We start from the raw sequence: 106,041 nt of genomic DNA, 5'->3' as shown, positions 1-106,041 counted from the left end.
TGTTGCCTGAAGCTATATAAACACTAATATGCACAAATATCCTTGAAAAATGTGTCAAGTGTTTAGCAGTGGGTAAAACTAAAAAGCTCTCCTTCAAATATTACTGCCTGCATCGTGGGGTAGTTAAACAAGAACTAACAAGGAAGCATTATGATGGGAAGCAACAGCATCAGACCTGGAACCACTTGTGTGCACATTTTATTTACACAATGTGTGAATGTGTGCGCAGCTACAAAGCGTATCTCTGACGTCTCATAAGTATGTGAAAGCCAATAAATGCATAATGGTAGGTATTGTGTGTGCAGGGAGATATTAGAGATCGGGTAAAAACAACTTGCTCTCCCTTATTGTGTTTGATGCTGAAGAACAGTGAATGAGACAAGCAGCCGTCACAACTGTACACCAGGCGTGGGCAGCATTGTTTCTGAGGCTGACACGGGCTCAGCAGAGTTCATCGTGAACTGAAGCTGCTAAATGTGGTTCATGTTTCTGCAAGAAGCTGAAACAAGAGCTGGACTCGACACATGAAGAGACAGCTGAAATGTCTTCCATTGTTTGTCTCATAGTATAACTACCAAGCTCTACAGCTTTTATATTTTTTCAGAGGTTTAGTTTTTCTTTTATGACATCGGAGCCATAACTTGTGTGCTACAGACTGTATATAAAATATTGACATAAACACAGAGATGTGCAGTCCGGTTTTGGTGTCTTGGAGGCCGATTTAATGAACCAGCCGTAGAACAGATTGAGATACCAAAGGACCGTTTCAGATGATCACAGCTTAAAGTGCAACCTTCCTTTTAATTCTTTTTAAGCCTGATGTGGAGGATCGTTTTTAAAAAATGAACATCATGTTGTCTTCAATAAGACTTGAACTCGGCAGTTGAGTCCATTAGCATATCAGTGAAATGTCTGCTGCCGCATTAGTGCGAAATGTGTCTTTTTCTAAGCTTTTATACAGTTTGACTTCTTTTTCCAACCAGAAGAGTTACCTCAAACTGATTCTGTCTGGCCTCTATTTTCAGACCCTGAAGCCATGCTCATCCTTTTTATATTTTAAAAAAATAATAAAACAAGAAACAGAATAACTTGAAAAAGCTACTTTTTTCAGAACTTAATCCAGAAAGGTAAACTTTCGTGGTTATGGCTTACAGCTCGTGAAAAATCAGCTATAATTCTGAAGATCAATCAAAAAGGTTTCAACAGAAATGTCAGAATAATGAAAATTCAGTACAAGGTTCGAGCTCCTTTCTGTAAGTGTCTCTATCGATGCAGCGTGGCAGCGTGGCACTTCGGCTGAGGCGTTACTGAAGTCCAGGTTGTTTCATAGTGGCCTTCAGCTGGTCTGTGATTATTCGGTCAGGTGTTTCTCATCTCTCTCTTGACAATACCTCGTATATTCTCTGAGTTCCGATCAGGAGAGTTGGCACAGCATCAGCATGTTCAGCAAATCATTTGTAGTAGGTTTTGGCTCAGTGGGCAGGTACTAAGTCCTCTTGGAAAAGGAAGTCTGCATCTCCATAAACCCAGTCATCAGAGGGAAGCATGAAGTGCTCTTAAATCTGTGTTGACTTTGGAACAACAGCAGCAGATGACATGGAAACCCAAACCATCACAGAGAACGCAAACTTCACCCTGGTCTTCTAAAACCTTGTATTTTGTGCCTCTGCACTCTTCCTCCAGGATCTAGATTTAATTTCTATTCATGGTAAATGGTAAATGGCCTGCATTTGTATAGCGCTTTACTCAGTCCCTAAGGACCCCAAAGCGCTTTACACTACATTCACACACACATTCACACACTGGCAATGGCAAGCTACATTGTAGCCACAGCTGCCCTGGGGCGCACTGACAGAGGCTCATAGTTTTATTTTTCACAGTTTAACAGGACTTTGGAGCAAACAGCCCAGTTCTTTCTCTCCTTAGCTCTTGTAAGATGTTTCTGACACTGTCTCTGGCTCAAGAGTGGCTTGGTATTAGCTGCTCCTGTACTGAAGATGCCTGCGCGTGGTGGCGCTTACTGCACTGACACCAGCATTAGTGCACTCCTTGTGAAGCTCTCCAAAGTTACTGACGTCATGTTTTTAACGTGCAGTCATCCGTGTTGCTTGTGCACCTTTTCCAACCACACCTTTCCCTTCTATTAATATGCTGTGATGCAGCATTCTGTGAACAGCCAGCTTTTTCAGCAATGACCTGCGTTTTCCCTTCATTGTGGAGGATGTCAAAGATCATCATCAGGACAACTTTCAAATCAGCAGTTTTCCCACTGACTGTGCACTTTATGTGTAATAACTATAGAATATGAACGTCCAACTTATTAAAATTGAATTAGGAAAAAATAAACTTTCTCAATGATGATCTAAGATTTTCTAAAGTTGTTTTTGATTGTTTTGATTTCTTTAGTACGCTCCGCGGTTATGATTCTGCTGGGGTTTCATGACAGACGAGGGCATTCTTCAGCCCTGAGCTGACTCACCTTTAAACTGAGCTATGACAGCATTAAATTGTCTTGAACACGATCTCTAAATAAATAGAAGACACAGCCGTCTTCTATCAGGATGGAATCTGCCACAGCCGGCCCTACCGGCTTAAAAGGAAGTTTCATTTGAATTCCTTGGTCATCCCCGCTCGACTAATGCCACGAGACTTACGAGAAGTCTTTGATTTTGTCAGGAAACAATTACAGCTATTTAACTGATTACACAGCCCTGTGTCGTCTTCTCACCCGGCAGGTGCTCTGACATATCTAGGAACTCGCTGTTGTTGGCTCCTCGGCACAAAGTTGCCTATGTTCACGAGCTTTGCCGGTTGCGCTACAACATGACGAGGCATGTGTGTGCACATGTGAGTTAAACTTGTTTAACAGCAGAGCAGTGTGGCGGGTCTCTAGGAAAATGATAAGCATTGCGTGTGAGTGTGTAGCGCTAACAGTTTCTAATTGTGTCTTGATGAGTGACAGAGATCAAGCCCAGCCTAATTAGCACCACTGAAATTCTCTCTCACACACACACACACTCTCATATACACAATGAATACACTGTGTAGCCAAAAGTATGTAGACAGCCTTGTACAGGAGAACACAGGAATCCTGGATATGTGTAAATGAAATACATTGTGCCTTCCTCCCCCTCTAAAGACCACAGATAAAGTATTTGCCATAAAACGTGTCAAAATGTTTAACAATGAGATGTCAGACTTGTTTTTCATGATAACCAGGAGCCACCTGCCTGGTTGCAACCTCACAGTGAGGACACACGTTGAGGAAGTCATCCTTCAGCAAATAATAGTCCCACGTAATGTGGTAAGGACATTTCTTGCTAAAAAATAGAAAATATTTAAACAAAAATTTGAGACGTTCAAGTGACGTTAGAACCAGGCCAGCTGTTTATCTCCCGTTGTCCACCACCTGCCTCGAGCTCCAAAACGAACGCTTAGATAAAAAGCACCACTTGTCTTCTCGTAAATCTCAGCATCTAAAAATGCCAAACCACTTGTTTAAGAAAAACGTAGCTATATTTAGAGACTGGTCTGATTCAACAAGGCCATGAATCAGGGGTTAAACCGCAGCCTTCACCTTTCAGACAAAGCTCATATCCTATAGAAAGCACTCTCCAAGGAGTGACTGCTTGTGTATTCATGCCCACAGTCCCAAAACAAGAGATTCCAAAATAATATGTGAGTAATGTTTATATGTCCACAAAAATGGGCCATAGAGAGAGAAACATACAAGGCTGTCGCTCGCTGTAGATCAACTCAAGGTCACTGAATTCAACCACACAAAAGAGCGTGAATGCTAGATCTGAGTGAATAACACCGGTGAGCGTGCGGTTACGTTGATTAAAAAGGGGAAAAAAACAACAACCATGGGGGAAAGAAACTCCTCCGGCACTGTACAGCTTCCTGTAAAGATTAGACCTTTATTGAGAAAATTCCAGGTCGGCTTATGGCCGCACAACCCGCCGTCTCCAACTGGGCCGATTATTGAATTTAATACACACACAAACATCCTCGCGCGCACGCACACACAAAACATACAATGTAACTAGAGCCCTGTTGTGAGGCGACATCGATGACGCGTGTTGGATGGGATTATCCCTCCAGCTGTACTCTCACCCGCAGAGAAGTGAGGCTCATTTGGCCCCACAAAGCTCACTGTGGTTTTTCCACACACTGATAAATCCCACCCCTGCTTTTTTCCAGCATCTTCTCCGGCTTACAAGGTTAGCCTCAATGATTTATCATGTGTCATCTTGGTTTATCTCTGCTTGCATCGGGGCTGACTAGCCCGATTTATTTTTTGAAAATAAAAAATATGACTTTGATTCATAACTTGTTAAGGGCCAGAAGCCAAAAAGTGGCTTTGAAATAAATCACTCACTCCAGCAGTAATTGTGCACCGTGGCTCAATAATCCAAGAAAATGTCTCCCTCTGTTGGTCTGACACAAATATTACAATCATGGCGAGATAAATGACTTTTTATGACTGTTAGCAACTTGCTTATAATAAGGTGTCATTTAAACATTTAGAATGCAAACTGCAAGAGTAAAAATAAAATTCATCGTCAGAAGACAATGCTATGGATAGGGTGGAGGCACGTAATTCACTGTGGTCACCCTTAAAGCGAGCAGCTGAAGGAGGAAGGCAGAGAAGAAGAATCTCTACTGATTTTTATGCTAATCTTTGGATTCTCTTGTTTAATTTAAAGTACATCTTTGATTCAGCTGAAAATTTACATTAATTGTGTGAAAAAAAAACCGAGTCCAGTGTTATTTTAGCTAACACTAGTACAAGCCCTTCAGTATTGTTTGGTTTCTTTGGTCTGCTGGTGCTGTTCGCCATGAAATCACAGACACACAATCCTTTTTAAAGTTGTTGTAGATGCATAGCTATATATTCAAAGGAAAGGGGAGCATTTCGGTCACTTGCTAGGTGGTTATTAGGCAACATGATGACACAATATATCGAATTCAACTCTTGGTAATCTAAATAAGATTTTGCCATCACGATTAAAATGATGTGATCCTTGTATTAGGTGCTGCGGAGCCATAAAAGGGAAAAAAAAACAGGTAATTTAAGCCTGTTGCTAGGTGGTTGCCAGGCAATATGATGACATCACAATATCTGACATCGATGGCAATCATAGACCATGAAAAGTCAATGACACATTGTGACTGCAAGGGACTACAGGGCAAAACAAAAGTGGGTGAAGTGAGCGGGATAAACTTTTCTCACCTTAGAGGTGACTGAAATGAACACTGATGAGACTACAGCGTGGTTACTACTGGACACTCCACGTTGCAGTTGCCTAGGTAACCCTCCAATGTATTTACGCAGGTGTAGCAATGGATGTATGGAAAAAAAAAAAAAAGAAGGGCCAGTAAGTACACGGGGCGTAGGTTTTTGTGCTTTAACACGCAGCATATTTTGCAGCCATGGCAGTTTTACTTATATAGTAAACTCGCTGTGCTTGTAAATAGCTTTAGTGTGGTAAATATACCTGTTTGACCTTTATGGCTGACAACACTGTGCTTGTGATGAATTACAGAACAAAGAACATGTGGCATAACTAGACTTCCTAACCTCCCAGCATGAAAAGACATGCTGAGGTGTGAAGGGTTTAGTGAAATCTCCAAGACACTGAGACTGAGTGAAACCTGTCAGGCCCTTTGAATACTCATTCTCAATACGTGACTCACCATTTAAAGCACCGTGTCTGTTTGGTTTTGTGCGTTTCTTGGTTGTTTTTGCATAATCCATCAATTAAAAATTATAAAAAGAAAAGCCTTACCTGCTGACATGTGCTTGATGACTTGGGGACGAGGATTTTATAATAACACATGGCAGGAGTAAAGGTTATTTCAATAAGAGCGTGTTTCCTCATGCAACACTTGGCTGATGTAAAATACTTTGTGAGGGAAAGAAAATGAGGAACATGGTAGAAGTCAGTTTCATTTAAACTCTGTGAAGTTCCACAAACCTGCTTTTTTTTTTTTCAATAGGAGTGACACCTCTGAAGTCTGATTGTATAGAAGCCAATGTGAAAACAACCCATAGCTTCCTTAATCTGTAACTTTAGTAAACACTTCCCTGATGAGTTAATGGCCTGAGATTTACGTTTTAATTAATTGATTTATGGGCTTTGGGCTTTTAATTGTTTCTTTGAGATGAAATTGACAGAGAAAGAAGCCCCTGCTCCAAAATCAACAACTTCAAGTTCCACTGAAATCTGCAGCTGTCTACATAAACAAGCCAAATGCCTTCTGGAGAAAGGATTTATGGATAGACGAGACAAAGATAGAGCTATCTGACCACCATGACAAGATGTATGTTTGAAGGAGTAAAGATGAGGTTTTCAAACCTAAGAACATTGTATTGGTGGTCACGCATGGTGGTGGTAGCCTCATGCTCTGGGGCTGTTTGGCTCTCAGTGGTCTTGAACACAGTTGGGTGTTACATCAGGTCAAAGATGAGAAACACTTTTAAGAAAACGATCTTGGAATGGGTAAAACAGGCTAACATGAAGTCTCTGGAATGATGTTCCCAAACCCTACTGAAAACTTGAACTATGCTTAAAAGCTGGGTCCATGCCAGGAAACCAACAAATTTAGATAAACTTTACCAGTTCTGCCATGAAGACTGGTGAAATATCTAGCCAGAACTATAGCAGAAGCTTGCTGATGGCTACCAAAAGCATCTGGTTGAGGTGCATCTAATTATATATTAATAGGGTATGCATGCATATATTTCAGCTTGTATTTACAATTTTGAACCTGTGTAGATTAGAAAAAAATCCAGTAAATCCAACCCTGATGCTGTCCATCCAACAGATGCATGCTGTATAATCATGTCACTCTGCAAAAATACCAAACCAAAGAAATCATTAAAAACCCAAAATTACGAGGACATTCATATCCATAATGAGTGTATGCAAACTTATGACCACAACTGTATGCAAAGGTATCGACTGTGAGGTCACCAGGTGGTTGACATTGGCATTTTGGAGCTTACCATCAGCTAACATTATTGAGCTGCACTGCAGTCATAAAATGCAAAGACACATATCGGCTAGTTGATGCTAAGCAAACACAAAAAACAAAAACAAACAAAACTATAATTTCACTCACGACAGCTGAAGTAGAAACTTCTCAGATGGTCCATACCTCACAGAAATTCATGGCACTAATTAAATAATCCATTATAAAGAGTCTCCGACAGCAGGCATAGGGTGCTTCCACTGGATTAGCCTAGCAGTCGGCTCGGGTCAATTAACATGGCCACGCCCCTAACACGTTTAGCCAGGCAGATGAGTGAACAAAAAAAGCAAAAAAACAGTCGTTATGAAAGGGGAAGCTAAAGAACGTTTCTGCTTCCAGGACTTAACAAGTTTAAAATAGCATCCTTATATGTTCTCTTTTCGCTCTGAAATATTGGAACAAAAGCTCATTAGCCTGCTCTCTGCGGGGTCTGCATACTGCTGAGTTCCTTATTAACAAATCACTCAAATTCAGCACTGTTGGAAATGACACGTTCGTGTACTTAAATGAACCTGCAAAAGTCTGACCTAGTGTTGAATTTACAATCCCGATTGTTTAAATACATTCTTCGTAAATCTGTGAAGATAAGACGTGCTTATACATCTTATCTCTGCTTTTGCTAACCTTGAAGTTCAGAAAGCAAGCACGTCCGTACAACACAGATATACTCGGCAGGCTATACGTGCACTGAATGACACAGGAACCCAACACTGACTGCAAACGCAGGTGGACATTGTCACTATGCTGTGACATCAACCCCTGCAATGTGTTTTAGACATGGAATAAATTAATGAATATGTTGGGTTATGGAGCCTCAGATGAACATATCTGACCTAGAGAGTGGAGACTGATGAAGTGCAACACAGACACACATTTCAGCTAATTAAATAATAAAATATATCACCAATCAAAAAATGAAGTTCTCCGATGGTCTGTAATACACAGCAAGCTGTAATATTTGTCAGATGATTCTATTACCCGATTTCAATTCTGATACCCAATTTTGCTGTGCAAGAAACTGCACAATGACAATAAAAAGCTCTAAGTCTATTAAAAATGCTTTAACAGCAGCACATACCTGTCAGTCAAAGCAGCCACATGTTAACATGCTTTTTAATGCTGTGAGGTTGGACATTTAACAGGTGAGTCTGTGGGGATTTACTCAGTTCTGAGCCCAGCCCTAAAGAGCCATTAGAGAAACTGGCGTTTTTAGCACTTCTGCATTTAGCTTCAATTTTTCAGCCCCACAGACTGCAGCCCGGCGCCCTTTTGCATCCTGTTTAAAGCATCTCTAAGCTGCCTTCAAGCACCTATGTGAGCTTCAACCATGAAACCTAGTAAAACGTTACAGCTTGCAAATCAAAAGGTAAATGGAATATACTTCTTTTTTTTTTTTTACTTAACTTGAGACTTAAAGGTGTTTTCTTACTACAAGCCTCAGTCACCTATTCACTCAAATACTTTTTCTATGCCTAAGCATATAAAATTCACAGACACACACTGATGGGTGCATCAGGGGCAACTCGGGGTTCAGCATCTTTCCCAAGGAAGCTTAGCCACAGGCTCAATAATACCAATCAGAGGGAATTCCAAGTGTCTATTAATGTGCATGAAAATATATCCAAGGATTATGTCCATCCTTTATATACAGTCTATGGCATTAGCATCACATCCTGTTTTATTACCAAATGAAAAAATATTGTACTAGTATTGAATTCAAAATCCTGCTCCTCACATACAAGGTCTTAAATAATCAGGCCCCATCTTATCTTAATGACCTTGTAGTACCATATCACCCTATTAGAGCGCTCCGCTCTCGCTCTGCAGGCCTACTTGTTGTTCCTAGAGTATTTAAAAGTAGAATGGGAGGGAGAGCCTTCAGTTTTCAGGCCCCTCTTCTGTGGAACCAGCTTCCAGTTTGGATTCGGGAGACAGACACTATCTCTACTTTTAAGATTAGGCTTAAAACTTTCCTTTTTTCTAAAGCATATAGTTAGGGCTGGACCAGGTGACCCTGAATCCTCCCTTTGTTATGCTGCAATAGATGTAGGCTGCCGGGGGATTCCCATGATGCATTGAGTTTTTCCTTTCCAGTCACCTTTCTCACTCACTATGTATTAATAGACCTCTCTGCATTGAATCATATCTGTTATTAACCTCTGTCTCTCTTCCACAGCATGTCTTTATCCTGTCTTCCTTCTCTCACCCCAACCGGTCGCAGCAGATGGCCGCCCCTCCCTGAGCCTGGTTCTGCCGGAGGTTTCTTCCTGTTAAAAGGGAGTTTTTCCTTCCCACTGTCGCCAAAGTGCTTGCTCATAGGGGGTCATATGATTGTTGGGTTTTTCTCTGTATCTATGAAGCGCCTTGAGGCGACTTTTGTTGTGATTTGGCGCTATATAAATAAAATTGAATTGAATTGAATTGAATAGTATGTTGTAAGTCACAAACAGCTTCCCCAGCTTTGCCTTATGCTGCACTGCACTTCTGTGCTCAGTAGGGGGCAGTGACATCAGATACCTGTGAAGCCCCCCCCCCCCCCCCCAACGCTGTCACTTATTAACAGGTAGTACAGTATGAAGGAAGTGTCCAGCTGCCCTGGACACATTCCTGTGTGTAATGGTATCCAAGATAGTTTCTCATATTTGCCAGCAAACACAGACACTCAGCTTTGTGGTCTGTGGTTCACTTTGATCATTTTTAAAATATATTTAACATGATTTAATAAATGTGTGACTAATGTAACAGTGAAAATCCAGGATGATAAAGTATTTTATGTTTTGTATGTTATACAAAGTATGTTATGTATTATACTGTATAGCTATCTCAGAGGGGGGTCAGGCCTCCTTCATTATCATATTGTTGCCATGGCATTTCAAACTCTCTCCAGAGGGAAGCCGTGGATGACAAAGAGGTGATGAGAGGAGTGAAGTTCTCCAATTCACTGGGACAGCATATAATAGCCGGGGAAGAGTAAAGAGCACACAGGCAGATCCAGGATACTCGCTCAGAAGATGAGCGTTGTTCCCATGAGGAGAGTCCTGAATGACAACGGTAAGACCTGCTATGCAATTTTAAACAGCCCATCATCCTGTATGCAGATTACACTAAGCCGCTGTAGCCTTTTCTTCCAGTGCTGCTCTTCTTAAGTGGACTTAGGGTTTTTCTTCTGCAGGAAACTGCTTGACACTCATTAAATCACTGCTGTTTGATATTCATTAATTTATTCCATTTGCACTGACATGGCCTTATTGGACACGTTTCTGGTCAATTCCGGCTCTGTGTTTAAACATTCATGAGTGCCGTAAAAGCCGATTACACTGTGTCTGTGTTTCTCTCTATTAATCCAGTTTAATTAGAGCCAAGTGGTCCCTGAACTTTTGGATGTTAAGTCTCAAAGAAAGTGATGTCACCCAACACTAAACACTGATTAAAACTATTGGGTTAGCTAATGTGTGCCTCTTTTCTATCATTTCATTACATTTTAGACAGAAGAATCTAGGTTTAAGGTCAGAGTAAAGGTTAGAGGTCATTCAAGTAGTTGTTAAAGTTAGAATAACTCTGCAGGAAAATAGATGGAGGTCAATGTAATGTCCCCTGAAGCGATGGAAACACAACTGAGTGCATGTGTGTTGGTGAAGCAGCTGCACACAGATGGTTTTAGAGGGTCAGTCAGAGGTGGACCTTTGTGCAGGGTCAGGCAGCGGTCCATTATTTATTCATGCCGACGTATCCGAAAGGCCGCCTAATTGCACCAGGAGGAGCCCAATTACGCACAGGGGCCTGCGGCCGCTCTGTCTCACATTCACAGGAAAGTGGGAGGTGGATCACATGTCAGCTATGACCGATGCTGTGCGTCTTATTTACATTTGCAGAGCTCGGGTTCAGCTCTGTAAACACACAGTGTTTGTGTGTGTTTATATGCTCGCTGGAACAGCAGATGCTGGCAGGAGTGCCAAACAAGAAAAGACAAATGTTGTCAGATAGACTGGAAATTGCTTACAGAACCTCTTGACAAGTGTTTGTTTTTTCTCTGATCATGACAGGCAAAGGTAAGGTGTTTACGGTGCTGCTGGTTGTGTATTTGTGTAACATGAGCACACATACATAGTCTTTGTGTTACAGTGGGCTCCGGCGAGGATGTGAATACGAGCTCTGGGACGGAGAAGGTGATCAGCAAGGAGCCTTTCTGCTCCCTGCTCCCTCGACTGCATTCATCTTCTCAGTCTACAGGTGATATCCAGTCTTAAAACTTGCACTACTTATCTCATATTGTATTTACCAAACTGCAAGTTGCAAGAGAAAACTACAATTTTTGCAGAACTTTCATCTTGTGAAAAATTAAGCATACAGCATTTTTGCTTTCATGGTAATTTAGAGGGTAAGTGGCAGGAAAATGCTGCTAATTAAATACTCAATTAACTGACTGGTCATCAGTGAGTGACAGCGCCTATATAAAAACAGAGGTTTTGGCAGTTTGCAGGTCAGTATTAACACATGCCAAGGAGAAAAAACATTTGCAATGATTTTAAAGAAGCAATTGTTCCTGCCATCAGTCTGGGAAACCCAACATTGTACAGTGAGATTATTCACAAGTGGAAAACATTCAAGACAGTCACCAGTCTTCCCAGGACTGGACATCCCAGCAAATTCACCCAAGGTCAGACCGGGCAAAGCACAGAGAAGCTCCAAAAGACCCCCAAAGCAACATCTCAGGCTCTAAAGGCCACAGTTAGCATGTTAAACATCAGTGTTGATAACAGTACAATAAGAAAACGCCTGAACAAGTAAGGCTTGTTTTGAAGAGTTGCAAGGAGAAAGCCTCTTCTCCCTGAAAAAGAACACGAAAGCAGATGCAACTTTGTAAAGTTACATTTTTACATGTTTGAATACAGAGCAAAGGAAATATTTAATGTTATTATTAATACCTGCTTTTAAAAAACAGCTGCCAACAGAAACTAACAATATCTAACAAACCCGACACTTTTCTCTCTATTCAGATAATCAGCACCGTTCTTGTATCGTCTCTCCAACTTCCTCCCTCCACCTCTCTCGTGCCGCCTTTGTTTTTCCTCAGCCTATCATCTATCTGATCAGGTTTACCTACAGGCTGCAGATATTTTCCAGCAGCTGTGTAGAGACAAGCCAGCCAGCCAACATCAGCGTCTACATTATGGAAAAAAGACGGAAACATCGCTGCTCAAGAGCGGGGACAAAACCATGGAGAAGCATGTGTTCCAGCTTGCCTTTAACACACTTAAATGTAAGATTACAGTGAATTTCTACAGTGAACGATTTAGAATAGCGCACCATACTTTAACCATATTTAGTTTTATGAATGCAGATGAACTGTACTGTATATCCAGCATGGCGGGAGCCCACTGGTGGTTAAACATAAAGTCAGGGGGAAATTAATTTGATCCCCTCTACTGCCACCTCTGAGGACTTTACCCAACTCCTAGGGATAAGGTAGCCTTATCTCTATAATGAATAACAGAGGAGAGCAGCATATGTCAGCTCCAATATTCACTTTCTGAATAGCATCTTCAACTGCAGGCAGCAGATTAAATAATATATAGTCATACATTTCATTTCTCCACGTGACTGCAAATTGCTTGAGTGGAAGTGCAGTAGATGTCTGTTTGGGAGGTGATAAGAGAGTGCATGTCATGGGCAGACACACACGCACACACATATAAATTCACTTTAAAAAGCCACAAGTGCGCATATAGTGAAAAACACAACGTTTTACATACATTATTTGACCATTTAGGTGGCAGCAAGTTTTTCCAGATACCTATCTTTTCTTTTTGGTTGTCCACAGCCACCTACAATGTAGGTAAACAGAATTTCTTCTGAATACTAAAGCGCAGCATTTTCTATTTTTGCAATAAACAGTTTGTAAAACACGCATCATTGATTCTCTATGACAAAACAAGAAATAATCATCCTGATTTTGAACATAAGACAGCATAGTGACTAAGTGTCACTACCTATTTAAATGTTCTGTAAAGTTCCTTATATAGGTTCATCCTTCACTTTAACTCGTGATATATCTAGAGACCAACATGGTGCAGTCGTTTGATACTATGTGAATCTGTTCCCATGTCACCATTTCCAGTCACGAGGTGTGTCAGTGTCACTATGACAGAACCAGCTAACCTTAAAAGGCTTGTTTCTTATGGGTAAAACATGGTTACATTTGACTGGCAACTTGTTTGGTTATAGAATGATTCTGGGTAGACATCCGCATCTAAATGATAAATCTCCTATACTGTGTAGCATTTAGGCTACTTTAGCCTTCCCACTATTGGTGCACATCTGCAAGCCACTTTACACCCCACCTCCACTCCTAGATCCCCCTTTTCTTCCAGACTTTATCAGTCACATCTGTTGTCATCTCTGTACCACTGGCAATATCATGACTACAGCAGCCTCGACTGAAACACATTTATGACATTCATATGTATCTGCATGTAAAGGGAATTCCTGTTTTAGTGTGTATTGCATAGTGAACTTGCACAGGTCTCTGGACCGCTACAGAGCATAGCAAACACCCCCCTTCAGTTCTTGCCCAGCAACACGAGTAAAGGAAGGGAAGGGGCAAACAGATAGGGTTGGCGAGCTGCTTTTGAAGTGTTGCTGCATGTTGCATTTTTCATTCACTGGATAGAATTCTTTGTCATGAAAATTGCATGAATATCTATGAATGGAATATAATATTTAAAAAAAAAAAAGGTTTTTCAATATAAAAAAAAATGAATACTGAAATCCTACAGAAACCAGTTCCAGATGCCACACACACACACACACACACACACACACACACACACACACACACACACACACACACACACACACACACACGCACACACACACACCAACATGCAACATACTCACTCTAAATTTGGGTATTGGCCTGGTTGTTGCCACACAGAGCTGGTAACCATAACAGAGCATTTGGCAGCTAATGAGGCAGATATTCTCTCAGGAGGAGGTAGAGACAAAATTAGAATTAAAAGAGATGAATTTGGACTTACATTTGTCAGCTTATCAGAGGCACGACAACAGCTGAACACTAAACTTTCTGCATTCATTTTTTTAACCACCTGGTACCGTCTTGCTGACAGAGCTCAACAGTGACTGAACACTGTTTTAATGGCTCCAGTTCCAAAAGTGATTTTCTGGAATAAGCATTTACTCCACTGACAATGTCTAAAGTCCTTATAGAAAGACTTTTAAGCCTTGAACCAACCAGTTATGACTCATGGCAGTGAAAGAGATAATTTAGATCAAAAAATAAAATGAGGCAAAAGTTACAAGACATGTCTACATAATTACTGTCTGCATAATTGTCTACATAACTACCCAACCTATAAGCAAAACTATGCCAGATTTCACAGGAAATGAATTCCAGCCTTGTCAGATTTAATCCTTTTTGTGTTGTTTAATAGCTTTTGTTGTTTGTGTGCACTGAAGTGTACACAGACTTACACATTTCCATGGTAACAGCAATCACAAATGTCACTGTTTCAGTTCAGTACTTCTTTCATGTGAAAGCGCAAATGAAATGCAAACACAGGCTTGTGGTTTCCACAGGAGCTCGCAGTAAGTCTACTTTGGATGCTCACAAAATTATGGCTCATAAACAGGTTTTTTCCTTCGTTTTACCACCGGAACCTTTCTGTTGAGCTCTCATTGAGTTCCATTTGCCATAACCTCATGATACTTTAGCACTATTGTGTTTTCTGCTGAACAGGAACACTCGTTTCCAGAAATAATTTTCTCGTTACTCTGAGTAATTTCTTGGCAGCAGGGACAGACTGACAAGATAATTCAGGCTGGTTATTTGACTCCATCCCAGGCCACTTAAACTGACACTATGTGTTATTTAATACTGCCTCCATATCATAATTTCTGCTGCGTCTGTTATCCCTGTATTGTTGCTGTTGTTCCTGCATCATCGTATGTAGCAATGTTGCAACTGACCAATCACATTGCTGTGATGTCATAGCTTTGCAATGTGGGAGTGAACAGCATTTCTTTTTTTAGAAAATTAGTTTCAAGTGTTTTATATATATATCTATATGTATATTTCAATAATAACTATATTATTAATGAAATGAAGCTGCACCAATCAGATGTTCTAACATCTCCATCACCACTGGTTGAAATGCAACCACAAACAATAACAGAGGCTGTTATCGTTCTGTTTTTAAATATTACTTCAACTGGATATATGGGAATGATTCCTGTTATTGCAGCATTCTGCTAGAAACAAAGTGCCTTGAGACACAAGTTAAAATCAGTGCAGTGCTGGCTTCTTGGAAGCAAAATTAAAAGAAGTGAGGGGTGGCTCCACATGTGATTAAAGTGTTTTCAGTAAACTGTTTTTCCATGTTTAGCAACAAAATTGTGTCCAAAATAAAAGTGAATACGTGTGTAGACAGTTGTCTGCATCCATAAGTGTACAAAAGGAATAACTGAACAGTTTTTAGGTTATTATACATGTTATTATATGTGTTATTACTCCCCTCAGGCTCAAATTCATGTTGGTCTGAAAGTTATTTGGATTAAAAATGCAAAGCTTTGGGACAAAGAGCCTCTGAACCTGAGTTTTAAAGGTTCTGGCTGCAGGTGAACCCTCAAAAACCCTCTAGGAATACACTAATCAATGCACATACTAATTTATAAAGGGACCCAGTGACTTACAAAACAAATAGTCTGCCTGTTTTAAACAGAGATACGCAGTAAGCTCAAGGATTTTTGTTTAGCTCTTTTCATTTTTAATTAACTCTGATGGGCACTTTAGCATTTCTTCTTCATTCTTCCCCCCTCTTGCTCTCTCCCTCCTGGAACTTTTTATTCCCAAATTCATTATACCAAAAGTTTTTTTTTACTTTATGTGTAAAGTAGCAAGTAGAGATTGAATGACTCATACTGAGTCTTTTTAGAGGTCCTTCTACTCATTCCTGCGCTCTACTAATGCTGCTCAAATTCACCGTCAGGGCACAGGGAAATATCCCAGCGTCCAACATTGACTGGCAGCGACTTTGCAGGCTCTGGCATCTGTAGTTCTGACTCTGAATCAGAAATGATTGTGTATTAACTAGAATAATAACCAAAACACAGTTGCTGTTAGCATATCAAAAAGACACATGACCTTGGTTCAGCTGAAGACAGAGCTTCAAGATATCAGCAAATAGAGCCAAACTGTCTATATGACTAAACAAGTGACAGAGTATGATTATCCTCCGCTTTGATGGACACTACGATTCAAATTTCTCTTAATTCATTAAAATTCAGCCGATGTTTTTTTCCCTTTGTTCATTAACAACTTTGTTTTCCTCCTAGATCAAGATTTACTTGAGGACATCATCTCCGACAGCTGCTTCCATACTTCGCAGCATATTGTGAGTCCCACCAGATTTGACATTTGGGTGTTTACAGACTCAAATCCAATGGTTTTTTTTAAAAAGAAAAAAAGAAATACGCTCACACACTGAGTGTGTGAAACAGTCTGGGAGTTATCTGTCTTCAAATGAAGTGTTTGTGGCCGTATGAGCGCGATTCATCCGAATATTGCGGAATGATAGCGAGGGAGGCAGGGACGCAGTTAAAGGCCATTTGTATTCAGACGTGTACATGGTCTGGCTGGTTATAGGTGGCAAGTGATACACACAAGGGAGAGGCAGACACACTCTCTCTGACTGGGAACCGTAAATTATGCTGTGAAACACTGCGCTATGACACATACATGGATAAGAGACTCGCTCCGCTCGTGCGTGGCTCTGTGTGGGAATGATAAGTCGAGGGAAACGCAGAGAATGGGCTGAGGCCGTTAGTCTGCGAGTGCGACTATAAAACCACCACACAGCTCTTTATAATTCAACACACATCCTTACTGCAACATACATATTCTGCCTCCCGCACACACACACACACACACACACACACACACAAACACACACACACACACGCACAACCTGACAAAAAGAGTGCATGTACACAGCCATAAGGAAGAGTGCAGACGGACGTGCTCATCATTTTTACTTTACTCTTTGGTGATCATATATTCCTGTTTTGAAGAATGAAGGGAACCCTTAACTTCAGCTTTTGTGAACATTTCACTGCCTTCTAACTCCTTTGTTTGGTTTTCTGGTTTGAAACGTCACCGTTTTGACTCAGTGTGACACAGCGTTTGGATTAAAGGGAGGCTCAGACCTCTCAGTAGAGAGCTGAGCTTCCCCTCAAGCTACAACATTTTGAGTCAAAGGGCTAAAACAAGAGAAATAAATAGCCCAGAATGTTTTTAAAAGAGGGCAGGATGTTACACAGTGGTGAACAAGGCCCTGTCCAATTTTTTTGAGATGCATTGCTGCCAGTAATTCAAAATGTGCTGATATTTTTCTTAAAATAGCACATTTTCTCAGTTTACTCATTCTAAAATATATTTTTAAAATATAAAATACGGTTTTATAACATTTGCCCAGGTTTTTTTTTTTTTTTTTGCCCATTTTTGCACAGCAGTCCAATTGTTTCAGGACTCAGTCAGTAATAAAGCCCTGCAATGTTTTTCAGTCTGACGACTTGCTGCCTTTGGCGATGGTGATGCTGTTCGACTTTCAGGACAAAAAGTTTTCTCCGTGTGAACGTCCAACGATAGAAGGGCAAGAACCCATCCAGGAAGTCAGGAACCTGGAGAAAAGTCTGCACAGGTGTGTGTGCGAGTGTAAAAGTCACATGCGAACAACAGAAGTTTATTTATGCATAACCAAATAACCAAAACTGAATCAAAGAAACATGAAAATGGGCTCTGCTGTGTTTTTACAGATGTAAGACCAAGCTGGCTGCCTCTCTAGCTCGCTGCAGAGTGAAGCAGAATCTGCAGAGTGTTTCCTGCTTCCTGTCCGACAGCGTCAGGACCAAACAGCACCGAGCAAGAGGTCTGCCACTGTGCGCATGGATCGACACTCTCAAGATCAGGTAGTTTCAGCATGATTTTTTTTTTTGGCTTAATGCAGCATGTGTTTAATGCCTGGTAAAGTTTACTGGTGGTTAAAGCAGAATACTGACATGCAGCTAATCGGAGGGCACTGGTGTCTCTGTATTACAATCTAGTCTCCTGTATCTGTACCTGGTGATGTGTGTCTCTGACAGCATGTTTTGTCCTCTCCCTGTAGTCTTGACGAGATGTGTGAAGCGTTACAAAGCGCCGGTTTGTGTCAAGCGGAGAACGAGACTGAACTCGCGGAGTTCACGTTCTGCAGGGACCCCCTCTGTCCCGACACACTCATCTTCTCGCAGCATCTTCAAGCTTGGCTCCAGCACAGCAGCCTCACCGCCACACGTGTGCTGAACATACAGGTAGAAATCTGGGTGTGCCTATATTTGAGTCTTAAGAGCTTAAAAAGAAGGTGAGAAGACTTCGTCAGAGGTTTTCGGAAGACATGTCACCTTTCATCCAAGAGTTTTCTTCAGTATTAAAAATTAAAGGTGGAGAGTCTCAGGTATTAGTCCCTTAGGAGGTGGCTGTTGACTCGCCGTTAATGTGTAGCTGAGTCTCCAGAGTGTACTTGCACTTAAAGGTCAAAGGTCACTCTTTCAGGGATGGCAAAATGGCTTGAAAGAGGAATATAAGTGACCATCATCGAACAGAGGTGGTGGCTTAGGACACCTGCTGTCACCCACCTACAATTTATGTCTTGAGATCCCTTACCAGACCTCAACCCCCACACACACTGCTTTCCCCCAAAACCTCTGGTGATAATGACCCCTGCCTTTTTTCACCCCTTGTGGGGTGGGTTTCCTTCCTTTCAAGCTCTTAAGGCCACCATGACCAGGATAACTGAGAACCTGTTTTCTCTGGGGTGAGCACTTGAACATAACCTTAGCAAACTAGAGCAAAGAGCGGGGAAGAGTGCTGGACTCATGAGGTGTTCTCACACGTAAACTCAAGACAACATCAGGAGAGTCAGGTCAGAACAAAGTAGCACACAGCAGGCGATCTTTGGGATTGGGCACATTCTCACCACTGGAAGTCTTTAGTTTAGGTGAAGATGCTGCCTGAGACGTGGGAGGTGTGGATGCCACAAATCAGACAGTTTGTAGTAGAGAGCTGGTAGATTAAAGCCCCTCAAGTGACTCGACCAGGATTTATGTTTTCAAGCAGTGGTGCTTATTGGAAAATGCATACAGACTAAATCAAGAGGAGTGAAGCCATTGCAGATGTCCTTTAAATCTGCATTCTTTCTAATGATCAGCAGCGGGAACTTGCTCTGGAAGCAGAAGTATGTCAGACTGCATAAAAGTCTATGAGATTAAAGCTATCCCTTACTTGATTTACCTGGGTAAATGCTTTCTTGATGGATGTACGGTCTCAGAAAAACCTTCTGGCATTATTTATTACTGCCTGATGGGAGTCCTTAGTTTCTCAGTCAGTTCTAGTCATAACTGTGAAGTCTGGTTTCAAAGAACAAGATGGTGATCACCAACAGCTGACGTCATTCTTAGAGGGGACTAGAGATCTGCTTGTAAATCTGAAAGTGTTAAAGATATTTTATTATCAAAGTACTCAGATGCAATGAAATATCACTCAGACACTTAGAGCAGTTTTAAACGTGCACGGGTGAGAGACTCAGGGAGAGACTCACACACCTCCTTGGTGCAGTCTGGCTTTATTTATACACATCATGAAGCATACAAAAAAGGAAATATCATCCTTATCTTGTCAAGAAAACAGGTGTGGTTTATCAAAAAACTTCGTGTTCTCTACAAGGTTGTTTCTTACTCGTGGGTGGCGGTTTCCTGCTAGTGTGAAGGCAAACAGTGACAATGTGAAGGCAAAGACTGATAATTTGAAGGCAAGCAGTTTCCGTTATAAAGTAGGGAGCCAGCAATTAAAATATGCAGCTGGTTGAGTACAGAACAGAAATATAAACACTCTTAGCTGATTATTATATGAATAATAAAACCTTTAAAAGCAAAAATACTCTGACATTCCCTCCTGTTGTTTAGATTTCTCACATGACAGTACTGTTATTTTTGTCAGTTCATAACCTCTTGTCTAAACATTTTCGGTTTGAACGTCATAAAACAGTCCTGTGTTCAATTAAACTAAACATTACTGTATGGATCATCTTTCAAAATTTCTTCCATTTGAGACATCATCACATAAGCATTGATAGAAGTTGTCACCATGTTTGATACCATTTTCTTCAGACAGGGTACTACACATGTTGTGAAAACACATAACAGTAAAAGCAAACATGCTATTCCAACAAGTCCTTTAATCAGAAGGGACTTCCATGAACCACCTAGTAACCATGTCAACCAATCATCAGTGCTTGTGACATAGTCTTGTTGTTCAGCATCTTCAATCTTTCTCAAGGTGTTCAAAGCGTCGGTCATGTTTTGTGAGTGTATGTTGTCTGGGATGTATGTACAACATGTAGTGTCAAACAATACACACAAACCTCCTTTTTCAGCTAGAATCATGTCTAGTGCGACTCTGTGTTGCATCACTACAATGCGTATTGCGTCGAGTTCTTCATTTTGCGCTTTGTTGATTTTCATTGAAGCATTTAGGAACAGTCCAAATCGATAGTCAAGTGTCTCGATCCTCAGCATGTTTTTCCCAACTCCTACCCAAGGGAACAAGGAGTGGAGGACTTTCTGACCATCAGTCCATAGTTTGAAGTTCTTGGGCACATCTGATCCATAGATTGAGTCATGTGGCATTACTTCAGTGACTTCAGCAACTTCACGTTTTGCTCTTGACGTGTGTGTCTCTGCTGTGATCTTGAAGGTGTGGTCTGAAATTAGTACTGGTGCACACAGACCGGTGGAGTTCGGTGGGAGCATGAAGTAGGTTTTAGGCCCGCAGGCCCAAGCGGCTCCCTGGACCCAGAAAGTTCAATTTTTGAAGGTGTGTATTCCTTTGGATTGGGTCAGGTCAAGTGTCTGTGTGCAGTTGCGGTTTCGTCCAAGTTTCCTGTTTCCATCGGAGAAGTTGAAACACATTGGGTGCTGTATGTCCGGCGGCAAAACTATGGCGAATGATTTGTTTTTTGTGTTGTTGGCTTTGACGTTTACCCAATGTTTTTCGTTGCAGGTGTAGTTCCAGTTCGTCAGATTGTAGGCACAAGGGGTTGTCTGTTCAATTAGGATACGTCGTTGTGAAAGTGGTTTCGTGACACGTTTGACGTCTGTGTCACTACACCATGGAATTAGGTCTTCTTTCTTTGTGCTTTGACCTTTTAGGGTCAGTCCTGTTGCCATCAAATCTCTGCGTGTGCAATTGCCAGTTGTTGCTTTGTTGAACACACACATCGCTTCGTCAAGTTCAGGTGCCTTTCCATATATTGTTGCGTGTACGGCTGTTGTTGGCATATGTGAACATACATAGCATTCCGTGCTGTTGTCGGTGCGTGTTCTATCATACACATATCTATACCACGCGTTGTTCATCCATGGGTGGTTATGGTCTTGGTTCAGGTCACGTAGATGCGAATTATCATGTGTCCATCTTTTTTGCAGGTGGTGTTGTTTATTTCCTCTCATCTGGGTGAGTGTTAGTAGGCTCACTAGGAGCGCAATGCTGGCCACTAGGAGGACAAGTGTCTTCATGATGACCAGGCACACCTAGACTTCTGGTGAGTAGACTATTGGCGAGAAGTAAAAAAAGGGCGGGATATACCCAATCAGCCCTTCCCTTCACCAATAGATCACCTAGAAGCCAGGGGAGCCGGCGTCTAAGCGTCTGGATTGTCACTCACTTTTTTACAGTGGCTGTGGTGGATCCAAGATGGTCTTTCTGCTATTTTGCAGGCGGTGGGTGTGGTAAGTAGGACTTGGTATGGGCCCTCCCACCTTGGTGAACTCCAATTCTTTCTCTGGAGTACTTTGATCAGGATCCAATCACCTGGTTGTAACCTGCAAGACACTGGAGAGAAATCACTCGGCAGTTGGTTGTTTAACACAATCTCTTTATTTTCAAACAGTTTAGTCATCCATTCTGCTAGGGTAGTTTCCCTTATTGATTTATTAATAGGTTCACTGGTAATTGGCAATGGAAACGCTCTCCCGTGGATGATTTCAAAAGGTGTAAGTTTCTGAGAACCTTGTGTTATTCTCATCCACATCTTTACTAGGCCTAGACATTCAGGCCATGGTCTTCCTGTTTCTTCCATGCATTTTCTTAATCTCTGTTTTATTGTGCCGTTAGTTCTTTCCACTAATCCTGCGCTTTGTGGGTGATATGCACAGTGATGTTTGATGCTAAATCCTAGAGCTTCAGAGACTTTGCTGATGATGTCATTAACAAAATGTGTTCCATTGTCTGACCTTATCAGACTGGGAATGCCATATGTGGGGATGAAGTGATTGCATAAACACTTTGCCACTGATATTGCATCTGCTCTTTTGACTGGATAGATTTCTGGCCATTTTGAAAATACATCTATAATTACTAGAGCATATCTTGATGCTTGGCATTCGTTAAGTTCAATAAAATCCATGTGGATTGTATGGAAAGGGTGAGGTGGTGTGGGGAAATGACCTCTTTGTGGTCGGAGGTTCCCCTGTACATTATGTCTTTGGCAAATCATGCATGTTCTGATGAATTCCTTTGCTGAATTTTCAAAATTTTGAGTGTAGAAGTGTTTAGAGAGGACATTCATCATTCCACCCGTTGACAAATGCGTTAAGCCATGTGTCACTAATGCTGCTGTCTTGTGTAGAGATTTTGGCAGTATTGGTTTGCCATTACAGGTCATTAGGTCATTTTCTAGCTGTGCTCCACACCTTAACCATTTTTTCTGTTCTGTGATGGATGCAGCTTTCTGTTCATCTTTAAGTACATCAAGTGGTATTAACGTTGATGTTTCAGATATTAAAGTTTGTATATGTTGTTGTGCTGCCTTTTTTGCGGCTTGGTCTGCAAAGTTATTGCCTTTAGTAATTTCTGAGTTATCTTTTTGGTGTGCGGCACATTTGCACAATGCTAATTTTTTCGGCAGTGTTATCACTTCTAGCAGTTCTTTTAAAAGGTGTGCATGCTGTACTGGATTACCAGTAGAAGTGACCATGCCTCTGTTCTGCCAAATCTTTGCGAAATGATGTACTGCTGCAAAGACATACTGACTGTCTGTGTGTATGTTTATGCTTTTTCCTTCATTCAGCTTACATGCTCTCACAACAGCTGTAAGTTCTGCACTTTGTGCAGAGTTAGAGGAAGTCAAAGGTCTTGCTTCCAGAACTGTGTCTACTGTGGTTACTGCATAACCAACGCAGTTGCGACCTAAGCTATTTTTAGAAGCTGATCCATCTACAAAAATGTCAGTGAAAGTTGACTGTGGTGTGCTATATATATCGGCTCGTGGTTTTGTTTCTTCATCTAGCTTTTCCATACAGCAGTGTTTTTCACCATCTTCTGATGTGGGGAGAAGTGTGCTGGGATTTAGCTGACCACACTTCTCGATTGTAATGTGTGACTGTGATAACAAGATGCCTACGTATGAGAGCTGTCTTGCATGTGTGAGATAAGACAAGTTCGCCTGCAGTAAGATGGAGGTTACAGCGTGGGGAACTTTGACGATCAATGTGTGTCCTAAGACGATGTCAGCGGATTTCTTAACTGCCTCTGCTGCAGCTGCGCATGCCTGCACGCACGAGGGCAGTCCTGAGGCCACTGAATCTAGCTTACACGAATAAAATGCAAGAGGGCGTTGCTTTTCCCCAAAGGCTTGTGTTAGAACGGCCTTCATGTAGCCTGCACCTCCGTCTACATGCAAGTAAAAAGGTTTTTCATAGTCTGGCAATGCCAAAACTGTGCGCGTCTGCAGTGCAAGTTTTAGATCATTAAATGCTTTTTCTGCTTCTGGTGTCCATTCTATTTTATCTTTCAGTGCTAGATTTTTTCCATAAATTAAGTTTTGCAAAGGTTGAGCTAGCAGAGCATATTCAGGTATCCAGCATCTGCAAAAATTGCAGAGACCTAAATAACTCATCATTTGTTGTTTTGTGAGAGGCTTTGGAGCATTCTGTACTGCTAGTTTTCTGCTGTCTAACAGTGTTCTTCCCTCTCCTGTGAGTTTGTGGCCAAGGTATGTGACCTCTTGGCTCCACAGCTGTAACTTGTGCTGTGATACTTTATGGCCCTGCTGTGCTAAATGTTTCAACACAGTCATGGTGTTTTTTCTGCAGTTGTCTCGTGTATCTCCCGTGACGAGAATGTCATCAACGTACAGAAGAAATTGCCCTGTGGCAGGGAGTGTGCATAGTGACATAGATTTCTTTAATGCCTCTGCATACAGGGTGGGACTGTTCTGAAAACCCTGTGGCAGTCTTGTATAGGTATACTTTTCGTTATCAAAGGTGAAGCCAAACAGATTTTGTGAATCTGGGTGTAATGGCACCGAGAAGAACGCGTTTGACAGATCTATGACTGAGAACCATTGTTCTTTTTGCGTCACTTGATTTAAGATTGTGTGTGGATTTGCTACCACAGGTGGGATTTGTTCTGTTACTTCGTTTATTGCTCTGAGGTCATGCACTAGGCGATATTTTCCTGTGTTTGCTTTTTTCACTGGGAAGATTGGAGTGTTACAGGTTGCTTTAGTTGTTTTCACTAAAATGCCTGCTTTTTCCATATCTGCAATTACTGGCCTGATCCCTGCTTTTGCTTCTGCCGTCAAGGGATATTGTGGTTTAACTGGCCTGTAGGTTGTAGTAGTTTTTACTACAACAGGATCTGCTCCTTTAATTAATCCTACATCTGTCGATCCTGTGGACCATAGTGTTGTGGGCAATTCTTGTAGTTCTGGGTGTAATTCTAATGAGAGTACATGTCAGTTTTCACTATCTTCCTGCACATGCAAATCAGTGCTGTCAGTCATGTATGTGGCTGGGTGGGTAGTGATCACCCACCCTAATGTGTATCTCATGCATCCCGTTCTGCAACCTTGTAGCCATCCTTCATGCGTGTCCTCAGTTTTTTCATATCTGTCTCTTTCAACTTGGGTGAGAATGCGGCCTAAATCTTTCCACTCAGTACTGTCATTGTGTGCTACTGACACATGTGGATTTGGCATCCTATTTACTCGTTGTACTGCCTCAGGCTGCAGCACAGAGCACACTGCATTACCACTTTGGGTGACATATAGGTACTGTAATGTCAGCATTTGTGGTCCTAGCTTGTGTACTTCTTGGTCATACACAGGATTAGGACCTGGACTCTGTTTGAACCTCAATGTGTTGTGATACTGAGTGTAGTCCTGTCGTGTTGAATGAGTTGGCAGATATCGATTTGCTATGTGTTGTAAAGGCTCTAGTGAGGGCAGGTCTAATGTCCAGTAGTAGTGAGGCTGTCCGAGTCCTTGACACACATTAATCTGATAATCTGCTGGACTTTGTTTCTCGTTTAACATTAGCTTTGCATACATGCCCTCTGGTCCTGGCAATACTCCTATTTCCAGTTTCTCTAGCGCATCTCTCCCTAGAAGATTAACTGGGCAAGATGGGTCATATATGCACTGGTTTTTACAGCTGCGGCCGCTGTCTTCATGAGATAAGAGTAGAGGCTCAGTCAGTGATTTAGTACTGACATGTCCTGATGCTGACTTAACTATCAGAGTATCATTAGAGAATTTCACTTTTGGTGGTTTTTTAATCAGTACAGTTTTACATGCTCCAGTGTCGCAGAGCATCGTCATTGGCTGCCCATTTACGTATATAATTACAGTTGGTTTATGTTCAGAGCCCAAAAGCAATTGCTCTATGTTATACACGTCCGTGTTTTCATTGCTCTCTGCTTCTGTGCTTTTTCCTAGTCATTTGTTATTTCTTTCATCCTCTTCCTCAGTGTCATCCTTTTTTCTATGTCTACACTCGCGAGCAAAATGCCCCTCCTTTCCGCAATTGTAGCAGCTTGTGTCTTTCAGTCTTCTCTCTCCTTTTCGCCCTCCTCCTGCCTTTCCTTTTCCTTTGTAGGGGCCTGGTTTATGTCTTCTGTATTCTCCAGAGAATGCCACCAATCCTGTTGCTGGATCTACAGTAAAGACGCCTCCTTTTTCTTTTTGCTTCTGTATTTTAACTGCGTGTTCAGCATATTGCAGTGCATCTGACAGACTTCCTGTATTTTGTGTGACCCAGTGTTTTTCTACGTGGGCCCTCACTTTTGGGAGGAGGCCGTTCAGAAATGCATTTTTTAGCTGTTGCTGAAATGGTGTTTGTGGCTCCTCCTGGTAATTTAAACCTGAATGTTGTCTGAAAACTGGGCGTAGGCGATCGAGGAAGTCAGAGGCAGTCTCAGCTTCCTTCTGCTTTATCTCGCCTATTTTGCCGTAATCTGCTCTTGGGGCTAGACGGACTCTAATCCTTTCATATAATCCTGCCAACTGAGCCCTTAGAGGCTCAGAGGTGGGGAGCAGGGCTATACCCTGGTCATCTGACCCCGTGAAGTCTCCCTTTACTGTTCCCATTTTTAGACCTAATAAGTCCTGAATTACCTGGAGCATTTCATGGCCATTCAAGTGCCAGTGTGTTCTAATTAACTCAACTGCCTCCCTCCATGGCTCAAAACCTTCATTTAACAGTGGAACGTCCTTTAAAACATTAAATCTGTCAGTTTGGGACCATGCTCTGAAAACATATAGGAAAGGGTTGTTGTCTCTTTCATTATTATCGCCACCCGTTAGTTGGCCATATCTTGGGTTGGGCGTGGCTATCATTGGAAACAGACCTGACGGTCCTGGGGGGTCAATCTGTCCTCCCATATCCCTACCTGACGGGTCTTTCCCTATGTCTTCCTTATGGTGATTTGTTGTCATTAAATTTAATGCCTGTCTTGCTGAATCATATGGGCCTGGCGCGTCAGTGAAGGGGTTTTTTGATACTGGCTGATTAGACGGGCCGGGGGCAGGCACATATGGAGGAGGTGGTTTTGGGTGTTGTGGATCTTTTAGTTCACTACTTTGTTCATTTTTCTTTTTCTTTTTCTCTTCTCGCACCTTTGTGCGTTTATCATTTTCTGCCATCCAGGCTTTAAAATGTTGCCACTCTGTGAGACGTTTGGCTTTCTTTTTAAAGCTTTTTTCATTGTTTAGTTCCGCTTGGAGGGTCTCTTTTAAAGCAGTCACTGCAAAGGGAGTACATTGTCCCTCCCACGCAGGGCAGTTTAGTTTCTTTGGATTTCTCCATCTATTTGCGCTAATTAGTCCGGCGCCTGGACATTTTTTCTCTAGCCACTGCTCGTCAGCAGTGAGTTTTGTTGATTTATTACCCATTATTATTTTTTCCTCTTGTTATTATTATTTATTTATTTATAAATATATTTGCGTTTACACACACACATACACACCCGTGGTGCTTTCTCTGGCACGAGGAATGGGAGAGGCTATTGACACGGCCTTCTACTTTCAAGCTAGCCTTGAAAGCGGTGTCAATTTTATGTGATGAAACACAACCTTTTCCCGTTCCACCAGAACTCGAGCAACCAACGGTAAACAATTCGGTGGAGTAGTTCAGCCTCCTTAATGTGCTGTAAAATCAACTTACTCCACCAACAAAACAGTAAAACAACAGATTATACGCGTAATGAGTTTTTTATTCTGGGCAACACTGTGTCTTTCTACATTGCTCCAAGCCCTCTTTCAGGCGAGCTGCTTCGTACACAGCAAAATCTCCAGTGTTAATTCAACTCCTATAGTGTTAAAGTTAACACTTTTCCAGTGTTTATATAATTCTCACTGGTTTAGAGTTAAAGTAACACTTTGCAAAGTGTTATTATTTTAACTCCATTGTAGTGTTAAAAATATAACACCCATAGTGTTAAAATTTCACTCTGTATGGTGTGAAGTGTCTTCACTCAGAGTGTAACTACCTAACATTTATAGTGTTGTTTTAGGACACTGATAAGTGTTCACTTTTACACTGGCTTGGGTTAACTCTTTTCACTGAGGGTGTTACTACACAACAACTATGGTGTTATTTATGACACTTTTAAGTGTTTATTTTCACACTGGATTGTGTTGACTGTTTTCACTTAGAGTGTTATTCTGTAACTTTTACAGTGTTATTTTGGCACTTTAAAGTGACATATATGAGCTTTTAAATACTAGTCTGTATTAATTGTCTGAATACAAAAATGCATTAAAGTGCAATTACTGTATGACTACTGTGTTACATTCAGTGAAAGTCCTTGTTAAGTCCCTTTACAGGATAAAAGGAGAAAACATAAAATTGGTCACATAAGCATTTTAATAAATATTAAATTCCAAGCACCATACAGCATACGTTCACAACAAAAATAATGGCACAATGTACAGACCATCATCATCACCATAAGCACTTTGCAAATCAAAGGGCTTGTATATTTCAATACAGTCTGCTTTAACAACATCTTTTTCATCCGTTTCAAACACTTTATAAGCATGGCAATGTTCACTGAAATTTTCAACCACAAGCTTCTGAACTATGAAGTAGGTGTGACTATTGACCAAAACTATTGTTTTTATTCTGCAAAACACCGGCATCTCATGTTCAGAACCACAACAAATGACCAATCCTGTTCTGTACTCAGTCCCATTAATGTTAACCCAATTAGCAGCGAAAGCCTCTTCTGCAACAGCAGGCAAGCCTAGGGAGATCATTTCACTATTTTCCTCACTATCAACATCAAATGATTTCAAGGGCCCATACTCAACATGGCTTAAAGGACATGTCTCCCACTTGTATGCTATGGATGTTTGATGTTTTTTGGCAAGTGACACTGTGATGTTCTTAAAGTTCTTAAGGGTGTCTTTGAACACCCTATGTTTAGCCTCACCTCTCATGCTCCATACATGCAATAATGGCCCAATTTTTCTGATGCAAGTTGGGTAGTGCAACATAAAGTGGTGTTTGGGAATCATGTTCCTACCTGGATACAACAATTTGAACAAGTCATTAAATTTGGTGCTTGGATAAAAACTGTGACCTAGTCGCAAATGACTTATCAAAGCCTGACTGGTGCTATGCAGAGTTTGACAGATAAAACATTTAAACATGGTTCTCATTCAACATTTTGGCACGCAACTCACGAACACGTGGTGACTCATCTGTTGAGGTGGCATCAATGTTGAATATGGTGGTCTGCACAAAACTGTAGAGATGAACCAGTGACTCGTCGTAAGATAAGTTGAACACGTAGTGGGATTTGAAAAGTTCATCAAAAGCACTGAGTGAGCTGGTGGCTTGGCAGGGGATGAGCTGTTTGTCCACTGCGATGTAGAAGGTGTCAATGCTGTTCTGGGTTCGACCAACAGCGAGGATGTATGGTTGTTTACCATCTCTTGCTTGCAAGTGTTCATCAATGCTGCAGCATGACTAAAAACAAATGAGATATTGACATATAGGCCTAGCTTATACTTGCTGAGTATGAACCATTCATTCAGTTTGACATTATGTGCCTTGCTAACTTATTACAAAATACTAAGACACATACTTCATGGAGAGGAAAACTAAAAAGTGCAAAAACTGAAAAAGTGTTTTGTAGGATTTTAAAAAGTGAGACAACATATTTACCTTGTGAAAGTGCACCATTTTGTGTGCTGCATCAGTTGGACTTATTTTGGTTCTCCTCTTTCGTCCAGCTGTGGGTGGCAAAAGTTGAAGGAGTAGCAGCAGAGAGGCCATGTCACTGTCCCAGTCTGTGTATGGTTGAATTTATAAAACAATTTCAAAATGACAGGTAAAAATAAATATTATTAAAATCAAACAAGCATGGTGCGACGCCTACCATTTACATCACTCTCTGTTGGTTTCTCAGCAGCTTTTATCAAACGACACAGGTCAGTTGACTGAGTCAGCTGTTTGGCTTCTTTAATAACCTTTGGCTTGAATGACATGTCCCACTTCTCAAGCAACTTGGTGGCTGTTTCAGCACCAAACAGCAGCAGGAAGTCTTGATTGACCTGTTCATCATACACACAGGACATAAAGACAGTGCTCAACATTGTTTACATTGCAATGTGATTTTGACCAATATGGGATATAGCCTGACTGGGATGACCAATGATCACATCTTTTACTGTTGCCATCCACATCAGCAAAACAAAAAAAAAAGGATTAACAGTTGAAAATATCAAGTGATTTGACTTACTAGTCCTTTGACATCCAAAAAGCGTGGAAATGTTTTGAAGACATCTGCAGTTCTTTGTGGATCATGCACCAGATCCTGGCGATGTTGGAACGTCATTTTCATCTTCTGAAATACACTTGCTTCATCAGGAGAGTGAACAAGAAATGAGATGGCCTCCTTGCAGGCATCTCCATCAAGTTGCTGAGGCAATGTGGTTGCTAATCTTCTGCGCTTAGGCCCTTGTTCTTGATGCACTGGGACTTCCTTCACTGGCCGTTTGGTTGTAGACCTGGACATGGTTTTGAGGCGCCACGCTATATATCCAGTGCCTTTCACTCCGTCGTAGAAATGCTCCTGTCACATTTAAACATAGATGAAAAATAAACATCAAATGCGATCTTACAGACTTTGCAGATTCAGCAAAAAGAAACCCAAGGACTATTATCATGTAACAGGTGCAATACATGTTAAACAACATCCACAATTTCAATACAGTTTTATGACAATAGTTATTACGAAAGAGGAATTAAGATTTTTCTTTTAAATCATTTAGCTGATGTAATTATTCCATGATGAAAACTAAATAATGTGCTGTTTTACAATCACTGCATGACTTACATAGCCGTTTGGAGAAAATGGATCCTTCAATGAGGGAAAGAGTGTAATTATTCCAAGGGCATATTTCTCCTTTTGCTTACGGGAGGGAATTCTGCTATAGAGGAAATACAATTGACAATGTTAAATCAGAAGTATGTGTCTTTACTGCAGTATACATTACAAGAATATTCCATATGGCCCATCTTTACTTTTTTATTAGGTACTATTACTCTTACCCATGTCTCTCAGTCATATCACTTGCCAATATGTTAACAAGCTGCCGCCGGGTGCGGTGGCTCAGTGAATTTTCGGCATTGTATTCTTCAAGAATTTCCTCTCCACCAGGTTTCCTAGTCAAGGCATTTTTAACCATCTGCTCATATAAAAGGGAAAATAATAACAATAAAAACTTGTTTGTCAGTAAAGGTGAAAGTTTAGAGGAATGTCAACAAACCTGTGAAAGACATATCTAGCAAGAAGCACTAACTTCTACTAACATTTTTTCATACAGGGCAAGTTGGGAACCACCATGTTTTGAATTTCAATTTGTATAACAATCTACAGTATAAATGGTGTCAACTCAAAAATACAAAAGACATTTTCTGTTCTCAATTACCTCTTTTGCAGCCTCTGACACAGAAACATTTGGTGCAGAACTGTCTTTGCTGGATCTACTGCGGCCTGCAGGAATGCCCTTTTCCCTGAGGTCACTGTCACTTGATGAAAGTGATATAGTGTCCGTGAGGGAAGATAATGTATCCGAGGAGGATGGTGTGGAATGAGCTAAAGGACAAAAATCTTTGGGAGAGATGATTTGGTTAACTTTCTTTAGGCTACTCCACAATGCCATTAATAACACAATTTCAATGTTCATGTTCAGACAACATTCTATACAAATATGACCCAGCCCTGTCCACTGTCATGTATATTGCATGAAGACAGGTCAATGTCATCTGCATCAAGAGCAAAAGAACTTGGCTCTACATTGAGTGGGCTATACTCTGAAAATTTAAGTTATGATAACATTTACCTTCATCTGAAATCTTTTCACGTATTGTCAGGCATAGGTCTGGTTGGGCCTCCAGTAACTCCAGAAAAATGTCTTCTTCGACAGCTGTGTCAGTTTCATCGAAAATATCAAGGTCAGCAGCATCCGGAAGTCCAAACTTGGTTTTGGCTTTACAAAAAGATAAGCATAATGTCACCTAAAATGCCTGAAAAACTTTTTTAAAAACTAATTTTGACTTTTTTATTTAGCTAATATTTATTAACAGCTGTTTTACCTGTCTTTAAAATGGTTAAATTAGACAAGTCTGCAGCAACAATATAGGCCTAGGCCTACTGCTCTGTACTGTTTTTAATGTCACACATTAAAATAAAATGTGTTAACATTTAATTCGTTTTTTAAATAGATGAGATGCAAACATGATGAACTGATACATGTGCAACAAATTTTGTTCTGCCAGGTTATCTTACCTTCACTGATGAATTCTAGATAAGTGAATCCTGCGTGCAATTTAATGTACTTCTTTACATTGAGGTATTTCACTTTCAGCAACATGTCTTACAACAGCACCTGGTGGAGAGAAGGGGGCACAGAATATTTTTTACCATATATTTAAACCATAGCTTAAGTGGCAACAAATCCGGACAACTTTAAGAAAATATTAGGCTATACATTGTGTGATGATCTGTGAAGGGGTGACAGACCACTTCAACCTCAGGAACATAATTTGGCTTCCCCCTGCGCACTAAAATAGCTGAACTTGGGTACACAGAAATAGCATCCAATGAATTATCCACCCATCCACATGTTTATAAGACGACAACGGCGATCTTCTCGTCTGCACGCAGGCTAGATACTTAGTTCTGCTATGTTGCGAGTAAATCGCTGTAGCCTACTTGGGGAAAAGCATCTCTGTTTAAACCATGTCAGGATGATAATCCACATAAAATTTCCTGTTGAACGCACACCTGCCTTCATCACGCTTTCACTTATGACAACAAATATCCCTTATACTGTAAATTAATGAGTGCAAGTCTTACATTTATATCGGGAGTTTCTGACACATGCACAGCCGTCTGGCTAGTTGCTACTTTGTGGTGGTTGTTTTGTGACACGACATGCTAGGATTATCAGTGGAGGCGACGTCAACGACCCTCAGTCGTTATACCGCTTTGTCTTAAACACTGGATGGTAGCCTATTTCACTAAAACTGTAGAAAAGGGGAAAATGTTCCCTTAGATTAGGCCTACTACAACATAGGGCTGCTCGATTATGGCAAAAATGATAATCACGATTATTTTCACTGAAATTGAGATCTCGATTATTTGACGATATTTATTTAACAATAACAATGTATTGAATAATGACTTTAAAGATTGTCAAAAAATAATATAAAATAGTGTGCAAATACTGATAACAGTGCAAATGTTTGCAATATAAAAAATAAATGAAAAATGTAAACATCTATGTTTAGTGAACGTTGCAGTGTTGCTCTGTGGTGCAGCTACAACACTGTAGCAAAGTTTACACACTATGTCTACTTGATCCACGTCTGACTCCGCGAACCCATAATGTTTCCACACCACTGAAGTTTTTTTTACCTCTCTTTTCAACCAACGGCAGTCACTCTCCTCTCCAAATAACTTCTGCTTAGCTTTCCGAGCTTCCCTCGCGTCCTCTTAATTGTTGTGACACGTGTTCGAAATGCAGAGAGGTGCGCTCGATTTGCCACACGGAGCAGCGCGAGAGTAAAGCACGAGGGAGGGGCTAATAATCGGCTCAGTCATTTTTAATGATCGTTGAAAGCCCAGATCGTAATCGTGATTAAAATTCGATTAATTGAGCAGCCCTACTACAACATGTATGATATATCCTAACCGTTAGCAAGCAATCCATGCACAAACGCAGCGCGCCTTGCTTGGTCACTAACATCTAACAGAATTCCATAACCCCCTGCCACTTCAAAGATTTGTAGGCTAGGCTACTGCTAAACTCGCTGGTAGCACGTGTAATTAGCCTATCTTGACGCTTTCCAAAACTTGACTTGAACGTCTCCATGTGATTGTTTAGTTCACTTTTAAATAGGATATTTCTGAGGCGAATGTTCCTTCCCTTAAAAGCAGTGGGCTAAACGCATTTGTCTTAGCTGCCAGCTAGGCTACCACAAATTCAAATTTTAACATTACATTTAACATATCCAGAGGATAGCTAACTCCTCCCTCGTTTCATTTAATAAGCATTGAACACTGGAAAGCATTTCTCTTATGACATTAGAACTAACTAGAATTGAGAATTATATTAAGCACGCATTTATTTTCGCTGCAATATTAACTTGTTATAGAGGATAGTTTAGCTACCTAAGCTAACGAATCCCATCTCTTACCGCAGATGAATACACTCCACATTAGGAAAATATTGCAGGCTTCTGATAAATAATGTTATAGGCTAGTTAGTTACAATATTTAATAATGATAAAATAACATAGGTCTTGTTGTATAGTTCTTACCTGAACAACCTCCTCGATCTTGACAGCAAACTTCTGGCGGACTCCTCATGCCCATGAGCGCGAAAAACCCGGATGTGGAAATCAACTCCAAATGAGTGTTATAGTATTGACTCTTTGAAATAACTCCGGCTACAGAGCTTTTTCAGCACCGTTAGTGTTACTGTAACTCTCAAACCAACACTTTTCAACTCGAAATTTTTAACACCAGTAATTTTAACTCACATCAACACTTCGGATTTTGCTGTGTAACCTCTACGAGTCCTTTTTCAGACGAGAATGTTACTATCCTGTCGTATTTTGACATTAAACTTGCTCCAAGCCCTCTTTCAGGCGAGCTGTAACCTCTACCAGTCCTTTTTCAGACGAGAATGTTACTTAATTAATCTGTCATACATTGACGGGAAACTATTTAATGTACAGACCACAGGTTGCCTCAGTCGTTTTGCGCAAGATGTGAGTGAGTGCTAAATATTCACCTGAGTTATTGTGTGGTTGCTTTGGTTTCCTTCATCAACCCCTGAAGTCGTGGACCTCTTATAAGAACGCTGGCCAGAACCCGAACGTCACGTCTCTGGACTTTATCCTCTGCCTGGAGAGGAGTCGACAGCGTGGGCTTCTCACGACGTCAGGACTTGACGAAGGTCTCCTATTGGAGCATTGAAAAAATATCAATGTCCAATCCGGCTCGAAGGACCAATTAAATGTTAAAGATATTTTATTATCAAAGTACTCAGATGCAATGAAATATCACTCAGACACTTAGAGCAGTTTTAAACGTGCACGGGTGAGAGACTCAGGGAGAGACTCACACACCTCCTTGGTGCAGTCTGGCTTTATTTATACACATCATGAAGCATACAAAAAAGGAAATATCATCCTTATCTTGTCAAGAAAACAGGTGTGGTTTATCAAAAAACTTCGTGTTCTCTACAAGGTTGTTTCTTACTCGTGGGTGGCGGTTTCCTGCTAGTGTGAAGGCAAACAGTGACAATGTGAAGGCAAAGACTGATAATTTGAAGGCAAGCAGTTTCCGTTATAAAGTAGGGAGCCAGCAATTAAAATATGCAGCTGGTTGAGTACAGAACAGAAATATAAACACTCTTAGCTGATTATTATATGAATAATAAAACCTTTAAAAGCAAAAATACTCTGACAGAAAGATTTAAAGTGAAAGCTGAAGGTAAGAGTTAAAAGTGAAAAAGGATTCAGCGAGAGATAAAAATCACTGCATATATTCAGTTTAAAGAACAGCAACAGTGGAAATCCAGCTCACTCACTGTTTTTGTCAGCTTTTCTACTGACGGTCATTTTAGGTCCAGATTTTTCAGATCATTAGCAACACGTGCATTTAGCGTGAGCGCTGCGTGCTCCTCTATAAAATACTTAAATTAAGAAGGAAAAGGTTACAGGAATCGAAATCAGCAGAAAGAAACACACTCAGTCTGTATGAAGGCTGCCTAATAGTCTTTTTCTAGGTGGAAAGCATTTCACCGCTGTGCGATAAAGTGCAAGTTTTGGCCTTTGATCCAGGCTGACTTCCTGTTGTGATGTGAAGTCTGAAGTCTTGAGTTGAATGACTTGAATTCGATTAGCTGCACAGCGGTCCGTAAGTCCGGAGGGGCCAGCTTCTTTAAGGAGAAAGTAGTCCACCGATCTTGTGTGAATAGCAGACACACCTGTCTGTCTGTCTTTGTAGGACAGGAGCGTGTGCGTGGCAACAAGCGTGTTACGCCCCCTGCTGTTTGATAAAAACGACGTCCTGCTAGTGGGGGCCTTCTCGGCCATGACCGTGGCACACGTGGCTGTTGTGGCTGCTGCCCGCTCGGTCCGAGTGCTGGTGTGTGGCGCTGATCACAACCCCTCACACAAAGAGGAGATCCAGGAACTGCTCACACAGATGGACTTAAAAAGTGAGTCACAAACACTTCAGATTTACTGATCTGTCCCTGTTGCTGCTGATGTCGCTGTATTTGTCCTTTAAGCTTTAACATTCATGAACCCTAACCCTGAGTTTTGAATATTACATATGATGGCAGCACAGTGCCAACACTAATCCGATCACTCACATGTTGCTCTACATCCTGATGTAGACGTTCGTGTCCTGTCACAAGCGTTTTACGGTCTGGATGACGTAGATGCCACCGTCCAGCGAGTAAAGGTCATCATGGTGCTGCCTCAGTGCTCGTCTTCTGCCCTCAATGACCCGGTGCCCGCTATCCACAGTGAACATGGAGGTAGGGAAATATAAGAGACCCCAACCTCCTGTTTCAATGAGTAAACATAATATATGTCGTTTTGTTTAACATTTGAATATTATGCAGTCATGTCCAAGTAGAGTTAAACAAGGGCAGACGTTAAACAGGTTCTCCTCTGCTGACAGACTGGGGTCTGCTGCCAGATTTGTCCCATGGTTCTGTTTCCAAGAGAAAAATAAACTCTCTGACCGCCCAGCAGGCGAAACTGCTGGCACACGCTCTCACCTGTGAGTAAATACCAAGCACACACACTTTTCACCAACCGAGCTACAACTTAAACACGTTATGTATTTTTGTTCCTGTTGGTAAAAAATTCATTTATTTCCTTCATTCATCAGTCCCAAAGGTTCAGACTGTGGTCTACTGCACACGCTCAGTGTATCCCGAGGAAAACGAACAGCTGGTGAAGAGAGTGTTAGAGAAAACACACACTCACCCCAAACTGCTGCCCTACAGGTACAACAAACACACTCGGCTGCATCTTTATACAGTTGTCTGCTTAATAGGCATTTAATCCTTTTAGTCATATATAAATATAAAGTACTTTTTTAATCCACAGGCTTAAACAAACACAAGCGTAATGAGGAACCTACAGGGCAGTGTAACAGGAAACAGGAGGCACTTAAACCATCTCAGATACTTTCTGTTTAATTTGATGGTCCTTTTTTTTCGTTTTATCTTTTGGCATCATTCGTTAATTTCCACAGCAAATAGAAATGGGAGCAACGAGCAGCCCATCTTCTTTTCTAGGGCTCAGCTCACCGTGCAATAACCACAGAAACCAAATGTCATTTTAGCTTTTTTAAAGCTAAACTGTTCGTTTTCTCTTATTGCAGCTGGATTATTATCTCTGAGTCCAAACACAGATGGTAGGACAAACCCTTGCATGGGGCTCATGTGAGCAAAAACTCACAAAAGCTATCAGATAAAGCATGCTGACATTGATAAATTCACTTTATAAGCTTGGAAAGCATGTGATTCCAGCGGATACGGCGGTTTGGGTCACCATTCCCGTGCACGGATTTCTAAATAACCTATTATTTTTACCTTTCTATAAGAGAGTGTGTGTGTAAGAGAGAGAGAGTCTGTCAGCAGGCTGATGACAGTGTAAAGGATCAGCTGCTGTTACCGGTGGGCCTGAGATTAATCCCGCAGTCGGGGTAAACGGGGCGGAGAAGATTTCAGAGTCTGTTTCATGCCTGCTGCTCCACAAAAGTCATTTCCTGCCATCCGTCCGCTTAAAGGAATCCAAATGTTATTAAATCAGCTCACATAAGCTCTTTTATCAACTTGCGTTAGGATTTTAGGCACATGTTTGATCTCTGTGTTTCCAGTATCTGTTCTGTGAAGACACAGATGTTTCAGTTGTTTTTACAAGGGATGACAGTGCACTGCAAACACCACTGCACTTCAGCGAAGTTTGGAGGAAGGAAGTAGCGATCAGTACATAGCCAGGTTTTTGACACAGTTTTTGTATGTTTGCCTCCACAGTGGATTTGAAATCAAATGGTAAATGTGTGATTGAAGCACTGACTTTCAGCAACTTGCATTAACTGTTTAGGAATGACCGGCACATTTATACACAGTCCACAGAGGCTCGAATGTACTTAGACAAGGGACGAGCAGTTTCATTGCCAGGTGATGTCTGTTCCCCTGGTATTTCATGACAGTGTTGAACTTTGTATTTTATATGAGGCCCAAAGAGATGTCAGTGCAAGTGGGGGAAGCCGTCATTAGGCTGAAAAGCCATAATAAATCTATCACAGAGAGCAAAAACATCAACAGAGGCCACAACCTGGTATGTTCTTAAAAACAAGGAAATTCCTTTAGCAACACCAAAAATTCCTGAAAGACCACAGAAGTCAAACAAAGTGGGATGATGACAGAATTACAAACAACTCAAGAACACTGAGGGAGGCAGGTGAGTCCTTGTCAGGATCTACAATCAAGAGATGTCTCCATACAGACGGTTTATGACAAAGTGCAAATCACTGGTTACACTGAAGGACTGGACGACCTGATTAGACTTCAGCAGAAAACATCTAAAAGAGCCCACACAGTTCTAGGAAAACAGATTATTTGGACAGATGAAACCAAGATGAACTAGAAGAGAAATATAGAAAAGGAGGGGAACTGCTTTTTTCCCCAGATAATGATCAGATTATCAGCATATTGACATGTGCATGTATGGCTGCCAGTGAAACTGGGTCATTAGTGTTTATTGATGCTGTGACTGCTGTGATAGAAGTAGCAGGATTTATTCAGGGCAGCATGGTGGCGCGGTGGTTAGCGCCGTTGCCTCATAGCATCACGGCCCTGGGTGTTTGCCATAGGTGTGAATGGTTGTCTGTCTCTGTGTTAGCACTGCAGGAAACTGGCGATCTGTCCAGGGTGCACCCTGCCTCCTGCCCTATGGTAGCTTGGATAGGCTCTGCCCTTCTCATTTAAAATTAAATTTGTCCAGTTAATGCAATACTTTTGTTAAACCCTCCAAATTAAAGCTAAAAGTCTGCACTTCAGTCACATCTTTACTGTTAGATTTAAAAATCCTCTGTGTTGGTGCACGGAGGCAAAACTGAAAAAACCTGGATCAATATCAGCCGAACTGTACATTCTGCTTCCACACATGTGACTCCAGTCATGTAACTTAACATGTGAGCTCACAACCCATTATAAAAGCACGAGCGTAGTTTTATCTTAATAGCTTTTAGTGGAGATGAAAAGTTGCCCCACCAAAAATCTGACTGTGTGTGTAAACACTCGACATAAAGAGCACCCTGCTTTCACAATCAGCATTGCATTGAGAATTTTAATGCGAACGAAGGTCACATCTGCACATCGTCTCCATATTTCAGCAAGATTTAGACAGCGCTTGGTCCGCTGAGATTTCTCATTCAACATTTCCTAAAATATTGAATCCTGAAGGGAACTTGGACCAGAAGTATGGCCTGACAGCAACAGCTGCGAGGCCCATAAACAAGACTGTCCTTAGGCTGTGAACAGGACAATCTGTCAAGAGACACCACGAGAAGCACCTGATGAGCCACCCACTCCCATCCACTTACATACAGGAAACCTTTGTGCCTGGAAACTACTGCACTGACACTGAACTGCAGGATGCCCACGTACTGTTTCATGTGACTGCTGTTGCTTGTATATCAAGTAAAACTGCTAGCAACATTGTTTTTCAAGAACTTCGCCACGGCGCTAGAAAGTTTGAAGAAAAGCTGAGGCCGATTAAACAAATCCTGTTCTCTTTATTTGGTTGTCAAAATAATTTATTTCTCTTTGGTTCAATTTCCAGAAGCGGGCAGTTCTTGTGCGCGTTACACAACCATTTACTCACAGCAGGGGAGCTCCGAGTTCTGACGACCAAGTGCCAATTTAGGAAATTTGTTTGTGACTGAGGGCCGCACAGGAAAAATACATCAAAACCATTTAGCATTCGTACAGTCTCTGTTCAGAGAACTGCGATTTATGTTGGTATTTTTTACTATGGTTTACAGCCTTGGTGGTATTTTTATGACCCCTGCTTTGTCAGTAGCTCTTAGGAGGTTTTAGTTGGCATCATAGCTGAAACAGAAGAAAAACACCCCTATGGTTTCATATTTGATGAACTGTGTAGTGATCATCTTTCACTGGCTCATGAGCCACACACACTGTTCCCAAGGACCACAACTATGCATCCTGAGCTTACAGTAATCCTCTTCTAAATGCATGTGATGATGACGAATCAGTGTGAAAATGCTTTCTTTTTCTTCCCGTTCTGTACCGCTCCCTCAGGGTGAATGGTCCAATTTTCCCGGACGACTCCTCATCAGGAGGCGAAACGGACTCGCACAAGTTTTTCAGGCTCGAACCATCGAAGGTCACCAACGGCTGCTTCGTCGCCAGACTGTCCCGACAGGTGAGACGCATGGGAGGAGAAAGCGTAAGATGAAAGTAAGAAGAGAATAAAGGACAAGGCTGCTTTTAAAGGACTGAGATTTTGTGATGTGTGTAGAGTATTTACACGTGTGCGCGCATGCAATTGCTTTGCAACAAGACCTTCTAGTAGTGCTGAGGCTGCACTTCTTTGCTGTCTGACTGCAGGGAGGTCAGTCAGCTCTGTGAGCCTGCGCACGCACACACACACAGTAGGTAGATGTGTGTGTGTGTGTGTGTGTACCATTGCTCTGTAAAAACACTGCAGCAATATTCCATAAAAATGAGACAAGCTAAAGATGAAATGCCTGTGAGCCAGTGAAACATTTCAGTACTCCAGAGCCAAGATGAATGGATAATTCTCTGTGTCGCTCTTTCAGCCTTTCCTCCAAGCCCTCAAGCCTTGTTGCATCACCTCATTTGCCCCCTCCCCTTTCTTGCCTCTTGCTGCACTCATAAAAAGAGGGAAAAATACAACAGAAGGAGCTGCTGCTCCTTCGATCACCTGCAGCTCGAAAAATGCTGCAGTGAGGTCCGTACAGCCACAACAAAAACTATTCAATCACGTTGGGTTTATAATGGTTTACTCATGTATAAAAATGCATTTATAGGAGTTGAAAGTAATATTTAGTAAGTCCCTAGTAACGCTGATCCTTTAAATCTATTGTCATAAAAGAATGTTGCAAAAGACAAAGAAGCTTTAAAAAATTTGCTTCTGCAGTGATGCAGATCTACATGCTAAATGTTCACATCTGGAAGTAAACATGGAAAAGATAAAGTAGCATCTTGAAAGCTGAAGGATGAAACGAGTTTAAAACTCCTCGACACCTTTGAGTGCTGAAGAAAAAACAAGAAAGTGCCTTTAAGTGAAATCAGACATTTGACAAGAAGAAAAATGACTCTTTATGGAGGCAGAAACGTAAATTGACATGCATGTACAAGTACACAACAAACCTGTTTGTGCAGACAGTAAACTCAAACGCTGGATGCTGTAGGACAAATGAGAGTGAGAAGCAGAGCAAACACCACCCGTGTAGTCTGCTTGTAGGTACTTGTCAGTGTGAACAAGCCAATTCCTTCAGCAGAGAAGCACTGATTTGAGACATGGCTGAAGGATCGGTTAATAGAATAACAGTTGAAATATAGCACATCCTGCACTCTGTGAACAAAGAGGACATAAAAGTTACCAGGAATCATTCTTAAATTGGTCTTTCTTCCTGGATTTGTCCCACAGACACACACACAGAGTGTAGCAAGAGGCACAAATAAGATATTTGTAAGATATTTGTGTGTGTACATATATATATACACACATACATAATAAAGACCAGGTGATTGATGTGCAGGAAAGGGTTTCATTTAAACGTTCTCATGCAGAATGTGCTGCTGGTTAAAGAATCATTTCTAATGCAAATCGTATCTTTCTAACACAAATGGGCACGCTGCTGCAGACACCTCTGTCCTGTCCAGCTCGCTGCGGTAATTTAAAATCTAATGATCACGCCTAATTGGATTGACGACCACTACAGCGACTACAATGGACACAGAGCTGGGGCTGCAGATTTTGTTACACTGAAGAGATACCTCATCGATGCGTGCAGATACACAGAAATTAAGAAATGAGAACCCGTCCTCATAGACGAGGGGACAAACTGCACCTGTTCCACATCTGGGAGGTTGTTGAGCTCTATTCCCCCCTCAAGTATCTCCAGTATTTCCTCACAAATTGTAGATTTAGCATTTTAATTTAAAAATGTAAGGGTGTACACACGACTCAAGGAGCCGAGCTGGAAGCTCTGTGTGGTTATCAGTGCTGCTTTGAGCTAATAGCTGAATAACAATGAAGCTTTTGAAGTGGTCACATTTTCCTGATCAATCAATCAACCGGATAGGTGAGATATTTCGGCCTGGACCAAAGTGGTAGACCAATGATCTTGTCACTGAGACTTAAAGTAGACATTTTAATTAGAAAATGATTCATCAGCCTGAAACCTGAAATATTTTATCTGTTAAACACGTGTGACGGGCTGCAATCAGTCATACCGCTCTCCAGTAAACTGTAGTCTTCTGCATTTTACCACCACATTGGCAGCGCAATTAAAGTTCTGAGGCTTATAAATGACTCAAAGCGTACAATGCTGTCAAAGTAAGAAAAATGGAAAACTGCAGAGACAGATTAAACTCTCAGGGGTGAATAGAAAATGCATTTGTAATATTTTTAAGCAGCTTTCATAAAAGAAGAGAAAGTAAATGATGATTCAGAGAGACTGTGACAGAAAACAGACAGACCAAAGGTTCGGGAAAATTTAATGGGATTTCTTGTTTCTGCACTGCCGATGACAACCTTTCACTTCTATCCATATAACACTCAGGCTGTAACGTACAAAGTTCATTTGCAGTCCTGTGAAACACTGAGCACGTCCTTTTAGCAGCCAGGTGCTGATAATCAAATGCATTTGATTGAGTGATCATCAGTGATTGTGAGCGCCTCTGTAAAAGCAGAAGTTTGCATAATGTGCTGGTTTTGAGCATTCAGGTGTGTGTTTATGTGGATTTACTTTGAAGCCACAGGACCTGGGCACCTTGCAGTCATGGATTTTACCATGAGCTCCTCTGCACACTGACGTATTCTAGAGTCAAAAGTGAGACCATCTGTCCAACAGCTAAAAGATGGCCTAAATCGGGCCACGCAACAGGGCAGTGACCTCAAACACAGCAGCAAAGCTACACCAGCATGACCGAATGCCCGCAAATCTCAGTGAACTGAAGCAGCGTTGTAAATAAGAGTGGACTAGAATTCCCCCACAATGGCACGAGAGAGAAAACCTTTACTTAATCATTACTTTGGTTATTGCTGCTAAAGGTGGTTCAGTACATGACTGAATCGTGGAGTGTACTTAGATTCGCACGAGACTGCAGAGTCTCTGTGCAAACTTTCTTTTCCACAGGGTTATTTGTGTTTCAGTGTGATGGGGAGTTATACATTAAAATGAATGTTGCCAAGGTGACTTCATGAAGTAGTTTTGATTACATCATTTTTAGACAAGAGTTATTAACTAACACCAACAAGCTTGGTTAGCAAGCTGCACAGAGTATAAATACACACAGAGATAAATACGATCTAATTTGCACAAAGTAACAAGAACTGAGCACAGACTTCTTCAGACCGCAAGACAAATTTACAAAACTTACAACATGATAAAGATGCCCCCGAACTCAGAGTTGGTTGCCCATTTGTTTTATACTGAGCTTCTAATCTGTGCATTTCCTCTGTAACATGAGTCTGTGGCACTAACACACCTTCTAAAGCCAGTCTGGAGTGGCAGTGTGGGAAGCTACACTATGACAATTTTCAGCCCGAGGGCTTGTCAACAAAATTCATCTACCCCGAATTTATCGCTTATCTTCCCTCACCTTTTATTTATGTATTTGACTGGATTAATGGCCCTGAAGCTTTAACGCTGGATGATTTTTCGATTGGTCCTGTGTTTTCTGTCCAGATTAAAAATAGTTTCTCTACTATCCACACGGGATAATCTGTAATTAATTTGGCAATGCTCGTACATCTGATAGGATAAACCGAGATAAATTTCAGAGAACTTCTGAGTGCAGGTTGGTTATTCAGTACTTAAAGAAGAAAAACTGAAGTTTTACTTTGAGGGCTGGCAAACATTACAAACACATTAGCATTTTTGTTGTAAGCAGGGTATCATTGTGATGATAGCATTCAGTCCAAAACCAGCTGTTTTCTCACATGGGCATAGAGAGGAAACAAAAGTGGTTGTAGACTGTGATCATCCTGGTGCCTTTCAGATGATATTCTTTATTTGCTGCCATGATGCGGTGTAAAAGCCTCCTCCCCCTCCTCTGCAAGTTCGCCTTATGGCTGTAGCTCATTTCCACACCATTGTGTTTTTATTGTGTAGATGTCCCCTGTGCTACATTTTAATGCATTGTGGCTTCACATTAAATCTTCAAACTGCTCTTTCTTCTTCAGGCAGATCCTACTAAGGTGGAAACAGTCCAAGATGTGCTGGCAAGGGCGGCGGCAAAGGGCCTCCTGGGCGGAATGATTCCCGAACAATCAAAAGCTGCTAAAAAGGGGAAAAGCAAGAAGAATCGAGCAGCATCAGCCAGCAGCAAACCTTCATCCTCCTCCAGCCTTGAGAGGGAGACGGGAGGAGAGCTGCCAAATGGACGAGATCCAGTCACACCTTCAGGAGATGAAGAGGAGAAAGGCGAGGGAGATGATGAGGAGGAAAAAGTGGGCGAGACAGAGAAAGAGGGGGAAAAGAAGAGGAGGGGGCATAAAGGGCGTAAGCGAAAAGGCCATTCAAAGCAAAGCAAGAACACTACTGTCTCCACGCATGAACCTAAAGGCCACAAGAAGAAACAGACAAAGAAAAAAGTCAACCAATCACATCACAAGAGGCGTCGGACGAAAAGCAAACCGAGACGAATACCTCGCCTTACACTAGCTTTAATGTCCTCTGCAAAACCCTCCAACCACTTGTCTCCAATCACAGCTCTGGCACAGAGGATGAGCATCAATCCAGCGTTTAAATCACAGCAGACATTACTCAGCACGCCTTCCCCCGCTGGAAAGCATCCTTCAACCGCTCTTCCTGCCATACCCGCTCCCCACACCGCCTCCACGGGACTAAACACACAGCCTGAAAGAGCACAGGAAACATCGAACGACGCTGCTAAACCAGCAAAAGAGGCGGTCAGAGCTGACAATGTGGGGCTGCCACCAATCTCCTCCACCTCTCTGCGCAGCAGGAGTGGCAGTTCTGGCTACAGGCCTCTGTCTGGGACCCTCAACTCCCAGCAAGGCAACATGTCTACGTCTTCATCCTCAATCTCTCTGCCTGATGTATAAAAAAAAAAAAGTATTCTCACGGATGTACTAACTGGAATGTACTAACGCCACATCAAGTGCTTTTTAATTATTACAATATTTAAATTATTTTGTAGCCATTTCTGCTGCTTAGATTTGTTTTTTAAATATATGTGGCTCACTCATAAACTAGATCTTCTAGTAATTTATGTTGACTAATACACAAATAAATTACTAATTGGGCCACAGTGAAGTTCAGTGAAGAGCAGGTTGCAGTATTTGTCAGGCACAAAGTGTAACTACTGACCTGATTGGTACCCATCTATCAGTCAAGGTGGCCACACAACTGAAAAATGCAGAACTTGACATGATTTAGATGGTTTATCATGTCAAAATTAAGTGCTTGGTATAGCTGTCATGGAGGCCTGGCTTAAAGGTGACATATGCTCATTTCAGGCCCATATTTTCCTTTGTGGGATCTCACGGTTGTTTTACATTCACAGTTTAGAACTGTTACATCACTACATTTTCATTTTTGCTTTTTTCCTCCAGTAAAATGATGCACATCTCTTTAATCTTCAGTGATACAAAAACAAAAAGTTTCATGGGAATAAATAACTCTTAATGACTCACGAACTGCAGACAGCTGGACTCTGATTAAGCAAGAGACCGATCACAAAAATACCTGAAAACACACACGCGCACGCACAGGTTTTATAATGCTGTTTATTCTCACAATTGGTTACATTGATAAAGTGTACAAATCAGTGAGCAGCAAACGGAAGCAGACACATCCATCAGTGGGAAATGGATAGTGTATATATGTGTGTGTGTGTGTGTGTGTGTGTGCGGGCGTTGTTTATGTGCAAGACTGACAAGAGATGCAAGGAGTCCACTGCTGCTACAATCCTCCTCCTCACCCTCCGGTCAGCGGTTCAGACGGAGCAGTGGACTCCCAGCTCTCGGTACACTGTACAAGGTGAAGATATAATCCATAACCTGCTGTGTTCTGCAAAGCGGAGCTTGTTGTAGCGTTGTGACTAAACCGGGGACTGAGACGATGACAGTCATGAGACTTTACTTGCCCCAACTAATAAAAATCAGTATATACCTTTTATAAAATAGAATAAATAAAATAAAAAATATTTCTGTTCAATACATACAGTCTCTCTCTCTCTCTCTCTCTCTCTCTCACAACCGTCCCAGAGCGTGCGAGGCTTTTCATGACTTTCCGTTTCTCCAGATCAAAAGAATGCATAGATAATTGCTAAGTTAAATTCAGCATCAACTTAACTGCCAACTGTGAGCGCTTCCGATCGCCTCCGTGTTCATTATCTGCTCTCGTATTTTTCTTTATCTACAATGTATATCAGTATTTTACACTTTGGCCATTTGGTGAATTTTCAAAAAATAGAAAAGAAAAAAAAAAAAAGGCATTTCATTAGAGGAAAATAACAGGCAAAGAAACACATTAAAGAAAAACATAGCTTATAACGATGATTAATGCCAAATGTTACATGAAATCAGTATTATGTACAGAAAGTTTTTGTCATCTCGTTCACATTTCAGCATCCTTGTGACAAAAGAAGAAATCATCTCCGTTACTAAAATAGTTTCTTTAGGTTCCCCCGTGGAGCCAACAGACGAAGTGCAAGACAACATGCTGACCGTTAGCTAAGCCCCCCCCCCCCTCAAGTTACTGCCTCAGCCCCTGTCAAGCATTTCTTTGTTTTTTTAGGCCACTTATTTATCACAGAAATGTGACGCAGCACAAACAAAAACAGGCAAAGACGAAGACCGGGAATCTCACAAGTCAAGGAAAATACCCGTGACTTCAACTCAGCCTCCTAGTAGATGTGCCTAGTTTGAAACTCCTATGTCGCCTCGTTCTCAAGTTTCTGAAAACTTGACCTCTGACCTTGACGTCAAAGTGACTGATATTCAAACTTGTCCAAGACTTTTAGTAGATGCAGCTATGGCACCAAATCCTACGTCACCTTGTTCTCGAGTTATCGCCCTCACAAACTTAGGTGTCCAGGCCTCACAGCTACGAGGGGAAACCCTCCGCTCTGCACAGCTGCACCCACCTGGAGGACTGACCTGGACGGTCAACCAGAAAAGTTTGGTGACTTCTGCATTGGGTCTCCATAAGGTAAACTTTTTTACGAATGTGCTACAATTGTTACTGCTCCCTTATTCACAGCAGGTAGCTTCATGTGTTTGATTTGGAAGATTTGTTTGTTTTTATCTTTTCCAACTATGGGATGTCATTCCAGACACGAAGGCATCTCGTCCTGGGAACTTGTGCATAGTTACTGAACCACAAACAATTCAAGGGACGGCTGCAGCTCGACATCTTCAAAATCTTCATCTTAAAAAAAGAAATCATGGAATTGTGCAGTATTAATCTGGAAGTTTTGAAATTTTAGTTAAAGCAAAAATAATGAATTTTGGACTTTAGATTTTTAAATGCTGCGTCACATATCTGCAGTAATTCTTGAAAGCGTATTACGCGCAGACTAGCATCTCCTGCTAACAGCAAATGTTCAATTTTGGACCCTAACAATGATGAACGTCTTGAACAGACTTTATATGTTTTATGAAGAGTTGGACCATATTTTTTTAATCCGGCTGTTGTTTTAACATTAGGCAGTCATTTTGAACCAGCTGCTAGCAATATGATGCTAAATGTCAGAGGCCAGGCTACTCCTTCTGGCATAAAAGTTGGTGTCCTCAGTAGAAAGTGAGCCATGATCCATTCTGCACCGACCTTCTTAGTCCCAGGATAACCAATCAGGTACACACAGTGAAAAATGTACCACCATACTGCAGCAGGTTGAAATACAAACACAGATTACAATTATGCTTTAGTGTTTCCATTTCTTTAAAAGGAGCCTATAAAGAGAGGACAGAGCTCTGATGTAGCAGCATCGTCTGGAAAAGAAGCCGAGAGTGAACCCAAAGCTTGACAGGCTCTAATCAGGGGGTTTAGCAAAGGGTCGCCTAACAGAGTATTAATCTGCTGCCCCACACCCAGGAGGGAGATGCGTTGTTGTGAGGATCTTATGTGATTTTTAGGTGACATAAAGGACTTCATTAGTTATTACCATACATCCAAGCTTGTCAGATATGTGATAATAAGGAGCTAGCAGGTGAAACTGGAACTCTGCACAACACAGACACAGAGCGAGCGGTTTCATTACACTGATGAAATCAGACGTACAGTGAGTAAGGAAACACAAGGCGCGTTCAGCTGAACACAATCCTGGAGACAGACCGATATAGAGTCCATTAAAGTCCGTCAGTCTGGGTCAACACGTCTCTCTGCTGGCTTTCCTCTAGAAAACATCCACAGCTAAAGAGAAAATTGTCCTCTCTCTTTCTCAAATCACAGTTCACATCAGCTGTGGACTAAAAATCATCACAACCACACCCAGGTATAAAAACGCATTCCTCAAGTGTTCCTCCAGGCTTGTTTGTGTTTTTTAATGCCACCCATGATCTTTATTAGTTTAAATGAAGTCTGATGACCGATACTGAGGTGGGATTTAAAGGAATAATCCGTCAAACTTCCTCCAACATGTGTATTAAAGAGCAGCAGCATGCTGAAGGTCTCCTGTGTTTGGAGCAGCACTGTACTAGAGAGAGAGAGGGTCAGCGCCACCCGCCCCCATCTCGTCCTCCGTTATGGCTATCTTCTGTCATTTCCTAGCGGGATGAGAAAAGAATAACAACGTAAACAAGGAAATGCGCGAAGTATGTTTCGGGTGAAAGGTCACCACTCGTTCAGACGCGGGGCTGACTCTCGCACAGCTGATGAGAAAGAACGAATAAGACAGGATAAACGAACCGTGCGACTTCTGATTTCTCACCCTCGAGTCTCTGAAAGCAGCAGCAGTGTATTGATATTGTATAGAATGATTCACATTTAGATAAAAAGCTCATGCAGGGTCAAGTGGTTGGAGGGTGTAGACTGAAACAAATCTCTTTATCTTCCAATGATCATCCGCTGATATGAAACTTTTCATCTCCTTACGGTTACAGTCTACTGAAGATGATGAGCTCGGGGGGGAGGACAACCCGGTGGATGAGGTTGGAGGAGGAGTGTGGCCAGGTGTGAAAGGTCATGCTGTCAGCACAGGCACAGACACAAATGCACAAAGAGCACGGAGAGATCAGCAGCAGCAGCACACAGGATCACTTCCTGCCCTCTTCTCCTCTGCTGCTGTGAGCTGAGGGGAATGAGACCTACTTCTATGTACACAATCGCCTGCATGGCCGGCACTCAGGTGGTCCTCTTCAGACGTGGGGTTGGTGCCTTTTTAATTCTCACTTATTTGGAAGAAACAGACTTGAATTGCGGCTCAAGAGCCAGTTAACTCTTGAGGTGAAATTCCAATTTGCTTCCAAACCAGTGAAGGAGTTGTGACAGGTTAAACGCCCCACCCCCAAAAAACCCAAGGGTTTTACTGCGTTTCCATGGCTACTGGGGTCTGTGGTGGTGACGGGTTTTGGCAGCGATGCGTCGAGTTACTATGGTGACTTGGGGCCGTGGTCGAAAGCCGGTAGTGTTTCACCACGGTTACTGTGGCAACTCTGTGACAGGTCTCTTCTGTTTGAGGGTGTCGATGAGAGACAGGACGCCTCGCTTCACACTGGTCGACACCCGGCGGGACACCGAGTCGCCGGGAGGCAACGAACCGCAGGCCTTCTGGGAGGGCGGTCGAGCCACCAAACACTTCTGATACCGCAGCTGTAAGAGAGCGAGGGAGAGAGAGCATAAATTATGGAGAGTTACAACTGCTGAGGATACGACTGTGGAAGGGGCAAGTGTGTGTGTGTGTGTGTGTGTGTGTGTGTGTGTGTGTGTGTGTGTGTGTGTGTGTGTGTGTGTCCGTCCTTGTGGGGATCAACAGCCCTTTTAGGGAGCGGTCCCCAATCCCTGGGCCTCGGACCGGTACCGGTCCGTGAGTCGTTTGGTAGCGGGCCGCGACGAGAGTTGAGGCTCGGGTGTGAAATGTATAGTTTTCAGGGTTTTTATCAGTTTTCAGCGTTATTTTGTTATCGTTTTTATCGTTAACTCGGTTTTCCTCGGTCTTTTCACGTGTGTTATAAATAAATCTTCTTTTTTTCGGTACCGGTACTAGTTTTATTTTGTTGTATTTATCCACGACACCTTAAAGGCCGGTCCGTGAAAATATTGTCGGGCATAAACCGGTCCGTGGCACAAAAAAAAAAAAAAAGTTTGGGGACCGCTGGTTTAGGGGAACAAAATCCCAGTCCCCACAAGTTTGAAGGCATTTTTGAGACTTAAAATGTGGCTTTAGTGTCAGGCTTATAATTGGTTTATGGTTAGGTATAGGGTAAGGGTTGGGTAATCATTTAAAAAAAAAAAAAAAAAAAAGCATTATGTCAATTAGATGTCCCCACAAGATATGACCCAATGTGTGTGTGTGCATTTGGAGGGTTGACTGCACCAGTCAGACTGCACCTCTGCTAGCTGTGATCAATAGTAATGACTAATGATTCTTGTCACCATCAATCTGTGTGTGTGTGTGTGTGTGTGTGTGTGTGTGTGTGTGTGTGTGTGTGTGTGTGTGTGTGTGAGTGAGTGAGTGAGTGAGTGAGTGAGTGAGTGAGTGAGTGAGTGAGTGAGTGAGTGAGTGTGTGTGTGTGTGTGTGTGTGTGTGTGTGTGTGTGTGTGTGTGTGTGTGTGAGTGAGTGAGTGAGTGAGTGAGTGAGTGAGTGAGTGAGTGTGTGTGTGTGTGTGTGTGTGTGTGTCTCCATATATCCAAAGTTCTGATGTGTGATCAATAGTGCAGTCAGCAGTCGACCACAGCAGAGGAGGGCGAGTAACCTCCACTAATGGGATGCATCGCAGCATAAACAGCGCAGATGGGACTCTGGGTTTGTGATCACATTATACTGATGAAATGGAAACACTGTGAAGGTATTACGGCTTTAACACAACTGTTATTACTTCAAATCCATATACAGTACATCCTGTTTGAGAAGTTTTCAGCAGAGCAGGAAACACCGCTGTGTGCAATCTAAAGCATTTACCATTTAAACAGAAAATCTATAGCGGATAACCTGCAAGGGCATCCACTGCAATTTAACTGCTTTATCCTGATCTAAATGCATGTTTCAAACCAGCAACGCTTTGACATGGGGTCCCACTGCAACTTGAGCAAATCGTACTGGTTAGAGCATCTGTCAAGACTGAACAATCAAACCCCAACTACACTACCGCCAAGGACATCCACCTTCAGAGAGAGGGAGGCTCTAAAGATCTTCCCGTCTGTAAAACCTCTGCATCAGCAGCATTAACATCAGCTGGTAAATAACTTAACAAGCTCTTTGTTAAGTGCAATCAAGAGTTCAGAGATTTAATTAAGCTACAGAAAAAAATGCAAACGGCTCAAAGTTTCTCTTCTTTTACCCATTTAAAGTTCTTTTACATCTAACTCTTAATCCATGTACGGACCACAGAGCTGAATTTCAGCTTGTGTGACTCACCATACAAGCTGCCTGTACGGCCTCAGACACGCTCCCAGCATTGGGCTCACACCAGAAGATGTGACAGTCGAAACGATGGCTGCCAGCGTCCATGATGAAGGCAAACGTGTGCACGTCACGCCCAACGCCCATGAAGGACAGGAAGCGAACACGACACTCTACCAGCACATCCTCTTCATCCTGCGGACAGAAAGTCTGAACTCTTTAGGCATTAGGTATTAAAGAGCTCACTCTCATCAGTAATTTATTTAAACAGCTACAAACAGCAGCTGGGCTGTTCAAGCTGAACGCCGTGACTTCTTCACACACACGGGAGTGGAGTTTCTGTGTGAGCTGCGATTCATCGCTCGGGTCAGCGGCTTATTTTCTCTCGCTCCAGAATGCAAGGTGTGTGTCTTTTCAGCATTTTTCTAGAGTAACACATTGAAATAAACAGTAATCTTTCTGATGAGGTCTGAAAAGGTTGTGCTCATTGGAGCCCTTCCTGGAGAGCAGTCTCTTCTATATGTGTCTCCAGAGGTCAGGAGACCAGTCGGGGCTCTTTTATAGGATCAAATAATAATAATAATGAAACCAAATGTAAAGCAAAGTTTCACACAGTGTGATTACAAACTGCTGCTTATGCAACGAGGTTTATCAGGTATATCAGCCTTGGCCAACACCCACAGAGGCAAATCCAGGTTTGCATGAGTTAAAATATTTCGACTTTGGTGGCAGCTTAGCTTCATGCTGCTGTTGGTTCTTCAGTCAATCCTGGAGAAAAGCAAAGTGAAGTCAAGTGTGAAAAGTGTCCACCATTATGGGGTTTTTCTGTTTCTCACGTAAGTCATGAATGCAAAAGACGCCTTTTCCTGTTCCGACCAGCAACCAATCAGCAGTCCACATACACACACACCGTCACTCATTTTGATCTGTGTTGGTTTGTGGAGGATGGTGTATGTGTAGGTTGCACACCCCGTTTGCATATGCTCTACATAATCAAATATGCACGCAAACACGATACTATAAATCAAACATTAGGGGGGAATATTCGCGAGTTTCCAACCGACTTCACGCGAGTAAAACGAGGCAAAACTTTGCTTGGTGTTTGGTGTGACTGCATCATAAGAGCTCAACAACATCAGACCTGTCTGACCTCGTCTTTGCTGATGGTGACCGTAGCGTCGGCTACATTGAGGGCCACCGGAGTCCAGTCGTCTCTGCTGGAAGAACCGATCAGACTGTCTATAGCTCCATTCAGTATATCCATGCCTGATGTAGAAGGTGATAAAACAAAACATTTGAATTAAATAAACATTCAGAATCAACATTAACATTTCATCACTCTGTGTGTATGTGTCACACCAACCTATCGGTCTGGCCACAGGCATCATCCCAAGATAGAGCACCTGAAACTTCTGAACCAGCTCCGTCTTTGGTGTGGGGAACTCTGCTGAGGAGAATTCAACACACATTTGAATTGGTGCTCATAAGAATACATAACATAAAGTACACTGAACTGCACCACAATTTTACAATAGAGGGTGTATTAAAATTAAAAAAATAAAATAAAAAATCATTTTAAAAGGCTATTTTTTAAATTTTAAATATACATTGCCTAAATTATACATTTTACATATGAATCTTCATCCAGATGTACGGCATGTGTCCATATGATGGTCGGACTTGCCTCATGCGAGCATGTTGTTATGCTACATACCAGCAACAATGTGAAACTCACGAATCGCCTCTTTCTCACAGTACATGTTTCGATCGTTACCGGTGAACGACTGTGGAATTAAAGAGTGCTCGCGCTTTAATATTTGAACTGGTATCTTTGAGTGTTTGCTGCCATCATAAATAAATAATCTCCAAATGTAGTGTTAAATATTTTAAACAAGACTTCTGTTGAAATATGTCACAGTAGACTAGAAACACATGTTTTCTTACATCGTAAAAGTTATTGTCAGTAACCACAGCGGTTCTATTTGAGAAGCTGACATGAGCAGACCAGTCAGAGTGTGTGTGTGTGTGTGTGTGTGTGTGTGTGTGTGTGTGTGTGTGTGTGTGTGTGTACACACAGTGATTAGTTCAGCACAGCTAACGTCGTCTCTCTTAGAAAGACTGACAGGTGACAGGAAATAACAGAGTGAGTTATGACAGGAAGCGGATGCTCGTCGTCACATCTCTCATTAAACTGACTGAAAAACAGAGGCACAGAGTCTATTTTTACCATCTGTCGGACATTTAAAAAATTTTTTTTAAACTTCCTCCTTTTTTGTAAATCTAAAGGTGAGATGATGAACTGCACTGCACCACAAACCTCTAAATCTGTCAAGTGGAAAGAACTGCTAGGCAACCTGTGGCGTTTTTGATCGTTACTATCACACTTGGTGCAGGTTTCTCTCTAGTGCACTGATTGAAAGTTGGTAGGCGTGAAGCATGAGGAGCAGTAGCAGCACTGGTCGAATGATGGAGAAGGAGGCAGCAAATTTTATGAAAAAGAAAACGCATTAAACCCCTGTCAAAATTCAAGGCTGCAATAATAAATCTCTCCTAAATCATCTTGTTATAAATTCTCATTAACTAAAAAGGACATTACGATAAAAAGCCAGCTATTTTCTGACACATTCAGTCTCCCAAATGGCCAGTTTGGACGCATCTTCAGTGCCACAGAAATGATAACTCCCCGTGCGTCTATTGACGCAAGACAGTTGTCACATTTACTCCCTCTTACACACACAGACAGACAAGGAGTTGCTTTGTGTAATGTATGAAGCCTACCTTGTAAAGGGAGATCGAGTCCTGCCTGCATCCTGTCATGGAGGGAGCCTCCTGCCATCGCTTTGGCATTCTTTCTCTCTGTCATTATCTGGAGGAGAGGCAGGGAGGGTTAGAGAGGGAAGCAAAAAGAAGATACAGAAGTATGAGGAAATGGCATGTAAAAGAAAAAAAAGCCAAAGTGATATGCCGTGACAGAGACACAGGGGAGGAGAGCGAAGAGACAAAGCCGAAAAACAACAGAACGTGTGAGAGTGCAGGAGGATGGGTGAGAGAGGGAGATGAAAGCATAAACACGAAACCCTGGAAATGCTTCACCCTTGATACTGTCATGCTGTCTTCTCATTTCACCTGAAGAGCACAGAAGTGCACTCACACAGACACACACAAATTAAGCAGGTCACACTCCTCTCTCCAACACAGTGATAGCCTTTTCTCCCGAGCAACACACACGACGCTCACGAAGCAAGTAAACTGCTTCACCCATTGCTTTCACAAACCCCACTTAAAAACATCAAACGTATGTTGTCGTTTTTGGTTTTTTTTATGCTGGATTAACAGGGTTCTTACACATTTTTCAGGTACTTTTTAAGCACTTTCAAAGTCCATTTTTAAGCTTTTCCAGCACATTACCAAAAATAATAAAAAAATAAAATAAAATAATGCATGTTTCACTTTGCATCACCTCAGTAAGACCATGTAAAAATTAAAACAAATAATCTCAGGTCGACTTAAATGTCCTTTGTTCCCCTTTTGTAAAAACAGAAAAATGCACCACACAAAAATACTGAATAAGGAAATGGTTGCCTTATATGCGTATAGTGCAGAAACTCAAAAAAGACATCAAGTTGTTAGAGATATTCATCTCCACTTGAAAAAAAAACAACCTCACAAAACAAGAAAACTGCACCAAACGTCACAATAATACACAGCAATTGTAATTGCAGAGAAATACTGCATTTATTTTGGTCATTTCATTTTCAAGCAAGAAGCTCACCCTTTTTGAACGGAAAGACAAAACAAGTGAACTGGAAGGGGAAAAGGAGAAAAGGAAAAACGATGCTGACAGATGCAGAAAAGGATCGATCAAATGGCGAGAAACAACTCAGAGCTCATTAAGGGAATGTTGTTGGAATTCAATAACTTTAAGCGTAAAAACACTGAAATGCAGGCACAAAAGCAACAAGACAAAATACATGAAGACCTGCAGCTCCAAGAAATCCAGAGTAGAAATACGCAGTTAGAAGACAAGCACAAAGAAGTACAACAGAGAAATGCAGACATGCACAAGGACAAGCTGATACACAAGGCAGCATCCAAACAACTCAAAGACAAGCTTGAAGAAAAACAAGCAACATTAGAACAGGTGGAACAAAGATGCAACAAACTTGAGAAGCAAAGCACCGAAACAATCGATGAGTTGAGAACCCTCATCCTGGAGAAAAAAAGCGCTCGTGGAAAAGTGCATGGAAAAGAAGAAAAAAAATGCTTCGGCTTGTTCCGGAGGAAGGACGCTACTGCTTCCTCACCTGATGCAGCCTCGTCTTGCTCCACCTCTGTTCACCCCCCCAACCAGTCCCGGCAGTTGACTGCCCCCTCCTGAGCCTGGTGCTGCCGGAGGTTTCTGCCCGTTTAAAGGCAGTTTTTCCTCCCCACTGTCACCTAGTGCGTGCTCAGAGGGGATTGTTGGGGTTTTCTCTCCTCTACCTTGTTTCCTGATTTACTTGTTAACTTTTCGTTCTTACCTCGTTTTAGCTTGTTTCTTTATTTACTTGTTTAACTTTTTCTTTATTGACTTGCTTGTTTAACTTTTTTTAAACTTGTGTAACAAAATAATAAACCAATTGCATTAATCCTTCGAGTATTTTTCATCTAATCTTGACAGAATTTTTCCAAAACATTTTCAAACATTCAGATCTGTCTTTTATTTTCTTCTAAATGGTGAACTAAAAACTCTGGAACAAGGTTTGAAACACTGAAACTGTTTCAGCTGAAACCGGCAAAGTCATGCGTGTGTGTGTGAGACTCACAGAGGACACTGTGTCACTAGTTAGGTCATCATGTTTGGGCTCAATCACTCCAAAATTATTTAGGCCAAATCTTTAAAACGGTGTCATTGCATACACATTTGCAATTCATTCAATCGCACAAATGCAGAAATTATTATTTGCAGTATCTCATCTGATTTATTGTGAGAATGTCATGCCCAAAAATGGGGACAAAAGCGTTTAATCGTTTATAAGAAGAGGTCAGAAATATAAGTGCTGACATCAGTAGTGTCCACAGGAACCTCTCAATCTCAGCTAAAAGCTCATGTAAACCATTTCTGCAACCACCAAACAAAGCAAAGACACCAAACAGTTAAAAGAGCAGTTACCTCACCATGAAAAGGTAAGGTAAGATCCATCTTTTGATTTATGATGGAATTAAATGTGAACTGAAATTTTTTTTTAAAGGTGTTATATGCTATAAAATACTTTTAAATAAATTAGGTGAGGAAAATTAAAGATCCAATTTTTCTATGTTTGAGTCACAGTAACTTAGAGTTACTACAGTTTCAAGCACCACATCTGACATTCAAGCACTTTTCAAACCTTGAAAGGACAATATTACAATTCAAGCGTATTCAAGGATTTCAAGCACCCGTACGAACCCTGGATTAAAGACTTCAATCAAAATAAATCTTTATTAGCAACCAATTCTTCTTTTCTTATCAGTTTTCTATAAAACAGACCGACTAGGGGGAAAATAAAATATTGTTGTTAGATGTTGTTAGATCGGGTGTGATGAATATGGAGGGGGAGGAATGGCTCCTCTACATTTTCAGCTAAAAACACTTCAGAGGCGAGCATTAGTTAAACCTTCTGAAAAATAAAATATTTTCATCTCGACTGCATATAAATGAAGAAATCATTCGAAGGTCTTTTCAGACGCTGAATATAAAGTTCGCCTTTTAATGAGGACAGTCCATTAACTAAACGTTCAAAGCAGACAACAAACACGCAGTCTGAATACTGCCCTTTCAGCCCTGTTTGAATTCACCTGTATTCATCAAACACAGCAGAGAAAGCTTGCTGGTAACTGTGTTTGGGAGTGTGCTTTGACTGTGTGATGGATGTTAAATAAGATAAAGCACTGCAGCATTTCTTCAGCACCATGACTACAGATTAATTTTTTTGCTTTATGGGTTTTAAGATGAGCTTGCGTGCTGAATAATTTTGTGCTTTTAAAAACATAATAAAAAAAATTAAAATCCATCAACACTACATTTTCTTCTCCGTGAGCCTTTATGTTGAGTGGGAGGGAAAACATTTGTCCAACTACTTGGCTAGCTTCATCACATCCGTCTGCCAAAATCCCAAAGTTAGCCTCCTGTGTCTGGAACCTCCTCCGGCCTGAACAACTCACCCGGGAGCAGATCTCGTGCAGGCTGGTGGCGATGGCTTTGGCTGGTGTGTCACAGCGGAACACATGACATTTCAGGATCCTGGTGTTTTTATCCCTCGCCACATATGCAAAGTCCCTGAGAAGAGGAAAACACAGAGTTGCTTTACAAAAAAAACAAACACACAGTCACAAATGGAGATGAGTTTTGCTGGACGAGTTTGGTGCTACTTGGAGAAATTTTAAAACAAAAATGTGTGTGTCTACTTTTGAGACTGACAGGTCTTTGAGACAGATGAGAGATGAAGTGACCTTTTGTAGCGGGATGAATATAGGACGGACACATGCACACACACGCAGAGACGACAATGGACCCCAAAGATCAATAGAGCAGCGTGATGCAAGAGGGAGTTGAATAGAGTAACAGCAGGAAAGAACTTTCCCCTGGGCCCACTGGAGCCGAAAACAATTTAACTCAGCTGAACAGAAGGAACGGAGAATAAAAAGGAGGAGGGAAAGAGATGGGATGGAGAGAGGGATGAAGACACAGGATACTTTAAAAAGAAATGTAGCTGCAGCAAATTAAACCAGAGCATCACACACACACACAAAGACATAAGCCAATGTAAATAACTCCCTTCAGGCTGTGTTTCAATATGAGATGTAATAGTCAAACAAGGCCTGAGGGCTAACAGGATTCCTGGACGCAGATTCTCAGGGACGTTCTCCACGAGACATTCCTATTTACGTACGTGTGTGTGTGTGTGTGTGTGTGTGTGTGTGTGTGTGTGTAACAAAGTTAAAAAAAAAAAAATACTTGTAGACAGACAAGGACAGGGGATGTGACCTTCATTTCCTCCATGTCTGAATGCATGCACGCAGTGGTACAGAGTACATCAAGAGCCACTTTCAAGATGAAAGAAAATGAGACGGAGAGAGGAAATTAAACAATAAAATGATGTAGAGGTACTCTACAGGAGGAGCATTGCAGACTGAAAAGGAAGGAATGCGTTTACCTCTCTCTGTATCCAAGGAAGCAAAGAAGGAAAGGAAGACAGGTTAGTGGGAGGGGAAAAAAAGGGGGAGAGAAAAAAAATCCATCGCACCAGTGAGCGTTATTGCCGGGTGACAAAAGGTTGCAAAGAGATGCACTTTCACATAGAAAATTAACCTTGAGTGACATATTCACTTCTCCTGCCGTCTCCTTCTCTAACAGAGTTTTAGTGGCGGTACGGTAAAATGCACGTATATATGCACACAGATCTCAGCAGCACTGCAGGTGATCTTAAATGCAGAGTTACTCTGAGCTAAAATTATATATGGAATATAAAGGAAAAGAGAGAAAATGGATGAAGAGAGGGACTCGGGGTGACGGAGAAGTCAGGTTGTGAACAGTTAGCCTGCTGAAGGCTTGCATATCCTTAAAAGACATAACGAAAGAAGCTTTTTTTAAGCCACATAAAAAAATTAATTAAAAAATTAAAAAAAAAAAAACCTAGAGCAAGAGAGTGGGTGACTCGAAAAAGGAAGGAGAGAAAATTGGAAGTGAATTGTAACAATGTACAAGATAAAGATAAAAGCCTAAAGACGAGAGCAGAATAAAAGACCCCGAGATGAGAAGAACATAAAAGTCAAAGGAGGATTGGAGAGAGAGGGGGCGGGAGAGAGAGTGGGAATGATATCTCATTTCTAATATAATCTTATCATCATGCCAACGCCCCTGAAAATGTCAAGGTTGCTGTGAGGATGTGTAATCGGTGGTGATAATGAGTTTCGCAGCACATGAAGAGAGGGCTCTGGGGGCTACGGTTCCAGTGCTGACACAACCACTTCACAGGGGTGTGTGACACAGAGAGAGGGGAAAATCCCAGCTCTGTGCAGGTTTCAATACAATCCACATGCTCACAGACCGTGACTCGTACAAACAAAAGAAAAACTGGGCTAAAAAACAACAACAACAAAAAACAACTTGCATAAACTTACACCAGCATGTAGTCGTTAATTTAAAATCTAAACTGGAGTTCATTTTTGCTGACACACTGAAAAAATTCTTATCTTGCATTTTTAATCAAACACGAATTACACTGTTTGGAGCTTCTCGCTGTTTTTTAAAAATCCATTTTAACACGAAATAAAAGCTTCTTGATTAAACTTCTGCACCTAAACAGACCCTTAACAAGACGAGCCTCACCTGTAATCACCTCCATTACATGTCAGAAGGGCTCTTTTGAAAGAGCGTGAGAGTAAACAAGTATTTTTCCTTAAAAAAACAAAAAAACAAACTGTAGTGATAAGCACCTCCAATTACACACATCTCACAAAAAAGAAAAAAGAAAAAAAACACCCTCCAAAAGGCCTCTCATCTGTGGTTTCTCCTCCTTTTCTTTGTACTTTAAACATAAGAGCAGGAGTGATGCTTCCAAAAGTGAGGATGAGGTGTTTAAATGTACTTACAGGGTCTGTCGTCCTATCCTGGCAGGTAATCCTGTGACCGGCAGGCGTATTTACAGACTCACACCATCAATTTCTGGTGATACCGAACTGCACTGCACGCGCGCTCTCCTCAACCTGTCTGCTCCACACCCTGTGAGCACTAACCATGCCTCCCCCTCTGGCAGCCTCATTCCCCTCTCCCTCTCTCCTGCCAGATCCCCCTCCCTCTGACCACCTCCTCTTCTCCTCCTCCCTTTGCTGCAGCCCACTGTTCAGACTATCCAGCCATATGTGACAGATCCCAATAAAGTATTTGGAGAGGGGGAAAAATTGCTTGTGGTCCATGTGGTGGAGGGATTTTCAGCTTCATTATACGGAATAACATCGACACCTGCGCGATTACGACTGCGTGGTTGTGAATGAAAGAAGAGAGACGCACCCTCAAGGCAACAGGATTGTGAGGTTCTGCATATTCCAAAAAGCTTTTAGCCTCATCCCGTCTCCTGAGTACACTCGTCATCGCGCGCACGTGTGTGCCAGCTCTTATTATACAGTAAGCACCAACTGTTTCAGTCCCCAGTCACCCGGCTGTGCCTCATAACCTACATTCTGCAGTGTGCATGCTGCAGCAGTGCACAGCGTCCTCTGCTGGTTGCCCATGGCTTAATTTTAACCTTCATATGCCCAGAAAAAGGCTCCTTTTCTTTTAATATTTATCTCATTCTTACTTCGGGAAGCTCAAACCAAGAAGCTGCCGGGTACAGTGACAGCATGATGTCAGTGAAGCCCAGCCAAGCTGCGGTGAAAGCGAGGGACAGACAGTCAGGTGGGGATTTGTGGTGGAAGAGAATAAAGGCCACTCTCTGTGTCATCCTCGACTTTGTAGTGATGAATTAATCTGACATTAGCTCCCCTTCATCAATCACCAACTCCCCCTCTTCTCCACGTTAACTCTGCCACCTGTCTGCTTGCCCTCATTTGTTCCCATGACCTTTCACTGAGCGAGTGTTTTAAATTCGCCATCGACTTATAAGCCGAAGCGTTGAAACGCTAAACAACAAAAGGATGCTGACATCAATGAGTCAGGACCCAGATTACCGCTAAATATACAGAAATCTCTCTGAACATTTACAATCCAGGGAATTGATTTTGAGCACAGTGTGAGACGTGCTTTTATACACACTGTAAATTATTCACGGAGACGAGAAAAAGAAAGTCAAATTTAAGGGAAAAATAAAAACAAACAAAAAACCCACTAACCTGCCATTGTCCCGGCCAACGCCCCAAACTCGGATGCTCGCGATTGGCTGAGAATGAAGCACGCTGCGGTCCATGGGGTCGACTAGGTTCAACATATTATTCTCCAGCATGAGGTACATGTCCTTCCCCTGGGCACACAAACACACACAAATCCTTCAGAGCTCATCATAAAAATATGCAATCCTTATTTCCTGCAGCGAGAGTCACAGCAAAAATATAAAAAAAACGAAACAACAGTCCTTTAAATGCCAGCGGCTTTCAGTACAACTGTTGCATATATTTATTTATCCGTGTGTACATGTGTGTCCCTGTGAGCTCTCTAGCTTTGAAGGTCTCTAAATAAATTATAAAACCCTAGAAAGAGGGTGCTGGGAGATGAAAGGTTATTAAAAGAGGGATCGAGCCCTCTCTGTCCATTCTGTCGCTTCATATTAAATAAAAGCGCACCGCAGAGAATTGATAGCACTGCTCTACTTCCCCATATTTCAGGAGGCATTTATCCACGCTAACTGATGCTGCTCCTTTCTTTCTTTTACGCTTTTCTTCCGATTCATCTTCCTAAGCATTCCCCTCCTCTCCTTCTAATAGCTGCAAACACGATGCTCTTTATTTTAAACAGGAGAGTCTTCATCACCTCTCCCCAGATGCCAACGGTGTCCCGGATGTCGTTCTTGCAGTAGGACAGCTGTCGGATGCAGTTGTTAACAGCGACGCTGCTCTTTCCAGGAGCCAAGTCCTCCTCGGCCATCTCCACCCAACCCAGAGAGCGCACGGCGAAACACTGAAAGAAATGCACACAACAGATGATCACACCATCATACACAACAAATACAAAGAAAACAAGGAAGTGGAAGAGCATCCAAGATTTGAAGGACTAAAAAGTTGAAATTTCTTTTAGGAATCACGGATCCCTTGGCAGCTCCGAACCGTGACGCTCACACGTGTTGGGTATATTCTCCTTCCAGCAATGTCATTCCTTATTAATGCCGTTTTGTCACTATGGGGCATAAGGTTTACAAAGTTTTAGAGCTACCAGCAGCTGGTTTGCTGTTACTTTTTTTTTCTTACCTCCTCTCAAGACTAGTGCTGAATGTCCTGTATTTGTACAGGACACAGTTTGTTCTACATCTTGCATCACTTTAATATATTTTCTAAGCTCCTCTAAGCTTGCTGTAATGGACAATGAATGGTTCAGGTGTATGGATCATTCTCAAGAGCAGGCTCTGTTGGTAAATACGCTGCGCTTGCCTTTAGCAGTTGTGGCTTGTGTGGAAGAGTGAGCCATGCAGGGTTAGTCTCAGGGTCAGTCTTCTGCCTGTCCACATGTTGATGCAATCTGCTGCTACTCTGTCTTACCAGTTGATTTTGAATCAGAGAAAAGAGGGAAAAAAGCACTCTGAAGAACAACTGAGACTAAAAGCTATTAAGTGAAGAGCATTAATTTAATAGCAAAAAAGTAAAGTAACTTTTTTGTACACAGACAGCAAGTTTAAAGGTCATATGTCTCATAAAGTATTCATTTGATTTCTGCAGTCCGTTCAGAAAGCACTCTGCACTCTATATAGGTCAGGGAGGGAGACGGAGACCGTCACAGTTAAACTGACTCGTGGCAAGTTTGTTCTAATGCAGTCATGTTTCCACTCATGCTAGGCTGAAACTGCTTTAGAGTGAGATCTAATACGTAATTAACTTCTTCTTTTGTAGGCAGAAAAATGATCACTCCAATCTTAAAAGAGCAATGGCTGATTTGCTTCTCTGTAACATGTGAGTGTGCGAGCGTGTTGCCATATCAAAAGCCTGAGCTGCAGGCATGTGTTTGTGTCTGGTCTTCATCACAGTGTCACTGCTGCCTAAGGACTGAAGGCTGGGACACCAACCAACCCACTGAGTTTTAACTCTGATGAGCCAAACACATCTCGAACCTTTTTCAGAACTTTAACAATTAATAATAATATTACTACTACTATTAATAATAATAGTAATAATACCACCACCATCAGGGGAATCCGAAGCAACAGTGGGTACAAAAAAAGACCAAATGAGGAAAAAAGTTGGGAACTAAAACAAAATTGAAATCCTCCTACATCTTAGTCTGCTGACGGTTCTCATCTATGACCGGTTTCATGATGTCACCAAGATGCCTAGCAAAGCTAAAATGACCCATTTGTTGTATTTATGCACATGTAACACTTTGTAAAAGTATCGTATCATTTTCATTTCACTACTGTAAAATCGAATTTAGCAAATCTTTTGATATATCCAATTTATATTGATATTTGTAGGTTCAATATTACATTACAACACATCACTTCACACATGACCTTAAGAAGGGACTATATCAAAAGTTCAATGATAAATAACTCCATAAATGTACATAAGGCAATGTATCTTGGGCATGTATCAGTGTGTTTAATTCATGGCAAATTATTAAACAACCAATCACCTGCAAGAAAAGTGCTCATAAAATTAAATGAAATTTTCTTCTCTCAATCTATCAAAATAAGGGATGATATGTAAAAACTGTCATATGTCTTATAAATACCTCACGAAACTGGGTGGGAAATGAAAGAAAAAAAACAAAAAAAAAAAAAAAAACTTATACAGTATATATATATGATAGTGTGCAAATACCAACATGCATAGGTACATGCATAAATGTAATGAATGTGTACAAGTTTTTGTGCTTTGTTGTCCGTACATTTTGTGGTTGTTGTGGATTGTGTTCATTTATTTTAGTCTCACTGGAATTTGCTGCAGCTTATGACAGAATGCAGTGGGTGTGAGTAACACTGCAATTTAAAATTTAACTTATGGCCCAAGGTGACCTTTTGCAAATGAATGCCACCCTCCACAGTAGTAAGTTTTACTGAGCCTGAGACTCCTTAAAGGCTTAAATGTCTCATTTGAATTTCTGGTTTGGATGCTTAAAGAGGGTCCACCACTGCACACTTGTATTTTCCTCTTCCACCACTGGGGGGCAAGCTTTCTCTTCTTTCAACAACAGCAGCAGATCATGAGTGCTGGAAAGCCGAGTGTAACTTTAACCATTTAAAGGAACTTTAGACACTGAAAAAATTGAAGTACTTTTATAAAAAAGTAGCATGTTTGGCACTTAAATTCTAAAATGATCTTTTAACCTACTTCATACCATTTTTTTTTTTTTTAAATATAGAGGCAACAGCTACATAACAACCTCACCTGATTCAGCCTGTCCTGTGTCTAAGACCACACATTATAAAGACATTCGAAGGCCAGTGCGTAATGCTGACCTTCATGTATATAAAGTTTAGAAAAAGGGTTTTACCTTTGCCTCGGGGTCACTGTTAATACTGCTGGATTCTTCTTCTTCTGCTGCTGGACGGCTCCTGAAAATAGTTTAAACATAAGAGAACTATTAGCTGCTTTGTTAGCAAGGTTTCTGTCTGATGTGTGAATTTACAGAAGCTACAAGCAGGCGATACACTAGCAGAACATGGACCCTTTTCCTGAAGAGAGGATCTAACTGGCTGCTTTGGCTGAACCTGTTACACTTTAATTAAATACAATCTCCAAGAAACAAAGAAGAGATTAAAATACAGGACAATCTGTTTAATAACTGCAGCTCTGGAGGCTTTCAGAGATTCATGCACAGAAGCTGGATGGATTTGTGTGTCTTCTGTATTTTACCTTAGCTTGAGTGACGCGTAGCGAAGCGTAGCACCCTCAAACTCTTTCAGACTGGGGTCCGGGTTCACTGTGGCTGCCTGCAGGTCCTGATGCACATATGTGAAAATCATAGCAAAATAAGCCTCTGTATCCAGCAGGGGTTCCACCCTAGAGCATCTTTTACACATGCAACCTGGAATACTGTATGAGAATATAAACCGATTGTGTCTTCTGTCACTGAAACACTCTCCTGAATTAAAAAAACAAAACAAAACTGAATGATCCAACAGGAGTAAGTGCAGCCAGATAAGATCCTGATGAAGACATCCAGATTTAACAACAAGAAGATGAGCTGGCATTATCCTTTTAATGTTAATATGGATGTTCCTTATGGATTCCTACTGTTTTTAAAAAAAAAAAAAATTACTCTATCTTCTCGTGTGGTTGTATTTCTTCCTCAGTCCTCCTAAAAAAAAGATCATTTTCACAGGCTTGCTGGTCATTTTGCTCCAGCGAGATATGTGGCAATGTCCAAAAATATTACCGCTATAAACTGAAACACCTATGTGTACCCGTCATAAAATTCATGGGGTACAAGCTCCTGTGGTAGAGGCGCTACAAGACACGAAATAGATGTAAATTCTGACCCTTCAGCGTGAATGCCAGCATGCATCCAAGTGTGGAGCGAATGCTGCTGCCGGATGGATAAATGGCATTGGTGTGTTATGTGTAATGGGGCATGCTGCATTCAGAAAGAAAAAGGTTTATGTGGTATGTACACACACTGGTGTGTGTGACTACGCAGTCAGATCTGTGCCACCAGAACAGAAAGATGAAAATATATTACTGGCGTATGTAAAGAAAGAAACAACCTAATGTGTCGCTGGAGTGGAGTAAACAGACATGTTCTTACACATCAGGCATGATCAGAGGCTGCGGTTTGTGCAGATATTTTTATGTTAAAGCATCAGCCACACATGCTTTTTGCCCAGGCAGTGAACTTTAGCACAGGATGTATAAATGCACACACTCAAATAGCTGGTGAGGTTAGACCAAGAACAAGACTCACTGACACCGAGTGCATTATACTTGCCTTCCACATTTCACTATCAATTTTTCCGCCAAATTCACTCCAGACCTGTTTCTATATTTGGCGTTAAGACACAAACACACACACACACACAGTGGCGGGTCAAGGATTGAGAGTCAAAGGTTGGGTGGAGAGGGGGGCAAGGGGATAAAGACAGAACAATGTTGTTAGCTAACCAGCTTACTCTACACTCAGACGGTGTTGCAATAACGAGCAAAGCAGCAAAACGTTTCCTAAATAAAAGTAAAAGGGCCAAGAAGAGTCCAACGGGACTTTCCGGGTTTTCCCCGATTTGTTTTGCTCCCATTGAACATTCACCTCGCTACTGAGAATCTGTCGATTCTTGATTAGTAGAATGTAAGCGACACAAACATACAGGACCCATCAGCAAGTGTTTAGACCGTGACACCATTTCTGTTGTTTTCAAGCTTTACTACAGCACAAAGATACAGTAATTACACTGAAAGTGTGCAAAGAGATGACAAAAAGTAGAAAAAGACATCAATATAACTAGAAAATCATTATAAAAGTCACACTACTAAAAGCTATAATACTAGATGTTATAGTGACTGCAGCTGATGTCCAATGACCATTACACTTGTTCCCAGTCTTTGCCCCTTGAAAGCTTACTAGGAGCTCTCTTCTGAACTGAGGGGTGAGTCTCTGGTTGTCAAATGTTGTCTTTATGGGGGAAAGCATGCTGAAGTACAAGGTTAAATCAGTGTCAGAGTCCAAACACTTATTGACTGCTCTATATATGATACAAGGAGTCAAATACAGTAATATACACGTACGGGTGCAGAGGAATTATTTACAGAACTAAGAAAAAAGTGAAAAAAGATGCTACAAGTCTCAGGGCAGATTGGGACTCCTACCTTTTCCTCATCTTCGTGATGCTGAGAGCGACACTCTTGATCCACACCCTGCAGAGACGTGGAGCGCGGCTAAAGAGACATCAGAGAGAGAAATGATGAGACTCTGTTTAGTGACATCCTGCTGCACCATGTTGGTCCGTCTGCCATTTTAGCTTTTGTGCAGCTGGGTGATACTCGAGCAGTCTGGAGGTCGATCGCATCAGATGGATGTGCCAGAATCAGATTGAGGCACATCCATCTGTCAACATCAGTCCATTCTCACTGGATCGATATTTTATCTACATGGGGCCGCTCTCTATCCATCTCCTTTCCTCTCTACATTTCCACCTATCATTCTACATGATTGACTGATTGATTGGCTCAGTGTTCTTGTATTCTGCTACCAGACTGGAGTGTTAACAGTGCTCTCCCTCTCACTCCCTTTGCCCAGCTGCCTACATTTAAATAAAACTATATTGAAACCCAGACAAATGCACTGCGCCGTTTAAAACTGGCACATGGAAGCGTGAAAATAACTCTTGCAAACCGCGATGAACATCACAGACTCCTGTGAAGTACAATGTAACACAAAAACGACGGTGGCTTACAAAGTAACAGCTGTTCACAAATCCACATGTGGGGAGTGTGGGCTCGTGAGTGGACAGAGGCTCCACTGAGCTGTCAGAGGTGGTGCTGCCCGAGCGAGTCGACCCCCTGAAGAAGATCTCGGCCTGGCATGACTGTAAGCGCATGGAAACACAGAGGTATTAAAAAAATAAAGACACACTGTTTAATCCATATTTATTGGAGTCAACAATGATTAATGGATTCAAGAAATCCATTTTTTCCCATCTTGTTTAGGGAAATGCTCGTCATTTGCACTTGACAGAATTACTGTCGGCAGCACCGACTGGTCCTCATGTCAGTTGCATAAATACAAATTGTAAAAATACCTGTTCATGAAAACTCACAGCAGCATTAAGTACAAGTCATGTACATATTATTCTGAGAACAGCAGCACAGAGTGCTTAATTCACTTCCAACACAGGTGTTATTACAGTTTTCCTCATAATTATTCTGTGCTGTGTGCGCTTTTGTTGATTTATGCTAATCCAAAGCTCAAAATAAACATTTTCATTTTAACCGCTGTGACATTTCCAGTTTTATTAATGCTTAGCTGTTATTAAGAGTTGAGGAGTTTCATTATCAACTAAATTGCATTGTAGCCAGTAATAGATACACTACCTTCACTGCATTAAAGTTTGACTTTATTACTTTGTTTTTAAATCAAATTGTTTGACTGCATTACTTTCCCTTCATCTCTTCATGTATGCTGTGAGCTGATTGCCTTCGTCAGAATCTATTCTCAACTACAAAAAGAAAGGTGTGCTGTGGTATCTGGCACCAAGATGTTAGCAACACATCCTTTAAGTCCTGTAAGTTGTGTGAGGTGGGGCATCTGTGGATCGGACTCATTTCTCAAGCAAATCCTACAGATGCTAAATTAGATTGAAATCTGGGGAATTTGAAGGCGGGGTCAACACTTTAGACTCGTTGTTGTGCTTCTCAAACCATTCCTGAATCATTTTTGCTGAAAGAGGCCATAGCCATCAGGAAAGACCGTTTCCATGAGAGTGTGCACATGGTCTGCAGTAACGATTAGGTAGGTGGTACGTGTCAAATTAACATCCACAGTGGTTATAATGTGAAGTCTGATGCATGTCCCTCACCTCGTGGTCTGGAGTGGGTGAGGGGCTGAGTGAGCCCAGGGAAGGTTTACGTGGTGTTGAGGCTGAGTGATCACCCAGGGCCGTGGACTCCATCTGTCCAGGGGGTTGTGGATGAGTGGCGGGCCGTTCCCACTGAGTGGTGCCTGTAGGAATGTGCCAGTAGTAGATACCAGCCATGTCTGTAATCTTTTTCCATCCTGGAGGCAGGTCGGGGTCTGTCTGGAATGACTGCTCGCTCCAAATATCTGGTGGAAGAAAATTGTGAATGGATGGATGGAGGGTGTAGGGCCATCATTCTCCTGCTCCGTTTCCCCCAAAACTTCCCGTCTCTGTGGCTGTTTTTGCACCATACAGTTAATTCAAAGTGAACCCACATTGAGCTACGTCAACAGCTGAGCTGGATTACCGGCATCTGCTGCACCTGTCCCTTTTAACCAACCATATCTCCATGTGCACAAGAACGCCTGTAAAGCACTTCTGTAGCATTTGTTAAACAAAGCCCTACACACTTTTTAAATGAAAGATATCACACGGGCAAAAAAAAAAAAAAAGAAAAAAATATCAAACACAGATATCAGGATTTCTCTTACATCTAAAGCAGCTGAGACACTTTCTCAATGAGCGACCCACTCAGTACTTAAAACATATTACAGTTTATTCAGCGTGACACAAATGAGGAATTGTTCTTCACTGGCCCTGGTAATTGTGTTAGCTTCTTCACTGAACCCTGTTTTAGAGAAATGTGCCGCTTGATTTCCATGGGTGTGTGATCCGTTGTTCTTCAATTTAACCTTAAACTCCTTGTAGTACCAAATTATCCTACCTATGGTATCTTGGAGCTTCTAACAGTAGAATGGGAGGCAGAGCCTTCCGTTATCAGGCTTGTGGACCATCTACCAGTCTAAATTCAGAGACAGCCTCTTTTCAACTCAAAACTTTCAGGTGACCCCGATCTCTCAGTTATGCTGTTATAGGCTCCCAAAGCAATAGGACTTCCTGCGAGCATTTCCTCTCCACCCACCATTAAATTGTGTCTCATCTCTCCCATAGTGGTGACGTTTTCCCCTTCACATTTTTATACATTGGAAAGCTATAGGTTAAATATGATCAAAGCAACATAGTAGTTAAACTTCATACACAAAGCTGTTCATTGTTCGATATACAGCCTAATGAAGTGGAAAGAAGAGGGGCAATACTCAGTAACAGTAAAGTGCATAGAATTAAATACTCATGAAACCCTGTGGAGAAGGCAGGATTAGGACCCAGACGCAGGACTCATGAGACAAGAAATGACCTCAAAACAGCTTTAATGGTTGAGTCTTCCTTAAATACCCCAAAAAAAACCAAAACCCCTAAACAGGAGCCAAGAATACAAATCCAGGACTATAAGGAAGCACACACAAAAAAAAAAGAAAAAAAGAGAGCACACAGTATAGGGGACGACAATAAATACACACATGGTAATGAGAGAAAAGGAAACAGGTGGGAAATACAGCAGCAACAAATCAAGAATAACGAGACAGGGGAAGTAAAACTAGAGACAAGAGACAAAAGACTACCAAAGTAAGACAAGGACTAACAGATGGCAGACTCACACATGTGAAAATGACATAGAAATACCAGAAATATGGACAGAAGACTGAAGAAACAGAATGAGAACAGAAACAGGGATTAACAAACTAGTGAAGGAACTAAAGACACAGATAACAAGAATTTCATGAGAACCTAAAAAAAGCAGAATTACCATCATAAACAGAAGGCTACAGAGCTTGACGGCTACAGAGCTTAAGGACTTGAACTGGAACAAAGAAGTAACACGAAAGGGAACTCGTATCAGCAATAAGGAAAAAAAAGAACCATAAACCTTTAGAAATACCAGAAAGCCAGATTATCAACAATACAGAACAAAGAACTCTAATACACAGAAAACCTTAACATCAAAATCCCAGGTCCCAGACATAAGATAACACAGACTCCATATTGACTGATCATGGTTATGCGTGCACCATCACCACAAATGTCTCTTTGTCTAATTTCAACCAGAAATAAACTTTTCTGAGTGCTGTACGGGCTTAGAAAAGTTAATTTGTTTTTTAAATGAGCTTATAAATAAAGTGCTGTACTAATAAAATGAATAAATCAGAGCAAGAAAATACAGAAAAAAGTAAGACAAGGAAAAAAAAAAGTTAAAAAAAGTGTCAAAAGCTCAAAGGATGTGTTTTACAGGGGGCTTTAAACATGTCAAGTGTTGGTGAGGTCCTAATGGTGAAGAGGCGACTGTTCCAAAGTTGAGATGCAACTACAGCAAACGTCTCATCTGTGCTTTAGTCTGCTTCTCAGAATGTATGCATGTGCAGATTTATGTGAAAATTAAACTTTCCTCCACCAACAGAACACAACATCAGCAAACAGAGCAGATGTCTGTTAGCATAATTTATTGGGCAGTGATATATTTAGAGGAGCTACAGCTGTTACCTTGAAAACACATGTGCGCACACAAACACACACTCTGTGGAGATGGAGTACTTAAATTAATTTTTCTTCACTCTTGGACTAAAAGTCATCTCATGTGAAGGTTGCAGTTTCCTGGCAGCATGCACATGCACGTGCACACGCACGCACGCACGCACACACACACACACACACGCACACACACACAGTGAAGTATTGATGGGATCTTTGTGTTCCTGTGTGGAGATGATGTCGTGGCAGACGTAGTAAAGACGATCCCAAACTCTGTTGGGGGTGTAGCAACTCATAAAAGTGATATAAGCTCCAAGGGGCCGGTCAGCTGGTGCTGCATGTATTTATGTACGTTTGTGTGATTGCAAGGCGTTCTTGAACTGCTGACCATGCTGATGAAACGCAGCGAGTGGGCCCGTTGCCACGACAGCAGGCCATATGTCATTGTGACAACGGGGTCGGGCCAGACTGTGATGGCACTCAGACACACATGCGTGCACACACAAGTTATTAAGACTCTCAAAGAGCATAAATCATAGAAAATATAGAAAAACGCACTCGCTGGGAGATAAGGACATCCTTTAGGGTGGTGCACTGACTGCTGGGAGTTGGAGTCTTTTGAGAATGAAAAATAGGTCAGAGCAAATAAAACTACAAGAGAGAGAATCTGAGCGTCTCCATCTGCTTTGAGCGAGAGGAAAGATGGTGACTTAGAATGGGTGCCAGCATGAGATGACTACTGGATGTGGATTAATGCATCTGCATAAACAAAATTAGAGAGAAACACTGAAAGAGAAAAGAGTGGAGATCTCTGGCTGGAAAGGTCTGAGGGCTACACAATGACTCAAAGTTATCAGTGTCACTCTCGGCAACGGATGTGGCAAGTAAGGAAACGGCATTAGGAGACTTGGTGTGCTTGCACAGATACTGTTAAAGTGCACCTACGCAGCTGGTGGAAATGGGGACCTACGTAGCAGTTAGCCTGTGATAGCCTCGGTTAGCATGCAGCTGCATGCCAGAGTACAGTTGAGCAGGGGGAGGGGGAGAGCTGCAAGCTTCTGGAGCAAAACACATACAGACACCACACCACACATGCACACCAGCATTGACATATTAACACAGCATGAACCAACCAGACTGTTTCTGCAGATGATGTCATTACAGAAATAAACTTCATCCCCATGTAGGAAGACACAGACACATGCATGCTCAGACAGCATTGAAACTCAAAGACAACAGTCCAGCTTCCGGCCAACTCTGTAAAAATGCACCTACCCTCGTAATTGACAATCACAATGGCCAGCATGTAGTCTTTTCCCAGCATCATAGTTAGCTAGCTGCCTCTCATACAGCAAAACCCAATGCTGTAACCAAAGAGAGAAGCCCAGACAGAGATGGAAAGAGAGAGAAGGAAGCAGAGATCAGAGTGAGGGGGACACCGCAGCAGAGGGGGTGAGGAGACCAAGAAGGGAGGGAGAGAGAGAGGAAGGGAAAGAGAGAGAAAGAGAAAGAGAGAGAGAGGAGGGGGGACAAATCAAGGCAGAGAGGTAGAGAAAACATGACGTGACGAGAGAGGCAGTAGGAAAAAAAATGGGGAGAAAGAGTGAATGAGAGGAGGAGCAAAAAAAAAAAAAAAAGGATGGAGAGCCTGCGACTGAGGAAAACAGGAGTGAAAGACAAACATTTATACGGGGGGGGGGGGCTGTTTCCCCCTGCAGGCGAGCTGTGTTTGCTGCTTGTCTCTCCCCTCTCTATCTAGAGCATCAGCCACATCAACAAGAAGACAAAACAAAACAAAAGAAAAAAAAAAAAAAGCTCTACCCTCCCTTTCCTGTTCAAAACCAAACATGCAGCCGGGGCACATGGAAGGAGGCTAAAATGTGGCACAGTCATCCTTATCGAATTTCTAGGTTTATTATTTTCTCCCTCTTTTTCAGCCTCTCTTGGTTGTCCTGGCAACCTCCAAATCGGCTTTTATTCAGCATCTCATCCAGTGGAGGTGCGAGGACGAGGTGGGTCAGAGAGGTAGAAAGACATGTAACTGTCTCAAACACACTTTGAGCATCACGCGTTGCTTTTTGGCACTAATCACCATTCAGTTATACTGTGCTTGAGTTAAGGGACCAACCTGGCCGAACACTGGTGTACATGTAGTTGTCCCCTGTCACCACAGCCAGTAACTGTTTCCTACAATGGTTGGGCAATGGTTGTTGGTCCTTTAGCTTAGCTACTAGCTTGAGTCAGAACAGAGCAGGAACTTTAATTTTGTTTGCTCTTTGTGGTGAACTCCACTGTTCTCCACTGCTGCTCTAATCAGCATTGGTTTTTGGACAGACTACACAGTTGCATGTCCCAAAATACTTCAACTACCTACACAAACTATCATGAATGCTGTACCATGAAATCTGTTTTACAGCACAGGATGTTATGTGATAATGTTAGACTTCTATAAATAGGGCTTGAAGGACCCTCTTAGACTCTGTATGCAGAGTGTGTGTGTGTTTTGACACCTTTGTGGGAAAACAGGGTCATACCAACCCTCTAGCCCACAATCCCCACAGAGGAATCTATCACACTGCTGGGAAAACAACACAGATTTGTCAACGTGAGTTTGACAAAAGCAGATAGGGGGCACTACAGTATGGGCAACTAGGAGTTGGATAGATACACTATACTGCCAAAAGTACTCTCTCATCTGCCTTCACACGCACATGAACTTGAGTGAAATCCCATTCTTAAATCATAGGGTTTAATATGACGTCAGCTCACCCTTTGCAGCTATAACAGCTTCAACTCTTCTGGGAAGGCTTTCCGGAGGTTTAGGAGTGTATTTCCGGGAATCTTTTCACTATTCTTCCAGAAGCACATTTGTGACACTGAGAAGGCCTGGCTCGCAGTCTCTATTCTAATTCATCCCAAAGGTGTTCTATCAGGTTGAGGTCAGGTCTCTTTGCAGGGCAGTCAGACTCGCTCATCCATGTATTTATGGACCTTGCTTTGTGCACTGGTGTGCAGTCATGTTGGAACAGGAAGGGATCATCATCAAACTGTTCCCACAAATTTTGGAGCATGAAATTGTCCTAATGCAGTCAGGGAAGTACCGTTTTCCTGGAAATAGCTAAACCCAGAGTCATGCGTCAGATTGTCAGACAGAGAAGCATGATTCGTCAGTCTAGCAAACACGTCTCCACTGCTCTACAGTGCAGTGGTCGCATGCTTTACACCACTGCTTGGTGATGTAAGGCTCGGATGCAGCTGCTCATTCATGGAAACTCATTCAATGAAGCTGTCTATTCACTGTATTTCAGCCAAGCTGAAGCCCACATGAAGTTTAGTGGTCCTGCGACCTCTGCACACTATATGCTTCAGCATCCGCTGACTCCAGTCTGGGATTTTACGTGGCCTACCCCTCATGGCCGAGTTGCTGTCGTTCCTAATCGCTTTCACTTTGTTATAATACCACTAACAGCTGACAGTGGAATATTTAGTAGCAAGGAAATGTCACAACCAGACTTGTTGCACAGGTGGCATCCTGTCATGATACCATCCTGGAATTCATGTAGCGCCTGAGACCGACCCATTCTTTCACAATGTTTGTATAAGCAGTCTGCATGCCAAGGTGCTTGATTATATAGGCCTGTGGGGATGAAAGTGACATATACAATTTAACTAGTCATTTGCTTCCTTACTGAAGCAAATGACTACACACATCATGGTCCTGGTTCTCTTTTTTAAATGACATTGCAAATAAGCAAAGATGGATCTGAAAGACTGTTACTTTCGTTTATTAATTTTCTGTATAGAAACAGGTATGTAATATGAACAGTGCCATACACGCCAGCATTTATAGCCTTAGCTAATTTGCGATGCACATCCCTAGATGGGCTTTTATACACAATGAAATCCTGGACAAATGAACACATGAAAATGTAATCCTGAAATCCAGACAACACGACAGTAAAACTGTAAAAATGCAAGCTGCTGGTATTCCAACTTGTAGAGAAATGAGTTACACAGATGCTCAGAGCTTTCAACTTGAGACTGTGAGTCATCAGAAAGCCAAAAAAAAAAAAAAAAAAAAAAAAAAAAAAAAAAAGCAGCAGTACAACTCACAGACTCAGAAAGACGGCACTGTTTACAGCCGAGACCACAGCCTCTTCTTTCTGTTAATCTGGAGGCTTTGTTTATATGACAAGCTATGAGGAACACTAAAGTGCCCATATGGTTATGTTGCAGGACCGGCTGCTGTTCTGCAGGAGCACGGATGTGTTTTGCTCGTCTTACACTAAACCACAAGTTTTAAGTGCCCAGAGAAAAACTCCATACCCAGATTTTAACATAACGCTGGCAAAGAACAACAGTGAACTGAAGAGACCTGCAGACGTAGCCAACATGCAAATACAAGAAAGCAAGAGACCCGCAACAGATGGAGACTCTCAAACTCTAAATATCACGCAAAAGTTTATCCTCACAGCTTTGTAACAATGAATAATAACAATATTAATAATAGTTCATTAGATGGCAAAACTGAGTAGCTGTTTGCAATCTAAACAATACCATTTTTCCCAGATATTTTATATCTAAAGGTTTAAACAGAGAAATTATCTACAAAGTAACCAAAGACAGAGAAGAAACATACAGATGTAAAGTAGGGCTACATCTGATTTCTTTTCTATGTCTATATATTAAATATTAGTCAGCGTCATCATTATGCCCATCATTACAGGATGAGAGGAACAGAAATTGAACAACTAAGAATATCTCAGTCACTCTGTGTCTCAGGGATATTACTTTTTCTGTATTTTAATTAGTTTTTAAGTCAACTTCTAGAGTTGCGCTTCTTTCAGTTACATTTTTATTTAAAATTGTTCAGTATTAGTCTTAATTAGTTTTCATTTTTAAAGTTCAGGATTTGCACACATAGGGAAGGTAATTATTGTAGTTGTTAAAACTAAAACTATGTTAGACTAACAGCAGACTACAGCTTTTCTCTTGACCCAGCTTACAGGTTCTTATGGAAAGGTTATCCATTATCTAATATTTGCAGAGACCAGATGCTCGTATTCACAGATATATAATAGAGATGAAGCTCAAGGTAGCTGATCAATACAGACGAATACAAGTGCAACAGGGGAGAGGAAAGCAGCTCCATTCTGTGGAGCTTTAAGATGAGGGGGGAAAAAAAACATCTAACACACCAAGATATTGGCAGCTAGTTTATGCATTAAGTTAAGGCTGGTTCACACACATATGATCAGGATGAAGCTGGAAACAGGACACAGCTGATCTGGCACACCAACCCCCATGAGGTTACAAGGGCACTTCCTGTGCCTGAGGGATTCTGGGAGATTTACTGGAGGCTGGAGTTTTTGTTATTCTTTTTAAGCAATGCTTGAGCTCTGCATATCCATGAATGGACACACACACTCTCAGATGTGCACGCACACACACTCTGGGTAAATGGAAAAATGTCATCAGTAGAGAGGACGGTGAAACCGCTAAACAGCAGGAGGGGGAAAACCCTCCAAAACAAAACATACCACAGTAGCTGACATAAGACTCACATAAAAACTACACTGAATATTTGTAAATATCAGTAACGTTTGCTGCATTAAGGCTTCATGGGCTCTGTGTGTGTCTGTCCGTGTGCGTACCTGTCTCCTCTGGCGAGTTGCTCTCCTGGGACAAGGTAGTCCAGCTCAACTCTTCGTCACTGGGGTTCAGATTCTGGATGCGGTTCAAAGCACAGTCTGTCTTTGCGCCAGTTCTTCTGTCCTTCTTCGTCTCTGGAGAGGAGGATGAGGAGGAAGAGGAGGGGCAGGAGACCATGGAGAGCAGGGGAGTGTCTTCTGGACTGGCTTGCTTGGGTGGGGAAGGAGGAGGGGGTACTGGAGAGTTCTTGCCAGATTTGAGGTGCTTGAGGTTGGAGTGGAGGTCAGAGATGAGCTCCAGGCCTGGAGAAACTTTGTGGTTCTTCACAGGGGGTTCACTGTCTACTGTCAGTAAAGGCTTCGTCTCCTCATCTTCCTCTCCCCCCACCATCTCATCTTCCTCGATCTTCATCTTTAACATCATTTCCTTCTCAGACAAGATGCTGATGTCATTGGTGTCCTCTGAGTCAAAGTCCAAATCAGCCGTGCTGCTGCTCAGTTTGAGCTCCACAGTAGTGTTTATGTTACAGTCCAAGTCAGGCTCTGTCGTCTGCTCAGCCTCTACATCACTGTGAGTATCTGGGTGAAGGTTGGCATCTTCCTCTCGATCATTATTAGTAAGAGTGCGACTGTCTTGTTCCTCTGCCACGTTGACATTAAGGTCATCTGCTATTATTTCTGAATCCATCAAATCAGGGTCAGTTGTGTTTTTGTTGTGGTCCTGGCCAGCTTTACGAAGCTGGTTCACCCCATTCTTTGCTAGTTTGGGATTGTTGGGAGTGGAGGACTGTGACGGGGATGACGATGGAGATGATGATGCCGATGAGGGCGGCACCACTTCACCGAGGCCCATGGCGGCCTGGATGCTGGTAAGCGCATACTTCTTCCGACATTTGGGAGGAGTGGCGGAGCCTTGTTTGATGACATCGCTGGTGAGGAGCTGGTTGTGTGAAGAGCGAAGGCTGAGTGAGGTGGGGGGCGTGGCGGCAGGGCCGTTACGATTGGTCACGTCTACTGACATCATCGTTGCACCAGACAGATCACCTGAAGCAGAAAAAAATAGTGAATTTAAAAACCTAAATATCCACGTGTTAATACACAGACAACACACAGGTGAGACATCACTGTCAATAACATCTATATGTTTGTTTAAAAAAAAAAAAATTACTATTTCATTTTCTTACATATTATGTTAATTTATTCATGCTGCTGCCAATATCGACTGTTAGGTTCTCCATTTGCATTCGCTGCGTGTGTCAGACTCATAGTACGTCGCCTAAACTTTTTCGAATTTTGTTCAACTAACCACCAAATACAGAATGAACAATTTGAGAAAGCACTGCAGGTCCCTAGTTGTGTTATGTAATTTTATTACGTGCCATCCTAAGATGTTATGGCGCCATTCGCCACTAGCCTAGGGCGCTGCAAGGAAGAAGGTTCCTGTTACTAGCAATGCTAATGTTAGCACTTGTGGGAATAACGTGTGGCACTGCATGTGTGTCTTCAACCTCATCCATTAGCGTGGACTTAATTTTGCCAATATTTTTACTTGTTTTTATCCCAGAAACTAGCAAAACCAGGAACATTGCTGCTGTACATCCACACAATGGATTTGAAATGGAAAAAATCAAGACGTGAATGAGCAGGTGGACTTTCAGCTGAAATTCAAGCTTTTTAAACAGGCACGCTTAGTTGAGCTAAGGTCGGACCCATGGGTTGCTTTTGTAGTGCGTTTTGAGTTATTATTGATCTGTAATATAGATAACCATAGCTTTTGTGGGATCTGGGCAGATACTTCAAGCAGCAGTCATATCACGATAGACTCAGATGCATAACATGCCCGCGCCATAACACCACCTTACCACGATGGACAGATGTGGTACGCCTCCAGTCTTCTAAATATTGTTCTGTTGCCACCGTTTTCATACACATTCCAGTTGATTTAATCCTTTCAAACAGTATTTTGATCTTTTCTCTGATCTAAACTCTGATCTCATGTTTCTATTTAAGCGTCAGTGGTTTGCATCTTGAGGTAAACTCTCCGTATTTACATTCATGAAGACGACTGTTGATTGCAGACTTTGGACTATGACACCTTATCGCCTACAAGAATGCTCTTGGCTTGGCCAAATGGTGCAAAGGGATTTTGTTTACTCCACTTTAATTATCTTCTGTCGTCTTTGAGGCCTTTTGCTGTTGCTGAGCTGGCCAGTGCATTCCTTCTTTTTGAGAATGCTCCAAGAGTGGTGGTTAAATCAACAATTAAGTTTCTGCTATCTCTCTGATAGGACTGTTTTGTTTCAAGTCTAATGAAGCCCTCCATCGCTTGCATCAACACCTCTTTGACAGTTCTCATTAAGAGTTATCAAATACAAATTAAACACTTTGATCGTGCTGAATAATGAGGAAACAAAAGACAAGTGGCTATAAAAAGGCTTATCAAACAACTAGCTGATTTTTTTTTTTAGCCTGTAAAAAAAATGGACATATGGTTTAAAAAAAAAAAAAAAAAAAAAAAAAAAAAAAAGCAGGTCCATAATAATAAGTGATGTGCATGTAACAAATTATTAAAAATATATGTCATTTAAAGATTAATAAGAAAAAGGTCAGCCATCTTCAGCAGTGAATAAAGTCCAGTGACTTTAAGAAAAATACATTCTGTTCTGTTAACTTTTACAGTTTGAGCTGCTACAACATGTCTTTTATTTTTACTCATTAATGCATAAACGCGCTGCTACCAGCAGCTTTTAAAGTGGAATGTGGAGTCACATAAATCCACAGAAGTAAGTAGAAAGTTCTGCAGGTGACCTAATAATACCAAAGCACTAATTTATAAGCACAAAGATGGTGGTTTACTTCATTCTACCGACAACAGCACAAATAATAGCAGGTCAACAACGAGCAGCCTTTTTGAAGAGTCGAGTAATCCACCAAATATTAAAGCCTAAGCGCAGGTTTTACGGGTGTTCGAGAGGCAGCTGAAGGAGAACTGATGTGTTTTGATATAAGGGTGAACTCATCTGTTGAAAATTGATGGGGGCCGTTTAGTCTTGTTGAGACAGCTGTTCATGAGAGATAGTTGAAGTGCAGGATTTATCAGGGGAAAGGCTGCTTTATTAGAAAGACGTTTGCTGTATAAACCTGAGATTTGAATACTGAAATCTGGAAAATTTGGATTTCTGAACACTTGGATACAGGAGAACACAAAACATCTATGCCAGCGGTCCCCAACCTTTTTTGCGCCACGGACCGGTTTATGCCCGACAATATTTTCATGGACCGGACTTTAAGGTGTCGCGGATAAATACAACAAAATAAAACTAGTACCGGTACCGTAAAAAAGAAAATTTATTCATAACACACGTGAAAAGACCCAGGAAAACCAAGTAAACGATAAAAACGATAACAAAATAATGCTGAAAACCGATAAAAACCCTGAAAACTATACATTTCACACCTGAGCCTCAACTCTCGTGGCCCGGTACCAAACGACTCACGGACCGGCACCGGTCCGAGGCCCGGGGATTGGGGACCGCTGATCTATGCACAATTACGAGCATAAATATGCACATTTCTATTGTCTCTGCATGCCAATGTGATCTTGCAGAATTTGTTAATGTACAGAGGTGCACTCCTGCTACATGGTCGACTCTGGATCTACTGTAGACTCAGGATCTCTGACTGGAAGTGTGACTAAAACCCTGAAACACTGCAAACGCACCAGAGCTCACTGTAAAAATGACTTTGCTCCTTATCTTATCCTTGCGATTCTCCTCCTCCCTCCAGCACCCCACACCCAGCTCTGCTTCATTAAAATACCAGCATTACTTAGAACCCAGGATTTGTGGGTCTCTGCTCTAAAACAGAGACTCGGCAAAGAGTCAGAGGTCAGAGCTGAAGCTTTGGTACCCTGCTCACAGCTTTGAGCCATCCAGCCATGCCAAGTACACTCTGATAACATCCTACCCTCTAATCTCAAATAAATGAATACTCCTAACAGCAAGTATCACAGCCACATCTGTCTGTGATACCGTCAGTGTTAAATTCAGAAGAAATTTGCAGTAAACTGCATGCTTCAAACCTTAGTAAGACATGACTGCATGACTGAGGAGGATTAATGGCAAGAAGGCAGCGGGTCCAGATGGCATCAGCTCGAGGGTCGTCAGGTCCTGCGCGGACCAACTGTGTGGGGTGATGGAGCACCTCTTCAACCTGAGCCTGAGGTTGGGAAGAGTCCCACAGCTCTGGAAAACCTCCTGTGTTGTACCAGTGCCAAAGACTTCACGCCCCAAGGACCTCAACAGCTACAGGCCGGTGGCTCTGACATCCCACCTGATGAAGACCCTGAAGCGGTTGGTCCTGGCTCAGCTTCGGCGCCTAATAAGCTCATCACTGGACCCACTTCAGTTTGCCTACCAGCCTGGCACTGGAGCGGATGATGCCGTCATTCACCTCCTACATCGTTCCCTCGCTCACCTGGAGACCGCTGGAAGCACTGTGAGAATCATGTTCTTTGATTTCTCCAGTGCCTTCAACACCATTCTTCCCTCGGTTCTGAAGGACAAGCTGGTGAACTCTGGAGTGGACCATCACCTCACTACCTGGATCCTGGACTACCTCACCGACCGACCACAGTATGTGAGGACTCAGGGCTGTGTGTCGGACAGGGTCGTCTGCAGTACGGGGGCCCCACAGGGAACGGTTCTGGCTCCGTTCCTCTTCACCATCTACACTGCAGACTTCTCCCACAATTCCACCCAGTGCTTCCTGCAGAAGTTCTCTGATGACTCTGCAATAGTCGGCCTCATCACTGATGGGGACGACAAGGAGTACAGAGGTCTGACCCAAGACTTTGTGGACTGGTGCCAGCTGAACTACCTCCAGATCAACGCCAGTAAAACCAAGGAGCTGGTGGTAGACTTCCGCAGGCACAAGCATTCTCCACTGCAACCACTGAACATCCAAGGTATGGACATTGAGGCTGTGGACAGCTACAGGTACCTTGGTGTTCATCTGAACAATAGACTGGACTGGACTCATAACAGGAAAGGGCAGAGCAGGCTGTACCTGCTGCGGAGACTCAGGTCGTTTGGAGTGGAGGGCCCACTCCTGAAGAAATTCTATGACTCTGTTGTGGCTTCTGCTATCTTTTATGGCATGGTCTGCTGGGGCGGCAGCATCTCTGCTGGGGACAGGAAGAGACTGAACAGGGTGATCCGAAGGGCCAGCTCTGTTCTAGGATGCCCTCTGGACCCAGTGGAGGTGGTGAGTGACAGGAGAACGGCGGCTAAGCTGTCATCCCTGATGGACAACATCTCCCACCCCATGCAGCAGACTGTGACAGCACTGAGCAGCTCCTTCAGTGGGAGACTGCGGCACCCACGGTGTGGGACGGAGAGATTTCGCAGGTCTTTCCTCCCCACTGCTGTCAGACTCCATAATAAAGACTTTAACTGATCAAGCACACACATCCATACATATGCAATAATACTAAGTGCAATAATCCTTTCTGTCATCGTTGTATTTTTACTCAGTTGTATATAGTATTTGTATTTGTATTCTATTTTTATCTTATTGTATATTTATTTTATTTTATTCTACTGTATATAGTATTTTATTTTATTCTATTCTGTACAGTTGTGTACTGTATTTATTCTTATTGTATTCTAATTTTTGCCTCATAACTTTTGCACTGTCCACTTCCTGCTGTGACAAAACAAATTTCCCACGTGTGGGACTAATAAAGGTTATCTTATCTTATCTTATCTTATGAGTCATTGAAATACTTCACTCCAGAAATGCCTAAAAATACATAAGAACAACCTCTAGATTTCAATTTGACCACAACTCTCGTTTATGATGTTTGAATTGTCACCAGATTAGGTGAATGTGGTCACTTTATTTCTTCACTTTGACAACAAAAAAAAAGCGGGGTTGCTCGGTTGCACCCCAGAACATGTATAGTAACATATTTTAATATTAAAATATGAGGCCATCTGTCTAAAGCTCTGTCTGAAGCTTAAATGAAACTGGGTCGTTTAACAGGACAATGATCCCGAGCACGTCAGCAAATCTACAAAAGAATGGCTGAAAGAGAAAATAATGAAAGTGTTGCAATGACTCGCAGTACAGACCTCAACCTGATTGAAATGCTGCGGTGGGAACTGGGAGAGGTGTGCAAAAATGACTGCTTCAGTTTATCGAGGTTTGCAGGCAATAAGTAAAGATGACCAGACCAAAATTCCTCCATAATAAATGTGAGAGACTGATAAAGTTGCTCAGAATACAAGTTACAGTCGCTGTAGGTGGTTCAACAAGCTACTGAATCATGTGCTTAGTTTTTCACAGGACTGAATGACTGTACTGTATCAAGAGAATGTTTTTAAGTACTCCAAATTATTTGTTTTTGTGACCCAATAATAAACAGACTGAGGGTGTGTGTACGTACCTGACAGGTCTGTCATACACTGGCTGTGGTCACTGTTCAGAGTTATGTGGACTCAGATCTGAGGGGGGGAAAAAAAGAACAAAATGATCAGAAGACGAATGAAAAGAATTACGAGAAGTTGTTGGATTGCCCACAGAGACCGCATTCATCCATGTGAAACCCACTGACAGCTGGTTTCTATGGAGACAACACAACACTGTGATAAAGCAAGGATGCTGGCCACAGAAATCAAAATGATTAAACGGAGACTATGAATCAAACATGGAGGAATCAAAGAAGAAATCAGTCGATAGGGATCTCAGACGTCTTCCATACTGTGTCCCTCACACACACGGACCTGAGTACGTCTGATTCTGCATGTATAATACAGTAATAAGGGAGACAGAAGAGGTTTCTGAGACAGCAGAAACTAAAGTGGATATTCAAAGCATTTCTGAATAATTAAACAAAACACACATAATGATAGAGCTGCGGTCAGGGGTATAGAAGTTATGTTAGCAATGCTAATCTACTGTTGCTGTAAACACTAAGATAATCCAACAATGCTTCCTTCCTATCATAAAGCTAAGGTGGTATCTTAAAGGTGGGAGGAACCTGGAAATGATCGTTTTCTTATCAGGTTTGAAGTCAATCCAAACACTGAAGCAGTCCACCTGAGTCACTCCAAGGAAAATCTGTCAGTGCATTTTTGATGAAGACTAGCACAATTATATATTTCAGCGGCCTACCCAATTTTGACCTACCATAACGGTAGGTCAAAATAGGGAACTTTTGAGGTCGTCTTATCACTAAAAGTTATTTAGACAATAATTCTGATACAGGAATCACAGCTCTAAGGCAAGCCTGAAAACGTAGGTTAAAGGTGAGACATGTGCTATCCAGTAAAAAGAATCTCTATATAATATTATTCCTACATTATTTCAGTTCAACAGCTAAATCACATGCAAGACTTTTAAAAAAATAAAAAACAGAAACAGGCCTTTATTTTCAGTCACTACTACAAGAAAAACAGAAAAGCACTTAAAAAAAAAAATAGCTGTTGCATACCTGAGAGCTAAGGATGGTGGAAAACTCCAGGATGGAGCAGGTCCATACTGGTAGTCAATGGTTCTTTCTTCATCCAATCATGGCTTTACTGAAGCAGCAGCAGCAGCAGCAGCAGCGTCCTGAGGGAGAGAAACATGAAATAGGATTAATGAGAGAGACTGAGGGACGGGTGAGCAGAAAGAGCGAGAGGTCTGAAGGGCACAAGAGGGACAAATAATAAAGACATCAATTATTCACAACCTCAATCAAACAGGAATACACAAGATGGGTGTGTATGTTTGGATATATATGTGCATGTGTGTGAGAGAACATAAGGTTCATTTTGTAGAGAGCTCATATTTCTCTCTTTGGTGCAGTCGGGCCAAACCTTTGCTGACTGGAACCATCATAAACTTAATGCCGCCGGAGGCTTGTAAACTCTCCTCTGCTTTCCAACACACACGCGCACGCACACACAGCAGACTTTTGGACAGTTCTTATTAACACACAACTATGAGAAGCAGAGAGAAAGATAATGAGTATAGTTAGAATGGACCATAAAAAATCCCACTTACATCTGGCTGAAGGGCTGGGAAGACCCTTGGACTGATTTTAGGGTAGGGCTGTTCGATATAACGATATATATCGGATGACGATATAAAAACGTCTATAGTTTCATTTTAGGCTATCGTTTGTTTCGTGGTGTCGCAAAATAAAGTGTTTACGGCAATATTTTTTCATCGTTTTGATGGTCACTGTAGTGGCTATATTAATTTCTTAAAGTTCTCTCTTTCTCTTATATTTAATATAACCACACTACAGACGGACAAGCGCCTGTTTTTATGCGTTGTTGTTAGCAACAACGACGGTAACAGCATCGCGTGTTCGCTTGTTTATTTTCCACATAAACCTTTCACAATAAAGCTCAAGATCCTGTTGAGACTTCAAAATAAACTGAATCATGTGAAAGAGTATGCAGAGTATTTATGGATGAAAAGCAAAAAAGAGCTGTCAGGTGCTAAAAAATAAACCTTAGACTCAAACGTTAGAACAGGCTTTTCCCCGCAGCACGCTGTGTAATAAATACTCAAAGAAAACTGCGGCCGTTACAACTTATGTCTAAAAATGTATCGTTTCATGCATCAGTTAAAACACTCGTCTCCAGGTACACGACGCACAGCTGGAAACACTTCACGCAAGTCGAGCAGCCCGAGATTCACAGAATTTACAGAAAATGTAAAATTTGTGATTTATATCGTTATCGGACGATAGATGTCTTATATCGGGATATGAGATTTTGGTCATATCGCACAGCCCTATTTTAGGGTGTAAAAATTGTAATAACTTCAGAAACTGTTTACCTCATAGCACGGTTATGTTTAAAAATCATCAAAGTGGCTTACGGCAAAAGATAACTTGGAAATCAGCCCACCTAAAAGATGTTATTGCATCATTGGATAAACAAAAAATCTATTTTTTAATGGTTGCTAATTTCAGAACAAGAATAAGGGATTCACGACCAAAATGAGGGTCCCAGCCCTGTGATGGGTCATGAAAGTACTACAATTTGGCCACGATAAACCATATATAGTATTAATGTATTCAAAAAAAAGTCTTTTGTAAATTATCTTTAAATTTGAATTAAAGATTTAAATCTTCAAAAAAAAAAATACATAAGAGAACTAAAAATCACCTTCAACAAGCAAATCGCCAGAAGATCAAAATCTACTTGATGAAAACACAGATTAAATATTTCATTTTAGGCTTCTGTAACGTTATCATTAAAGATTTGAGTGGTACACCAAAGATTTTTGGATTTCCAAATTAGAGATTTGTCTCTAATAATGGTAACAAACTGCTGTTCTGTGGATTAATCTGTTGGGTTCGGCGTCGTTCTGCGTTTGCTGCCACGAGGCAGAAGCAGCTATTGGAAGAGCTAATGTAGCATTTCACACCTACAATGCCAGCAGCTTTACTTTGCAAGTTTCTTACTTGACTGCAAAACTGTAGGCGAGTGAGTTCACGCAACACTCGCAACACAAAGATGTTTTGGCTTCTTTCTTGTGCTCCTCATTCGTCTTACCGAACCACTCGGAGGGAGGCTGGTTCAGAAAAACCTGTTGGAAAGCTTTTATAAACACTCATGGCAACATAACCCTGTGTTGTGAGTGTGATTAATATCATGTCACGTCATTTGTCTCCTATTAGCAACACATGCAATGCGTGTCTGAGTGTGCAAAAGAACAAAAATCTAACTAGCCTAAAGCTTCACTTTGAGCTGAAATGTGACCAGTGAAAATAAATTAGATTAATGTTGCCAATAAATGCAATACAAATTCAGTGAATTCTTCTTCTTCTATGTATCAGATAAAGTTGCATTGTTGGTTCATGTTCAAAACGAGCCACGGCTAAATGCCAATTTCAGGACATGTGCTAAAGTGGAAATAAAGGAACCAAAGCAACAGAGCTGCAAAACATCCCATAAACAACAAAAGGTCTCCAAGCTCACATCATTTTTCTACAGGTTTACATAACTGAGCAGTGTTATGAAGTTCACATACATCCATGAATGTGATTGTCAATATTATTTAAAACTTGAAACATTGACACCAATCTGAGTATCAACTTACATAACAGTCAAACATCTGGTTTGTCTAAGTGTTACAGCAACTGTGATAAAACACTCACACATCTGAGGAGAAGCTGTATAATTTTCACCAGCTGCACATACTCTAATGCTTTTTTCATTTTAATGGTTTATGTTGGGACACGCAAGATCGAATGGACTACACTATCTGCCATATCAGGTGTAAGGGTTTAAAAACTCCTGGGAACAGCAACACTTTAGGAATCACACCGTGAGCAGGCACAGATGCGTTTTGAAGGCAACTCAATTTTCATGCATAATCTGAAAATAGAAAAAGAAAAGTTCAGACAAAGAAAGAGGGTTGGTGTTTAAAAAAAATTGAAATGTTGCATTCTGGGATTAAAATTACAAGGCATGCTTGGTTACTTGGATCCTGCTGCAACAAGTCTGCATACCAGAGAATATATGTGACTTTGTGGGTATTTGCACAAAAGGGTGTCCACACTGAAAACAAATGGATAGCTTGCTGCAGAATCTGGCAGTTTGGATATTTGCCTTAAACCTAAGCAGCATTTGCAGTTCATCCTTACGCCTATGATTTGGGAGAAGGCTTGAGGAGAAAGGAGGCCATAGCAGTCTAATCTCAATTTTTCTTAGTTTGTTAATACACACAACCAGATCTATTATTATTATTATTAATAATAACAATAATAATGATGATAAAGTAATCTGCACCAACCACCACCTCACTGGAAATCAAGTCTGCACTTCCTCTAATGGCCTTTTGAGCCAGGCTTCACAATCGAGTCAATGCACACAGACTCTAATGTCAAAATGCCCAGCTCTTACAACACCTGGAACCCTCCCGTGTCCTCCTAATGTACTCTTGTTTTCACACATCACTATATATCAATAAAAATGTGGTTTGACAACTAATAGAAAGGGTAGGCAGAGACCACCCTCATTAACTTCTGATGCATGCCCAGTCCTTTTGTCCTAAAAGCAGGCCTGAAATATGACAGAAACTATTCAGTTCAGAAGAGATCATGAAATGCTTATTCCTAGAAGGCTTTAAAGGGGTAAATAGAGTACAAAAAAAATAACCCTTTTTAATATTATGGGGGAAATAAAAGAACTTCTGGTCCTATGAATGTCTATGGGGAAAACAGTCCTCAGCTTTGACCTCTGTAAGCCCTTTCCCAATGAGTTTATGGGCTCAGGCACTCATTACGGATCATAGAGAATAAAACACCAAATCCATTTTGTGAATTTGGATTATTCTAATATTTAAATAAAAGAAAAAAAAAAAAGGATTACCCAGGATATGTTCGTATAGGCATGCAGTTTCAAGAGTCAGATCCACCCCACGGTTGGGGTATCTGGTTTCAAACCCTGAAAATGCTCATTTCATTAAAAAGAAAGCAGTAGGCGACTTCATGATGGCTACATCCATCTTTTGTGCTCACTACGATCCAGACACAGGGCTCCACCTCTACCAACTGGAGTCACTTAACTCGACTGCGCTGAAAAAAACAAAAAACAAATACAGGCTGCTGTTTGGTGCAGACCATTTAAATTTGGTCTAAACACTTTGATGCATAAAACTGGAGGAGTTTGCCTTTAAAGTTTCAAGTTAGCACTTAAAAATCGGTCTTTTCATTTTAAGTCCAGCGAGCTAAAGTCGTAAAAGACAACAAAAAAACATCACTGTCCAAACACTAAATACAGACTGCACCGAAGATGCCATATCATTATGATGTTTTTAAAAAAAAAAAAAAAAAAAAAGAGGAGCTGGAGCTACAGTTCAGGAATGCACTAAAACGATAAGTCTGAATACCAACTACATCTGGATCTGGGCTGCATCGGAGCGTCAGCACCTTTGAAGCACTCCTTGCAGTCCTCTGTTGTGGATGGTGGTGGTGGGGGGGCTATACATAATTAGAGGGCCTATCTGCAGGCAGGGCAGCAGTGGTACTGATACATATAGGGACAGACGTTCAAGCTGAGACACAGACATTTAGACAAAACACTCACCGGGAGGGAGGGGAGGGGTTGGTAATAAGATCTAGGATGTGTCACAGTCTGGCACTGACCTTTAACTTCTGACCTACAGGCCAGCCCACTGAGTGTGTGCTGTTTTTTGTGTGTGTGCATGCACTTAGTGTCGTCTGTATGTCGGAGTGTCCAGATCCTAAAAGAATGAAGGAAGCAGCTGCAAACACTCCATCGCTCTCCGTGTCTCTGTTTCTTTTTACGTGCGTGCTGTTTCCAACCACCGACACTCTGGACTGAGATTGCTTTTAAATTCATACGCCAGATGGAAGCCTGCCAGCAGTTTGATGGGCTTCATCCCTCCTTCCTGCACCTCCCTCTCAAAGTTTCTCACCATTCTAGTTCCCCTGCTAATCCCACTTGACTTTTACCTTTCCCCCCCTCTATCCTATTTTCTTGTCCAATTCCCTCTCTTTTCCGGGCTTCCACCTCATTCATCCTCTACCTTTCAACCCCTCACTCTTCTCTTTGTCAAGAAGAGAAATGCTGTCTTTTCCTCAATAAAAGTGAAGGGGGTCTGTAAACTCACATAAAACCACCCATTTCTCGCTATAACGCTGATTTACAGCCCCCTCCCCTCTCTTCTCCCCCACGGCTCGTGAGAAATCCCATCTGTTACCGAAAAAGACTCACAAGAAAGCAAAACTGTCGCAGTCAGAGGCCAGGCCGCCGGAAACAAAACGGATGGGTTCAAGCCAGCAAGACAAGCCGAGCTATGCAGAAACAGAAAATGCAGCGGGGTGTTTTTCTGACTTTTTGGATTAGGACGTGAAACTGTAAGGCAGCTGCACAATAGCAGGCAAACTTCCCAGATCTTTCTTGGCTTTGTTTTCATTGGCTGCAGAAAAGCCCAGGCCTTCAACACGTAGCTGCAAACTACTTCCACGACAAGCTGACAACACTACTGCCCAAAAAACATGCTGTCAAAGGTGCAGAGCTCCTCACGGCCCAACCACCCGTGTCCCATTTAATGTTGCCTACTACATAGCCTACATCTAAACTACAATGATGCACTGTTGAGCTGTTCTACTTTTTCAAGAGGCTGAGGAGAAACAAAATGAGGAAGAAAATGTAATAATAATAACAACAACAATATGCAGATGATGACGACTTAGACGAAGAAGAGGAAAAAAAGCAGGTGGAAGAGGAGAAGTAGTAGTCGAAGAAGAAAAAGGAGGAAACTGACAACTGCTAGATGAAGGAGTAAAGGGAGATGAAGTAGAAGAAAAGAGGGAGATCAGAAGAAGAAGATTAAGAAGGAGGGAGAGGAGATGAGGAAACGGGGGGGAAAATGAGAGGAAAACAAGCTGTAGTAGCAGAAGACCTGAAGAGGAGGAGAAAAGAAAGAAGAAGTGGACGAGGATAGGTAGAAGATGAAGGGGGAGAAGGAAGAGTGGAAGTAATGCATGCAGATGAAGATAGAAGGAGAAAGAGAAGAAGCAGTAGATGAAGAAAAGGAAAGACGAGGACGATAACACGAAGAAGAGCTAACTTGGTTAGTTTTTGCTAGATGTATTTTACGCTTCTTCCTTAGAGATCATTATTTATGATTTATTGAAGATGCTCTTTGTAATCTCATTTGGAAAGCATCGTCATGATGTGTGTGTGTGTGTGTGTGTGTGTGTGTGTGTGTGTGTGCATAAAAACAATAAAGAAAACATTAACCATTTACAAAATCTGGTTCCACAGCTGCAATCGAAGCTAGACGTCACTGTGCGTGTGTGTGTGTGTGTGTGTGTGTGTGTGTGTGTGTGTGTGTGTGTGTGTGTGTGTGTGTGTGTGTGTGTGTGTGTATCCTTGAATTGTCAAAGCGGGAAATAACAGAGACAAAGTAACACTTTGAATGGTACTGCAGCCTAAACAAACAACCTTATGTACACACAAACACACACACACAAACAAAGCTTGCAAACAGAGCTCCAAGTTGTGAGCATGCTCACACGGCCGTGCTTCGTCTAAGCAGCAGTGATGTATAGAGAGTGAAGGACGGACACAAATAGCTCGATGTTTAAGGCACAATTAAAGACTTACAGCATGTGTGTGTGTGTGTGTGTGTGTGTGTGTGTGTGTGTGTAGCTATATCATTTTCCGTCCGGTGTGGTTTCCATGGGCGGGACGGTGAGAGGGGGGGAAAAAAAAAAAATTTACCACAAAAGAAAGGGAAGGAGGGGGGAATTTTCAGGGTGTGCCAAAGAATCTAAGGCATGTGAGGGTGGGTGGGCCAGGGCCACTGTGAGGTGGGGGGCAAAAAAAAAAAAAAAAAAAAAAAAGACTAATTAGTCAACAGGAGGAGCAGACAAAACACAAAAGCTACATGCCTCAAGAATGAAGGTAAGTAATGAGCATTTGTGAGCACATGTGTGTACACATCCCCCTCACTGACCCAGAGCAAACTGAGCTCTTCAACACTGCCGGTGACAGTGAATGCCCTCTGTATGTATACTTGAAAGTAAATGGGTCAGCTGTGACAGAAAACACATATAGAGTTACTTATTTAACCATAACTCTCTCAACATGTCAGCCAGTCAAAGGCGCAGGACTCCAGAGATACACACACACACACACACACACACACACACACACACACACACACACACACACACACACACACACACACACACACACTGCTCCTGATGAAACGAGCCCAGATAAAGTCAGGAAGCAGCTGGGGGTGACAGGGGGTTAAAGAATTATATAACACACTTAGAAAATGAGCCCAGAAAACATTCTGCAGGGTTTGAAATCTTTTGATGTAGGAGTGAAAAAAACCGTTTCAGAAACAAAGCCAAGAGACCATTTCCTGGATTTGGGAAACTTGGGACCGAGTGTGCACCAACCCCTCCCCCATTACCAGACCCCTCTTTCCTGTGGGTGAGCACGGAGGTCGAGGGAGGGGGAGAAAGGGTGCACCACGAATACAGTGACACTGAGCGAAACGCAGTAACGCAGATGAGCCGGTCCTGCAGCCAGAAAGACTTTGACGTAATGAGACCACAGCTCTTTCCTGGACCCAGCGCTGACGGCAACAAGTAGTGCCAGGAGTGTGACAACAACACGTTTATAGTGCAGCCTGTCATGTGCCTGCAGCTCGGGGTAATCGTTTTCCATTTCATGGTTACAGGATTATATTACAATATCACTTTTTTCCTCATTTTCAAATACCTTTTCTTGTTTTTTTATGTTAAGTACTCTGTATTATTAGTGATCATAACATCTGTTGAATGCCTAAAGTACTATTCACTCAAAGAGTCAGTGTTACGTTACTCAACCAAAGTCTGATATGATGACACCCCACTTTAAAAATGGGTTAAAGAGGAGACACTCTGGTGTGATTCTGAATCCAGCCCTCAAAGTGTTGGTATTGTTGGTTTCCACTGGCCATTGTCATCTCCTTCTCTTCTCAGCAAATTTTACAATCTATATAAGTAAACTTGAATAAGCTTGAATACTTAAATCCTGAAGAGTCGATGTGCGATTTAAACCTCGTTGTGAATTTTTCTGAGCTGTATATTTTAACAACAGAAGATTCTCCTCTGGGTGAAGGCCAAAACGTAACATTTGAGAGCAAGTGCCTACTGCTTTTTTTTTATATGCCTGAAGACCTCAGACAGTGTCCTTGCAATAATAATGTGGTTAGAAAGTTTTTAAAATCCCAGCAGAGCATCCTCTTTGCTGTCCTCCTTGTTTAGGGCTGTTGTTAATAACCAGTATGGAACTGGCACTGGTAGCTAGGTATTGATAAGCAGCTAGATAAGCAACGCTGTTATGAATACAGTGGGGCAAAAAAGTATTTAGTCAGCCACCGATTGTGCAAGTTCCCCCACCTAAAATGATGACAGAGGTCAGTAATTTGCACCAGAGGTACACTTCAACTGTGAGAGACAGAATGTGAAAAAAAAATCCATGAATCCACATGGTAGGATTTGTAAAGAATTTATTCGTAAATCAGGGTGGAAAATAAGTATTTGGTCAATAACAAAAATACAACTCAATACTTTGTAACATAACCTTTGTTGGCAATGACAGAGGTCAAACGTTTACTATAGGTCTTTACCAGGTTTGCACACACAGTAGCTGGTATTTTGGCCCATTCCTCCATGCAGATCTTCTCGAGAGCAGTGATGTTTTGGGGCTGTCGCCGAGCAACACGGACTTTCAACTCCCGCCACAGATTTTCTATGGGGTTGAGGTCTGGAGACTGGCTAGGCCACTCCAGGACTTTCAAATGCTTCTTACGGAGCCACTCCTTTGTTGCCCGGGCGGTGTGTTTTGGATCATTGTCATGTTGGAAGACCCAGCCTCGTTTCATCTTCAAAGTTCTCACTGATGGAAGGAGGTTTTGGCTCAAAATCTCACGATACATGGCCCCATTCGTTCTGTCCTTAACACGGATCAGTCGTCCTGTCCCCTTGGCAGAAAAACAGCCCCATAGCATGATGTTTCCACCCCCATGCTTCACAGTAGGTATGGTGTTCTTGGGATGCAACTCAGTATTCTTCTTCCTCCAAATACGACGAGTTGAGTTTATACCAAAAAGTTCTACTTTGGTTTCATCTGACCACATGACATTCTCCCAATCCTCTGCTGTATCATCCATGTGCTCTCTGGCAAACTTCAGACGGGCCTGGACATGCACTGGCTTCAGCAGCGGAACACGTCTGGCACTGCGGGATTTGATTCCCTGCCGTTGTAGTGTGTTACTGATGGTGACCTTTGTTACTTTGGTCCCAGCTCTCTGCAGGTCATTCACCAGGTCCCCCCGTGTGGTTCTGGGATCTTTGCTCACCGTTCTCATGATCATTTTGACCCCACGGGATGAGATCTTGCGTGGAGCCCCAGATCGAGGGAGATTATCAGTGGTCTTGTATGTCTTCCATTTTCTGATGATTGCTCCCACAGTTGATTTTTTCACACCAAGCTGCTTGCCTATTGTAGATTCACTCTTCCCAGTCTGGTGCAGGTCTACAATACTTTTCCTGGTGTCCTTCGAAAGCTCTTTGGTCTTGGCCATGGCGGAGTTTGGAGTCTGACTGTTTGAGGCTGTGGACAGGTGTCTTTTATACAGATGATGAGTTCAAACAGGTGCCATTCATACAGGTAACGAGTGGGGGACAGAAAAGCTTCTTACAGAAGACGTTACAGGTCTGTGAGAGCCAGAGATTTTCCTTGTTTGAGGTGACCAAATACTTATTTTCCACCCTGATTTACGAATAAATTCTTTACAAATCCTACCATGTGAATTCATGGATTTTTTTTCACATTCTGTCTCTCACAGTTGAAGTGTACCTCTGGTGCAAATTACTGACCTCTGTCATCATTTTAGGTGGGGGAACTTGCACAATCGGTGGCTGACTAAATACTTTTTTGCCCCACTGTAGTTATGCAAAATGGGCAGTCCTGCACATTCAAGAGTCGTCTCACTTTACTACACTTAATATAACTAGAGAAATGGTCTGCATCACTGAACTTTCTTTCTTTTTTAATGCTCCACTACCACGGTTTGTCAACTACCACTAAACAACAGAAATAGAAGAACATGCTAAGGTCCATCCAGTACTTTCATTACAGTCATTTGAGAGCAGTGTGGGGTGGGGGTCATCTTTGGTCATCAAATAGTTCACAATTAAAACTGAATACTCGTTTGACTCCCGTTGCTAGGCACCCAAACCAAAGAGTTCATCACTCAAAGTCACCACGGGAACAGCATCTATAGCTCAAATATCAAGACTGAATCTGAGGCTACAGCAGCAGGAAAAGGTGCTGCGAGTCACTTACTGGCACGATGAGCTGTGTCATGAATCCACAGGAGTTACTTTGCAAAAAAGGCAATCTGCTCTCAAATTTAACTGGTGGATTAACAGGTGCTGTTTGGTATTCACCAGCTGTCAACCGTATGAGCTCGATCACTAACGAGCCTATGGCCACTCATCTACCTGAACATCATGATGCAGTTCCCAATACCGCAGAGAACATCGCAGATAAACATTAAAAAGACAGAGTTCACCTCCCCATTGTATTAAACAATCACACTCTGTGCCTTTTACCACATTTCTTACACTTTACACATAGTGCAAATTCAACACTGTCTGACACACTCATTGAATTAACATCCGTTAGTTACAGCTGAGTAAATCTGTTGGCGTCATGTGTCAGCAAGCGTCTCAACATCCACCTGGCCAGGACACCCCATCTAATGTTTTGGTTAAGTTTTGTTTCAGCTACATACTTAAAATGAGGGAAAATGTGCAGAAAATAGAGAGGTTCCATTTCAACCAAAGTCTCATACATTAATTTGTTCAAACACTAACATCCACCAGATCATTGGAGACCTGCTTAAGCAGCGATCACACCCTGCTATGGACATAGACAGCTGTAGATATCATGGACCATTAAGTCCACTAGAACAGGAATGACTAAAGTCCACTTTAACTAAAGGGTGCACAGTTGGTGCACTGTATGTCTCCATAGATAAGGCTGTTTTGATCCAAAAAGCTGTCCAGCATGCAGATGTCCTCCCATGTATATAACTATAACATGCCTCTTAGGGGTAGTGTTAGGTTCTACTTTAGCCATGTGCTAAACAAAAGCCTGAAGATTACACCTTTCCAATCAAGTCCTGTTAATCCATTTTGGCTTTACAAGTCATCTGCTATAATATTTCCATTTGGGTGTGCCAAATGGAAGGAAATGCCATTAAAAAGGAGCAGATGCGAAGCCAACTCTAGCCCAAACCAGGTCACTGGTCACCTGGTGGAAACTAACCCAGAGAGGTTAACCCAGTAAAAATCACAGGTTACCAAATATAAAATATAATAATGTATATATATATAATATAAAAGTTCCAGGTAAAAATGGGACGCTGAACTCTTAAAATTCTGACTCGCTCATTCACTCTTTCATCTCACTAAATACCGAAAATATCTCTTTGCAGACCAAAAGGAGAATAAATAAAGTGTTCTCCATATTTTTATTTCTGACTCAGGTTATATTTATACTATCAAACTTCATGCTCCTGTCATTTCTTTTATCAATATGAGTCAGCAAAAAGCAAGCACTTCGATCATTAGAGCTTCTTACTACTTCTCACTTGACTGCAAACATTACAGCTGCTTCATATTCTTTTGTTTGGTAGAAAGAGAGGATATTGGCTATTGGAAAGCCACACCTTTCCCCTCTGAAGAAACACATAGAGGGGCGGACAGACATGGCTGTGCACAAAAGGCCTGTCAGATCCAAGGCCAGGGCAGAAGCAGTGGAGAGACTGCGTATCCTATATATAGCCGAAATGTGACAGGACATCCGAGAGGACAGGGAAGTCTAGACACAAATGGCACAGCACTTAATCAAACTGTGTGTGTGTCTTCAGCACAGTCTTGTTATATCACCTTTCATTAGACAGCCTGTGTCAAGCTGTTGCATGATAATGCCACAAGATTGTATTAATATCACAGCCTTGTGTGATCAAATTGGCTGGAGGCTCGGCCTTTATTTGCCAAATTAAAGGGGGGGGAAAGGAAGGAAGGGAGACAGAAAGACTCAGAAAATGAGAGAGAAAGCAACGGGGTACTAGCGTCAAAGATGTGAGGAGAGTTGGTGGATCAGAGCGAGTGACTCATCAGAAAAGGAATGTCCCATCACTGCCAACGAAACTACAGACACCGTTGCAATGATTGCTCCGTCGCCAATACTTTAAATCACCCCATCTCTGGCTCTTGTCACCTCTTCCTCCTACACAAAGCCTGTCTCTTTCTCCCTCTGTCTCTGTACTGCTTATCGTTGTCGTTTCCCAGCTTAAGCAGGCCATTCTTCTCCTGCTAGATATTGCTTTTGGATGGGGATGACAAAGCTAGCTAAACCACAACTAGTGGACCAGCTCTGCACCACCCCTGTTAGGAGCAAACAGAGGTCAAGGCCGCCAATTCGTTTATTCTAACGAGTGAGTGCAAAGCCAATAAGCAAATTCCAGCACTGTGTGGTTAATCAAAGCGACACTAGTCAATTAATTTAAATTTTAATCCCCAATACAAAGTTGTTTTAAATGCAACTGCGGTTTTATGAATCACAGTAAAGATATGGAGATGAGGCTGGCACCGCATCACATCCTTACCACAGATGTTCGGTTATTTATACTCCCACCACAGGATATGATGTAGGCATAAAAAACAAAAAGAACACCACCACAATGACTGCACACATGATTCAACTTTTAGATCACCTGTCATCCTGTGCATTCACCACACAGGAATTTACAGGCTCTGCCCTTCCACATCAAGATGGAAGAAAGGGTTCGTGGCAGTTTTACCATTTCTTCTGTGGGATTTTAAACCAGCCGAAAAACCCCTACAGATAAAAAATAAACAAAAAACAAAATCAGTGTTGCCTTCTGCTGCTGATCTTGGCACACAGCTGATGTAGAAAAGACCTAATATTTGGCTAAAACTAGTTTTCTCATACACTTTCAGGGATCAAGTGACCTGCATTATTGAGTGGCATCAGAGAAATAGTTTTCAATTAAAGCATCAGTGGGAAGGTGATGAAGCAGGCCTCGACTATGATCTACGATAAGTCAATTTTTTCAAGAGGCATCCTGTGTCTATTTTACATTTACTATTATGTTATACATTCACTGTGCATATCAGTGTCACTACTGAACACTGAAAACAGCAGCGTCAAACATACACTGCCTGGTCCAAAAAAAAAAAAGTCACACTAATATTTTGTTGGACTGTGTTAGCTTTGATGACAGCACACATCCACTGTTCCATTATAAGCTTATGCAATGTTACAACACTTATTTCCATCTAGACTTGCACTTTTTCACCAACATCTTGCACTGATGATGAGAGTTAGACCGATACATTAAGTCTTCTTCAGCAAATCCCGGTTCTTCAATGAGATTAAGGTCTGGACTCATTGGTGGCCAATCCATGTGTGAAAATGCTCTCTGAACCACTCTTTGACAGTTAGAGCCCAACGAATCCTGGCGCTGTCAAATATAATTAAAATATCCCTGTGCCACAAATGGATGGAAAAAGCTGGGCTCTCAGTATATTCAGGTAGTCAGCTGACCTTGTTTTCTGAACACAGACCACCTAAAAATTACAATGAAAATTGCAACCACAGGCTTGCATGGTAGGTACTAGGGATGGTCGATGCACCACCACTCTGGAACAGGGCAAATCTGGACTCATAAGACCACGTGATCCTTTTTTCATTCCTCCACAGTCCAATCTTTATGCTCCTTGGCAAACTGAAACCTGTTTTCCCAGTTAGCCTCATTGATAAGTGTTTTCTTCTGGCTACAGAGCTGTTTGTTCTATCGTTAAATTTTTACAATTTGATTTCACCAAACATATAAATGATCTCCAATCATTTTCAAGATTTGTGCCAATTTGCAAGGGCTTAACATATTTTTGCACAAATGTTGTTCTTTATATGTGAATGTTTGGTTCTTTATCGTATCTCCTGGCTAAATGCTTAAAGCACTAATTTCAGCTCTGCTTGCTATTATTAGTGCACTGCAAATATTTTGCTTGGCAAGCCCTTCAGGTTTTTCCCCCACCCCTAAAAATTCTTTATGAAATCCAATTACCTGCTAACAGAGGAACACCTGTCCATTTACCCAAGTGGTCCTTGAGACATGGAGTCCAGACTCTCACTTCTATCACTTCTTAATCCTTGTTTAGAGACAGCCCAAATCCTTGAACTTTTTTTAAGTAGGCCAATTTACAGTAGCACCTGGGGCTCTGGCCTTTATAGCCACTTTCATATCATATGACTGTGTGTGTGCACGTGTGTTTGTTTAAAAGCCAAAAGGAGGCGAGAGGAGGGAGAAGGGAACGCCAGACCAAAAGCCAGAAGAAGAAAAAACCCTTATGCAGCTGAACTGAAACTGATGGGTGTATACAGGGGAAAGTGCAGCCATGTGGAAAAGACAACATCAGAAACAGAAACATATAAACAGGAGAGTCGCAGAAAAAGCCCCCCCCCCTTTCAAAAGTAGAAATCCTGTCCATCCTCGCCTCATCCTCAGGTAATTTGGAGGCAGAATAACGTGCATACTGATGACCCGATCCCAGAGCGCTCTGACAGCAAGGAGACAGTCCATCGGCGAGGGCTGCCAGGAGCCGACACGCTACACAAACAGAAAAACACACAAAAAAGAAAAAGAAAAGAAAACAAAGCGGAAAAAAGTGGAGGGGGGAAAAGGCGGCGATGAGGAGCAAGCATGCGGGCGAAAAGCTGTCAAAAAACAGGCGAGACAGACGGACAGATGGAAAGATGAGAAAAAAAGGGGCCCTATCATCTGGCTTCACACCCCGCAGGATGAACAGGGCCTGTGCTCCTTCCCTGTTCAAACACACCTCACGGCTGTCTGCTCCCTGCAACAACAATGCGCGCACACACACGCATGCACGCACACACACACTGCAGCCTGCCTAACAGTGGGCACAATAACCCTATTGAGAGGCATCGATAGGGGGCTGAAAGTGAAGAGAATGAGATGCTGAAAAAAGATTGACAACTCACACATACAGTCTCCCGGACCCAGCAGCACACATAAATCCACACAAACAAATCGTAGCGTGGTTATCCTGCCAGCATGACAGCCTGGGATGAATCTACTCTCTGCTGTCCTTAATTCATCATTCATCTGTCCAATCTGGTCACACACACCACACACACACACGACTAAAAATCACACACACAAACAGTTGTTTGGTCAGGGGCGGACCAGAAGTATTGTTACACAAGGGAAGAAGGGTGGTGGTAGCGGATCTCCGAACTCTTTATCTGATTGCTCACACACACCCACGCAGAAACGCTCAGTCACACAAGCATGTACACACACGCACACTTTCACCACGCTTTCTCGTCAGCTGCTGTGCATGACCCCGACCACACACAGACTAACGAGTTGGTGCTGCAAGGCAAGAAAGTCCCGGGATCGTTCACATGCAGGTTTATCGTCTTTCCAACAACTGCACCCATTCTGCTGAGGACTGTGGCTAGCGCGGCTATTGAAACATATTTTAGGCTGTGCTCAAAGCTTTGCAAGGTAACAGCCTGGATTAGGGTCAATCAACCAAATGTGACAAAAATGCCCACCTGAGCCCCTCCATCACACGATTCAAGTATTTTTAATGAAGGCATGCAAAACTTTATCTACATACTAGGTCCTCAAATTTTGCTCTTTTTAAAAATCTTTTTTTTTTTGCATTTTTAGCCCTTATAATCCCAAAAGTACAACAACTAGCCACATAAAGGGCTAAAAACAAACAGACCGTCTCTGATGTCCATGCATGTTCACTTTATGACGATTCTGAAAATCTTCTTCAGCACCTAAAGCCATTTGATCAGCTATTATATGGAATATCTGAACACTCTTTCACAGATACCAGTCATTAACAAAAAAAAATGACTATCTCAGAAATCATTTTCACACAGCTTAAGGATGAGCCTGGTATTAAAATACAGGTTAAAATCGAGACCTTTGGGAGGTGGTTTAGCTCCCTGGGTTGAGTGGGATACCAATATGCCGCAAGGCCACCACAGATCATTTCCTGCATGCTTTTCACCTTACTCCATCTTCCCGTCCTTTCCTATCTGCCTCACAGAAAAGCAGAACTTCCACAGGCTAAAGCTTAATTTAGCCTGGCAAGTGCAACTTTGCCAGTGCAACAATGATATGGGATGCTGCAGAACTGATGCTCGAATCAAAAAATACAAAATAAAAATAAATTTGCCTTCAGAATATAACGCTAAGATTTTACCTCACCCTTACACTGCAGTAAAACTGATTTGAAACCAACATTTCATGAAATTATTAAGGGTCAGAAATGCTGAAAAGGTTTTGACATTCATCTCATGTTCTTTGACTGTAAAACTGCTAAACTTCTAAAATCCTGATTCTTCAGGGGTCAGGTGCCATGTGTTGATTCATTTCATATAAAAACGAGACATTACCGACTTGCGCTTGCATTCTGTGCATGTGTCCAAATCGTGCAGCAGCACGCCTTCCTTTGAGGATGAGTTGGCATCTTGAAAGCGAGGAGCTCATACCAAATATTACCAGAGCTAAAACAAAGACGCACTCAGGAACAGTCTGCAGTGCTTGGCCCAAAACTCGACCCATAAATGTCCGAGTCACTTTTTCCACACTCAGCAACTCCTGATTGCTGTATAGAAATGCTACAAGAGGGAGGGAGGGAGGGCAAAGGAGCGAGAGAGAGAAAATGACGAGGGAAAAGAAGGATGAAGCGACGACAGAGGCTGGCAACACAGAGAGGAGCAGAATATAAACCAACTTAACCCAAACCCAAAAGCCCTGAGCAATTAGCAATGACATCATGTACACGCACGCACGCACGCACGCACGCACGCACACACACACACACACACACACTGCAGAGAAGGGCTAGGTTTGAATGAAAAGCAAGACAGCAGGGTATAGAGGCTGCAAGGATAGCGAGGGAGGCGAGGCAGAGGATGACAGTGCACCATTTCTACTATGGTGGTACAGCCAGTGACACATTCAGTTTTGCAATTGCACAAATGAACTCACCAAACCGACACCGCCACAACCACAGCTTAAAATAGAGAGCACAAGCTGTTTACCAACAAAGTGCTTATAAAAAATAAAAAAAGGAAGCAAAGGCAGGAAAAGGGAGAACTGGGAAGATATTTAGATCAGACTCAAAGCATGCTTTACTCATGAGGCTTTTTAACATGACTGCACCTTTGAAACAGATACACCAGTAAGTAAGTACCAGTGCAAATGTGATGCAAAACAAATACAGCAGAGCCAGGAGAGAAAGGCTGGCAGTGAAACCTCAGTGGTGCACTCTAAAAGAAGAAATCGGGTCCTCTGACAATTGGTGTTATTGTCAACAACTTCAGCACTCCTTCTCCTCATAGGCTGCAATATATTACATGAACTGTGTCCCGAGCGTTTACAGTCTTACCACAAGAGTCAACAGTGACGCTCCCTCTAGGTGTTTATGCACAATCATTACATATCCCAAACTCTCACTCTCTCCCCTCTCTCTTTCTCCTCCCTACCTCTAAGAAAATTAAAACAGGAAAGCTATTCACCTCTAGATTCTTTATATCGCAAAAACATAAACATGCAATTAAGTGGCTCCATGTTTGCATAAAACAAACAGCCGTATCTTCTCAGGGAGCTCTGGCAGAAACAACCAGAGGAAGGCTGGAAATGATTAGCTAGCCACAACCAACCAGGACCAAGCACCACTGCAAGTCCCTGACTGGGCTCCCAGGGGTTTCTGATGGCCTACAGCCCCACACACTATTCAATGTAATATGCCTAAGTGAAGAGAATACCCCCTTTATGCCTGTTTGTTTCACAATGAGCCTTTTTATTACTTAAATTGTTGCTGTAAACAGAGCACGACATGGGAATGTTTCCAACCTCTGGATGGAAACCACAGGACAGAAAACTGGCGCAGGCTGAATTAATCTGTCAGCTAATTAGTTCCAAACAGAAAATTAATAATTGATTAAAGGTTTAAGCCACTGTTGGAGTGACAGACTGATACTTGTTGGATCAATCATCTTAAATTTAAATGATTTACTATACAACTGAAGATGTGAGGAAGGTCACATTGTTGCCTGATCCACGAATAACTGATAAAAACACCAATCTAGGCTTTACTCAAAATTTTCTGATTTTTTTATTTTTTATTTTGGTCACTTGCCGAAATGAATATTATATCTTACTGACTTAGCTTAATGCACCAAACTGGCTAGTTGCCTCATATGAAGGTATTTAGGGGTGTGAAGCATAAAAAAAGCCTTGTTTTTGTCTTGAGGTTGGCCAAGTTTGGATGATTGGACAGTTTCCCCCGTCTCTTACCTGAGCCTAGGCCCTCTGCATGAAGACGACACACGTTTAAGAGCCGTTAGGTGCCACAAAGGTTATTTTACACGTATGTTGTGTCCACCGTCGGACGGTTCTCCTGTTTTTCGGTCCCCTCGACACAGCGGCTGAGTTAAAAAGTCAAGCTGGAGTCAGCGGCAGCTGCCTTGCCCGCGACCGTGCTCCGTTTACGGCTGCGCATTGAACGTGTGACTCCCTGAACGCTGTGTGAGAGCTCGTCCACGGACACCGGGAAAATACGTGACAATAAAGTGAAAGAAGCATACCCTGGGTCCCGTAAATGCCCCCTCCCCTCATCTGCCGCCCCAGCCTATCCTCCTATACCACCACCACCTTCGCCAACCGTGTGTAACACAGCGGGCCCCTCAGATGCCAATCACTGCGTCGCCCGGGGAAGATTACGGGAAAAGTTAACTCCCGTTTTTCATTTGAACGAGACGTAAAACGACCGCAAGTCCCTGCGTTGAAGCGAAATTTATCGGCATACCACATCACTCACCTCTTCTCCTGCGGGTTCACGTACTCCTCGCAGAGCTCCTGTCTTTTTTCTCTCTCTCCACCCCTCCGTTCTCGGATTGTTTCCCTTTTCTCCTCCCTCCCAGATGCCGCTGGTCTCCGGCAGGGGGAACCGGGGGACGCTGCTCCGGAAGCAAACGCTCCTCTGTTTTTACTGCCTACGCAGAGAGCGGCTCAATATTAGCGCTTTAATCTGTGATGCCTGCTGGCAGCTTTAAATCAAGAGGTTTCAGTAGCAAAGATGAACTGTTGGTTAGGAAAGCATTGTCCAAAAAAAAAGTGACAATGAAAATGTCGACAGAAAGCATGATTATTCCTAACACACGAGATGGGAAGGAATAACTGCAGAGAATAGGTTAAAATGTATAATATAATAATAAGCAAGCATAATGTGGAAATTACTGTATAAGCAGTACTGTGCAAAAGTCTCGAGACATCTTAATTTCTTTCTGAAGATCTTCCAGAGTTTTCCTTTGGACATAGGTTGCTTTTTCACTATTTTTTCAGTTCAGATCTTGCACCTCAAATTTTTCAGAGTTTGTTTGTTTGTTTGTTTGTTAAGACACTTAACACATCTTTAGGTACACACAATTTGTTCTCATATCTTTAGTTGAAGTCATATAAAATGCCAATTGGGGCTTTATATAGCTTTATTTTTCAGCACGAGAAGCATCCCAAATACACCGCGAATGCAATAAAAGCACACTCGGATAGAAAAACACATCCAATGAAACTATCAGTCAAGGTTTGGCCTCCCCAGAGCAAAGACCTAAACACTATTAAAGTGTTGTGGGATCATGTTGACAGAGAACAGAACAAAAGGCAGACAACATCCAAAGACAAGCTTTGAATGTCCTTCAAGAAGCCTGGAGAACTAAGACTACCTAAAGAAATGACAAGAAAGCTGCCTGAAAGAGTTGAGGCTGTGCTGAAGAATAAAGGTGTCATACCAATTATTGACTATTGACAAGCTTATTTAAATTGTTCAAACTCTGTTTTTGCCATATATACTGAATTTTTATGTACGTTTGCACATGTTGGCATCAGAAGCTGGTTTTCCTTACATGCACAAACAACCAGCACTTCAACGGCATCTAAGTCTGGACCTTTGCTTTCGACTATACCATTTTATAACATCAGTTTCTTCTATGTGGAAATGATAATTGTTTGAATGAAGCTATCAGCAATTTCCCTTGGACATCTGCAAGCACTGTTAGATATGATCCGCGCTTAATAGTAGGTATTAGAGTCTTCTCTTTATAAAGCTCAAAAATGTCTACTGCTGCTGTGGCCTCCCTCTTTGATTTGTCTGTCTGTTTTCACTAGCAAACTACAGATTTGCTCTAATGCTCTGTGAACAGTGAAGACTTTCTCCTTGCAGGTCAAATTAGTGGCAAATCCATGTTATTGTAGATTCTTTTCATTTTTACTAGATACAAACACTTTTAAGCCTCAAGCAGTCTGCTCTTGGGCTGAATTTTATAGGTGTTTGAAATCCTCAGCTCTTGGAAATTTTTGTTTGTTTATATTTTAAATCCTTTCCCAGATTCACACACTAGCTTTATGGTTTTAAGGTATGATAAAGTTAGGGGTGTACTTACCTTTTCTATGTGACTAAACTGTTATTTCATTCTTTTCAACTGTGAAAATAGTACAAAATGTCTATTTGTCTTTGATCCCCTTATCCAAGCACTGGTGCAGAAAAAAAATCTAATATTTGCTTGTTCAAGTATGTTCAAAAGGTTAACTATTACTGCAAGTACAGTGTAAATAAACCTGTTTTTGTAGCCGTTTGTACTGATAATAAGCAAAACTGTGCAACAGTTGAGCCACAAATAAAAACTGACTGTGTGAAATGAACATACTTATACGTAGGCTATACCATTTTGGTTTTGGCAAATTTTAAGATACATTTCATAATATACACAAATGAATGCCATATAAGATCTGGCAACAGTGCATATTTAGTTAAGGCTGAAAAATATAATACATAAGCACATACACAAATTTAAAAAGAAAAATCAGTTCAATTCAATAAAAGTTAAGTGGGCATAATCCAGTTTAGGCTGGAGCCACGCTGGGTCTATTAAATGTGGAGTTTAATGTATGCTGGAGTTTATCTTTGAGTCAACACGTGAAGTGAAACATTTCTGTATTTAGAGGATTTAACAGGTTGCTTTTGACTTTTCCTCTGCTGCTATCCATTGGTCATGATAACATTTACAAATTAAACATTTCTATGAGTTGTAGTTTGCAGTGAGCGCTTTATGTTGCACCCTTAATATGAATAATACAAATAAAGACAAAACTTTATTTTATTTATTGAATCATTAAATTAATATGGTGTCATTCAGCATAGACCAAATTTGGGGAATATTCTTTTAAAATTATGACACCTGGTGGTGAAATCTACTTACTACACTGTGTGACGTGGTACTTAG

The 106,041-nt window shown here is 41.9% G+C and overlaps 3 protein-coding genes and 1 long non-coding RNA gene across 12 annotated transcripts; 1 reads left to right on the top strand and 3 right to left on the bottom strand.

The window, feature by feature from the left end:
* Positions 1 to 11,074: 11,074 nt before the first annotated feature.
* On the top strand, positions 11,075 to 47,502 carry LOC113023424 (putative methyltransferase NSUN7). The gene is made up of 13 exons (XM_080302215.1): positions 11,075 to 11,087; positions 11,161 to 11,268; positions 12,038 to 12,298; positions 16,390 to 16,448; positions 17,617 to 17,753; positions 17,869 to 18,021; positions 18,219 to 18,402; positions 35,960 to 36,173; positions 36,354 to 36,497; positions 36,644 to 36,745; positions 36,857 to 36,974; positions 40,302 to 40,425; positions 44,440 to 47,502. The coding sequence occupies exons 1-13, from the start codon at positions 11,075 to 11,077 to the stop codon at positions 45,322 to 45,324; spliced, it is 2,502 nt and encodes an 833-aa protein (XP_080158341.1). The 3' UTR covers positions 45,325 to 47,502.
* LOC145429453 (uncharacterized) lies at positions 19,644 to 35,414 on the bottom strand. The gene is made up of 2 exons (XR_013909686.1): positions 34,740 to 35,414; positions 19,644 to 21,979 (listed from the first exon to the last, which is right to left on the bottom strand). It is a non-coding gene; the product is annotated as an uncharacterized LOC145429453 (long non-coding RNA).
* Positions 28,276 to 34,499, bottom strand: LOC113031715 (uncharacterized). 3 transcript variants are annotated; one of them, XM_080302935.1, is made up of 10 exons: positions 34,264 to 34,499; positions 32,228 to 32,327; positions 31,782 to 31,928; positions 31,368 to 31,549; positions 30,988 to 31,124; positions 30,773 to 30,866; positions 30,176 to 30,508; positions 29,813 to 29,987; positions 29,599 to 29,723; positions 28,276 to 29,400 (listed from the first exon to the last, which is right to left on the bottom strand). In XM_080302935.1, the coding sequence occupies exons 2-10, from the start codon at positions 32,310 to 32,312 to the stop codon at positions 29,074 to 29,076; spliced, it is 1,605 nt and encodes a 534-aa protein (XP_080159061.1). In that variant the 5' UTR covers positions 32,313 to 32,327; positions 34,264 to 34,499; the 3' UTR covers positions 28,276 to 29,073. The 3 variants fall into 3 exon arrangements, with proteins under 3 accessions (XP_080159061.1, XP_080159062.1, XP_080159063.1); XM_080302936.1 differs by lacking the exon at positions 34,264 to 34,499 and adding an exon at positions 33,359 to 34,134; XM_080302937.1 differs by lacking the exon at positions 34,264 to 34,499 and having other exon boundaries at positions 30,773 to 30,863; positions 32,228 to 33,350.
* On the bottom strand, positions 45,995 to 103,742 carry apbb2b (amyloid beta (A4) precursor protein-binding, family B, member 2b). Of its 7 annotated transcripts, none has more exons than XM_080302938.1 (18): positions 103,584 to 103,742; positions 84,567 to 84,685; positions 83,520 to 83,577; positions 77,075 to 78,115; positions 68,958 to 69,202; positions 67,836 to 67,967; positions 67,249 to 67,317; positions 66,377 to 66,427; positions 65,305 to 65,390; positions 64,943 to 65,003; positions 62,273 to 62,419; positions 61,639 to 61,766; positions 57,970 to 58,084; positions 54,565 to 54,652; positions 53,150 to 53,233; positions 52,928 to 53,052; positions 51,802 to 51,981; positions 45,995 to 50,035 (listed from the first exon to the last, which is right to left on the bottom strand). In XM_080302938.1, exons 3-18 carry the CDS (start codon positions 83,533 to 83,535, stop codon positions 49,865 to 49,867), a joined length of 2,739 nt encoding a protein of 912 aa, XP_080159064.1. In that variant the 5' UTR covers positions 83,536 to 83,577; positions 84,567 to 84,685; positions 103,584 to 103,742; the 3' UTR covers positions 45,995 to 49,864. The 7 variants fall into 7 exon arrangements, with proteins under 7 accessions (XP_080159064.1, XP_080159067.1, XP_080159066.1 ...); XM_080302941.1 differs by having other exon boundaries at positions 52,937 to 53,052; XM_080302940.1 differs by having other exon boundaries at positions 53,150 to 53,230.
* Between the last annotated feature and the right edge of the window lie 2,299 nt (positions 103,743 to 106,041).

Source organism: Astatotilapia calliptera, chromosome 6 (assembly GCF_964374335.1).
Source record: "Astatotilapia calliptera chromosome 6, fAstCal68.1, whole genome shotgun sequence".
Classification (NCBI taxonomy): Eukaryota; Metazoa; Chordata; class Actinopteri; order Cichliformes; family Cichlidae; genus Astatotilapia; species Astatotilapia calliptera.
This window is presented reverse-complemented; position numbering and strand designations above follow the sequence as displayed.

What these genes read in the sequence shown, in the direction of transcription:
- LOC113023424 (XM_080302215.1), top strand. An exon ending in CTGGAGAAAAGTCTGCACAG is followed by an intron (nt 17,754 to 17,868) that starts GTGTGTGTGCGA and finishes GTGTTTTTACAG; the next exon opens with ATGTAAGACCAAGCTGGCTG. An exon ending in CCCAAACTGCTGCCCTACAG is followed by an intron (nt 36,975 to 40,301) that starts GTACAACAAACA and finishes CCGCTCCCTCAG; the next exon opens with GGTGAATGGTCCAATTTTCC.
- LOC113031715 (XM_080302935.1), bottom strand. Translation starts at nt 32,312, where the DNA reads ATGTTGCTGAAAGTGAAATACCTCAATGTAAAGAAGTACATTAAATTG. An exon ending in TCTAGAATTCATCAGTGAAG is followed by an intron (nt 31,929 to 32,227) that starts GTAAGATAACCT and finishes CTTTTTGTAAAG; the next exon opens with CCAAAACCAAGTTTGGACTT. An exon ending in CATTTTCTCCAAACGGCTAT is followed by an intron (nt 30,509 to 30,772) that starts GTAAGTCATGCA and finishes TAAATGTGACAG; the next exon opens with GAGCATTTCTACGACGGAGT.
- apbb2b (XM_080302938.1), bottom strand. An exon ending in CCGTTGGCATCTGGGGAGAG is followed by an intron (nt 61,767 to 62,272) that starts GTGATGAAGACT and finishes TTGTGTGCCCAG; the next exon opens with GGGAAGGACATGTACCTCAT. An exon ending in TGCACGAGATCTGCTCCCGG is followed by an intron (nt 54,653 to 57,969) that starts GTGAGTTGTTCA and finishes CCTCTCCTCCAG; the next exon opens with ATAATGACAGAGAGAAAGAA.